We start from the raw sequence: 121,896 nt of genomic DNA, 5'->3' as shown, positions 1-121,896 counted from the left end.
CTGTGTAGTCTGACTGCTAACTTGCAAATTTTTTTCTTTTTTTTTTTTTTTTCTTCGCTAGAAACAAACTACTTGGATCAGCTGCCCTGTGAAATGTTAGCTCGCTGGCCAGTAGGCACTGAGAATGGCATCATATTAGCTGAAAGATGACCAGGTAGCAAACCTTTTTCTGCAGAACAGGACAGCCGCAGCAGTTACCCACCATCTGGCTTATTCAAGTACTCAATTTTACTGTGTAATCGGCCTTTGTTTTGGCACAGGAAGAAGAAAAACAACACCCCAATTGGTGAGTTCAGTGAGTTCGTCACGTGGTTTCTATAGGTCCTTGATAGCATACAGAAAGCAGGGGAAGGGAGCTTCCTCATTTGAGGAACGTGTCAATGTCATTTGAGCACATTTCAGTGAAACCCTGGGAGCCTGTGCTCTCTCTCCTAGACGAAACAGTATCAGGCTGGTGCTTTCCAGTAATTTGAGGATATAAAAGCTCACTTTTCAATAGCTGCAAGAGAAGCGTGGGGAACTTGGAAAATGTGACAAAGTGGGAAAGGATTTAGAGAGATGTGTCCTGATCATCTTTGTCCAACCTTCCTCAGCTCCAGATGTGACAGTTAAGTCCTATGTGCATCTTCATCAGAAGCAGGAAGATTTTTTTGAATCTGTGTGTTGGGGGTGTAACCTAATAGTGTTTGGGATCGGGGGAAGAGGGTGGACTACAGGACTCCTTGTGATCTTGCCGCTTTGCTGCATGAAGTTTTGCAAAATGTTTTACTTACAAGTGTGCCTCAGTTTCCACATGTGATGGTAAAAAATACTGGCTGGTAAATACAGAGATGTGACAAAGACAAGTTGCAGAGAAAGCCAACTTTGGGAACCAGGTTTCATGCTAGGTCCTGCAGCTTACACAAAACCCCCCAACCCCCACGAACTGCTGTGCCCCAGAGGGAGAGCCCCAGCCCCCGTTGCTGGCAGTGCCAGGCTGCAGCACACCACACAGCTGTAGCCACTGTCCCCTGATAGCCTGAACTGCACAGCTGCGCGAGAGGAGCTGCCCTCCTGTCCTGGAGCAGCCTGCCTTGGAGGCAGACATTTTAGATCTGGCCTTTGCTTACTGCAACTCGGGTTCTTCAGGCAAGTAAGTGCTTTTTAGTTAACTATGTTCTTTCTTGATTTTGTCTTCAAGAGAGTGGGGGAACTGGCTGCATTTCCTGTGGCCGCTTCACCCTGCTCTGGGGTTTGTTAGAAGAGTTGCCAGAGGGTCCATACTGATGTGTACTGGTGGGAGGAAGCATGGTATATGCTGGGCTGTTGCCTGCAGCAGGGAGGGGGCTGGCAAAAAACCCAGGCTGTCCAAAAACCCAGTCTGGGTCTACTCCCTTGCTTTCCTCTGCAGTGCCTGCTACAGAAATGGAGGCCGCCTTTGCTTTTCCTTTGGTGGGGCAGTGTGATGCTTGGGGAAAAAAAAGACTAGACAGCAGGTCCAGAGCAGCTTTTTGTTGCAAACCCATTGTGTTAAAGTCAGGGTGTCCATGCTTGACTAAGACCCTCCACACCCTGCAGGTTGTGGAGCACAAGCGTTTCCCAAGGGTTTTGACAACAGGAAGCTTTGGGAGGTCCCTTCTGTGTGGTGGTGTTTTATGTTAAGCACAGATTGTATGTGGTGGTGACCCTGCACACCAAAAACTGATGTTAAGCTTGAGCTGAGAGTCTTCTAGGCTGAACTGAGTGGTATGCAAGTGCAAAGCAAGAGAGGGGCTTGGCCTCCAGGGACTGAAAACATAAGTAAAGGGTTGCTGGAGGTGAAACATAGGAAATGATTTACCTGAGGGCATAGGAGGGAGCTTCCAGATTTCTTCATTTTCCTTTTTATCATCTTATCCCCAGACACTGCTGCTTCCTCAGGAGTCAGCTTCTGTAAGGCACCTTTAGAGCTGTGGCCACATACGCTGATGAAAGGCTGGCTCTTACCACTATGTATGCTCTCAGAAAATGAAATAAAATACGGAAATGTGCCTAAGGTGAATTTCAGGGTATAAGCGAAGAGGGAAGATGGAGGGCAGGGCTGAACTCCTCCACTTGCTGTGCAGTAGAAGCTCTTAACTGCGCACGTGTAGATTGAGGGGCTGGCATGGTCTCTCCCAGCTCAAGGAAAAAAACAGTCCCATCCCCAAAAGGGAGCAAGCACTAACCTAATAAAGGCACCAGCTGGACGAAGGAAAAACCAGCTCTTTGGAGAAAAAAAAAAAAAAAAAAAAACCAACCTCCTTTCATTAGAAAAATAATATATTTCATCCAAATAAGGTAAAAATATTTGAAATGGGGCAGAAGTGAGCACTAGGCAGCATCTGTCAGGCCCTTTCTGAAAAGGGGAAGATTATTAAACTCAATTGCAATTTATTTTTGTAAAGTGTCTTTCAGACTAAAAATCTCCCCAAATGCTTTGCAAGGACTGCTCAGGGGTTACTTACAGTATGGAGCATCTTAGAAGAACAGCCCTGTTTTCCCACCAACCCCTTCTTTTCTGCATCTGCTGAAGGATTTAACCCTTCAGCATTTTTTTTCTTTTATATTTGTGCAAATAATGAGATATTTTTTTATGATGCTGGCTGCAAGAACATGCTTGAAGAGGGACGTGGGGGGATTTGACGTATTTTTTTCTGTTTTAGGTAAAATACTTGCTTTTCTTTAGGACTCTGTCTCCTGAGTGAGAAGGTGATTGGCTGGATAGGGCTGACTCAGAGGATCTAGAAGTACAACTGGCTTATTTGTTGCCTATTTTTCTTTTTGTGTCTGTCACTTCGCCAACCTGCTTGTATGTCTCAGTCACTTTGTCTGCTTGGCATGTCTGTTGTGTACAGCATCCCTGTTGTTGGTTTTTCAGTCTTCCGTCATGCCTGCCTGTCTCCTAATGCCTACTGCTCTTTCCTTTTTCTTTCTAACAATTCAGAAACAGACTTCTTCCAACTTTATCCATCTGCTTCTGTAAGCTAGTACTGAGGTTTTATCTGTGTGAAGCTAGAGTAACACCTCTTTAAAATTAATTTCTTTAACTGATTTAATTAAACCAGAGCAAATTCTTGGGTGGACATTCTTCCATCTCTTTGAACAGATTTGCTTTACTTAAGCAGTTTCAAATGATACGTGCATGCACAAAAGACTGTGCTAAATTGCTGCGGCTTTCCTATGTAGATGAACTATTCTTTGCTTCCTGCCCTCTTACAGTATCAACAGTAGATTTCATCTCTGCATGCCTATTTGCCTGCTTACTTGTATGGTTTTGTGCCTGTGCATTGCTGCACAGTAATACCAACTCTTCCACTGCAGCAGCCAGCAAGTTTTGGGTGTGAGATGGAGGTTGGGGCTCCCTCTTGCTTTGCAGTCTCTTCTGTTCCCCAGAATGAGCTAGCTGCAGCCTGGTCTTTCAACTGAAACTGGAACATCACGCTATTGCATGTTTCTAACCTTTTTTCCCCAACTCTAAAAGCCGCAGGCGGAGTGTGCTCATTTGTGTAAAACAGAGAGGCGTAGTGAATGCTGCGGCAGCGGGTGTCCCCTCCGTGGGTCTGCAGAGGGGATGTGGAGGGGCTGTGTCAGCTGTGGGGAACCACCTCTGCACGGTGGCTGTTGCCAGCGTAGACACAGTGCTGCCTCCAGCTCAGAGCCAGTTCCCTTCCATTTCGTGGGCACAACTGGCTCGAGCCGAGATGTGACTTGCAGGGCTAGTTAGTGCCTGGTCGCTGAACGAATGAGCTCGCTTCTCTGCGAGGGGCTCTCTAACTTGCTTTGTCCACAGACCAAATGGCTTTGTTTTACCCTCTTTCATGTCTCAGACTATAGAGTTCTGATGTTTAGGCAGAGCTCAGCTGCGGCCTGGGATCACGGGAGGGTCCTAGGGGTTGCGGGTGACTGCAAGGGCTGGGGGCAAATGCTGTTGGTAGCTGGCTTCACAGCGAGAGTACAAGGCGGCACCCTGCCCTGTGGGAAGGGAAGGGGGCAGGGAAAGGCTCAGTCTGCCTGTCAGATAAATCTTTGTCTGTTTACTTAAATCCTCAGTGTTTCTTCATTTGTTTGTTTAAGAATTTCCCTGCCAAAAAAGAGCAAAAGGAAGGAGGGAAGCTGCCTCTGTTGGCCACCCCTCCTCAGCCAGGATGGGTCTGGAGCACTTCAGGGGCAAGAGCCGGACTAGTGGCCAGAGCACCCTGCTTCCCCCAGGTGAAATGAAGGGATCTGCCTCTGGAGGGGCTGTGTTCCTATCTTCTGAGCAAACGTTTAGCCCTTGTAAGGGAAGATGTATGTTAGGAACTGCAGTGAGCTCACTGCCCCAGGGCTGGCATGAAGAACTTGTCATCCCTTCTAACACCTACTGTACCTGCAAATGCTGTTCAGTGCCTTTCTTCCCTTTGCCCTCACCCCTTTGGTAGAGGTTGTTGCCTCCGGAGTTAGGTGGTGTGAGCTTTCAGGTACTGGAAGTTTGTTCAGGACAGCAGACAGACACAAAAAGCAGGGGCTTCCTGTCTGAATGTTGGATTTCCACATAACAGTGCCTGCAACTCAAAAGCATCTTGCCTATCCTTACCTTTTTATAGATACCCATAAAATATACCAGGTATAGGAAATATCACACATGCAATTCCCTTACATGCTATTGCATGCTTTCACCAAAACTGGCATACTTTCCTTGTCCCCACACAAGTATTAGGTAAACTTGGATATTTTGCTGTAGCTGTGCATGTGCAAGTCTTGTGTAAGGATATATTCATGCACGCTCTCACTCTTTCCAAGTTTGGTCATATTAAACTATGTTCTGCCTTGATTTATAGAGAAAGACATAAATTATTTATTTATTTGTGTGTGTGTGTGTGTGTGTGTGCATGTGTGCACGTATGTAAAACTCCCAAACATTCCCAACAATCTATATGCTTTTTTGTTTGGAATAGGTACAAGCTGCTCATTGACTTTCAGAGAAGTCTTTAAAGTTCATCTTCCCCTTGAAGATGATGTGAGATTTTATTGTCATGTTTGAAAGCTTTAGTCTTCTATGCAGATTGCATGCAGATTGGGGGAGGGGGGGGGGGGAACACACATATTTGCTTATACCTCCTCTCCTTCCCTTTCCCCAAGAGCTTCTTCTTTAAAAGGGTTTCCCATGGTCTTCAGAAAAAGCACCTGCAGGTTTGTGAACACAATTTTGTGCCTGTGTGCAGTAGCCCAGAAGTGCAAATGCAGAGCTCAGCTGTGACACAGGCAGTTGATGCAGTCTGTATGTACCAGGATTGTTGGTTCACAACCCTACTTCTTGGAACAGGTTTTTGCAGAACTGTGAAGGAGATTTTAGAAGTCAAGTGAAGGACTTAGCTTTAAACGTTTGGTCCACGCTCTCTTGTTCACTTCTGTGTCATAATACTTCTCTCTTGCTTTGTGTTATTATACCCAATGCCCAGTGAAAATATTTCTTTCCAGGAAGTCTCAAGGCATTTATTATCTATTAGCTAGTTGTTATCTGTTAATGGCTGGTTTCTATCTTGGCTCCCATACCCGAGCAACATAGACAGTACCAAAAGCTGGCTTAATTAATTTTTTCTGCATTGTGTGAATGTTTTTTCCCTTTTTCCCTTTTGTGTCTGTGTTCTATCAAAATTTCTACTTCTGGCCTCCTGTCCTGTTACAGGGAAGAGGATGTGTTAGAATAACTTGCTAGTCTTCTAAGGGATCTAGGCGTTTCCAGTCCTGCCTCCCGATCAGAGGCGTGCACTATTTTCTCAACAGTAGGCTTCTCTAAAGCTGCAGCAGCACATGTGTAGTTCCCCTTTCCTGCCTTATGGATTCCTCTGAAACTGGGCTCCTGGGGGCACCTCAGCCGTACTCATACCCAGGGACTTGACTGCTGCTCTTCTGTGCTAAAATCGTGCTCAGTTCCAAATTTGATTCTCTAATCTAGAGGAATAAAGATGGGTTTATTTAACAGACCTATTGCCCTAGCAAGTCTCCAGGTCTTTCTTAAAGGCATTATGCCTTAGGAAGTCAGTGTTGAGCATTGGTCTTTGCAAGCTGTAAGTTATGCCCAGTATATGTTTGGCATCATAACAGCTGCTTTTCCTCTGTACCAGTAGGCATCAGAATTCTGAATTTCCTTCTGTCTGGGTGTAGGAGGCATTGTGTTGCTAGAGTAAATATCCTCCCAGAGACAGATGTACATTACTGCATTCTGTACTCAGCTGAGCAAGCTATGAGGAGTATTTTGCTGGGCACGTGTTCCAGCTCTGCGCACCTGATGGTGCAGCTCAGGGGTGACCGCTGGCCGCCCTACACCGACTGCTCTGAATCCTGGTCTTCCCAGCTCCCTCTGAGAAGGCTGCTTGACTAAAGGGGAGTTAAGTTTGGAGCTGATAAGAGTTTGTAAGAAAGATTCCTGCAAATTAAATGAATGCCTACCACAGTATAAAAACTGTTCCTTGTAGGTCTAGAACATAAGGAGAGGTATAACCCAAAGTATTATTTTCCTAGTAATCTCTAAAAACTACCTTGCTAGAATGTCTGTGAGAAGCACTTGGATGAATAGTGGTGATCATCTTTCTGAGCCACCGTGGTGGCCATTACCTTCATTTTTGGCCAACACTGATAATCTGCTGTCCCTGTTCCTGTCCTTGTTGACCCATATGGCTCCAGCAAGGACAGGTCCCCATGCACTAAGGCTGGACTGGGCATTTTTTGGTTAATGACATCTAAAAACCAAGATGATTTGAAGCAGCAGCAGAACCACCTGGTCTCCCAGTCTGTGCCCTAGAAAACCTGCTTGTTTATGTTTGAGGTGATTGAATTTTTGCTGCCTCTATTGGTTTATAGTCTTGAATTGTCTGGAGGGGGAAAACAGTGCTCGTCTGTTTGAGTTTTATGTTTGGGATGGTGCCAGGGGATACACCTGCTGTGGGTGCCTATGTTGGTGGGTGCTGCAGAATGCTTGGTAGTATGATGAAAAGTGGCAATCCAGTGTCTTAGGTAAAACGGGCAGTGTAGTTTTGTGGCTATGTGTGTAACTGTAGAGTCCTGCCCTGACAAAAAAATGCTGTTACAGGGGTATGCTTGATGTAATCAAAGTATAACAGCAGCAGCAGCAAGTGCCCAGCTTTTGTCCTGACATTAGAACAAGCAGCCTTGCTAGGTCTCTGCTGCTTTCTATGGCTCACCAACTGCAGGGGCTGGATCCAGCACTGCAGTGTCACCAGTTGTGAGGGCTTGGAATGAATGCAATAGTGAGGCTCTGATTAGTTCAACTTGCAGCGTCTCCCGTGACTTAGTCATTCTTTTATGAAGTGCAGTCAGAGTTCCACTGAGAGCAGGCAAGTTCCAGCAAGAGCTTTCAAGCAGTGAGTCGTGTCTTCAGGTCCCGTCCCCCCCGCCCGGAAACACAATCATGTAAATAGCCCGTGTGCTGTGGGCAGAGCTCCAGTGAGAACAAACCTCCCTGCTCCGAGGTCGGATTAGGAGCATGTTCAGATAATGACATCTGAAAACAGGATGGCTGGGAGCTGCAGCAGAGCAACGAGGGGGCTTTGAAAGAGAGAGGAGTCTAATCCTCTCTGCTAATAAGGAGGCAGCTGCTGCCAATGCATCAGGCTTGGCAAGCGCTGCTTTGCTGCTCCTGGGTTCTCTGATGGGTGGCAGGGAGGCGCAAAGACCCCGCTGCTTCGAGATGCAGGGGAAGAGCCACACAGGTTTTCTTTGGGTAAAACAAGAACTTTGACATTGCTTTTCCCCCTGCCCCCATCCCCAACAGCACTGTGGCAGGACAGGCATCAGAGCAGTGTTTTGTGCCAAGCCAGCATCTAGGAGCAGCTCATCTGGCACCGCAGAGGCTGTGACGGAGGCTGAGAGGGGATGGCTGCACAGTCACCCAAATACCTGCCGGGGTGCAGGAACAGTTGCGTTTCCAGGGCACTCAGGCCTGGCCTGCTCAGGAAGGCAGCTGGATGTGCGCTGGTCTGTGTGCCTGACCAGGGAAAGAACAACTCCGGGCAGGGTGGAACGCTCGGGGGGGGGGGCGGTCAACCCAGAGACAGCTCTTGTGCAGAGTTCCGTCTTGCTAGATGGACAAATCTGCACAAGGACTGTTAGGATGTGTCCTTGCAATGGTCTTCCACTGAGGGGTGAGTACTGAGGGGCACGTTGGTCCCTGGCAGATACCACAGGGGCAATTGTTTTAGAGCTTATGATGTGCTGTGAACACATTTCCCCCCCCCCACCCCGCCAAAGTAACTTGCTTACTTCCTCATAAAATGGCATCTACTGCCTGTCCCCAGCTGCCTGATTCAGAGCAGGGCTGCTGGTGACAAAAGCCTGTTCTAGCCCCACCTCTGCTGTGGAAGTGCCCAGGCCTGGGATGGGTCTTGCATACGAGAATGGTGGGGACGAGCTGTATTGAGTGTGCAGCGGTTTTAATCTACTCTATTGTTCCTTTACAGTCAGCACTCGTGGCTGCTGGGTCAGCTGTACCAAGGCAGCGTTGGGTCGCACTGTGGCTCTCAGGACACCCTTTTGCCTGAAAGACTTTCTCATCCCAGATGGCCATCACTGCACTTCGCAAGCGCATGTGGTATACAAGTTTCTGCAGCAGGAAAAAGCTATGGCGTGGCCAGGTAAGGAATGCTTGCTTTCAGCTCTTTGATGCGTGGCATACAGCTTTAGGTGTTCTTGCTGAGTTCTGTCAAAGTATATGGCTTCAACATTGCAGGCCAGGGGGGATTGGTAGCTTTGTTAGACCCCACCCAATCTATGCAGCCAGGACGTTTCATTCATGCTTGTTGTCTCCCTTTTGTTAGGGCGATAGTCAGACATCAATTGATTCGACGGACTGTGTAAGGTTTCACATGGGTTACAGCAAACACAGTTCCACCATGGATCCCAATTCACCACCCTGGGTTTGCAGGTCAATGTAGGAAGGAGAAAGTCAAAATGTGAGCAGTCACATCTCTAATTCTAGGTCCCAGGTTAGGTAATTGTGGAGATGGAAGCATCACTTCTACCGGGAGCCCTGATAAGCACTTAAAATAAAACTACAGGGCTGCTTAAAGAGCTTGAGGGCAGAGTCCATATAAAGAGAATTCTGTTCTTATTGCACTTATCACCTTAGTACTAGTGCTAAAAGAGTGGCTGTTAAAATGGGTGCAGGGCCATTACTAGGACTGCAGGGCTTTAAAAGACCCAAACTGCTCCAAGACTTGTAAGCTCTTAAAAAAATACAACACCTCCTCAATCAAGAAGACAACTTGATCACTTAAAACTTTGGGTTTTTTTTTCCAGTTTTTATTGAGTGAAAATGTCAAACCTTGCATCAGTCATGCAAAAAAAAATCAAATAAATAAAACACATATATTAAATTTCTAATAGCACTAAATTCAAGTGGAAAAATATTCAGTTCTTAATAACGCAGGTGCTGAAGAGACCAGATTCAAGTAAATCAGAGCACACCATCCTGTTTAGGGTGTTTTTTTTTCACTTTCTGCATTTTTGTCTCAAAACCTATATATATATCTATATATCTATATATATGTATATACATATAGATATATACACACACACATATATATGTGCATACATATTATTTTTATATTTATATATATACACATACATATTTATAAAACATTAAAAAGAGCATTGGTGGTTCAAGCATTTATTCCCCCCCCTCCCCCACGGAAAGAAAAAAAAAACAACAACAAAACAAAAAAATTACACATTTAAAATTCAAAATGAGCTAGCAATGGCTTATAGTCCTAGTGTGCAATATGGATATTACAAAAGGCTAGAATCCTCCCTCTTTGTCTTTTTTTTTTTAATTTTGTTTTTTAAAGTTGTTTTTTTTTTTTTTGCTACATTGGAAAATTTTTTTTTAATATTTTTTTTTTTCTTTACAAAATTCCTTCCACACAGACTTTAATCCAGTTGATTTTGTGGCTAGAATGAACAATCTAGTCAATAGTTTTTATTTCATTTTTTTGCTCTTCAGCAGTGAATGGTAGCAGAATCAGGAGGGTCCATCTCAAGGTTTATTTTGTTTGGTTTTTATCTTGTTTTGGACAGAACAGTTCCATTTCCTCTCTCCTCTTTCCCCCTCCTCCTACAGTTAGTTGAATCTCCCTCGCTTTCTCTGGTCATTCTTTTAAGCACGTATTTCAATAGTATTGTATTAACAGTCCTATTGATATGATAGCTTGAAGTGAAAAAACCCACCTCGCTGTAATAGGGATCTTTGTGCTGTTGAGACCTTTGTTCAGAAAAGCACTTAAGCACGGGCCTAAACCTGTGCCCGTTCAGAAAGCATCTGCTTAAGAGTTTTGCTGAATTAAAGCCTTAACATGGCAGAATAAAAAGACGGGGTTAACCTTCTTGACTTTTTGTTGTTGTTGTTGTGAACAGAGACATAGTAAGAGATTTACAGAAACGAGACTTGGAGAAGGTTGAGTAAGACACGCTCTGGGGGTAGGGCCAGCCTGTGGGGTGGCCGCTGTCCTCTGAGGGTATCTGACCTTCTGGGGGGATCAGGCCTTGCTCGCTGTCGCATTTAGCAGTAGCCTGGTGGGGAAGAAATCTCCTTCCCAGTGCTAGCTCCCGGAGAAGAGGTGATAAAAGTTTGGGAGGAAGGCTGAGATGTTAGGGAGAAGTAGGGTGCCTTGGGGGGAGAAAATGGTGTGCATAGATAACCACAGGCCCTTCTGGCACACTTAGCCACACAGAAGGGCGTGTGAAACAGGGCCCCGTTCCAGCGCGGATCCTGGTGCAGCTGCACTGGCCGCCCCTGCCTCAAGCTGCCTCCCGGGAGGACGGGTTACGCTCAGCGCCCACCCCAGCGGGCCGGCGTTAGCAGAGCTACTGGTAGATCTTTTACCCCTTTTCTCCACGCACTTCTGCTTTCTCCTACTGTTGTGCAGTGATTCAGTCAGTGGAGTCTGGTGAGATATGAAAGGGGAGAGGTAAAAACACTGTGTTGCAGTGCAGGTTCCCAGCTCCTAACAGCAGGGAAACAGCCTGTCTATCCTGAACGGAAACAAGCGGCCCGAGTGAGCCCCGTGCCTTGCCACTGAAACCAGAGCCCCCCCTCGCCCTCCGCGGTGACAACACTCACGGGCAGGTGTCACGTAAACCTTGCAGGATGGTGGACTGAAGGCAGTAGGCTTGATCCTGCTCCCACAAAAGTCACTGATACACATCGTGATGATTTCAGTGGTATAAAATAAACACATCTGTTTTGCAAGATGTGGCTTGTGTTACATCCAAGGATTCCTCTTGGAGCCCATCACCATACTATCTAAGTAGTTGAATATGGGAAAAATGTACAAGTACAGAACCTGCAGCAAATGCTGTTAAAGTAAAATTTTTTTGCCCCATCCCATTTCTAGAAATTCAGGGCCTCATTCCCTCACTCTGCCCCAGGAACGTGAGCTTCATTATATTCAAGAATTGGGTTGTGCTAGAAAACACACAGTTGAGGGCAGGGGATATACCAAACAAAACAAAAACAAACAAACAAACAAAAAAACCCTATAAAAATAAAAGCCACACAAATAGCTGATAGAGGAAAGAACTCCAAAGAATTAAATAAACTACAAACTAGTAATAACAATATTTCATTTGTTTTGTTTTCATTTGTTTCATCTCTACAAAATTCAAGTTAGAATTCGGAATCGTGCAGCTCTGGTCAGTGCTAGGAGTGTGAAGTCAGCCTCAAACCGTAGCATTAAGGCCCCCCTCCCCTGCCATCCCCTACAAACAAACACTACATTGAAGGGGAAAAAAAAAAAAAAAAAAAAAAAAAAAGAGAAAAAAATTGCACACAATTAACTGTATCTAAGGGCTATCCAGAAGGCAGGTGACCCCCCCCTCATCCCCCTGGCATTGGTGGTTTCTCTTTTGTTCTATATATAGTAATAACCTTTACAGGAAAAATACTGTACAACTTTTTTTTTTTTGCCTTTCCTTTTGAAACATTATCTGAACATTCTGTCCCCACATTTACACAGCTGAGCTGCTTGTTTATAAATCAGACCTGATCTGCACCAGTTCCTTAGGGAAATAATTAAAAAAAAAAAAAAAAAAAAAGCAACCTAAAGTTCTTGAGGCCTTTATCTGTTCAGGGTAAAAACAAATTATGGGGATCCCTTGGAGCTGAAGTGCTCATGGAGTTGGGGGGGAGGGGGTGCCTGTATGATGTTAGAAAAAAATAATTAAGTCTTCTTTTAAAAAAGGGACAAACTTCAGACACAAGGAACCTTTTGCTAGGCTGGTATACTTACAGACTGGCACTGAAATAACTATTATCAGAATTAATTTGTACGGCTAGTCCTTCTGGAGCCCAGGTGTATGTAGACAACAAGCCCCCTCTCTCAGACTCAGGTGAGGATTTGGGGTCAAACAGCTACTGTCTCACCTGTCAGAGTCCAGGACAGTATCCTGTAGTGTGTGTTCCCAGACCAGGCTAGGGAAAGAGAGCAGGGAAGAGCTTGTAACCAGGGGAAAGCCCAAGCTTCTGGAGGTGGCAGGTCTCAACACAGTATAGTTGCATTTGCTTATACAGTGCCCAAGCTATTAGCCCTACTTGTCAAAATTTATCAGCATGGACCCAGAAATGCATTAATTCTTAGCTGGACTACATCCTGGCCTCGGCTAGCATTGCCCCCCATCTTCGAGTTCTCTGTGCTGCATAGAGTGCAGCAGCCTCATGTTTTGTAGCTGCAAAACCTGTGACTGGGCCAACAGCTACCCGGGTGCTGCAGAACAGTGTTGTCCCCTTCCCCGCCCCAGGGCTGAGCAAGAGAGACCCCCAGTCTGAGCAGGATGTCCCACAGTGGGATCCTGAACGCTCGCCTGCCTTCTCCTCCCGCTACAGTGGTGCCTTCACCCTCTCCCAGAAGTCACCAGAGATCCGTATCAGTCCATGCAGAAAGACAGACTTGCCCGTCCCCAGTGAAAGGCTGGGGCCAAGGGCCTGGGACCTGGGGACATACCTGTCACTGTACAACTGCCTGGGTCAGAGAGCAAGTAGTATTTTCAAGGCTGCTTTAATGGCTAGGACGCTCTTCTGCGAGCACGGTGCTCCTTGTGCTGCACCGTGGGACAGAGTGTCAGCTCACAACCTCCTGAGATGGGGATACTGAAGCACCACAAAAACGCCTCACCCTCAACTGAGAGGAAGCACCTGGGGGTGGGGATGAGATGGAACTGGATGGGAGTTTAACCCCAGTCCTCCAGTGTGACAGACCCTTTAACTGCCTGCTGTGTTCTTCCCAAGTTACTTCAGCTAAATCCCTACAGGCAGAACAGCAGGGATGAGGAGAGGTGTCCTACAGAGAAAGTGTAGACTGAGAAAGTTTTACAATATAAATAGCATTCAAAATTATTATCATTAATAGTAAAAAGGATCTGGAAGAACAGAGGAGTGTCCCATTCCCACCCCTGCTCATTCATTAATGCGTCCTCATTTATGTGACAATAAATACCCACTCCCACCCTTGCTGTCTGATGCCATCCATTTAATGCTGGAGAAAGAAGGGGGGAGGGGTGGAGAGAGAGAGAGAGTGCGCACCCCTCACCCCTCCTTCCCACTGGCAAAAGCTGAGCTAGTTGTCTTTGTGACACCAATTCCTTGAATTTTATATATGTGTGTGTGTGTGTACATTATATATAGAGAGACACACACACAAATATATATTTCTAAAATTCATTACCTGTTGTTCCCACCCACCCCCCTCCAAGAAGTGGAGATTATTAATATCGTACAACTGAAAACATGGAAAAATAAAACCCAGAAAGAAAAATGGGGGGATAGAGCCCCACCCATAACAAAGGGTCCCCAAATGGGCACAGGCCCCACGCACCATGCAGGGAGCAAGGAAAAGCAGCCGGTACCCTCAAGGTTCATGTCCATAAAAAAGGGTATTTTTTTTGCTGCATCCTGCCCCCGTGTGCTGTGATCTGCAGAATGAAGTGATGCAGCACCAGTCCTGCTGCGAACCTGTCTCTCTTATGGGGCCTGTGGAGGAGTGTGGGTTTCCTTCCTTCCTCTCTCTCTTGTGTGTGTGGCACGGAGTTTGTTTTTCACTTGCCATCCCAATCTTTGTTCTTGCCTCACATGGGGTCCTCTTAGTAATTCTGTGTAAGAGCAAAACCAAACCACTGCCGCTGTTGTCTTTAAGATTAAGGAGAAGCTGCTGGAGCAACAGTAGAGGCTGGGGCAGCAGCTGGAGCAGGAGTTGGGGCTGGAGCAAGGGCTGGCTCGCCTTGGGGCCTGGAAGCATCACCATGGTCTGTGGAAGAAGCAGCCTCCTCTGGTTCTCCATCTTCTTTAGTGGCCATGCCCTCAGGGTCAGGCAGCGATTCTTCCGAATCTGTGTTCAGGTCTTCCTCCTCATCATCCTCCTCCTCATCGTCATCATCCTCCTCCTCTTCGTCATCTTCCTCCTCTTCGTTCATCTCCTCCTCATCATCCTCTTCATCCTCTTGGGAAGAGTCATCCTCATCCTCCACATCACCGGAGCCAGATGCCACCGCCCCCCTCTCCTGAGGTGTGGTCCCGGCTCTGCTCGGTGATGGACCTTCAGTGGCTTCTGACTGCTTCTTGCTGAGGTCCAGGGAATCATTGAGGCCCACACCAGCCGCGTTCTGCAGGAAGAAGAGGGAGCTGTTGTTGTCAGTGCTGAGGTTGAGGGAACTGTCCAGGTTGATGGAAGAGTTCTGGATGTCATACTCAAGAGTGGAGTGGGCAAGGCCCTCTGGGCCAGGAGAGATGGCAGGAAGCTCCCCTCGCTCCTGCTTCTCGTGTTTGCGCTTGTGCGAGTCCATCTGTGACATGCCCACCACTGTGTGTTTGCAGCCAGGGTAGGTGCAATGGAAGTGGGAGCACTTGAGTTTGTACTTGCAGTCAGGCACCTCGCAGTCCACGCTCGAGCTGAACTGGCAGAAGCCAGCAGCACTGATGACGTCCTGCTTGCCGTGGTGCTTACGGTGGGCTGTCACCTTAGTGCTGTCAGTGCAGCGGAAGCCACAACGCAGACAGTGGAAGTGTGTGCTATTGCCAGAGAACTGACAGTCTGGGAAGTTGCAACTCAGTGAAGACTTGAAGCGTTTGAAATCATCCAAAACCAGGTTGTCAACACGATCATGATGCTGGGCGTGCTTATACATGTGGGTACGGCCACAGAACTTGTAGCCACAATTCTCCCGCGTGCAGTGGTAGTGGGTAACCTTGAGAGAGAATTGGCAGCTGGAGTCCTTGCAGTCCTCGTAGAGGTCATAGCGCCGAAAGCCCTCCAGCATCATCCCTTCATCCAGCATCTTGCGTGAGGATGCGGTCTTGCGGCGCTTGCCAAAGGGGGACATGTCCTCAATAATCCAGAAACGCTTTTTGGCCCCCGAGGCAGTTGGCATAGTGATGGTATTCCCTGAGGAGAAAAAGCGGAGAGCGGTATTGCTGACAGCCAGGGCTCTCTTCATCTCCTAAGCTCCCTGGCAAGCTCTGTATTTGCCGAGACACACTGCTGCAACTCTTCCCACCCAGCAGCCCGTCCCTCGAGCTCCAAGCAAGCCTGATCTCTGGACTGTGGGTTGGCTGATGCTTGCTGGACATCGCTTCCGTAATTCTCAGTGTATCCCACCTCACCTCTAATTGCTGCTCTGATATACTTGATATTGTGCAAATGCTAACTGTTGCTTTTCGGTTTTGCTACTCTCAGTTTCTCCTGCTGCTTAGTTAATCTCTAGCCCTATTTTCCTCAAATCAGACTTTAATACAGAGAAGCTGGCTTGTTCCAATCCAAGGACTGAGGTGTGTTACTGTAGCTTGCTGAGGCTGAAGTGGCAGAAGTTTAAGCATGCTAAAAACTGGTATGTGTGTACTGTTTTCCCCTATCCAGGCTCCTGTAATACACTACAATTGCCAAGGACAGGCAGGAAGTGAAGGAAGATCCCATGCGTGATTAAAACTGCAAGGGGGGGAATTTATAGAAATAGGATGGACTTTGGCCAGGAGACTACAACATCCCTCACTGTAATGAGCCTACATATTACGATGAGTGCACTTAGAAAGACAGATGGACAGATGTTCAATAGGGCTAATTCTCATCATCACTAGCCAGTGGACTCTTAGAGAAAATACCAGTTCTACAGCTTTCCCTTGGGTCTCAAAAATCACATGATGCCCCTAGTAAATAAAGAGCCCTCATCTATCTTCCACTTTCATTCACAGGGCCAGCATAACTGGCTAGTGCTCATGTCCCCTAGGATCAAGCTGACATCAAGGACTCGACCTCATTATATCTATTAACTTTTTTTTTTTTCTCTGCTTGCTATTTCCAGAATCAAACCACAATCTCCAGTATCAACATGCAGCACAAACGAGGTTGGAGGCAAGAATTTCTCACCAGGTGCAGAATTGTGAGTGTAATTGGAAATTATAGCTTGCAACGAAAACATACTTTTTTTTTTTTTTTTTTTTCCCCTCTCTTCATGCTGGAACTGCCAACCTCTTAAAAAGAGGCATGATTTGTGACATGCAGTGCCTGGGGCCTGAGACTCCAGAGCAGTGTGCATCCTTGTCTAGGAGACTGAAGAAAGAGTCATCTGTTTGAGTGTTGTAGATTTTTTTTTTTTTTTCTGGCTGATAAGCAGGTATTAAAAGTGATGAATGCTATTTTTGCCATATCTGGCCCCTCCAGTGACAACCCTTTAAGAGAAGGTGGTGTTCACTGAAGGAAGCCTCCAAAAGTTAAACTGGCATGGTATTAAAGATACAAGTCAATGGAAATGGCAGCAGCAACCTATTCTCCTGCACTGTTCTTGTGGCAGGGCTATACAGGTTGCAGGATAAGCAAAGAACAAAAGCTTTTTCCACGCCCATTCGTTACAGGGTACTTTTGCTCAGACTGCAGATAAGGACACCAGCTTGAGGCATCCATGGTGAGACCATCACAGTGACATGTAGCTAGTGGAAACTGCACATTAAGGCTAATTTAACCAGCTACCAGTGAAAGAATAACTTTCTGTCACTGTAGATTTTAAATTAGCAAGCTCTTAGCTATAGAATCTGCGACCAATTAACTCTCTGCTCCCCCTCTAAACATCTGGTATTGTAAAATCTAGTTCTCCGCTTCCAGGCGACTAATGTAAGAGCATCGTTGCTGGACAAATTGCTGCTATCCAGATCAACTTCTAAAAAATTACAGTCAAACCATCAAGTCTTTCTTTTATCATTACTATGAATGCTCATCTTGTCTGCCTTCAGACAGGAATATGGGATAAGCCATTCTGGGGGTAGGATTCTGGATGAAAATCTGGGAAATAAGTAGAATTTAATTTTTACCTGTTTTAATCTCAGTGTATCTGCCCATCTTATATAATAGTTCAAATGAATGTGCTTAAAACCTTAGTTAAACCAATTCTGTTTTCTCATACAGGCAAAGTTTCAGAGCAAGGGTTTCAAAAAGAGGGATGATAACCTGGCACACTCTCCTCCTTTAGCCACTAGACAACGTTCAGTCACTAGGACCCAGCTGAAGATCACAAGCCTCCACAGATGTAATCCCAATTAAATCTCAATGGTAAGTGCATGGCATAAATTTGTCTTTTCAATTACTAATAATGTAAACAAACATTCATGAAATGATACAAAGGTAAAACAAAAAGAAACTTAAAAATATATAATTAGAGGAAATCACAGCACAAGGTTAAGATGTTTCAGGTTGCATGCAAAGCAGTTTAAAAAAAAAAAAAAAAAGAAGCAAAAATACAGTTTCTTGTGAATTTTGTTCACTGGAACACACTCCTCCGGACAGGGAAAGGATCCTTCTCCTGCCAAGTCCCATGAGAAAAACCTGTGAACTTCCAAGTGGAGTTGGTCCTCCAGCCACGCTCCTAACCACGTACCTTAGACTTGCACATTACTAAAACTGGCAGGAAGAATGACTGGGACATTTGTAGTCTGCCAGAATCCTCTTAAGTGTGAACTTTAAGCACAAATATGCCCTTAATTAACTAGAAAAGAGCTGGGAGTTGGGAAAAGAAGCCAAAACTGGGACACACCCTAAAAAACATTCCCAGCTGGCATGAGAATCCCCAGTCTGAGACATCTCTGATCTTAGTCACACATGGGAAACATGGCAGCTTAAAACTAAAAATCTAGCTGTATTTTCTGCAGCTGTTAAGAGCAGATATAAATAACAGTGAGTGTGAGAAAGAGCCTGAGCTGCCTGATGATGTCATCATAGTGACACTGACTGCACTTCACTCTGTTACTTGTGCTGGGGAAAGCATCCCTGAATTTTATGGGTTTGTGTATGAATAGGAAGCAGTGAAGCTTACGAGATCAATAAAAGTACAGGAACTGAGGACCTTGTCAGACATCTACCTGCTAAGATGTGTGCAGCAGATTATGGTAGGCACTGTGCTGGGTGGCCTGGAAGATCTAAACAAGAATTCCAAGTCCCATTAATGCTACAGGAGCAAAAGTTTGCTTTGTGGCCACCCTGCTGTTATCAAGAGGCTGAAAGCACATTTTAACTATGGATTTTGTTAGGTTTTTCTCATAGTTTGGAATTGATGGAAATTGTTCTCAGGTATCCAAATGTCTCAGTGACCTGCTGTGGTTTTGGTTACCCTTCTTAGCTGTGGTTACTGTGTCAGCAGACACAAGGAGTGGGCACGGCCGGCCCTTGGATAAAGTTAAGTAAGACACAGAGTGATGTATGCTTTTTACTGACCCAAAGGTGCAGAGGAAAAAACATGGGCAGGGTGAGTGGGGAAGGAGATGGGCATAGGACACAGAGAGAAAGCAAAGGAGTGTTACCTGCTGCATCCTGAACTAAGGGAACGTCACTTTTTACTGGAGTTGGAGTGGCAATGATGGGCGAAAACCCAGTGGTGCTGGCGGCAGGCATGACAATGCCTCTGCTGGATCCAAGAGTGGCACTGAGCAGAGAGTATGAGAGACAAGATGGAGAGAAAAGATAGGGGAGGGTGGGAAGGGGCGACCTAAGCAGGGCTTGTGAGAAAGATGGAGGCAGAGATGGTGGTTGAGGTTGTGGTGCATTGTGGGTAGCGTCATCGGCAGCAGCAGTAGCAGTAGAAGGAACCAGGCAGCCTGGAGAATGTGGAGAGAAAAAAAAGCAGAAAAAAAGGAAAAAACAAAACAAAAGAAAAATAAACAAACAGAAAACAACAAAACCAAAGCAAAACCAAAACAAACAAAAAAAAAGAAACAAACACAAACAAACAAACAAAAGAACTGAAATGAGAACCCAAGAGCAGAAGCAATATGATGAAAATGGAAAATACATTCACAAATGTATGAAACAGAACTGTAACAGAGAAGAAACAGAAGGTGATGAACTGACAGCACGGGGAAGAGGAGGGTTGTCTCTGCAGGAGGTAAGGTGGCTTCAGTGGTGAGGGGGAAGAGCCACAGGCTTTCACGCAGAAAGTCCTGCTTGCCTGGTGCTTGCTCACCTCTCTGGCGCCAGCTCGCACCGGCTACCAGCTGCGAGGGTGGTCTGGCGCTCGGGGCGGGTGGAGCTGCTCCCTGCCTGCACAGCAGCGCCAGCCGCTTCCTCGGAAGCGTGACTGGGGCCGGAGGGCGTAGTGACAAAGGAGGGGGGCCGGGAACCACTGTCCCACCAGAACTCTTTGGAGGAGCTTTAACGGCACTGTTATCACCCAGCAGCGTTTGTACATACGGTTAGGTGTTCTATATGATAACTTTCATCTAACTGGTGTGGGAAAGAAAAGTAGGAAAATGTGTACGAAATTAAAGCCAACTCAGTGAGACAGTCTATCTAGAATGTAACACTTAACCCTGGGAAGGACAGCTACGAGATCCCGGGATCACCACTAGATGATAACAGAACTCACAGAAGATATCTGACTACTGAAAAGATAACCCTGTAACACAGGGCAGCGGGAGATGGCTACACATTGTCCTGGCAAATAGGAAACAATGGCAGAAAGTTACTTCCCAAAAGAGGGGATGATGGAGGTCTCCTCTGTGCAACACTGCACAGAGCAGAACAAGAGTTTCTGCAGGAGGAAGGGCGCTCAGTGAGCTGCTTTTATATGTTGCTTTCTGATGATGCGGTAGGTTGTTTTCCCATGTGTATATAATATTTGCTACTGTACAGTCTTTCTGTACCTCAACAGTACAGGAAAGTGCTTGACTTCAGATGCTCCACAAGGAAATACAAAAAGATAGTGGGGGAAATGCCAAGTACAGAAGAGGCCCACATTTTTTTTTTTTTTTAAAATCAGTTATTAAAATAGATCTAACTCCAAGACACAGGATAACCACCTCCCTTCAGGGGAGAAAAAAGATACGTTGTTAGTTAATGGATGCTTGAGGTGCACATTTTGATGGATCTCTTCTCACAAACGATGGAGGGCACTAGGTTAGTACGAGGCACTACTGCGAAGCTGGTACAGTTTTATGTTTTAAGGTACAATTGTTCTTTGGCCTCTCTTCACGAGTTTATCTCCCAAGACAGCAGGCAATTTCACCCTACCCACCCCCTTCTCTCTTACCTGCTGATGTACTTTCATTGCCCACTGGAGTGCTGGAGCAGCTGCGGTCCATATTGGAAGATTCCGAGGAGATACCCCCAGGGCTACAGCCAGTGTAATCCATGTACTCATCTGTTTCAGTGTCCATAATGCTTGGGGGTCCCTGAAAGGAAGCTGGGGTTCCTGATGAGGCTGGGCTGGGTGCCATGCTGCCAACCTGGGGGAGATTTTCATTTCTTGGAGTGTGGCCAATAACCTGCAGCAAGAAAACAGGACGGGGACTTTCACACCAAAAGCAAGATGCCAAGACCAAAACCATCTGTCTGCACGTTTATTTCTCTCTGCCACAGTTCAGGAGGGATAGCTGGAACATGCTCGTGAGTGGAACCCATGGCACTATGGCTAGGAGCACGAATCTTCCTTCAGTGGGAGCTCAGAGCATTAGACTTGGCACACGTATCCTGGTATGTGAATTGTGATGCGCTCAGAGGCTGGGAGTGTTAATCTTGGCACTAGTATGCTGCTGTGTGGATTCTGATGCATTCAAAAACAGGAGGTGTTAATCTTGGCATTACTACCTTACTGTGTTGGTCCTGCTGCACTGAGAGCCTGGAAATATGACGGCTGACAGGACTGTCCCGGTGCTGCATGCTGAGACACTGCAACAGGGGAATACAGACTGAAACCAGTGACGTGTGTGTGCTGTGTTACATGCAGCTGCTCTGGCCTGCCGTGGCACAATCTTCTCCAGACAGTTACACGGGCAGGTACCCAGTCACGATGTGTATCCAGACACAGCACTAAGTGCCTACTGAGCACTAAAGCCCGGGAAAAAACAGAGGTAATACATTTAAATGGAGAAAGGCAGTGGCAGTACAGCAATTTGGTTAGCTTTGCCGCATGCCCTGATTTGTGGTTTCATCCATATTTTGTTGTTTGCTGGACTGCTGCTTGGGCTAAGCACAGCAAGACTGGCACCGCATGTTCCCAGGATTGCTCAAGCCACGATTATTACTTCTCCATTGCTGAAGTGGCACAGGATTGCCAGTGGAAGGAGATGGAGGTCAAAACTAGCATTTTCTGCCCAGCATGTACTAGAATTCTTAGGGCCAGACTCAGCATGTACTAAAAGAGTAGTGAAGACAAATCTATTTGTTAAATCTCTCTTAAGTTTGATTCTTACACCTAAGCTTTTCGTGTTAAGAACAAAAGCTACTGCAACAGTAACACCAGTTCCTTGGCACCTGTGAACTCATTAAACCAAACAGCAATAGACTTGCACAATTAACTTATGGACAATACTTAATAACTAATAGGCACCTCGCATTCCCATGTTGTGGAATGAAAGGGGGTTCCAACCTTCCTTCTACAGATGGCCCCTTTTGTTTTTCATATACCAGATGTCCTTAGGGTCAGATCAGTCACAGGCATTCAAATAAAGCTAACTTGTTTCATCTCCCAAGTCAATGGGAGTTAAAGCAACTACGGAATAAGAAGAATAAAGGGGAGGCTGGAGGACTGCTGCCATCCTGCACAGCAGCGCGGTGCTGCAGTTGAAACTCTTCAATTTATTCACGGAACAGACAAATCTAATCTGCCAGTGGCTCTCAGTTATGTGTTAAAAAAGAAGCAACTGCATTACTCTGCTACTTCCTGAGAGAGGACAAGGAATGCCCCAAACTAACTCCAAATCAATAAGGGAAGAGAAATTTCAAGACTCGTATTTCTCCCATCCTAACTGGAAGCAGCAAATAATTCTTGATGTGCAACAGGAAATGTTTGCTTTAACCAGCATGTTCAATTCTTCCACATCCTAAGCACTTTAATTTTAATAAACCAACTGGTATATATTGAGAGAGTGGAGGGAGTGCAAGTTGTAAATATGAGTATTTTAGTGTTAACCTCCGTACTCTTTTTCCTCCATAATTCACAAAGAAAAGTTGTTTACACTAAGTAATGCTTTGATGTCTAGGCTTCATCATCTATCCCCGTATTGTAGAAGTCCAGCCGGGTAAAGCTACCTTGGGTGAATTCACATATCCCAGCTGCATCCCCCAATGCAGACATATATCTTTAAGAGTTTGGGTACAAGTGTCTTGGCACTAAAGCAGTTCTGCAGCAAGCAACCAAAGGGACCCACACTACCTGCAGATCCACAACTTAAATAACCAGTGAGTCACCTGAGTAGGAACACGATCAAAGTTCTTCCCCAGCATCCTTCTCATGTGCTTTCTGGCGTGGGATGTCATTTGGTGCTTGAGCAGGAAGGAGAACTGGCAGCCCTCTCGAATGCAGTGGAAGTGGCTGTTCACCTGGTTGTATTTGCAACCTACAGACACAAAACCATCACTTGTAGCACATGAAAGGTACCAAGAGGGAAAGAGACTGTAGAGGAGATGGTCTGGAGATGGGATAAGGCTGCTGCTACATGGATTTCTGGGGGACTGAAGATTATCAATAGTCAGGGGTTCTTCAGGAGCAGTCCTGTATGAAAAAAAACATGATCTTTTGCCTGCTGAGCAACTGCAAGAGAGGATTACAGTGTACATAGATTTAAGAAGGGAGCCTGAGCTGCAGACTAGTCCCATCCCTCTGCGTTTTGTTATAAAGAAAGGAACATTGCCACTACATCTAGTAGTGCCTAATGCTCTCCACTCTTAGCTAATGCCTTTTCCTTTACAAAGCGAACAAAATGAAGACATTTAACTGTATCATAGAAATTACAATCAAAAATACATGCTCATAATTAGATTAGAAATGAAAAGTTCTTTTTCTCTTTTTTCTTTTAACTGTGCTATCAGAAAAGCAGTCTCTTAAAAGCTCTAGCTCTGGACAGTGTATGCTCTCTGGTCAGATAGGAACGAGCCAAGAAGCGTTTATTGCCACTCCAAATTTGTTGTGCAATAGGGGCAGCTACTAACCAACAAGCAATTTATACGGGTTCCAGCATACAGCACTTGACACATTTTGCTTCTCGTGGATAGTGCCATGCATGCCAGGAGTTTGTGTCTCTCATTAACAGATAATCCTAAACAGCTGCATTCTATAGCTGATAGACAATGACTTGTTATAGTTAAAACACAGCTGTATCAATAATCAGGTTCTGTCTGTCCTCCATCATCCCTTGGCCCTACCCTTACACAGAGAGATACAGACCTACAGACAGGCTCAGTTTTACTCATCCATCCATCTCTATCTCTCTCTCTCTCTCTCTCATCCCTCTGCACCCGTCTACCTTTACTTACATATGTACGTATTTTTCATTTCTCTCATCCTCCCCATGCATACATGTGTGCATATATTTCTACACACACAAACATACATATAAAAAAAATATAATCGATCATGTGTATTTGTTCGGAAACATTCACAGCCCTTAAAGCAGGCCAGTGCCTTCTGCACCTGCTGTAGCTACATACGCACTGTAAAAAGCATAGAGATGTACAGAGAAGTAGACAAGCATTTACATGCTGGTATAACCATATACACCTACACAAACACATCCAGTTACACCATCCCATCATGCTGCCTGTATCTACATAGGCAAATGCAAAGTGCTGGCTAAACATATATTTACTGCACAGCAAGCCCAGCCTATGGGCGTATGTACATACTGCTGGATGCATGTACCCCATCACTCCCAAAAATAAATGCTGCTGACACATGCACAGCCTGTAGATGCCTCGCTGCCAAACAGCTCCTGAATCACCCAGCCCATCTTTAGCTCACAGATAGCGTTTTATGTGCACGCCAAGTTTATGTTTGTTTGGGTACTGCACTCCCCCACAGCCCCACCTCGCCTGCCCTCCCCACTGCGCTGGGCTGTTCTTTGGGAGGGAGAACAAACAGTGCTGCGGGACTGAACAGTATCGGCAAAGGGCAGGTGAAGGCTCGCCTGTTGCTAGGGCATCCGTGTAGGCTGGTGTCATATATCATTGTCCTGCTTTGTCTAGCCCCTGCTATCACCTGAAACACCTAAAGTTGAGTAAATAACAGCAACTGCTGAATCTACTGACATGTGTAAATGAGACCTAGGTAAGTACTGGCTGTGGCGTGTTGACGCTCATTACCCTGGTTACCACAAACAAGCTACCATGTGGGTATAAATTCTTGATGTATTCAAAGCTGAAAAGAAAAGTTTGGTTCTGGGTATCATGGCTGTTTCCCAGCAGTGTGAGAGAACAGCACCCAGCAGTGTTACTCTGAACCCCGTTTTGTTTCAGCCTTTGTTCGAGCCAGGAGTGATGGGTAGGACTGCGCCTGGGATACTGTTAAGCCAAAACACAACTCGAAGGGTTAAGTCAATCCCAGGCAGTTCAGGATAGAGCTCTGCTGGAGCTATCTTTAGGGATTCCCCCCAGGTCAGAGCCCTGGCTTTCAGCTCTAGAGACCTCCCTGGGAATGCATTCTACTTTCTGTTGTGCGTTTTGTTTTACCAGCTTTACACTAGAGGCACTTAGCTTTAATAACCGCTGCAGTGCCGCTAATAGTTTTGGCAAGCAGGCAAGCCACAGTCTGAGGCTGTGCCACATCTCGGGTGTTTCCTTAGGCCGTGCTCCGGTGGGAGGCTGGCACAAAGGCACAGCGCTGTATTCCCCGCTGCTCACAAGTGGCTGTGGAAAGTGGTTTTGGAGGAGAAGGGAGCATTTCATTGAATGCCATTCTCCATACCTCTGTCTCCAGTTATTTGCCCTTTGGCTTTCCATGTGCCACACTGGAAATGGCAAAAAAACTCCAGAGTTTCATTTGAAGCTGCCTGGAATCGGGCAAAGCAGCAACTTCCTTGGTACAGGAAGACTTTCACACAAGGCACTCACCAGAACAGGCATTTCCCCTTTGTTTTTTTTTTTTAACTTATAAGAGCACCCTTAAACTTCACCCAGCACAAGCAGGAGGCCCAAAAGACTACAAAGTACAGAAGAAAAAAAAAACAAACAAAAAAAAGGCCCTGACAATTAGATGAAAAGGAAAAACAAAGGGGAAGCTGTATCTTCAGACAAACATATACATGTACACAAAAAATCCTCTGTATTACAGTTTCTATCCATTAAACTTGGGTCTATTTCAGAAAACATGCTTCAACTCAGGCAGATCAGGAATTGCTTTCTGTTTTGTTACATTTCTTGTTTAGTGATTTAATGACCGAATACATCTTAAGCATAACTCACCAGCTCTAACTCATGGCATTCTTAGTCTGGACATGGGACAGACCACATGAGAAAGGTGATGGGGGAAAAAGAAGAAAACTCACCTAGTCTGCCACACTCTTCTCGCTTGGTAAAATACTTGAAGCCATTGGCCGCCCTTCTCTCTGCCTTCTCATGTTTTTTTCACATGCCAGGGCAGCTTGGTGGTGATGTTAGTCACAAAGTAGCAGCCAGGACGAAGACAGTGGTAATGCCCTCGCATCCTGAATTCACAGTGCTGGAGAGGAGCAAACAGGCAGGTTGCTTTAAGCATGCCTAAAACAAATGCACTCTTGTCTGCTGGCTACTAATGCTGTCCCTCTGAGACAAGAGAGAGCGGCCTGAGCTGATACTCCAGACCACATCCATTTTATCTTCCACAAGCTGCAATGCAACCACGTTCCATGTATTTTGTATTGCTCTCATGTATTTTGTATTGCACTGTTCTACACTGAAAATCCCAAACCTAACTCCTGGCTTTCCCTGGTATTCATCTTAGATTTTTATTTTATTTCATCTTGTGTCTCTTAGCTCATTCTAGTTGCCTTGTCCTCTTCACCCAAGTCAAAGAAAGGTAAAAGCACTGCAATTTTCAGTTTGATGGAAACTGAACATTTTGCTAGACCACATAATTAAGACCCTTCCATGGTTCTGTACTTAGACCAGGAATGAACCACTTGGCCTCACTTCCTACTGGGTAGTCTGCTTGCTCTTTCTCATTCTTCTTCTCCCCCACACATACTCTGGCCAGAACAGTGCTGTTGTTCTTACCTGGTTCGGACAGAGACACTGCAGCGAATAGTAAGCAAACTGGTCTCGCACATTCACCAAGTTATTGTTGGGGTTGATGTGGTCCAGGCAGTGGGATTCTGCTTTGCCAGAGGTTTTGCACACATACTTGCAGTTCCCAAAGAGACAGTGGAAGTGGAATTTGTTGGCGTACTTGCAGTCCGTTGCCAGGCAGGGATCACTGGAATACATCCAAAACCCAATCATCACCTTCACTCATTTCACACATTTGTTCCTTTGCCAAAATTTAATTCAAGGGGAGCCCAGCTGAAGCCTCTGTTCCAAATATGGCCTACAGATTTCCCATAGACACCTTCCTCTTTAGTAAAATTGATGCTGGCAACACTACTGCAATTCCGCCAAGCTAGTGCACTTTCTTGATTAGAATTATTAACATACAGCAATGCATGGTGGGTTCTGTAGTCTTTGAGGGCCACGATTCCAATTTAAAGCTCTCTCGACATCTGGATAGATGCTGTTTCTCCCTTTCTGCCTATACTTACCTCAGTGGATTCAGGTAGCTTCTCCCATCTCAATTTTGTGTAACTGAAATGAAACTCTTGGGCATGCACACTGCAAGGTGCCAGGGCTTCCCCTCAATAGACAAAATCAGCAGCGGCCTATTTAACCAGCCAAATGGTTTTGGTACCTTACTCCCTCACCCACTCCATGGGTTTCTGGCTACACAAACAGAGGTCAGATCGGAGGTAATTAACACTGATCTCTTGGATCCCAAGCACTCTACCCAATGATACCTACGCAGATACGTGAAACAGAATTAATATACTTCTTTGAAAGCAGCCAAATGACTGTTCAATATACGACCCAGAGACTGATACTCCACCAGCCTGAATAACTCAGCTGTAATGTGTAACCTGATCCTGGACTCCCATGTCCTCCTGTAAACCACGTAACTTCTGTGCCTCTTTCTATGTAACAGAAATAACACCAACATCACAGTAACACTGTGAAACTTCTTTAATGTTTTAAAAGAAGTTCAGCAAGGCACCTTACCTTCTGCCAGACACCTCCCTTGTGAGTTATTTTGTAAACTAACACTACAAAACCAGAGGCACCAAGTTTAAAGAGACTCATTACACTTGTACAGAAGTTCAGCCAGGACAACAAAACTTTGACTGATCTTAAGAGAGAGAGAATTGCTCCCTATTCCTTGAGCTGCTGAAACATCCATTCCTGGTAAGGTAAGAGCCCAAGCATTTGTGCCCCCTCCACTATCTGACCCCCAGTCTTCTTCACTGAAAAAAACAAAAATAAGAAAAGGAAGCAGCTGTATTATACTGAGTTACAGATGGCATTCCTAGGAAAAGGCCACAGAGCTTACTCCAGCAAGCTCCTTTTCAGCAATCTGCAAACATCTAAGTTCTGTGTACTTTGCTGCAGCAACACCTCACCTTTGTGTGCCTAAGCACTCAGTTGCCCACTGATTTTTGCTCAACTCCAGAAACTCACGGTGAGTTTCAGACTTGCAGCAAGAGCTGGAGGTGGCCTAGTCAGGCATCACGCTAAAAACTTTAAAGCTGCTATGCTTCCTCTGTAGCCTTCAGTGTCAAAAATACTGCAGAGATGCATGTATTTCTGTATACCTCTCATGAGGTATAAAAAAGGCTTCGGTGATATGCCAGCAAGTTTATTTCTCCTCTGAACTCATACCTAAAAGTGCTCCCAGATGTACCTGAAAATCCTTTTTCCTAGGATAACTGAAGGTAGTTTCTAGACTCTATAGAAGTAAATTTTCTATGAGATAAAGCCCAGAGTACTTTCTAGACAGAAAGTCTCTCAGTAGGTGAACACAGATGTAGTGCTACGGCTCTGAGGAGCGATAAAGAGTGGAGTGCAAGGCTGGAGTGGACGTAAGGAGGCAAGCAGCCTCTACAACTTACTTCTCCTGGAACTGGAGAAATCCGGGTTTGACCTGAGGCTTGGCGTTCTCCAGGGAAGTTGTTGCCAAGGGTGAAGTTGCCAGGTTAGGCACTGATGCTGGGATCTGAGGCATCTGGGGTATAGTTGAAGCCAGCTGCTTCCAAGCTAGCAGTGTGGGGGCAGAGGGCACAGTAGCTGGACTTGGAGTGGGCACGTCGAGGGCAGGAGCACTTGCCATGGTGACTGAAGTAGCAGATGGTGATGAAGGGGCCAGTGAAGCCTTATTCTCAGTAGCAGTTGAGAAGGGAGACTCAGAGTTACTTTTCACAGTTCCACCCTCAGTTCGGAAGTGAAAACTGCAAAAAGACAATGTAATTCAGATATCAATGCTCGCCATTCCATATAACTTGATTAAACATCAACAAGAATGTGGCAGGAGTCTGCAAATAAATTAGCTGAGGTTAAATCCTAAAAGGGGTTCTGCAAACTTTATGGAAGGGTTTAGAGGCCTCCTAGACTGTCTGTGAAGAGGAGGGAATTCATTAAGAGGGGTGGAGACAGAGGGGTGAAAACCCATGTTGAAACCAGAGAGACACAAGACTCGTCGCAGTTAGTAAGATCACTATGCCTATGAGGGCAGCCTCCCATGGCTGGTGTGAGAAGCCAGTGGTTTGTTGTAGTGAACCTCAGGGAACTATGCAACACCAGAGACCAACTGTGTTAATGGATCTTTCTGCCTTAAAATTTGAAACATCTCCTTCCCTTTAAACCCCTTTAGAATCAGTCATGTGGCCAGCTGCTGAAGGCCTTACTCATTCTTTACTTGGGCAAATCTTCCATTGCCTTTAAAAAGAACTTGGCATGGTTTTGAAGTGCAGATAATGCTCTGTAGAAATTTGCAACAGGGAAAATTTCCAATATCCCACCCTTCCTTTGCTAGTAACACTGGGAGCGGATCTTAAATTCATTCTTCACCCAAGAGTCATCTACAAGTTCTGAGCATGCTGTACAGCCTCTGTAATATAGACCATATTATCAGTTCTGGCTACCCAACTCTGAGCTGTCTGCCACTTTCCAAATGATGTGAAATTACAAAGGGTTTACAGTATAAGAACATGACAAGGCGAAAAGGAGGTTGCTGTTGGGCTGGACGGTTTGACTGCTTCATCTCAAGATCCTTATCCCCACGATGTGAACTTCTTAAACAAAAACATATGAACTAAGGGCTAGGGAAAACTTGATAAAAGAGATTTGTCATAACAAGACAAAGAACAATAAAATGTTCTCTACACTGCAGTGATGGCGAGCTGTCTACTCCACAAAAAGTCTGTATCCAGTGACAATGGCTGGGTTTACAAGGTCCTCTCCCTCCTATATTTTCTTATTTCTTTGTATGGTGTACTTGTGTGCTATGGGAAATATGCATCTCCTCAAACATACTCCGTCAAGTAGGCTATGGATAAACACAAATGTCCAGCTCTCAACCTTGCCAACATTTTTTCACAAGTGGAACGTATTTATTGTGAAACAAAATTAAAGAGAACAGAGTTCTGCAAAGATTTTAGCTGAGCACATTTACACAGGAAGCATATGGATACCCCAACTGCTGCCCTCAGGACTGCCCACGTTCCTGCTCCTCAATGCAGTTACTCAGTAAGGTCTCTCTTCTCCTGCAGTGTGTGTGCTGGAGTTTTCCCGAGTTTCCCAAGACTCAGGCTCTCCTACTTACTTGGCATGCTTGATGGCTCCATCCAGGGTGCTGAAGAGGGCACCGCATTCCTCCACGACACAATGGAAATGCACCTTATGGAGAAAGTCACACTGCGCATCGCAGAAATCCTTGGTACCAAACCTGGCCAAAGCAGACAAGCAGGCATCTTACAGAAGGCCCCAGAAGAGAAACGGTGTTGGAACAGATGTATTTTCTTTGTTTTTCAGCTCTACTACCATTCTTTTTTCTAACGTCACTATCCCTGCTGCACACAGCACTGCTGGCATTGTTGCTTGATTACTGCCTGTTACACAGATCTGAACATGCAGAACAAGAACCTAATTTCTCTCCAATTGAACTTGACCGAGAAACTCTCGTTCACTTTTAGTGGAAGAAAAATACAGAACTACTCTGCAACAAAAGATGAAAATCATTAGTGTTCTTGAGCATCTATGTACAAAAGCCAAGGCTCTGAGGAATGATTAAAGGTTAGTAAATAAAGGCAATCCAGACCACAAAGACGTTGAAACACTACGGGCTTTTCTTTTTCAATTTACTGGGAGTATCAAAAGGGAAGAAACAACAGTAGTTCTAGATCCAGAATCTGCCCACCCCTCCTTAAAACAACAGGGTGTCACATAGATGGGAGAGAAGTAGTATCGCCTATATAGCAGTTATAGCCTAGTATGCATAAATACTGAAAAGCACAATCCCTGAAGTACAGACAAAACAATGCTGCAATGCAAAAACCAGAGCAAAAGCCATTGTCTAAGATATGCCTCCTGTCATCTTAGAGGAAACAGTCGAGAGGACAAAAACAACTAAGCATGGTTTCACTGCTCATCCACTGCTGAGATTGTCTGGACAAATACATGTGATTTCAGGAAACTCCAGAATCACAGGGAATCCAGAAATCAAGTAAAAAACACTGGCAGGAAGGATTTGAAACTTAGCAGTGGAATCTTGCATAATTAAGATACAACAAACTACAATTGCTCTGATGAGCAGGAAAGCAAGAAACAAACAGCAGCCTGCGTGGTCCCAGGAGGGACCTCTTAACAATTTGAGGGTAAAGGAAAAAGGAAAAAAAAAACTTTTAGTGGAGAAAGAAGGTCAGTGAATATGGAATACACACGGTCAGTTAAGGCTTGCAGGGAGAAGATGAAGGAAAACAAAGGTTTGGTAAGAGGTAAGAAACCAAGTTACTGCAAGCTAAAGGGGTTGTTTTATCAGGGACACGAGGTACTGTGCTTAGAATGAAGGTCCAATAAAAATGGAAGGTGATGAATCAAAAATGGCTGCTTTATATAATTTGCTTTGGATAGGAAAACTCAAGACAAAGCAGACAATTAGGGATAAAGTGAAGACCTTCTAGAAGGGCAGATAAAGGGACTAGTTGGAAAATATAAATATGCACAAATCAGCCAGTCTGGATGATGTATGTCCTGAAGTGCAATGGAAATTAACTCACAAACTGATTGCATTACTATTTGCTATTTTTTAAGCCATAGAGAAGAGGGAGGTAGTAGGAAATCGGCAAAAAAAAAAAAAAATCTAGGTACTGATTCTCTCAGGGAAAAAAACCACAAGTGATCTTTGGCAATTATCATACCTCTAGTCTTAACTTCTCCTTCCAGTAAAGTAATGGAACAAATATTAAGAGGGAGGAGAAAATCATTAAACATCTAGAGGATAAAGGAACCATGAGCAATAAACAGCATCAGGATTATAAAGAATAAATCTTGCCAGACAAATTTAATTGCTTTTTTTGATAGAATTACAAAATTAGTGGATGAAGGGATGCAATATATTTGGATTTTAGTAAAGCATTTTGATACGGTCTCATGTACGCTTAGAATTAATTCAAATTGGCCTGGATGTGAATGCTACCTCATGGATTGAAAACTGGCTGAAGGACCGTAAACAAAGGCTAATGACAAACAGCAACATATTGAGCTGGGAGGAGGTATCTTGTGAATGCTGCAAGGATGACTTTGGTTAGGCCTGAGCTTATTTAACATCTTCATTAGCAATCTAGAAGAAGGAGTAAACAGTGTGTTAATGAAATTCACAGAAGATTCCGAACTGGGAGGAGTTGGCAACACCAGTGCAAGAGGAAAAGAAATAACACAGAGGCCTTGAAAGACAAGGGAGAAGGTTCAGAATACAAGAGTCGTATTTGGAAGCATACATCTAATACATCTGGGACGTGTGTGGGGGGGTGTTTTTATACATAGGGGACTCATGAGAGCAACATTAAAAGCAATCCTGTCTAACAGCAGACGGTAAACATGATACATATACATTATGCAGTATAGATGCAAACAAGGTAGCACAGTTGTGAGCTGCATATATGGGGGCAGAAATCTTGTTACACCTGGTGTGGTGATACAGGAATGGCAGCCCAGTTCTGCACCCGTCCAGGGAGCAGCAGGAACAACAACAGCAACAAGACGATCAGCAGGCTGAAGGGACTCATTTACAAAGTGAGATCAAAGGAAGTAAATAAGCTTGGTTCAATGGTATGCTAGAAGTCTGTGACTATCTGAAGGGGGTGAACTCTGATTGCAGAAAGAAATTATCTGCTGTGGTTCAAGGGGATATGACCAGGAGAACTGCAACAAAATTACAAAAAAGGAAATTCAGGCAGCATACCATGAAAAAAATTATGACAGTGAAACGTATTAGGTGGTAGAGTAGTGCTCCCAGAGACAAGAAAATAGCCACACTGCTTGGCATAATTACAACTAGGCTGGACAAAATGCAAATGGACTGCAGGGAAGGATCTCACACTGGCCAGGGGCAGATGGACCAGAAGACTTTTTAGTCTTCTCCATTAAAGTCTGTGATTTACGAAGTGTCCAGACATTTGTAGGCAGCTATCTGTGTCAGAGCACAAACCCGTATGTGTCTGCCTGGGTGTATCTGTGTGCTCAAAGCATGTCTCTGTCTGGGCATGTATGTGCATGTGTGTGTGGGTGAGTTTTGTATCTGCTCCATTTTCCTTTCGAGCCTTCTTGTCTACAACAAAAACAGCAGAAACCATCCCAGTTCCCATACCTCTTATATTCCATATTCCTTATTTTGTTTCAGTGGCCTCCTACTGTGAGCAGAGGAAGTGCCACGGCAAGCATTTAAGGCCTCTGTGATCTGTGCATAATAACCAAAGACGGTCCAACAGCAGTTCAGTGCTAAGAGCAAGCTGCAGCGTGTCCCCTGGACTTGCAGACCAGGGACATAAAGAGATGCCTAAGATGAAGTCTAGGCTGACAGTCCTGTGTGAAGATCTGTGCTCATAGTTGGTTCTCGATCCCTTTGCAAAACAATTCTACATGCACAGATATTTCTTACAGGACATTAACACCTACTGCTGGCACTGGGGACTAAATGCACCCCAGAAAGTGATCAGAATATCACAGAATTAGGCCTTTAAATTCAAAGGAACTCTGAATTCAAGTGTGAACTAATGAGCCAGACACTTTGCAAAGGAAATAATTTTCCCTTCCCTCTATTCCCAGTTCCATGCTCTCCTTACCGGCGCAGGTACATCTTCCATGGCTCAGAGAGCTTCTCCTGGACAAGTGCCTTCACTGCCTTGCCCAAGTACTGTGTTGGCTCTCCAGCCCCAGCCTGGCTGCCATCTCCTTCCGTCTTAATGTTGAGCAGGTTGCCAAGGCTGGCACTGGTCTTGGACATCTGGAAGAAGAACATAGACACTGCATCAAGCCCAGCACAATGCCATGGGCACTGCCAGTCTGGATTCCCTCAGGACTGTCCCACGGAGAGCTGTGTCTTCAAAGATTAAGAGAGAAGACAAGAAGTCTGTGCAGACTGCCTCAACTGCACCAGCAAACTTAGTAACACCTCACTCTTCTGCAACCTCCACCCAACTATCACAAAGTACTCACTCAGGTGCCCGTCTAATATTCATGGCTCTTGTGTAAACTAATGAAACAGCATGTCTATTTTATACGTGGGGAAACTGAGGTGAAGAGAGTCATACACAATTTGAGTATGGAAAAGGTGTGCAGCCTTAAACCTTAACAGCCCTACAGAGCTCCTACAAAATGCTGGTTTCTTGGTACAGACCTAGTGATAGAACTGGTAAGCTCTAGTTTATTTAGAATCATCTCATCCCCAGCCACAAGGATGGCTCATTCTTTAAAGTGACTGTCAGGAATATTTGGGGGGGGGGTGGTGGTGCGGGGAGAAATCTCATTCAACTGGGTAAAAATCCTGGCTCCACTTAAAAATTCCTGGACAATTCTTACTAACTTCAATAAAGAAATTATGTCACTTGCTGTGCTAAATGGACATGTCCCCCACAAAGCAGAAGTTGGACTCACAATTTGCATTGTGTGAAAGGCTTCAAATAGATTCTACACAGAGAAGGTTTAGAGGTCCAGGTGTATGATGTGCAGGCAAGAAAAAAGAAGTTACTCAAGAGTGTTTAAGAGAAAAAATTTTCTTTCAGAATAAAAGCACAATTTCCCAGACCCCTTCTTGCTTTGTTGTATTCTCCATTGCCTCCAGTAACAACAGTGAATTTCACAGCATGAATAAAAGGCAGGATTGGGCCCAATACTTGAATTACAAACTCCACCCACTTGAGGATCTTGTAGCCCTTTATAAATATCAGTTAATTAAGCCTGACAGCCCCCTAAATAAACTGCAATACGCTACAGGAGCCCTGGCTATTTGAGGCTTTCTTAATGCCCCCTGAAGGTAAAGCCCCTGCTGCTATGTGGAGACTGCAACTCTTTATGGCTGGAGCCAGAAATTCAGGTTGTCTTTTTCCATTGGTGTTTGTTGGGCATTCGGTTTCTGTAAAGGGCTCTTTTTCCTAGACAAATAATGAAGGATTCCTCCAGGAACAGAAATTGTGTGCAACAAGAGGAAGAAGCAGGTGTGATGTGTTCCTGAGCACACTGAGCTTGATTCTGCAATCCTTGGTCTTGGGAATAGGCTCCTTCAAATCAGTGGGCTCTGTGCTGGTTTATGTCATCAGTTAATCCCATTCCTTCTTTAAAAAAGGAACAAACCTGAAGAACTCCTATTTTGTACCTATGCTACACATATTTTGCACAACATACAGAATCTTATGCAGGGCTGCACACAAATGCTTATTTCTAAGCATATGCTTAAATTTCATATTCTCCTGGAGATTTTCAAGTGAAGTAACTATTGAAACAGAATTTCCCTGAGCTGGGGCACTCAGGACCCCAGACTGCAGACTTCCTAAATAGATTTACTCACTAGAGAAAGAGCTGCATATTTGGAATCACTAAAAGGACAATACACAGAAACAAATAAGAAATTAAGTTTAAAAGGGAACATCAAAACCCCAGTGTAACAGAGAGCCAATGAAGAAGAAAAGTGGCATAAGGATAAACGCAGAAATTAAACAACACAGAGAAAAAATGTGATGAAATGAGAAAGGAGGCAAGAGATTACTAGGCAAAGTCACTTCGCCCTCTCTTGAGGGTTATATGGCCTTGATGCATGTAACGCCCAGAGCCAAGGGGATGGCAATAGTTATGCCTGCAAAACCTATCACACAGTAGAATATTAAGGCATGGCTCAAAGGCTGCCCTGATCTCTACCGCAGTTGTATACAACAGCAAAATTAATCTTGGTACAGTAGAATTTATCATGTGAAAGGGAAATATATATTTGAGATGATGCATAATTTAAAGAAAAAGTAAGGAAAAAGAAACTGTGCATTATCTAAAATAAATATTCTAGAACATGGTAAAGGGGGCTCTGTTGGATACCATTACTCACACCAGATAGACAGAAATTGATGATTTTGGCTCAAAACTTCTAATGTTTTTATTTTCTTTCATAAAAACAAATGATTCTCCTCCCCCTCCCCCAGTGAAAGAAAATGTTTTTAAGTAAATAAACAAAATGAGTAACTATAAAAAGAGAGAGAGAGAAGTTGCCAGGTTCTGGAAATAAAAATGAAAAAAAAAAAAAAAATTCTTTCGGAGCCCTCCTCTGTCTAGAAAGGATGGGGAAAAAAAAAAAAAAAAGGTGTCAGAGGCTGCAATATATTTCTTCAGCCAGTTCATTAAATTAATTCGTAAGCAGTGGCTCTGAAATTATACCCGATGAAAAATGGTCTCAAAATTTAAATGGTACAAACTCATCTTATTAGAGGCAAAACATTAAAAAACAAACGCATCTCTTCCCCCCCTCCCCGCCATCGCAGCTTTAATTTCTCTTGGTGGGGGGAATGAAAGGCGTTTGATGGATGGCTCTTACCTTATTCATAAGCGAGGATAAAAGAGATGAATTTGCCGAGACTGTGTGGCCATTTGATTCATTACTGGAACACACAAACCAACAGGGTTTAGTTAAGATGTGCACAGGGACTGTGAGCACTGAGATTAATCCTTCTCCCTTCAAACTGCCGCACTCCTCACCTGCTGCATCCGGAGGAAGAGAATGATGCCCACCCTCCCTTGGGCAGGCCAAACTCTTTTACTTGTGATAGAAAGAGGGTCCCAAGTCTGCAGAATGTAGTTCTTTCAGCTATTCAGCAGCCCAGACCTCTTCCTCCAGTGTCCACACCATCACACTTTTTTTATTAGCTGACTCACAACCCACCCCACATTTCACTCCTTCACCCCATTAGAACTTTGAGAAATAGCCACAAAACCAGGGGGGATGCTGAGGAAGACTCATGCTGCAGGGACAGAGGCCACCTCGGCAGCAGAGGAGAAGGCAAAGCAACAATCCTCATGGCCACGGCTAAGCGTGCTGAAAGGCAACCTCAGTATTCCACATGCATCAGTAACAGCTGCAGTAGGCTACAAGTGCTGGGGTCCCAAACTGATGCTTGTTTAAAGTAGGGAAAGGAATGTATACGAAGGTCAAAGTGGAGCAGGCTCACTTTTCCCCAGTATCAGCTCCTCTGCAGTTTTTCCACCCAGGACAATCCCCAAACACTCCTATTCTCAGTAGAGATGCTGGACAAGTGGGACACACGCTTGGAATAGGTGCATTCACATCTGCACAAGTGCAAAGATTCATCATCGTAATGACAGATTAGCACACGCCAGACTCAGACCAGAGTTAGCCTGACACCCAGTTGTTTTGTGTGGCCAATTTCCCTGGAAGGTGCCTCTCTCACCCCTGATTCAGTGCCCCATTACATCACTGCAAATGCTGCTGCTAAAAGCGTGCTGAAGTGTGGAATTGGAGCAGCCTTCGACCAGCTCTTGATGACAACAGCAGGAATATCTAAGTGAAAGAAGGAGCTTTGACAATGGCTCGTTTTTCAGAGGGGAGTGCAAGAGGTGAGGCTCTTGTCAAAGAGTCAGAAGGTGCTTGTGAGCCCCAAAAAACATCTGGAGAACATGCGCTTGAGAGGGAGTAGAGAGAGCCTCCCTGCCTCCAGTTTGGGGGCGTCCAACTCGGCCGCTGTGGAATTGCCTTTCACCAACACACTGTGTCCTCTCATATTACAGGTACAGACACTTGTCAGAGCTTGATGCTGGAAAGAGCTAAGTGTGCCCGCCTGCGCACTTCTCTCACCCATGATCCTTGACGCTCAGGTCCAAGCTGTGCTCCTGCAAGGAGTCCTGACCGGTGGCAGATGACGATCCCATGGCCTCCGCAGGTTCCTGCTTCACCTGAACTGGATTGAACCGTCCGGGAGCTGCTGGTTGTCCATTCCCTGCTTGAGAAAGACACCGAAATCAAATGCAAAAATTAAATGAAAAATGAAGGTCTAAACTGAGGTTACAATGGCAAATAAGGAAGTTAAATCACTAGCACCAGTGCAGAAGTGGAAAAAGCAAAGAAAGTGTGGGGGGAGGGAAGGGCTGGGATTGCTGGTCAGCGTTTATTGCCAAGCTGACATGATGGGTTCTGACGTCCACTCCAGCGTGGAAATTCTTCAAGTGATAATTATTGCAAAATTATGTCAAAGTTGTCCAGGCTATGGGCCCTTTAAAGGAGAAGGGCGGAAGGAGCGTGGGGGAGACCTGATTCTCTGCACAAACTGTCATAACTAATTTGCGGGGCTGCCTCTTAAGCGTTTATTAAAGACTCTGTTAATGCTCAGGCAATGTGGCAGCTTTCGACTGCTAGTCAAGCCCCCTTCCTCGTCCCCAATCCCAGCGTTGCCGTAGCGACAGCGCTGGCCGCCATTGCGCGTGCCCAGCAGGTGCATCTGCCCTGCCCAGGCTATCGAAGGTGACAGCCAATGGGGCTGGTTCAAACTGCGCGTCCTCTCGCCACCGCCATCACGTCCTCCCTGCAGAAAGGGGGAATTCTTGTTCTGGGAGGAGGTTTAATGCCGAGCCCATGGAAGAAAAACTCAAATGAAGGGAAGAGAAAAAAGAGGGAAGAGGGGGAAACAGGAGAGCAAATTAAAGAAAAAAAATTAGGAAGAACAGCCAAGAAAAAAGGAGGGAAAAAAAGTTGCTGACAGGAACATGTCTGCAGAGCTTTTTTCCACAATCCCCAAGTGACTAAAATATTAATTTACCCTCCGGCAGTACAGCTGACGGCGAGCTGCTTCTCAGACAGCAAGTGGCATTTTATTAAAAAATAAAGGAAAATAGTTCCCTCAATGACCTTTCTCTGCTTTAGGAAACAATTTTTCAAATAATAATTTTAAAAGTATGTGAAAGTTCCCCTCCCTCTTTAATCAGATCACTTCGTCCTACTCCCTTATTTGCTCTTGGGTGGAAGGGAGCATCGGCAGCACTCGCAGCCCCAGGGCCCAGCAGCCTGCTCTGGTCTTTCCACGCCCCGGGGAAGGAGGTTGTGGGGCTGCCCAACGCCATGGGGTGCTGCCAGGCAGAGCCCCCCCTCCACGGCCCCACGCTGCCCACCATGTTCAGCGGGAGGTTGTGGAGGTACCCTGTGCTCCTGAGGGAGCCCCACGTCCCTCCTGGCAGGGCTGGGCACAGACTGGGCACCGAGCCCCAGCTCTAAGTGGCAGCAAGAGGAGCTCCAGGCCGCCCCAGGGGACTTCTCTGTCCCAGCTTTTACCCCCCTCACAGTGTCGCTGCCCCTTGCAGCTCAGGGTGCTGCAGGGACAGAGGCACAGCTTGCAAGAACTGAATGGGAGAAATGTCTGGTTTGTGGACTGCACCAACACGATCTCCACACGCACAGCTGGGACAGCAGAGCTGGAGTGCAGAACCAACCCCCCAGATCAGAAAAACAACTGTCAATGAGCTGCAGGATCGACACCACTAGGCCCAGCCAAAACTCAATCTGCAGAAGAGGGCTTAGGCTGCTGTATGGCCTGCAAGTATTGGCCAAACTTTTTCTTCATTTCCATTAATACAGTGCCTCTCTTCAGCCTACAGCAAACTAGGAAATACACATGGCAACACTCTTCCTTCAGATCTGGAAAGAACCTACTCTATTTGTGGCCAAAGCTGCATTTCCTGCCTCTCTTCTGGCCACGAGGGTAATAGCCAGGCTCCACAGGAAACCACGCCAAGACTGCCCTCTTCAAGGGGTAGCTGGACATCACCAAATTTATTCTCCCCTTTACATTCCTCTACCACCTCCTCCCCACCTCCAGTCCCAGGGACAATTGGGTGGCTTCTCATTCACTCCTCTCCAAGTCATCAGGCACTGCTCTTCCTCCCACCACTAGCACAACTGATGAGGATAACTCACCTGCTTCAAGTGCTACAGAGGGCTTGAGCGCAGCTGCTGCCAGCCTGGCCATCATAGGAGAGATTAATCCCTTGCTAGCAGAGATCCTTTCCATTATAGATGCTGCTGGAGCTGTTGAAGAAGTAGCCGCTGGCTCACCGGATCCCGAAATTGCCTGGGATGAGGAATCTGTAGGAGCAGCTGAAGTTGGATTGGTGCCAGAAGAACCAGCAGTCATCAGATTAGCTGAGCTGGCAGGAAGCGGTGTGGAGACCCGACTGGGGATGATGGGGAAGAAGGATCCAGCTGTTCCAGGCAGTGCCGAGTTGGAGAGTGCCAGGGCCAAGGGTATATTGCTGGGAAGAGCCTGGGAGAGCAGGCCAGAGATCTTGGTGGCTGGTGTCATGCTGTTGGCAGACTTGCTGGCCTGTGAGGAAGCAAGCTCAGCAGCAGAGGAGGGTGCAGCTGGGACTATGAGAGAAACGGAAGACTGTTGACTGGTGGGGGAGGCACTCAGGCTGGAGTTCTTCGAGCTCATAGCAGAGAAGTCAATAAGATCATCATTACTGGACTCCTCTTGCTCATTATCCTTGGACCCCAGGAGAGAGGCGGGCAGGCCCAGCACTCCCGAGCTCCGGATGTGCCGGCGCTCATGTTTGCGTTTATGGGAGGTCATCTGGCTGGTGGAGGTGAAGGTGAAGCCACATCCCGCCCTTATGCAATGGAAGTGGTTGGTGGCCTTGCTGTAGACACAGCCCTCATACTTGCATTCCTCATACTTGTAGAACTTCTTGAAGCCGTCCTTGGCATAGGCATCATCTTTGATGTGGTAGCTCTTGTGCTTCTCAATGTCACACTTGTTCTTGAAGGTGAATGTGCACCCAGGTCGCCTGCAAGGGCATCGAGGAGGAGAGGGTGGTTGGCTGTGTGGGCTAGGAGCACAACACAACTGCTGTCACCTGCCTCCCCCTGGCATAAGGACTGGGACCAGCAAGAGACAATGGCCCTGGCTGCAAAGGGCTCGAGGAGCTTTACGTGGGTTAACCTGTGAAACTAAGGCAAGCAGAAATGCTGCCATGTGAGAGAGCTGGGAAGCTCACTCCCCGCTGAGGAACAGCCACGATAACACAAGGATGCAAGCACCCACCACTAAAAGTTCCAACCAAAACAGCAGCTAAAAGGGACTAAGGTACAAACTGTGCTTTCCTACTCTTCCTGAGAACACGAGAAATCAATAGAAGAGCATTTGTGTACAAAAGGCAGAGGCTGGCCCTGAAAGGGATGAGCTGCCTGACTGTTGGCTGGAGAGAACTCTAGCATGGAAGTGCCATTAGCAGTCTATTAATGGCCTACTTCTGTCAAACTCCGAAGAGCACTGTGATCGCTTTCCCAAATGATTCTAGGATGTATTTTCTAGTGGGTAACCTTTCCTCAGATCACACTCCTGCCTTCAGAGTGGTCTGTATCAAGATCCTGGAAATCACATCTGCCCTGGAGCATAAGTTCTCTCAAGAGCAGTACTAAGAAGGTCACAGCAGGGAAAATCAAGCCCCTGTGTATACTCCTGAATTTATGTCTTGGCAGAAGGAGGCAAACAGACCACACAACTCTGAGGCAGGACTCCTCCCCTTCCCTGCTGTCTCACCTGCAGTGAAAGTGAGTGGTTTTCTGCCCGTAGAACTGGCACTCCACAGTGCCGCAGTCTTCCGTGGCACGGAACCGCTGAAACCCATCGTTGATGAGCTGTGTGTTCTTCTTGTGAAAGTTCTCATGGGTCATCACGTCAGAGGTGCTTGTATAGACCTTGTTACAACCCACCTACCCCAGGCCAAAACAGGGAGTCATCAACACAGTGTTTAACAGCCTACCATTACTACCAGCAATTATAAACATATGAGCAGCACACATACATTTAATAGTTCCATTTGTGCACTTCTCCTAGAAATATTAAGTCATCACTTTAACTCCCAATCTAAAGACTGATGGAGCAGTTGTGAAAAACAAAAAAAAATTCTCTGGGCATGAAATAGTAAGAAAAAAAAGGGGAGGATGCAAAGGGATAAAAGACCAGCTACAGATAATCATGTCTGCTTAGGGAGGCAGTAAGCAAGGTTCCTGCTCTTAAGAAGAAAAGAACACTGACAGATGCCATTACTTTTTGTTATCTTGGAGCGACACGGAACTAAGTAGGAGTTTCATCTATTTGGGGAATACAAAATTGACTGGGAATGAGTTATTTACCTCTTTAGTCCTTCTGGGAGGTAAGACAGGGTGGTGCAACATAAGGCCAATCTTCTGAGCTTGTAATATACGGGTTTCATTCTAGCAAAGCATAAACCCTATGTTCAGCTGATCTTAGCAAACTGGTGACATTTTTTTCCCAGTCACTGTTCAAGACTACCACTTCAATAATTTTAAACTCGTGCAGCAAATGGGAATGGTGTGACGAGGACGGAATGCTGAAAACCTGCCTTCCTCTGGGTAAAGCGGGCAACTTTGCCATATTGAGTAAAAAAACACTGGAATCTGAAAACGTCCTCAGCCCTGCTGAGGGAGGATTTTTTTTTTTTCCTTTTCTTCTCTAGCACAACGTGTGCCAATGCCTGCACCATCTCAGAAGTGAAGAGAACGAAAACACCACCTCTTAGTTCAGCCCAGGTTGATTCAAACAGGCAATAACAAAACCCATGACAAATACCCAGAAAAAAAAAAAAAAAAAGTATCTCCAGCTATTTCCAATATAAAAGAGCCTCTCTCTCTCTGCACTGACACCTTGAAAAAAAACAGACCCTGCACAGCATTAAAAAAAAGAATTAAACAAAAACCTCCTTAGGAATAATTTGCAATGCAGCTCTTGGTGCTAAAGCCTAAAAAAATGTCAGTTTATATAAACAACTAACTGAATTTTATCCACACCAATTATGGACATAAAGAAAAAAAAACACCCGGAGATGGATGGCACAAATTCTGCCATTTAAGCAGTATTTTCTTTAATTGGGAGTTTATATTCAGACACCTTTCCTGTAAGACACTGCTTACATGGGCATTATTTGCCTGGAAGACAGTGGGGACAGGATGGAATTACCCATATATAGTTGTGTAAACGAGGGTCTCTGTTCGAACTCAGAGTGACTTAAAGCTGTGAAACACTCCTCATACTCTTAAAAAAAATTACACAAATCCCATCCTGGTCAATTAAAGAAACTAAACAATCAATATAATGGAAGCATAACAGAAAACGTCCTCAAGAGACAGTCACATGAAGTTCCCAATTTATCAAATGTTGTAAGCACATGCTTAAACCAACCCTTATTCAGGACAGTACTTGAGTGCATGCCTAACATTTAAGTATGTGCTTAAGCCCCATTGACTTCAGAAAGCTTACCTGACTTCAAGTTAAACATATGCTGAAGTCTATCCCTGCAAAGCATTTAAGCATGTGATTAAGGACTTGTGACTTTAACTGGGGTCTATAAATTGTTGGGATAGGGCAGGAAGTGAGACCTGAGTTTTCAAAACAGAAAAGCTTTCACTAAGGGTTGCCTGATTATTCTATTTGTAACTATAGCACATTCTTGTGGCAATAGTTCAGGCCACAATTCCAATGAAACAAGTACATATCAAAACCTCCGATCTGAAGAACGATCAGGGTAAGACCCAAACAATCTGGTGTGTCTGTGTCTAAAAACAGTAAACGCATCACAGTTACATCTGTGCAGCGACTCCAACTCTGGTTACGCTGCTGCTGAAGCCTGGCTGGCTCGTGAAACAAATCTCCCAGCCTACACCATAGACAAGTACCGCTGCTGAAGGGGATGGAGAGCCAGAGGGGTTAAGTTTAGATATGTGACATTAAAGCTTAGTTACTTTAGAAATTGATTATGGAGGAAATTAACCCAGTGTTAAAAGGGCAGATGTGTCACAGAAAAGTCTGATTTCAAGGGAGTGACAGATCAGATTTGAGTAGAGGCAGCGCAGTGTCATCTCAGAGAACAGGACTTGTTTGAACAAGTGAAGTCCAAGACTGTCAGAAAACCTTGAGACCTGCTTTGCCTTACTGCATGCACAAGGCTTCCAAAAAGAGAGTGGTGCTTCCCTTCGCCCTTCCCAACACTTGGCAGGGCAAGTGCAGTGAGGACAGGGCAGACTCTACAAAGAGGTGCCTGAATCAGAAGCGAGCAAGAGAGGTCATGAATGTCACCCCTTTGCTCTCTAACAAGGAAATGTTGAGTTGCCTGAACTCAAGAATCCTGTCAGTCCACCCCAAAAGAGACACAGCTCAAACAACGGCTCTTCATCTGCCTCGTGTGCTACCGCCTATCCCCCCGTCGAGCTGTTACCTGCATGCAGTGGTAGTGTGTGCTTTTCCCATTCAGGTGGCAGCCATGATAGTACACGCTACAGTCATCCAAGGGGCTGAAGCGCATGAAGCCGTGCTGGAGGGAATTATCACGTTTCTTGTGCATGTTGTAATGCCGAATCACATCCTGTTTACTAGTGAATCTCTGGAGAGATACAGAGACAGACAGTGAGACACACGTGATGGGAGTGGGTGAGTAATCCTGGGGGCAGGGTCGTTTTTTTTGTCGTTGTTGTTAATAAACTTATGATACCAGGAGTTTAAAGCTCAGCAGTAATCACCCCAAGAGAGTCAGATTAAAGAGAAATGGTGTGCATGTATCTTCTTGGTAAAGGGAAAGTACATACACATGAAAAATTGTAAACATACCACTGGGGCGATGTCCAGAATGCACTCCCTGCAGCTTTAAGACTGCAATTCTTCTAACATAATTTTAGCTGCTACTATCTCAAGAACTGCTATAGTTAGAAAGCAAACCAGTGAACTAAACAGCCTACAAGAGAGTAATCCAAGCTTCCAAATCACTCAGTGTAGTGGTTAGCAAGACACTGGCTGTCACATTCATGTCAGACTAGAAATTGGGAAAAACACTCTGCTCTTTTATAGTATCTTCCCATTCTAAGTCTTCTGCCTCCCCTCCAAGGTAGGATGACTTTATTAGGGAAAGAGGGACGCAGAACTTTCTTCCAGTCACAGAAAAGGACGGTAGTAGAGCTCAGAGCTGAACCTGTATGACCAAAATATCCTTTTCATCCTCTACCTGCTTGAAGTAATGAAGGGGTACCCCACTGTCAGAGCAGACTAAGTGCCTTTAAAATGAAGCTTTTCATTTCTATTTCCCACAGACATCAATATTTAACAGTGAAGGTGGGAAAGTAAATCTGATTTTTTTTTAAAAGAAATCAATATCCATTTGTTTTGAGGCGTAATTGAAAAGGCCTGTATTCTAATGTTTAACAACTTTTCTAGTCTCCCTCATAGGAAACAAATTATTATCGCTTCCACTCTTTCCTCCTATAATATCAATCCTGATCAATCTCGTTGGTATTGGCACAGGAATATACGGATATAGACTTCAACAGGAATCCCTTAGAGGATGGAGGTATGATTTCCCAGGACGTACATACAGGATTGCTATTGCCAATCATCGTTAATTTGTGCCCACTTATTACAGAGCGTTACTTATTCTAAAATATATCTCAGCCATAAAATAATTTGCATTTTAAAAAGCAGTCTAAATCCTTATTCCCTGTGAGACCAGACAGCTCCTTTGCAAGCAGCTTCCAGACTCCTTAGGAAATAATCATGAGGCCAATCATAATAATAGTTTTTTCTGTCTTTCCATCCTTTGTGTTCCTCTCTTTCTGGTGCAGAGATATCCATGTCACAGTTGGGACAGACACATCTCGGTTACCAAATGCTGGGCTCCGAGGACCCACTACAGGCATCCCAGAGACAAACTCTCCTTTGATCAACAGAAACCCACAGCCAAGCTCAGCAGATCCAGATCAACTTCCTACGCTGTGGTCAGGCTCATTCCTTTGAGACCCAGAGGCCTCCTGGGGTAGGGCTGAAGTTGTGCCTGACGCACAGTGGAGGCAAACTCTGGGATTCCCTTTACACACAGGCAGCCTGACCACAGCGATGGCAGCGTCAAAGCTCCGACCTGGGAAGAGGGTAAACAAACACGGCACGTGACTGGCCTGACGTCCTACCCTGGCAGTTCTCCCAGGAATTACAGCATCGCCCATGCTCCTGCCCCCACGCTTTCCCCACAAATCCCAGCCTGCTGCTGGTCTTATTGGGTGTTTTGTTGCAGATACTGCTGCTACAATCTCAGCCGGGCAGCAGGAGGGAGAGACAGACTAACAGATCAGCATTCCCTAGTTTCAAGCACAATTTGTAACACAGCAGAATTTATTCTCTTGGTTTCTCTGATGTCAATCTGGAGTAGTTCCCACTGACTTGAGCTGATCTATATTCTGTTCTTCATTATAGCGGTCTGGGTTTGGTTAAATGGTGTTAGATTGGGTTAAATGGAAACAAAATAGGCTTCTAGTAAGTTCAAAATATACCTTGCTCTCTTTCAGAGCAGAAAAGTGAAGAGGCATGTGCGTGCACAGGGGAGAAAAGCACAGGAGGACACGCATCTCCTCTAGGTTCCCTTTACATTCAGGTAGCCGTGCTGATAACTTTTTACCATTTTTTACCTGGTAGTTGCACTCTGGGTCAAGGCAGTGGTAATGTTCTCTATACTGGTATGCACAGTGTATATGTCCACAGTGCTGACTGCCAGAGAACCTGCAAACATGAGGACAGAAGAAAGAAAGGGAGAGAGAGTAAACCAGTGTCCTGACAGTAGTGCCTGTAAGCAAGCTGCAAATAAATTAAGTCTCATTCCTGCTTTCATCCCGTATTATGGCATTAAACCCCATCTCCTTTATCCCCTCCAAGGATGGTGACCCTCCCTTTTCTTGTCACTATTTAAAGGTGCTTCTTGAGCAGGATCATTCAGGCCTTGTGCATCCCTAATCTGTCCTTCCCTTTGACATTCATCTCCATTATCTAAGTTGCTTACTTAAGGATGACTAAGAAAGGAGGGTTCCTTGAACTAAATATCATACAATTCTAAAATTCTCATGTGTGAGTTTAGATACCGCAGCAGTGAGTTTCAGAAATCTCCCATGTCAGAAGGAGACCAACAAACGTTAGTCAAATATGGATTCTAAATTTCAGGTATATGCCCATCCAGCTCAGAAAAGCTCAGGCATTCGTTTGTCTGTACGAGTTATGTCTCAAGACTTTTTATCACAGTATGGTGTCACACTTCAGAGAAGATTGCAAACCAGGGGATTAGATGGTAAGCCACACAGATAGAAGATGATCATGGCAAGATTACACAAGAACTTTCAGTAAGATGGACAGATCAGTGGAAAGATAGGCGAGATGGATCAACAGGAACAGAACGAAGCGTTACAGGCTTTTACATCGCAACCCTGTGTGTATATCTTCTCCCATGAGCGACAGCCTGGCTAATCATTATTTTCTATGTGAATACAGTATTTGCTCACAACAAAAAATAGTGCAATGCAAAAGAACAAGGTTTTCAGCCTGCCTCTGAGTGCAAATAAAAGTAGGACACAAGAAGCAACAGCCAACAACACGCACCCAGCCCATTCCTTCAGGCCACCACTGAGCATTCCACACAGCAAATTTGGAAACTCCTGACATACAGGGTGGAAGAAAACCCAGAAAGGCAGAAATGCCATATAATATCTACATACAAACAGACAGTATATAGAATGTATTGACTGACAGACACATCAGTAATTGGCAAAAGAGGATGATCCAGTAACAGGCTAATCAGTGCAATGAACTCTCTGACGTGTATTCTAGAGGACCCTGGAAGAGCTGAAGAGCTTGAAAGGGAATAGCAGTGGAGAGAGGGGGACTCAGAGGGGAAACATTCAAAGATAAAGTACCATCTGCTCAAAGGTTCCTCAAAGGTTCCTCACGTCACTTAGTGCTAAACACAGCAGGAGTGCATATGATAAAGGGCATGGGAAAGAAACAAGGAAGGGCAATAGATAAAAAGGGAAAATGAGAGGAGCGAGGGTGTCCTGGGGCAATCAAGGAATGGGGCAGTAGCAGGAAAGATTATGGATCATCATAAGGTGAGGTAATGCTAAGCTACAGGATAGAAAAAGTCAGGATGAAAAGCAGTACTAAGTAAGGCATTTCTGAAGCACAGTAAGGAACAGGAGGTCAACTGTGGAGACAGAAGGGCCTCTAAGAGATGGAAAGGAGACTTAATTGACAGAAAAGATAGACATTGCTAAAAAATTAAATGACTTCTTTGCCTCAGCATTCACAAAGGGAGACAGGGACAGATGCCAGGAGCAGACATGCCTTTCCCTGGGGAAGGAGAAGAAATACTGCAGGAAATCAGGATCACGTCAGAACAGGTGATTGAGAAACTGGAACAAACCTCAGCAGCGGAGAAGAAACAAACCACAAGGCAAACAGCAAGGCTGGCTGCACAAAACAAAGGTGTGGAACTGAAAGCAGAGGAAGCGATTCCTGCTCAACGCCTGGGCAACTGCGAGGCTAGTACCGGGCACAGGCAGCAGCCTGAGTCACCACGGCATTAACCAGGTACATGCAGCTCAGCAGCAGATGGAACCAACTGGTCCTGCTAGTCCAGGGTTTTATGTCAGCAGCACCACAAGCAGCTTTAAAGGAAAGAGACTGCTCTGGGGAAAGCTTCCTCCCTATTCCACTGATGAGATGGGGAAGAGAGCAAAGGGCTGTGTGGGGCTGGAGAACCGTGGAGCACAGGCCAGGCAGAGAGAAGAGGAAGATAAAAACCTTGCTGACAAATACACACCTTTGAAGCAAAGCTGTCCAAAATATTATCAAAAGTGAGGATGCAAAATTTAAGAGATGCCAACTGCAGTAAAAGAAGGGCCAGACACCGAAGAGATCTGACAGGGATGAGTTACCTGAAGCACCCTGGCAGGAGTAAAGTCACGGGCTCAGCTTTAAAAGCAACAGCTAAACAAGCACTCTAGCACTTCCAACTCCTACTTGCCCTTCCACGTGCCACGGAGCGGTGCGTGTGTGTGCTGTCTGCAGCACAGGAAGGGAGAGGCAAGTGTTCTACTAAACCAGGTGCTTGGGGAAGGAGGGAAGCGGCAAACAGCACAAAGGGGAAATTCTGCTCTTGCAGTCTGCGAGGTTAGGCTCCTAAAGGGTTATATTTATCCTGTGTTTCTTCTGACACTTGAAACAGTTCAAAGCTATTAATTTTTAAAGCACAGCATCTGTTTAGCTTTTTCATAACAGGAAAGCTTATACACCACACACTCACTTACACGCATACACACGCGCAGATTTACATGCACATAGTCTAAGGTACATCAACAACCCTCTTAATTTACATGAACGTACCCACAATTTCCATGCACACAAACAAACACACACCCCTGAAACAAGCAAATTCACAGACCATTTAATCACACTGATATGCAAATCCAAACTCCTAAATTGTCCACACAGGCACATAGATTCATTTTCACAAGAACAACCCCCTCCTCCTTCCCTTACATTAATCGGATCACTTTTTTTTTTTTTTTTTTGGCCAGAAAGAACTAGTCTTGATCTGGCAAGAGTTAGAAAGAAAAACCAAGATAAATAAATAATAATAAAAATAATAAATAAAGAAGTCAGCATGCTTAGAGAGTGTTTACAGACTCATTACCCTGTAACGATGATGTGAAAGAAGGAAGAAAAAAAAAAAACCCACCCCAATTACAAGGGGGGAGGAAACCCACACAGAAATAAATATTTAAGCAAGTGCTGCCAGAAGCACCATCTGCTGAGGCACTAATAATAATAATAATAATTTTTTCTGTGGTCTTTTTTTTTTTTTTTTTTAATTATAAATATATGGAGGGGGGGGAAAACAACCCAACCCAAACTAGCTAAGTAAGAGGTTTTGTTTTGTTGTGTGAGAGAATGGATTATCCCTGGGCAGCTTTTGGCAGTGGCTTTGGCAAACTCATTAAGCTAATTATGCAGTACAGACATAGAGTGTCATGTCTCTTCCCACCCCCCCCCCACACCCCCCCCCTTGATTTTAAGGCTTTAAACTGTTTTTAAAATTGTGTGTAAATTGAAGGGAAGTGGCTGTGCTGCCAACGGGTGGCTTGCGGAGCTTTTTAAGCAGGATGTGGTGTCCCTTAGCTATCGCACAAGCCTCCCTCAGTTACCTGCCTGACCCAGGGGAAGGGGCTTGCAGAGCGCTACGAAGAGTGGGTGTGGGTGACGTGTTTATGCAGTTCTCTACTTGACAGGGGAACTGGGGAGAGAAGGGGTGGCATCTCCTCTCTCACTGCAACATCTGCCATTCCTGCAATCTTGGCAATGAAAGGGAGCTGCTCCTTCTGTCCCATGCAAAGATGGGCTCAAACCCCTGCTTTCATTCCTGTGCGCTCCTGGGAGGCAGCGAGTTGCCACATGCACTAGAGGTGTTGCTGCTTGAGGAGCTGCATGTGGTGGTGCAACTGTCCTCTCTTCCCATGTGGTCTTCTGCCCGCTCCTACATGAGGGATTTGGGCAAAAGGGAGGAAAGGAAATCCCCTCTCATTCCACTCTCCAGCTAGGGAGAGCACTGTTTCCACTCTTCTCCCCTGCTGATGTGCCAAGATCTTCCCTTGCACCTTCCTAGCACCTGACTGCCTCCCACAGGGAGACTCTGTAGACTCTGGCAAGGTGGGAAAACACAGTACATATTTCCCTCCCCTCTTGTTAATAAGTGTCCAAGTGCTGGTGGGACCGAACCCTTCAGTTTTATCTCTGGAGAGAAGTGTTTGCTTGCTTCCCGGGCTGGTGTTTTTCTGCATTCAAGGGGCTTTCATAGTGAGCTTTCTCACAGTACAGATGGAGGATTCAACAGGCCGGGGCAAAGGCTGGTGGACCCTCTATGCCGTGAGCTATAAAGCAGGCAGGTGTTATGCAGTAATCTCCTCTGTCCCTCTGGCTCTCGTGGCATTACTCACTGTCTCACCACAACAGCCTTGGGCTCCCTCTCAGCATCGCTCATCCCTGACCTACGCTTGCCCACAGCTGTGATAAGATGCCCTCGTCTGCACCTTACTCAGTGAGGGTTTCTCATATAAATGAGCTGCAAAATTTTCTAGGATAAACATCCCGCATTGATGCCAAGACCTGCGTAAATCTGAGTCACTTGTGAATTCCTCCAGCCTACGTCCTCAGAGGTGAGATGTTCTCTGCTTGCCTCCTGCAGGCAGTGGACATGGTAGGGGAAAAAGGCTTGGAGACAGCACACCAATGGACAGAACGACAGTCAAGAGACAGTGTTCCCATTCAAATTCTGGGCTTCTGCAGGCAAACATTTTTCCACTATTTGTCACAAAGTCTAACAGCTCTGGGGAGCCCAGCATGCTCTTGGCATGCTCGTACACCTCTCACAGCTACTGCTCTCCCAAGAAGGGGAACAGAGCAAGTACTGATGCCAGAGGGAAATGGAAGTGCCAGTGATTGGTTTAAACACTTGATCCAGATGGACAAGATCTCATCTCTCCCACCACCACTCCACCCTCTTACTTCCAGACCTCTCCCCAAGAAAGTCAAGAGTTTTGCCTACCTGGCAATATACTTCTGGTAAATATTTACGTCTTCGCTGACAGCTGGTTTGTCAGTGGGTAATCCATTCCTAATGAAAAACACACAGGGCAGAGCTGGTTAGCAAGCAGGAACAGGGCAGTCTAAGCTCCTTGTTTCTCTCACACACCACTGGCACATCAGGAGAGAGGGCCTAGGGAAGAGTACCCAGCAAAGACACCCATAGGTTTAACCTCCCTTCCCCTTCAAATCCTGTACCTTCTTTTCCTAGGGAACCATACAGTTCACCTACCACCCCCCTCCTGCATGTTCCCTCTTTTTAGGACGTGGTTCCATTTGTTGAAGACACTGAGAAGACCAACCATGAAAACCTGTTTCCAAAGAAAAAAACTAAATACCCATAAGCAAACAAGTGATGGCTACATGAAAACAAACACCTCCCTGGAGCACCTTCCAACACTGCCCTTACGTGCACGGAAGGGTCATCGAGACCCGTCTGCTCCAGGCTCAACTGTGGGAGAAGAGTCTCTGTGCTTCAGCCACGCCGTGAGCTACTGCACATTTCCCAGCCCAGCAGGCACAGTGTACTGCTACCTGGTACTGGCAACAATGGCTACAGGTCCCTAGATGGGGCTTTAATTGCCTCTTTTTTCACACAGATACCCCAACTCCAATAGATAGACGGGGCAGCAAAGGTATTTATGTATTTTAATCAAGGAGAAAACCAACCCAAATGCACTCAATTGTCACATAAGCCTGGGTTACTCGACGTCCTTAGGAAGCAGATAAAAATTACATCTTTGATGAGTTCAGCAAGAGGAAAGAGATACAGGGCGAGACTCCAACCTACCTAAGAGATAGCAGCATACCAACACAATCCCAGACAGGCTGTACAGAATCTTCCTTCTCAGTTTTGCCCACACCCAACCTCCCCTCCTACTCATGACAGCTCTGTAGCCTGGTTTAAACAAGGACACTTTTGCAGAGAGTTCACTCGAAGTAGGGAGATTAGTTCAGGGCAGGTTAATAGCATTAGATGCTAGAGAGTTTAAACCCATGGCTAAGGTATATGTGCACATTTGCAAGAGTAAGGAGTAATTACTGACAGGCTCTTTGGTCCCAGTGAGGACTGTGAATGGAAAGCCAGGTCCCAGATACCACAGTTCACACTTCTTCCACCAGCACAATTAACGGGCTGCTTTCTTTTATCATGGAAGCCTGTATCTAGTAAGCAGTCTGAAGGAGAAGGGACCAGAGCCCCTTCTGCTCTCCAGTCTGTGATCAGGCACACTGGGAACTGCCAGGCTGAAAGCCCCTGGTCACCTCCATTCGTGTTGCAGCCCCATCATGATGCCGCAGTTGAGGAAGTCCTGTGGCTAGAGGAGAGATCACCATGGTGCTGCGAACCCACATCTGCAAGCAGCAGGAAATGAGCAAGAGAAAGGAAATCAAACTGGGATCCCAGAGCAGCACCAAAGCAGATAGAAGAGGCTCACAGCCCCCCAGACACAGCTCTAGGATGGCCACTGAACTCCAGGCAGCAGAGCGTTCTGCAGAATCTTCAGGCACAGAGTCCCTGGCCAAGTCACCCATCACAACAAGGCACTGTGCCTACAGGAATATTTACAACATGGTGTTTTTCAGTAACAGGAGTCCTGCCTGCCATCTGGAGCACATACAGGGTTCATCCTGAGTGGGGGCCAGATGCAAATGATAATAATCCTCTGCCCTTTCCAGTACACCTTAACCATAAGCTCCCAAATTTGTCTGCAGGCAGTTGCGAAATGACTGTTTCACATGGAAGACAGGTATCATGAGCTCTGCCTTCCAGGTGGGGAAACATGGAAAGTGGGGGATACAGACTTGCCCAAGACTCCAAAGCACATTCAGCCCAAGGCCTCCTAGATCCACACATTAAACATAATACAGCCTTCCTCCTTACCAGAGGGCGAAGTAGTAAGGTGCATGTAATGGCATTTGCCACAGAAGCACAGGCCAGAGGTCCTAGACTTAGTACAAATGACACCATGGGATTCACAGCTCACAACAGGCCCAGATCCACAGCAAGAAACAAGTAAATGTAAACCGTGACAAGAAAGCAGAGGAGTCCCTCCCTTCCTCCCTGTTTGCAGCCTCATGAACATATGTAGCTTTTCTACAGCTACCACCTCTGGAAGCCACATTAAAACATAGTCCAAGGTTTGGCAAGGCCTTCAGATATCTCCATTCAGTCAACAGCATCAGTGCAGAGATTGCCAGCAACGTATATGTAGGAGGTTATTAGTGGTAATTGGGCTAATGAGTTTGCCCAGTCCAAGGGGTAACTGAATCACCTCTATTTGTGTAAGGAACAAGCAAATTGAGAAGACACAAGCCTGGCCCCACGAAAGTATGTATATGCCTAACTCCTAGGCATAGGAGTTGCTAGGAATTAGGCACCAAAACGTCTTCTGAGTTCTGGGACTAACAAAAAGCCCCATCTTGCTAACAGTAAAGGCAGCAGAGTTTTGTCACTGAGTTAAATGGAAGCAAGAATCAGGTTCTCCTACAGACACAGCTGGATGCCTGGGGAACCAGAAAAAGGAGAAAGTAAAGTAGTTACAACCTTGACCTTAGCGTGCTGACAGCACTATGTTCCCTCATCTTTCATTTTAACATACGAACCCAGGAGCTAGTGGGCTCTAGATTCACAGCTGTGACTGCTGATTGCAGGCCACATCCTTAGTGCAAACAAGATAACTAGAGGTGTAAGGTGCAACAGAGGAGCAGACACTCCAACAAAGAGCAAAAAGAAACATCACATGAACAGGGCAGTATTTATCACCACACGAACTGGAATTGCCCACTGATCCACACACAGACTTTAGGTATGATCCCCCACTAATACAAGGATAAGAGAAGTGGGAGGACACTTACTTTACTGTAGAGACCGTTCCAGTTGTGATGGAGTCTGTCTTGGAGAAAGTTGATTTCAGGTACTCAGGAGTGTTGAATGGCAATGAGACGGACTGCTCTGGCCCAGCCACAGGAGTGCTGCTGGGGGTACTGGCGAGGGGAGCAGGGGCCAGACTGGGTGTTGGAGCTTTTACTGGAGTAAGCTTCTGAATGTTCCTCACATCGTACTTGGAAGGCCGGCCTACCTTGCCTGTCTTGAAGGCGATGGCTCCCCCCATATCTGGGCTTCCTTCTCCAGGCTTGAAAAGGTGCAAGTACTTGACGTTTTCTAGGTCATACTTGGAGGCCTTCTTGTAAGTGTTGCCGTTTTGTGGCCTGATGCTCTCACCCGTCTTCAGCTTCTGAATGAAAAAGTCATATTTGGAGGCCCGTGACATCAGGCCCTGCATCTGGGAACTGCTGGGAGAGGGCAGCGGCAGAATGGTGGCTTTGGTCTCCGTCACCATGGAGGCATCTGGACCTGGCACCCGAATGGGCTGTGCCAGCACCGAGGAAGTTTCTTTGCCCAGCTTGGAGCCCAGCTCCTCAGATTTGGCCAAGTGCATGGGCCAAGAGAGCTGCTCTCCAGCTTTCAGTTTGCGGATGTACTCCTCATACTTGGAGAAGCGGGCTCGTTTGCTCATGGCATCTTCGCCAGGGAGAGAAGCAGCAGTCGCAGTGGCCTCTGAGGTAGCAGCGTTCAGCTTGTCAAAGCTGATCTTGCGGGCCAGCTCATCCCGCATGTTCTGATCATCATAGCCGAACATGCCCAGGAACTCATTCATGGTGGTGGCGGCATAATCTCGCAGCGATGAAGCTTCCCCTACAGAGAACCAAAGTGAGAGAGTCATGCAAGGCGTTGGTTTTTCTTCTCCTCCCATACCAGCACTAGTAGCAGGGAGGGGGAGTAAGGGGAGAGGGGAACATGATCTACTGACGTTTGGCTCACTTGTTAGGTTTTACGACTCTTAAATTAATTTGTTTTAAAAAAAAAAGTAATTAATACTGGGGTAAAATAAAAAGAGTTCATCAATGCCAGGAAAATCAATTTCCTAAATGTTCTAGCCGATGGCTTTTCAGTACATTAAACAAAGTTTCATAAATGTCTCTGCACTCTTGCCTTGGCCTAATATGAAGAAAAAGTAATTTTACTGGAAGTGAGACCAACGCCAATATGCCCAGGTTTGCACAGTTCTGTCCTTGTGTGTTTGTATATGGAAGGAGGTGCACAGAGGATAGATGGCAGCGTGTCTGCATGTGGAAGCAGGGGTAGAAATGTGAGATATGGTATGTGTGCTGGTGAACAGCAGGGCTGAGAGCAGGCAGGGACAGCATGGTGCGAAACGGGTAAGGGAGACAGGGCAAGACAACGTATGGGGTGGAGCAGGAGGAGGGCAGAATGGGAAAGTGCAGAGTAGGGAAGGAAAGCAGCAGAGATGGAGATGAATTAAAGTGGGGGAAGAGCGGCGAAGGCTGTGTGCATGAGAAGCTTGGCAGTGAGGAGTGGGGGGGCGAGGAGCGGAGAAGAGGAGGCAAGACAAAGACAGGGTAGCTCCCTGTAGCTGTTGCAGTTCTCCCTTCTGTGTCCATTTTGTAAGAGTTCTTTCACCCAACCTGCTCCCTTCCTTCCCAGTCCTAATGACCAGAGAGCTACTACTCTCCACATGAAAAGGGGTCACAGTTCAGTGAAGGCTGTGGAAACCTACAGGCAGCATCCTGGGCAGCCAGGAGCAGCTTCCAGTAAGACCAGGAAAGGGAAAAGTCCACACAGGTGCAAAATAGGTAAGGAACAATCTTCTCTCCATCAGGGTTCACACTGAGGACAGAAAGAGCTGTTGTCCTGGTGTGGGTTCCAGAGAGATAAAGAAAGCCTGTTCTCTGGAGCGTGGGGTGGGGAAGGGGCAGGAAGGGGTTAGTCTACCTGAGCATGATCACAGGGAGGAAGAATGAGCAAAAGCTGTCCTTCCCTGGGTCTCTCCCTCCCCTCCTCCCTCCCCTACTCCCTCAGGCAGTTTCACAGGCCACCAGGAGGGGAAGAACACACATCTGGAGGTCACCCAATATCAGTGTAAAGGAAGAAATAAAGATTGCTCTGACGTGCCAGCTTGGACTCATTTAGGCTTCAGTCTGACACAGCGCTCCTCCTCCTCTCCCTCTTGCTTTCTCCTGCAGAGTAAAGATTTACTGTGTGCAGGAGTCCTTCAATCCTCCCTCGTCATCTTTTCCAATCACTCATTCTAGCTCTCATCGGCAAGCACACTCGTTCGGAGGGAGCCAGCACAGGCAGGTACACTGGCAGCAGAATGGAGGTGCTGGGCACTGGGTCCCACTCAAACCAAATCAACACTGCCTTGAAACATAATGGAAAAGAAAGGCACCAAGACATAGCCACTGAACAGGTCAGCAGCTCCAAAGCATGAGAACGGACCCCTAGGATTTAGGGGATCTGACAGCCAACGATGCCATACACACAGCCATACACACATGAGAGCATTTCCATGCACATCAGACCCAGTCAATGAGCGAAGTTGAAGTTCAATAGCCATCAGCTTCCACAAATCAGCTCCCACAGAACTCTACAGAGGAAGAGACTGCCTGCAACGGGCACTAAAATGTGCAAGACCATGAAGGTCATATTCCTGTTTCAATATTGCCCGGTATAGCTGTGATCATGTAGCAGAAGTGCTGCTGCACCAGCTGCCTGTGTACGTGGTACGTGAGAAAGGCAGTGCAAAGGACATGTCTGAAGCCTACAAGCAGAAGCACAAAGACACACCTGGTGAGTGCTGGGATCTGGTTTAGCCCCAAATGACCTTCCAGTTCTGGGTACTTAGGCCCAGCATCCTGCATGGGATTTGGGGATGCCTGACTTCAGAATAAACTCCCTGCTTGCTACAGAATCGGTGGCAATGTCCCTGCAGTGTCTGGCTCTGGTTGTAGCTTTTTGTAGCACAACCTCATGGGTCAGTATTAATCTTAAAGGATGTTAAACGCCCCACAGTGTCCAATAACAAGACTTCTCAGAATGAAACTACAAGGAACAGCTGTACTACTCCATCTTCAGAGGTAGGATCATTTAATCTGTGCTTCCCCATTTGACCCTCTCCCGTGGCCCCTCAAACACTCTACCAAAGCCATCAACTTTATCTTTCACACACACACATATTAAAGAATTTCATCTTGCTTTAAAGCAGTTCTCTTTTCTACCTCTTTTTCTCTCTTCTCCACCTCCAGTGTAACCCTATGACCCAACAAAAGTGATTAAATCCGTGAAATCCCTACTGGGTCTAACATTTCCCTGTTTCTGTTAAATCTGCTTCCCCTGTTCTACTTTTCCTCTCTTTCTGGACTTGTAAAACAATCCCCTAGCCTCCTTCACAATGTGCTGACTTCCAAGCACTGCACAGAAAAACTCTAGCCAGTCTGTGCCAAACTGCAAGGGGAGAAAGAATACCACAGAGAGGATCTGATAGGAAATTAAACTATTAAGTGTGAATCTTACTAGCTTTAACAGCTGCCCTGAAATCCAGACAATCCCTTTTCTTCTTTATCCTAACCTGCAGCACATGAAAAAAGCGAGGAGACCCTCTTTTTCATGCCCAATATCTCAAATCAGTTTTACAAATCCCAGCTCGGTTCAGGACCCACAGGCATTACAAATTTCAAGAGGAGATTCAGTGAAACATAGTATTTTCTTGAAATATTGGAGAAAATTAAATGTTGTAGGAGACCAGCTCCTTTTTAAACTTCTGTCGTCTGCAAACTTGGGTCTTGGAAAGCATCTTTGGTACCCATATGGCTAGACCTCAATTGGTGCAAACAATTAGACGCCAAACCCAAGACCACAGGAAAGGGGGAGTTTTCACACCTTTTTTTGAGCTTTTCAAAGTCTAAGCTTGAGTTCAGATTTCATTACCCTGGATTTAATCCTCTCGTCCCCAAAAACACCTTACATTCTGCTTTTCCTTTGCTCAAATTTGGTTCCAGATGATCGCAATACACTCCTTGATCAACCGTTTCGCCAGTGCTACTCAGCCTTTCCTCATCCACATTTGAGATGAAACCCTGGCCAGCTCCCACTACTCTAGCAAGCTCACCTTCACTCATCCCAGCACGAGTCCACCAACACATCCCCTAAAGACAAGACAACCTTCATTTATTTGCACGGGCACCTAACCAAAAGGCTGAAGGCACCTTATGGAAGGGAGCTGTCTCACCACGAAGATGGTATGAGACCCAGCCAACTCATTTCACATACACTTTCAAACAACAGTGAAGAAGTAATTACTAGTACCTAATTGACAGAAAACCCTCCTCATACCCACACGCAGACAAAGTGAGGCAGGACAGCAGTTGGGAAACAAATCCCTGTGTGCACAGCCCTGGAAGCCACAGGAAGTACTGTCCCTGGGTCTTCTTCCCCCTCCCCTGCACCACATTTTTCTCTCTTTTTCTATGTGATAATAAAAGGGCTCCCTCTCCCCTTGCCACTGCTCTCCATTTGTGGGCATTGCTAAAGAGCAGAGATCTGTGTGTCTCAGAGCAGCTATCGTATCACAAAGGATCCGAAGCTAGCAAAAAAGGGGCTAAAAATAGCCTGCAGCAGCACACTATATATGGAAGGAAAAGCAAAACAGCCCAAATGGAGTGCAAGGTCTGGATACTGGGGGATGGGACATCCCAGCCAGGGCTCTGTCCTTTATTCTGCTTGGGAGGGAAAACACGTAGACTTGGGGTCCATAGAATAATGAGCAAGAAACTGGCACTCATCATGCATGTTCTCCCAAACGGAGTCTCCCCAGAAAATTACAAAGAGAAAACCCCTCCTGCTGAAAACAGGTCCAATATACCCTCTCTAAGAGACTTCGCCAACAGGCTAAGAAAAGAAAGAACTTTCGAAGCTTGTACAGGGGAAAGCTCCTGGTGACTACTTTAGCCCACTATACAAGTAACGTGCAGAGTAAAGAACACGGGACTGTATAGGAAAATCTCCCTGGGTACGCGTGCGTCAGTGAGATTGTGGAAAGGGATCTCTGTCAGACCCTGTACTGGGAAATCTAAATGCTATATATAAATGTGTGTAGAGAACTGTGGGGTCAGTCTGTGGGCAGGAGAGGGTGCATGAATGAATGAAGAAACATATCTGCATGTCCAGATCAACTTCTGACACCCATCTCCTGACAGACTCCAGATTTGCGACTCCTGAACATGTTTCCTAGCTGCACCAGAGACAGAGGCACCTAAGGGAAGACTGAGCACTGACTCAGTCCCTTGTTTCCAAGCAATGCCTCAGAGAGACAGGGATGCCATACATGTGTGTTCCCCATCTTGTTTCAAAGCATGAGAACTGAATAGCACGGACCGAGTCTCTGCAAACTTCTGCGTGATGCACAGCAAGCCTCACTGGCCCTGGAAGGACACCAAGGTGGCAGGGATTTGGCATTAGACTACAGGAGGTGCTAGTGAAGGACATGAGCAGTAGCTGAAGTCCCATAAAGCAGGCTGTGTGTGTACACATCGGGACTCCAGGGAACAGGAACCCTTCTCAGCCCCATAGAATTAGGATCACTTTCCGCAGTGAGCAAGAAAGCCCAGCTTTTCTGTGCAGCCCCTGCTTCTCACCCAAGTTTTCAGCTGATCAAAGAAGTATGAGCTCAGTTTTAAATGCTGCTGAGCACTGCCAGGTCTGTATCCTCCACATCCTCAGGAGGAGCAATGGGTGCTCAGAAACTTCAAAACCAGGTTTCTGAGATGACCTGCCCAAAGCCACAGCGCCTGGGAGGGCAGATCTGTGTTCCCCTCCTTTGATCTGACTGCCTCCTGCTACCCCCCCTAGATCACAGGAAAAAAACCCCTCCTTTTTGGTATAGGCAATTCCAGATCTCACTGGAATAAACTTAACTTGCACCCAGGAAATACCAGGTCTGAGAGGACTCAGTGATGAACAGCTTAAAATCCATTTTCTGGAACACTGACAGAAAAAGACAGAAGAGGAAAAGAACTTTGTCCTTTCCAAAGGAAGAGATGTTTCAGTTTGTGCTTTCCAGGGAAACATTGCAAACCACATTTACAACCGGGTTCTTGAAACAGACACTCCAGACCTGGCAGCACGTCTGTTTGCAAGTCAAATCCCATGTGGCTGTATATGTAAACTGGACCCTGCATGTACCATTACCTGCCTTAAACATAAACGAGTCTTCAGCCCCCCATGAGTGCTGATATATTTTTGCATAATCCTTTGACAATACAGACCTACAAAAGCATTTTACTGAGAACTCCTACCCCAGTGAGAAACCTCAGTTCCTTTTCGTTTTGCCCAGTTTGGTAACGTATTTTTTACATTTAAGTTCCCCTCCTAGTTTTCATAGCAAATAAAAGCTGCAAATGGGGGGTGGGGAAAGGAATTAAAACAAACTAAAAACAGAGTCCAGGCACAATCACCTTGTGTCTGGGAACGACAAGGGCTTTCCTATCAAAGGAAACTGAAGGTCACACTTTTCCTCATTGATCTTGCAATGTTTGTTAATTACTCTGTCACTGATGTGGCGAAGGATAATTAAACAGCTCTGTTTATATCTTATATGCATAATTATGTGCGCTGCCACTGAACTCGTGAAGACTAGAGAATGTGCCTCTCCAGAAGGGGAACGGACAGACGGAGATGAGTTTCGGCTGCATTATTAACAGGAGGAGGAAAACATGCGCACACACAAAAGGAGGAAAGTTTGATGGATTCACAAAGTGCTGAGATCAGGGGAGGGGTGCGTGCAGGTGGAGCAGATTAAGGGGAGATCTTTCAATTACAGATCCAACCCAGCTGAGTGACAAATGGGGGGAGGGAGCGAGCTTCTCTGCTCTAATGGAGAGAATTCAATTTAGCTGAAGCTTTTACCGAGGCTTAGCACTCGTACGCCCCCCAAAATCAATCTGTGGGGAACCTGGATATCAGAAAGAAATAAATTCATCTGGGGCTTTCCCCAACATCTCTTGCTGAAGTCAGCTTTTAAATGAACCCCCAAAATAAGGTTAGAAGCTATCTGAAAATAAAGAAACGCCCACACAGCCTGAGGTAAAACATGTTACAACTGCACAGCATCCCAAGAGCGAAGCGGTGGGGGACAGACAGATTTGGAACCGGCAGCTTCAGGAGCCCGAAGTCAGGGTGTGCTACCCCACCGGCAGCGAGGGTAACTCCCCAACCCCTCCGCCGGGATGAGGGAACACACGGCAGCAAAAAGGGAGTGTGATGGGCGGCTCTGATACCGGCTCTTTGACACCCTGCAAGGGTGCCGGTAGGCCAACCAGGGCTGAGTGATGAAGACAGGCAGCGCTGGACCGCAGCCCCGAGGGGGGACGTGCAGACACCCCGGCCTTGCCCCGGCTCGGCCTCCCCCCCGCGGGGTCCCCTCCAGCCCGTTCCCCCGGGAAAAGCCGCCGCCGGCACCTCCTACCTCCCGCCGCGGCGGCCGCTCCTCCCAGAGCCGCGGGGCCGGCTCCCGCCTCCGCAGGTGCGGCCGGGCGGGCTGAGGGCCCCGGGGGCCGCCGCAGCTGCCCCCCCCCCCCCCCCCCCGACGCCTCTTCCCGGAGCCGCCCCGAACCTCGGGCTCCCTCCAAAAGCCCTCCGAGCTCCCGGCCCGGCCCGAGAAACTCAGGGGAAAAGGCGGATCAGCACCTCTGAGGGCTGCAGCAGGAGTTACTGTCTTTCAGCTCCCCTCCCGCTCCCAGGCCGGGGCTGCCGTGGTCGGCTCTGACCTCGGGGTTAATTATCACTAAGATGCAACACGTGGGCGCGAGGGTGTTTGCACAACCCTGCCCGCAATGCAACGCACTGCCGCAGCCAGCCTGCCTCTGAATTTGCTGCAGAATTCACCTGGGATTTGCCACAAGGGCACTCTCTGCTTTTTGCTTCCCCCTCTCCCCGTGTGAAAATACGTGACCAGGAAACCAGCACACCCCACGGCTATCTCCATGTGAATGGTGTGAGGGAGTCTACCGTGGGGGGGGAGATCTACCCTACCAAGGGATCTATGGTCTGAAAAGAGCCATCCAGCCACATCCACCCCAACAAAACACTCCTCTTGGGAGGCTGAAGCAGAGGCAAAGTCAGAAGGGTCACCAGAGCAAAATGTCAGGCCCGTACAAGGGAATTAGGGCTTTCGCCCTCCACCTTGGCTGCCAGGTGCAGACAGTATCTGGCATGGACACACAGCAACATCTTTGTCTGTCCCACAGAAAACACGACCGTGAAGCTGCCCTGTGTGGGGAGGTGGAAGGGGCAGAGAGCTTACCTGAGGTGGTTCCTCCCCCCAACTTGGAGCCTGTCTCGCCACTGGAGGACCGGTAGGCATCGTCCTTTGAGGCCGTCCCGTCTGAATCCCTGTCATCCAAGAAGTTGCCATCCTGCGAGCCCCTCAGAGCGTCCGCCTCGTCCCCGTTATCTTCCTCGTCACTGCAACCCTTGGGCTGCACCATGTAAACCCCTTCGGGGGGCACCTCCGCGCTCTCGGCGCCCTTACATTCCTTCCCTTCCGCTCGCCCCAGCAAGGGCTCCTCGTTGTATTCCCCGTTCACCCACTTCTCAATCACCTCCCTCCTTTTGTCCTCCTCGATCTTCTGCACGCGGCTGAGTCCATCTGAAAACTCTGTCCCCAGCTCCTTGGTCCCAGGCTGAGGCAGGTCCTTGTTGCTGCTCTCCCGCTGCGGCCCCTTGTCTGCTCGTGCCTGTTCGGCTCCCCCGTGGTCAAAGACGACCTGACGGCTCAGCTTGGCACAGATGGCATTTAGCTTCAGGCCGCCTTTGCGCTTGGCAGCCATTGTGGGTTTTCCTGAGGCTGCGTCAGTGCATATAGTTCTTTCAGCTGGAAAGAGAGAGGGGAAAGAAGCAAGGAGGGGCGTTAGTGGGATCAGACAACTTGAAGCCCAACAGCAAACGGCTGGTCCCAACCCAATGGGCCTTCAGGCATGGCCGGCGTCATCCTCTGAAAGGTGGGACTGCCATCTCTTTCCTGAGCTCTGAGTGAAAGCCCAGCCAGGAGAGCCCGCTAAGAGGCACGCTCTGAACCTGCTGGTACCAAGGGATGCCACTGGCCTCAAGAGAGAGGCGTGTATTTATGCTGAGGCTGAACTGGGCTCAGAAGGCCCCAAAAATCTCAGGCAGGTGAACGTGGTACAGACCAGCCTTTGCCCCTGGCTCAGGCAGGATACGGAGTCTGTTAATAAGCCTGACTTGCTCTCTCCTTCAGACTGAAACACCACTTGCTTTTAGGTCCCCAGCTCCATTGCAGATGTGTTGGCTGCCAAAACCACACCAGCCAGTAACCGCACCTGTAGCAGGCAGGACAGCTTCCCAAGACTAACCCTTGGGATGGTGAGGAATTCACTTAATGGGGTTTACGCATAGTCTCAGAGAAGAGAACCAGTATGCAACGGAAAGAACCAGTATGGAGGACAGGAGCCCTGGCACGTGTGTGCACTGGAGCCCCAGACTGGTGTGTGGCAGTCGTATGGGAGAAAATCGCCTTGTTGGTAGCAGCTGATCCAGCCCTTTTGCCTCCTCGCTTGCTTGCTCCCGAACACACAGGAAATTCTGCTCTCACACTTCCCAGCACAATCAGCTAATTAGTGTGGGTTTGTTATTTTAATGTAGTTTATTCATATGTGACAGCTAGTGAAGGAGGGGTAAGAGAAAGTGGGGGGAGAAAGGAAGAAGGTAAGGTCTTAACTTCAAGGTCACGGAGAATCTTGAACTAAATGGTCCCTATCAGAGTCACTTGCATAATTATTGCACCAACAATTAACAAGATTCAATTGCAAATACAAGCAAGAAACTGATTCTAAAGCAGCTGCATTGTCTCATTTCCCTCTTTATTCATAGTGCCTCAGAGAGAAACCCAGACTATGAAGGGTTAAAGGTCCCAAGGCAAGAAATGTGCACAGAGCCTGGCTCTTCCCCCAGCGCAGTGCAGAGGCAGACCCTGCTCTTCGTCCCAGGGCTCAGGAAGAGCACCCAATAAAATACTTGCCGGACACACATGCCATTGGAGTTGCTGTGGGCACATTGCTGGAGGTCCCTCCACAGTGTGCTCCTGAACTTTCTGTTGTGCTTTATGTGAAAGAGGAGCCCATCACACCGAGCAAACAGTCTGCAGACCTCGAATGGAGGGAACGGGTTCCTCCACTGCACAGGAGTCCTTCATGGCAGCTCAGCCCACACCTCCCTGTCACCAGCACAGAGGTGCTGCTCCACAGAAGCACGGTGAGATTAATCAGACCCCCTACAATGCATCCAGAAGCCATCGTGACAGCCCCTAATCCCATAACATGACAGCCCAATACAAACAGACTGAAACTTTAGACCTGCTGTCCAAGAGCCAGAGAGTGGCTGCTTAGCGTAAACTCCTGACAGCTTCAGACACGCTTCCCTGTCAAGGACTGCAAGAAAAATAACCCCCCGACAAATGTATCAGCCCCCCACACAAAGGGAGGCAAAATGTACTCCTCCACTTTCCAAATGCACACCCCCCCTGGCACTAACACCTACGTGCAATCATGCTTTCATGAAGGGAAAGCACACGTTGCCCCCAAACACATACCTCCCCATCTAGAAATTATAGCTGTTCAAGAGCTGTGTGTATGCGCTGGCACGCTCCATAAACGTAGTCATACACGTACGGGTTAAAAAGTCCCATCTCCCCAAAATACATTCCCATACATTTCCCCACGCATTTCCCTTTCACACATTCTCCCAACACACGCACACAGTCCTCACGCATACAGATGGGCACAGGCAGACGCCCATGAAACTGCAAAAGTCTCTGTGTGCTGGCACCATCCCTTCCCATCACATTCCCACTCTATTTAGGGCAGAAAAGTGAAGGCCGATCCTAGGCGCAACTGGTACCACAGAGGGAATCTCAGGAGGCTGCTGTGAGCTCCAACTGGAGCCTGGCCAGGACACCTACAGCTCACGCCTGTATGCTCGGGCGAAGGGCCAGCGGAGCCTCCGCGGCTGCAGGTGGGGAGGACGGTGCCTCCCGCGCGGTGCAGTGCCTGCCCAGGGCTGGGGCACTGGGTCAGCACTGAATCACCAGCGCCGCTCCCCCGAACGCTGCCTGGTGATTCCCCGTCCACGTTCTCACCATCCCCAGCCCTGCTTCACTGGTGAGATCAGCACCGCTCGCAGCTGGAGATAACTGGGAGGCAGACACGCGGCAGCCCAAATCCCCGCTGCCCTCCCCCTTTCTGCAGTGAGGGCAGGTCCCATTATTCTGGTCTGGAGGTGAGCAGCCAAGTGCGTGCACCAGCCGGCAAATGAATATATAAATATTTATTCAAAGGAAGAGAGGAACAGACGTTCCCGAGGCTGCACTTGCCGCGTACGCAGCAACTCCAGGGAGTCTGCAACTTGTCTTCCATTCCTGTTCCTGCCTCCTTCCATCTCACACACCCTGGTTTTGCCCTTCTGCCTCCCCAGCTTCTGCACCCCAGCTCCTGCCCTTCCCCCCCCCGCATCTCTTCTGTCCCTTCTCCTTGTGTTTGGGATTTTTTTTTTTGAGAACAGCATGCTGCTCTTAAACATTTTAAGAGTCTTTTCCTACGTTTAAGTTAAAAATAAAGCAAGTTCTGAAAATGTATCTTTTCCCTGGTCTATAAAACTAACCCTCCCAGAAACCTTCCCGAGATGGGACTTGCCCTGTAGTACCAAGACTTTTCTGTATCTCCATCCTACCTATGTACCGACGGCTGCAGGAAATCAGAACTCCCAGCTTCTGCTGCCAACCTTGCAACCAACTCTCCGTAAGCCTGGACACATCATTTTATCTTTCCATTGCCTTATTTCTTTGTCTATGGAACGGGAGGGACAATACCTATATCAACATTTCTGTTCTCCTCTTTCAAACTCTCAATTTCAAAAGTAGAAGGGAACCACTTCTTACAAAGAAATGTAGGAGATGGCCATGAGCCTGGAGGGGACCAGAACATCCGTATTTCATTCACTTGGGCAGAGGGAGAGGAATTGAGCTGCTGAATGAAGGACCCTCGTATCTGCTCGAGGTTGGGACTGTCAGGCAGGGAGGGACCCCCAAAGCCAGGCAGAGGCTTCCTCCCCCCAGGCTGAGCTCCCCACCCCAAATCACCCTGCGTCTCCATCACACTGTTTAAAGATTCCATGCTAAGTAAACATCCCCCTTCGTTTTCTTCATCTAAATAGAAATGTTTTGATTTCACATCAATCTGAGGAAGCCGTTTATAACCTGAGCCTGTCACACGGACTTTTCATCTTTGCCCAGTACAAACTCTCCCACATGCTCTATTTACACTGAGCACTTCCTCTGAAAACAATGCCACCGGGAGTTTACTCCTCTTGCCCCCTCCCCACACCCTACGAGGAGACACCAGCTCCCTCCACTCCGCACCCAGCCCTGTGGCATCTTGAGAGTAAACCTCCCTTTGAAGAAAAGGTATGGCTTGCCGCAACCAGGCCTGGCAAGGAGGAGGACAAAACTCCCCTCGTCATTTTGCTGCCTTGTCACCCCTTGAATTTGCTGCGACAAGCCCCGGTTGCTGCCCCCACCACTCCTCCTTCCCCCCAGTCCCCGTGTGCTGCCAGCACCCTGTGTACAGCCCCAGGCTCTCTCCCTCCATGCAGACCCCAAAGCAGCACTTTCTCACCCATAAACTCCACAGTGGGGTGCTGCCAAGGTGGGCACAGCTTAGCTCTGCCTCCCCCCAGAGAGGAGAGGGATTGGGTGGGGAGCACACCATGTGCAGGAACCAAGGGCTTTGTAGCGTGGTCAGAAATAGGGCATCCCAGCCAAGGGGCAAATGGCGCTGCAAAGAGAGACTATGGTTTTGCAGGGAAAGGAAAAGAGAGCCAAAATCTGGCTTTGGCTTGAGGTCAATAAAAAAACACGTGCCTGGGAGAAGGGAGAAAGGGACCCTGGTAGAGGGGAGAAAGAGACCTGGATATGAAAATGGGGCCTGTGGGAGTTGGATGGACCAGCTGGCATGGGTGGAAGAGAAGGGGCGCTGGCTGTGTGGCAGGAGCTTACTGGTGTGGGAAAAGCTGGGGGTGCAGGGGGGACCCCCGCTGGCTGGGGCAGCGGCCAAGGAGGGGCAGGAGAAGAGGGGCAGGAGGGCCTGTGCTGCTGGGAGAGGGGTGCTGGCTGGGGAGGGACGGCACGCTGTCACTTCAGAGGGCCGGGTACGTCGAACAGATGGAGCTTTCATATTCCTATTGAAGAGTTTTAAGCCCAGCTGAGCAGCTCCGTTCAAGAGGGAGGTCCCAGTGCCAGCTTTCCAGGAGCTGCAAGCTCTCATTCGATTAATTATTAACAGCATTATTTGGGGCGGGGAGGGGGAGGGAAGGAGGGCCAACATGCTGCACAGTCCTTTTCTTTTTTAACCACTGTGGTGCAAGCTTGACTGGAGAGACTCCACTCTGCCCAGGAGCCCCACACAGGGAGGGTGGCACGGCTCGCTGGGGTAGGGGGTGAGGATGCTGCTTGCTGCAGCCTCTTCACACTTGAGCTGCAGTCCCTAAGACAGAGCCAAACCTTCACAGCAGAAGGCCACTGGGGCATTGGGAACATGCCCTGGTGATGCCCAGCCACACGCCGGGAGGAGGCAGGGAAGGCAGCCAAATGCTCAGCCCCTTGAAGAAAACATTTGCCCTCCAGCACGACTCGTGCATTATCCCAGGCAGGGCCAGGGCAAAGGCAGCAACAGCCCAGGCATGGCCCACAATGTGTGAGCGTGGATTTAGTGTGTATATTTTCCCCTCTTCAGTTTATCAATAAAACATTTTATTGCTTTTAGCCCAGGAAATGACCTTGGATTAGTGGATGTTGTCTCTTCTGGCTGACCTTGGGGAGTTCACAAAGGCTCTTTAACAACCTCCTCTGCCCTGCAAGCATGGATCCCGCCTGTGCGTGTCTGCATGAAGCCGGGAAAAGCCCTCGGTGCGAAAGTCAGACCTGACAGGCTCCAGCTCAGCACTGGGAGGAGAAGGAGAATCAAAGACGTGGGAGGAGAAATCAAGTGAGCAGCCAGGGCGTCCTTACCGAAGCACTGCCAGCTACACTCCCTGCTTTCCCATAGCTGTGAGGGCTCTCCCCACCCACCCCATGCACAAACCACAGAGGAAGAGCCGGGGACTCTCTTCTGGTCCCTGTGGCCAGCACTTGCCAGAGCGCAGTCTGCCTCCATTCAGCACTGCTTGACCTCCTGCCTGCCACACTGGCATCTCCGGATGCACAAGAGGCCACTTTTTTTACTATTTCCAGCTCCCAGAGCTGGTTTAACCCTGGCATGATGGGGCAGAGACCCGTACCAGCTCCCTGAGTGAGTCTGTCCTGCTTCACTTTGCTCAACCTTCTCAGCTGTGGAGTTAAGCTGTAATTTTCTGGTGACAGTGGGGGCAGTGTACAGAAACCAGTACTGGGCAGTGAAGGACAGAAGACATCCTGAGAGGAGGGGGAAGTGACGGGGCTCTGGAGATGCTGGTCCCCCGCACTGTTCTGGTGCTGCTGCCAGGGCTTCTCCAGCAGAACAGCTGGAGCCCCCACTTGCCCCAAAAAGAAAATAAACACATCATCTCTGAATGGTGTGTATTTTCAGTGCAGAAGTGTAATTATGGAGGGAGGGAATGGGACAGGAGAAACTGAGAGAAATTTCCTCCTCAAGGGAACAGAAACTACAGGCAAAGAGCTAGTGCTGAGCTCCAAGCCAGAGCGAGGTCCCTGCACGCTGCAGGGCAAAGCCTGCAAGGAGGCTGCAGCAAACAGCCCATGCCATCACACAATCCTCCTTGCTGCCCTCCCCCGTTAATACAAGCCTCCCTTCCAAGCCATATCCTCTCCCAGTGTCCCCTTGCAGTGTTCCCTAGTACTAAGCACAGAAGGTCCCCATCCCATCCTCTCCTGCAAACACCCCCATCTCTTCTCGTGCTGCATGCAGAGGCAACCCCTCCCAGCATCGCAGCCACGCAGGCTTTGCCCTGGCATGGGACCCCCCTCCCCGGAGCTCCCAGCCCCCAGGTGCCCGCTTTCTCCAGTTGTGTCCTCCTGAAAAGCGAGCCCTAAAGTGTTAACGGCGATTGGTGAAATGGCACAGCAGATTGCTACAATAAATAATTTACTGATATTTATAAATATTCAAATCAGCAGGCTTCAGAAATTGAAAGGGGGGGGCTGAGCTGACGGGGAGGAGGGGTGTTTAGGGAAGGGAGGGGGGATTGACATTAATTCCCAGGCTCTCCAAATTCATTTGAGAACTGTTTCTCATTTCAAACAAATATTAAATCTTTTGGTGTCAAGCCTCCAAAATAAAATATCAAATAGAAAGTCACCACCCTCTTGGTGGCCGATGCCTTGTCTGCCGTGACGCTGGGCGCCTGTGGCCCTGTCCCCTCGGCCAGCCAGCCGCTGGGGGAGCGACGGCAGCCTGCACCACCGAGGGGACAGGGCCAGGGCAGAAGCCCCCCCCAGCCACACCTGTAACGCAGCCCACCACACCCCCAACTATCACCCGGGATGGGAATTCCCATTATTACCACCAACAGGACCTTGCCTTCATCTTCCAGTGGATTTTCTAAATCCCATTGGGAAGAAAGGGCTGAATGTTGGAACAATGAAGGTGGAGCCAGAACTCCCAACCTTGCTCTGGGAACATGGCCTTGCGGCAGAAACGGAGCAGGGGGTCAGGGCTCCTGACTCACTCCTTGCTCTGGAAGGGAATTTGGTTTTAGTGATTTAAACTGAGGATTAAAAGCCAGGAGTGCTGGCTTCCAGCCTGGTTTCCAATCATGGTGTAAACATCAGTCTCCCCAGCTTTCTGTGCCTTAGTTTCCCCATGCAGAGGAGGAGGAACGAGGATGAGTACCCAACCCAGCACACTGATCCCAGCCGTGTTTACTCAGTGACTTGAGGTCTCCGTATCAGCACTCTGTCACTGTGCTGGATTGTTACTGAGTCTTTTCCACCTCTGAGCATCCTACTGACCCCTTAGATGGCCGAGGGAGATGATCCTGTGTCCTCCCCTAGACCACCCCATTGGTAACGCAAGGCTTCAGCATGGGGTGAATTTCCCCTAGATGAGTAATGGCTTTTCTAATGCACGGGCAGGCTGTCAGCTTCCCTACTCCCAGTGTTTTATGGGTTTAACTGAACGGCTCTGAACTCCCTAGTAAGAAATAAAGTTATCCCTCAGCGTCCCTTCTAAACATTTCACTCAGTGCAAACGGTGTTTAAGAAAAATGAGGACATATTTCTTCTTAAGGATGCAGTATCCCCCTTCAGAGGCCTAATTTATGCCATATATCACTGGCCAGGGAGAGAAAGGCAGCACAGACCTCACACTAGGAGTGAGCTGGCCCTAGCACAGCCGCTCCTGCTGCAATGGTGCAATGGGCTGCAACTCCAAGTCCTCCGGAGTCCGCAGAGTCCCCGCCGGAGAGCAGAGCCCGGCTGGCAGGCAGCAGAGCAGGACGGACACCGGGTAACACTCAGCACTGCGCTGCCGCATCAGCCTTCTCCTCACCTGGACCACCGCCCCAGCCCGCGGGGAGCCTGTCCTCCTCACCCCGGCCCCACTTGGGGCCCTTCTCCCCGGCCCGGCCGTTCTGCGGCAGCCTCCGCAGCGGCCCTGCACCGCGCCGGCCTCCTCTGCGGCACTGCCTGCTCACCTGCCGCTGACCTGCGCCGCTGCCGCTCGACCAGCTCTGCGCAGGCATTTGGCACAGCCGGTGGGGAAATTGGTTCAACTGCGAGCAAGGACAGGACTAATCCTTCTTCACAGCCCTTTAGTAACGCACGTCTGAACCTTTTCCTGAGCAGATCTCAAAAATGATCCTAAATGTGCTTTGATCTTGTCTCCCCCCAGCCTCCTTACTCTGAGAGCCACTAAGGCTCTGCTGCTCACTCTCGAGTGCTGAGACAAAGCTCCTTGCCTCGGCCCTTCCCTTTGTTCCACTCTGTGCCCACAAACTCTGAACCTCCAAAGGACAAGAAATGAGCCCCCCCTTCTGCATGCAAGTAACACATGGAACTTCCAGAATTAACAAAGGGAGCAGAAGGGAAAGAAAAGGGAAAAAAGTGAGTAACAGGAGTCAGGAACTCTGGTTCTGCTCCCTGCTCTGTTACTGACCTGCTCCGTCTCTTTTGGGCAGGTAACATCACGCAGGCTCCCCTTCTGCCCTTGACCTGCTGGGTCTCTTCAGATGGTCAGCCATCTGGGCAAAGATTTCTTGCCTAGTTTAGTGGGCCCAGTATCTTGTTTGCAATTTTAGGTGCTACTGCAATTCAAGTAACAGCAGAGGAAAAGCACTGATTCAGGACAGTTTTTGAAGCTCAAAAGTCCCTTGTGTCTTGCAGTCAACTTTCTAGTTCATCTGTCAATGCAGGATCTTTGATGAGACACTTCAACAGTTTCCTCCTCTTGGTCTCATGAAAACCTGCTCTCAGAGCTCCAGCCTAATGCGGTGAGCAGGGTCTTGCTGCCCCCCAGGCTGAGAGAGGCTGTTCCCTGGGAGCCTTCTGTCTTCACAGTCTTTCTTTCAGATAATATAAAGCCAACAGGATCAGCTTTTCTGATCCAGTTTCTCCTCCTTGCCTTATTTATTTATTTTTTTTTTTAGTCCAGTTAAAAGGTTTGCTATCCAGACGAGCCTAAGTGGCCTCACTCAGCCTAAGTAACTCTATAAATCAAGCAGAACTGCTAACATCTACATCACAATCCCACTATCAATCTCCCCACAGGTTGTGAAGAAAACCGAGTGGAAAGACGCAAAAGGGAGAGTGAAGAGTAATAGCTCATCACCGTCAGGTCCCTGCAGGCTGGCTGTGGCCCCTGGAAAAGTCCCTGTGAAGCCAGACATGTTGTCAGGGCAACTAAATGCAAACACGGTGCCTAACTTCACCTTTCCGTAGATACACATGCACGCTCTGGGTGCTGTGCCAGGACATGGAGGATGCAGCGAGAGAGGGGAAGGGGTGGTGGAGACCAGAGGGCTGGGAAAGCCTCCGGAGCAGAGCCAGTCAGCCCCCAAGGAACAAAGAAGAGGCCAATGTGAGACTCTTTGACATGCTGCACAGACCCCTTTGTAAATGCCAAAAGAAATGGGGCAGGGGGTGCAGTGAAACACTGAGGTGGCAGAGAGAGAACCGGACTTAGCTGTAAGAACCTGATGCTGTGGGAATAAAAAGGACCTGGGAGAGACAACAGGTCTCTTAAAGGACACAGATTTGGACAGGAATTGCTCAAAGTTTCATCAGTCCCTCTCGGTGACTGTCTTTAATGAGTTACTTTACAGAGAACTCAAACCCCCCAGGATTCAAGTCAGTGGAGAGCAGCTCCCTGGCTTCAGGCCTGGCTCAGAGCGTCCCTATTCAAGGGCAGGGGTTAAATGAGCTACCTCCTAAAAAAAGGGTCCCTCCAAAGGCTGACGGTAGTTGGTAGGCAGTTTAAGAGCAATTTGCAATCCCTTTCAGCACTATTAAGCTCAGACCCAACAAAGAATGCAGACTCCTAATTAATTGCAGTGGGAAGTCAGGAGCTAAATGGGAGCTGGGAGCCTGAATGCTTGTTGCATCACTAAGAAACACAGGGCCAGAAAAAGTTCATTATTGTGGTCTTTCAAGGTCCCGCAAAGTAAATCAGTGTGTTAGCCCACACAGGGTAAATGAGACCTCAGCAAGAGCTGCATGACAGAGAGTAAACTAGAGCATCTTAGGCTTCCAGCTTGTGTTACATCCTCCCCACAGCCCCCGACTGCTGCCTGAGCTATATGTGAGCAGGTAGCGTGCTCTGGGCTTGGTATGCAAAGAGGGCACTCAGATCCCTTAGAGGTTTCTATAAACCCCAAGTGAGGCTGGGAGTCTTGTGAACCCACAGAGCAGGCGCCCATCACATGCACCACTGGGAGTTCAGGGGCTCTTTAATCCCCCGAGATGCCTGGCACCTGCAAATACTGTGCAGCATAGTTATGAGAAATGCTTGTCAGTCCTGTTTGTGTGGGAAAGGCTCACAGTCTGGCCAGAGGAGAGCTGAGCTCTGGTGTGAAAGCAGTGGGTCATCCCTGAGCTTGTTAACTCAGCATTCCTGTCAGAGCAGCACTGGAGAGAAACCCCACTGGCCAGGCTGCGTGGGCACTCACCCCATGCTTCCCAGCGCTCACACTGACACCAGTTCTCTCTCTTGCCTTTTGCTGCTCTTTCTTCTGGTCATTAGGGCTCATCTTCTTATCTCTCCTGTCCTCAGGAGCCCATCCATGCACTAGTGCTACCACTAATTGCAAACACCCATCAGTAAGAACACACACGTGTATAAAAACGTGACCGTGCAGGTGCACTATCACATGTAGAGGCACACATGACCCAGCACACACACACACGCAATCGCATGCCCATGCATGTGCTCAGGAGACAATCTGCACACAGAACACATGCTAACGCACGCAAACGCCTATGTACCTGTGACTGGCCAAGTATTACATCCGCACACCGCAATACACAGACAGATACACAGAGCCTGCACCTCCCCAGAGGCGCACGCCCGCACGCACCGAGCTCTGCTCAGCCCCGCACTCGCGGCGAGCACCCACGGATATAGAGCCCACCAGCAGGCACACATGCAGAGGCACACAGGCAGCCACCCCTGCCAGCGCAGAGCTCCCTGCATGCACTCACACACTCACATACACGCATGCACGCTTCCAGCACAAGCCCGCGTGCCAGGAGCGGTTTATTCTGCAGTTTGGAGTGAGAAGAGAGTGGGCTCCCAGCCGGACCCTGCAGACAGGCTCAGCAGCAGGGACAGACACGCTCCCCATCCCACCAAAGAGCCCCTCTTTACCCCCAGCCCATCTGCACCTCACACCTTAAGGCAAAAAGAGCATCGGTGAGTGTCTCATTGGAGCTGGCGTCCCAGCGGAGTGTGTGTGCCGGGCAGGGGATCTCTCCCTCTCCCTCTCTCTCTTCCACTCGCATCTTTTCATGAACTCTATTTCTCTTTCCTTTCTGAAAACAACTGAGCTGTAAATACTGTTTAACCTTCTTTCCCCCTTCCCCCCTCCCCTCCGCACTATAAAAACACAAATATGCCATAACTCAGCTGGCTCAGCCGCCGCGCCTCCAACATGCCCTGCTCCAGGCCTCTCAGGAAGGTCATAACAAACGACTTTCCGATTCAGTGCTCCTGAAATAATTTTGTGTATTAAAACCTGAATCTGCACTTTCTGGACCGAAAGCCTCTCTTAATTATGGCAAGCGTCCTTGGGATGGACAGTGATCCTTCACTACAGCACCGCTAACCAACCGGAGAGGCAGCGGCTCCGGCTCCCCACCACCACCTCCTCCCGCTGCCCCCTCCCACCATCACCCAACCCACGGCCCCCCTTGCTCCCTCGCCCCCCCGCCTTCCCTTTGCCCAATCTGTTTTCAAAGTGTGTCTGTCCTTTATTAAATTGTTTTCTTTTCCACATTATCAGTTGCCATGGAGACCTCATCTCTCGGATTATTTGAATTTCATTATATCTATTGATTTGGGAGCATTTCATCTTTTTTATTGTTTTTCTGTCAATTTTCAAAACGAATAACCATCTAATTTGCGTCAGTGCTGATTATGTTTGTCCCTCAATAGAGGTCGGCAGCTGCGTCGGGGAAACAAATCAATGGGAAACCATCATAAACCTCCCCAGTACAATCTCCAGGATATGTGGGTGACATTCCACGCCTGCGAGAAACACTCATCATATCCAAACTTCTTTCTTTCTTTTCTTTTTTCTTCTCCCCTCTTTTTTTTTTTTATTCCCCCCTCATAGCTAGCTCCGCTGGTCAGTGGCGGGTCACATTTAAAATCATATTTCTTTTACACACATACCTGTACAATTTTGGACGTATCGCATTTTCAGACAGGGAGGGGACAAGGGTGAGAAGAGGGGGAAATAATTTTTTTCTTTTTGTAAGAAAGAAGGGAAGAAAAGGATGACAAGGGAAAGAAAAAGAGGAAAAGTGGATCAGGATTGCAAATTGCTTACTATGTTTTTTTTTTAAATAATTTATGCAATTTTAAGCATTTATGTATAAATTTTTTAATAAGCCACCCTGGAGCAAAATAGCCATTAACATCCCGACGTCCTTCTGTCCAATGGGCTCGTGTGCAGGATCAATTTCCGAGAGTACTTTCCTTTTTTTTATGACATGATAAAATGCTTTTAAAGCAACTTACACAAATATGGAAATTTTTTTCCCCTCCTCCTTTTTTTTTTTTTTTTTTTTTTTTTATAACAGCTTCCACTTATTCACCAGGGAGAGCGAGCGAGTGAGCGAGCACGAGTGTGTGTGTGTGTGTGTGTGTGTGTGTGTGTGTGCTGGGGAGGGCAGTTGGCAGAAGGATAGACCCAGCCCTAACTGGAATGGACCTGCCTGTCCTTCTAACAAGGGCATAAACTTTCATTAGCGATGCACACAGTCAAAGGCAATTTAGGGAAACGCGCTGTACAGAAAAGGAAAACCTCAGCGTTTTTTATACAGCGGCTCCTTGGCTCCGTCCAGGGGGCTCTATCCTTGAGCTCAGCTTGCGCTCTCCAACCAAAGTGACCCCACCAGCCATGGGGGAGGCAGGAGCAGAGGCTGGGGCTGCTCTCGGGGACGCCGGTGCCCGGCAGTGCCAGCCCCAGCCCCTCGCCTCGGCCCCGCCGGCAGCCTGCACGCCCTGCAGCCTGTCCAGAGAAGCCAGTCGATATTAATGTCTCGCTGGAATCCACCAGTCCTACAAGAGGCCTGGAGGTATCTGTTCCTCTGCCCACTGCAGAGCTTCGCCCCTCCGACGGGCTGGTCCTCCCCAAAGGTCCCTATTTTGGGTTTCCACACACTGACAAGTAGCTTGCAGCCGCTCGATGCCCCTTTGGGGCATTAGTTACAAGCTGGCTCTGCCCAGACCAGACAGATGTGTCGCTGCTGCTCCTGTTTCCACAGGGTATGTAGGCTAGTTATTTTTGCAGCTGGGACATGTTCAGCCTCACACAAGAACCTGGAAAATGCCATTCCTAAAGGGACGGCTCCTGCCATGGGCCCCGTGAGCAGGCACACGAGCACACGGCTGGAGCATGAGCAGGCCAACACAAGGGGCTCGGCGGGGTCTGGAAGTCACCACCACACCTTGGAAATGAAACAAAACTGTTTTTTCCAGCTAGCAGTTCCTTTGGCCTGCTGTCTTTGGGGTTGAAGGTTACGCGCCCCAAGCCAGATGTACATCATATATACCCAAGTGCAGGAAGCCGCTGTGCATGTTCCTATTATTTGCTTCAACGTGAAACCCTGACACTGGTTTTCCTACAAGAGCAGATTTCTTTACCTTTCTGTATGACACACTTCCAGAGATAACACAGACCTATGAATTTAATCCTACTGACAGCAGGCTTCCATGGTACTGGTGCCTTACAGAGCCCTGCACACTCCCAGCCGTTCGCAGCCCTGGTGCAGGCTCACCCCAGCCGTGCGGTGCTGGCCAGCACAGGGCTGTGCCTGTGCACACACCTGCCCCATGTGCAGTGTTTGTGGGTATCTGAACTAAAGCAAAGGTAAAAAAAAAAATCAAGAGGCAGCCAATGCTCAGCTGGAAGAACACAAAGTGCCGAGAACAGCAAACCCAATCAATAACAATCACAACCCCAGCAGCGGGTGAGGAAAGCGTGAACCGTTTTGGCCTGCTCCCTGCATGCTCACCCACTTGGGAAAACAGGGTCCCCCAGAGGCCTGTGATTTCATCCCCTCCCACTCCACCCTATGCTCACACTCACCAAAAAGCTTGACAGAGTGCAAGTACCCCAGGCTCCTGTTTTGGTCGGAAACTCAGCAAAGAGGAGAGAGGGTCTCTGCTCAGAGGAACAGGACTCCTGGCAATGAGCTGGTGGCTGAGGAAGGTTCTTGATGCTATGCAAGGCTCTGATTCCAGCAAAGTGCTCCTTACCCCCCACACCCACCTGACCTCCCCTCCAAAGTTTTGCCCTTTGTGTCCCCCCTTCCCCTCACAGTTGCCAGCCTCAACCTTAGCATGCTCTTCCTCTCCCCACTTCTTCCCCCAAGTTCCCACCACCATCCCACCTTCCTCTTCCCCAACAGCTCCTGCCAAACCTCTTGTGTCCCAGTCTGCACCTCCATACCCTCTTCACACCCCTCTTCCTCTGTGGCTGGCAGAGAAAGCTGTGCTGCCCAGGGGACCGGCACCGCCAGGCAACAGTGACCGACTTGGGGAGGGGGAAACATGAAACCTGTCAGGGAAAAGGTGGGAACTCTCCCTTCTCCCGGTCCTGTGTCACTCCTCACCCAGAGTGCGCAGATTTTGGGGATTTCACTGTAGCAGCAGAGAGGTCAGCAGGAGTTGAAGGTTTTCAGATCATATATATCACTCTATATGGTCTTGTCTATAGTGAGTGCTAAATATAGCCAAGCCAAACCTGGAGGTGACTTCAGTGCTGTGATTCAGGGACATCAGCCACTGCACAGGCACCCTTCCCTACCTCAAAGCAATACAGATGTCAACAGTCACAATCCAAAATTGAGGATGCCTGTGGAACCCCCGTCCTCCCACTGCTGAGAGTGTTAGCCAGGTTTTCTCTCCCTTTCTCAGGTGTTCATAATGGTTCCTCCTTTTGAGTGGTGACCAGTCAAAATAAAGCAGCATTTTCTAGCTTCAAGGTCCATTTTTCCATGGGATGTTGGACCCTCTTATCTATGGTGTGCCAACATCTGTTTCAGCATAGCTACTTAAAAACTTAAACAGTGGAAGAAGCTCTGAATAGAAGAGGAAAGTCTCTTGTGTGGGTCAGAATAATTAGGCTGAGCTCAAATTGGCTTTAGGCATCTGCTGCTGCCTCTGAGCAAAATCAAGCCATGCTGCTTCCATCAGCATCTCTCCGCCATTAGCCTTACCCCGCAGAACAGAGGGGACCACATACTGCCTTGTATAGGGCATCTCTGGGAACAAGACTTGCTTCAACAGAAGCCATAAAGCCTCCTTATCCAGCTATCATTAAAGCCAAGAGAAAAGAGGCCAGACAGAGAGATTGAGATGAGCCATTTCCCCAACAAACTTGCTTCCCTTTTTCATTCGCTCCTTTCTTTTTTTTCCCCCTTTAACTGTCATTAAAATAACAAGTTTCTGTTACAGTCTAAACATTCCCACATTGTATAAAGGGTTATGTTACACTAGAGTCACTGCCGGGCCCAGTGTTTGCACAGAAACCTCACTGCAGGTCCCCCCTCCTGACGAAGTGACTTATTAAAGTTTAAACAGTAATTAACAGAACAATAAAAATAAAGGGATGTTTGGGGAGTCGTAGTGCACACAGGGTTTTTGGCAGTGCCAGCACTTTTCAGTGCCCTGCGCTGGCAGAAAAAGCGGCTGCAAAACCAGTGGGAGAGATGGTGTGCTCGAAGCCAGGAAGGGGCTGTGGCGAGGCTGAGGTGCGATCCCAGCGCCAGCACGAGGGTGCGAGAGCAGGACGTGAGGGAAGGGGCCGGGGCGATGGGGGAAAGGATGCTGAAGGGCCACTTGGCAGGAGGCTGAGTCGGATTTGGTGCTCGCTACCAGCCCTGCGCTCAATCTGCGCGAGTATGTGCCAGACAGCACCGAGAGCCCCCGCTGCCTGCTTGATTCTGCTGAGATGGCCTTGACAAGCCCCCAGAATCTGAGTTTTGGGAATTGTGTCTCTGAAAACAGACATGGGCTTTGGGGAAGGAGCTCTGTTACTTTAAGAGAGAGTGGCAGAGGGGAAATAGCAACCATAGTGCAAACTCCTGAGAAAATCTTGCAAGAGGGAGAGCTTCTACAAGAGCCCTCAAGAGCAGCCCCCTTGCTTGGGAGCTTTAAAACCAGACAGGAGAAGACATCTCAATCCTGCTCTGGCCCCATGCAGGTGTGGGGAGCTCTGAGCTGCAAAACCAACAGTGTGTTAGTAACTCTGGGGTCATTCCCTCCTGAAATGCAGTCAGAGCCAGGACCACAGGGTCAAACACTACAGCCTAACTCACCATGCAGGACCACAACCCTGTCTCTCCCACCAGAGCAGAACTTTTCCAACCTACATGAAATCGGTCAATCAGGGCTCTCTTTATAGGAGCAAAACTGCTTTTCTTCTGTTTTATTTCCATTGCAGTTGCCTGCCTTGCCCAGGATGAGCTCTAGAGCATGTGGGTAGTTTAAGCTTAGGTTGTCAGCCCTCCCTGTTACCCAACATGCAGCAATGCAGAAAGATCTCATTTGAAGATATTTTTGGTGCCTATTGTAACTATTCTCAAATGTTTGCCTCAGTAGCTTGCAGTGCTAGTTGGCTCTAGCCCTGATGTGTGACTCAGTACACAGAGCATTGTGCAGTCCCATGTTTGCTAAATCTCTTCCAGTACAACTGCTCAGTTTGCAAATAAAAAGACAGCTCTGTAAGGGTGTATCTCCCATGCAGAGTGAACTCAGGGAGTGCTGCCTTGAGCCCTCTCCCACAAAGCCCTCCCCCAAGTCTGATACTTTGCACCTGGGGCCAGCCAGCCCAGCCAGGGAGCAGCGTGGCTCTCACCCGGGCTGGGGAGCTGCCCCACTGCTCCGAGGATGCACGTGGAGACCGTCCAGCACCAGCTGCTTCCAGTCTGCCCACAGCCTCCCTTCCCCCCTCTGCTGGGGTGCAGGAGGAGGAAAATCCACCCAGACTCAGCCGCTGATGGAGCCTGCAGCAGCTCTCTGAACAACCACAGGAGACGCCTCTAGAAGTCCCGGTATTCGCACCAGTACCCATCACCCAAGTGAGGTCACTCGGACCCCGCGTGCCTGCTCACACCTCCCGGAGGCTAACTGCCAGCTCAGAGTCATGCACCGGTCCTGCAAATTCATTCTGCAATGAAAATGTGCTCCAAATGGCACAGGCTTGGCTTTAGAGCAGCCCATGAAGTTGATTCCTCCTCTTCAGTTCCCTCACTCATACAGAGGACTCTGTCTTTTGCTTTCTCAGCGGGGAGCTAACCAGCTTATTTCTGCAGCTGCTATATTGGCACTGCAGGGCAAAGACACATTTCAAGCTCCTCGAAGGCAACAGGTCTCATTCTGCTTCCAGCAGCTCAGTGGTATCCAGCTCAACACTAGCACTTACTGACAAATATCCACCAACATGAAAAAAGCCACAAATACTGACAAGGGATCCTGGCTACTCTGCTACTCCTGCCCTCTCATCAACAAATGCCATGGAGTCCCTGTGGGGACACCCAGGCATGCTTGCTGAGTGACCCACTTCTCAGCCTTTGCTCTCTCCATCTGCTCTTCCACCAGGACCAGGAGGGGAAGCCACCTCCCGACACTACCAAGGAGGGGGATATGTGTACACTGAAAGCACAGCGGTGGGTGGAGGGTCCCTGCAGACATGGCAGCTGCTGGCTCCCCGCGGGCAGCTCCTGCCCAGGATGGGGAATCACTTGATTTTGAATCAATAATTCTCAGTCAATTGCAACTGTGTCTGGGATCCACTAGCTTTCCTGAGGGCAGACTAGCCCTACAGGAACATTTTCAAGTTCTCTGTAGTCTGGAGTAAACAGCAGAGATGGTCGTGATTTACTCTGTGGTCTGGGAAACAAGAGAGCTCGACTCCCAAGAACTGAAGGGAAGTGTTAAAAATGTGACTTCCCAGGCAATTACCAATGGTAATTTTTAATAAGCTGGGTTTTAGGCACTGCAGGAGTCAGGGACATGGGGGAATGAGATGGTATGAATCTAAAGTGTGAGCCAGCAGAGTGCTCAGGTGGCCGAGAAGGCCAACAGCATCCTGGCTTGTATCAGAAATAGTGTGGCCAGCAGGACTAGGGAAGTGATTGACCCCCTGTACTCAGTACTGATGAGGCCGCATGTCGAATACTCTGTTCAGCTTTGGGCCCCTCACTACAGGAAAGACACTGAGGTGCTGGAACGTGTCTAGAGAAGAGCAATGAGGCTGATGAAGGGTCTGGAGCACAGGTCTTACCAGGAGCGGCTGAGGGAACTGGAGTTATTTAGCCTGAAGAAAAGGAGGCTCAGGAGAGATCTTACTGCTCTCTACAACTACCTGAAAGGAGGTTGTAGCAAGGTGGGGGTCTTCTCCCAAGTAACAAGCAGTAGGGAAGAGAAAATAACCTCAAGTTGCAGCAGGAGAGGTCTAGATTGGATATTAGGAAAAATTTCTTCACCTAAAGGATTGTCAAGCACTGGAACAGGCTGCCCAGGGAAGTGGTTGTAGTCATCATCCCTGGAGGTATTTGACAGACATGGTGCTTAGGGACAGTGCTGCGTTAATGGTCGGACTTGATGATCTTAAAGGTCTTTTCCAACCTAAAAAATTCTATGAATCTATGAATTCAGCCTACGTTTCAAAGGTGCTGGTTTAATAAGCCGTGAGGTGAGCCTGCACTAGCAGTGACAGCCCTGCAAACGAGTGCCAGAGCAGGGGGCTGGCATATCAGGATTCAGAATTAATGAAACCAAGATCTTGGCAACCTCAGTGATTTTACTGCATTCTGGTATAAATTGATAAATTTGCATGGTGCTCCAGGGAAGACATGAGATGGAAGGAAGAGGATGAGTTGGAGGCATACTGACACCCTTTTCCCTTACTCCTGTTTTAACTGGGCCCCAGCAGATGAGCTGCAAGCATGACACACGGCTTTCCATGCCCCCCTCACTGCCCTGCACCCCATTCAGCACCCTGCTGCACTCCTCAGGATGTCTTCACAAAAGTCTATCCTGAATCCTCATGATGTCCTCAGGTCCCACTGCCAGGGAGGTAAATGGCATGACAGATATAGCATCAAACACAGTCTTGTTTGACCAGCAACACTATGCCCTCTTACCCCTAAACCTTCTATTGCAACATTTCTATTTTCTCAGTGGCTTTTCTGCCTCTGTGGGAAATTAAGAATAACTGGCTTGTTGAGACTTGCCCTTGGAGACAGTTTCTACAGAAAGCCCCCAAATCCATTGCAAGTCAGGCAGAGCAACCTCTGCCTGAAACCCCCTGATCAGCTAAGCCGCTGGCTCTGGCTTTTTCCTCCCTTTGCTGCCCCAAGCCAGCTGGATGCACAGGAACAGCAGCCAGAATGCAGTGCTCCAGCACGATGCTGTGTGAGAGTCAGCAGCTCCACAGCCTGAACTGCCTCCCCAGGAAAGGCAGATACAGGTGTCTCTGCCACATCCCACTCCTGGAGATCTCTTTGCACATTCCCACGGTTTCTTTGAACTGCTGTGAGCAGAGCTGCCAGTCTGCTTTCTGAAGGACTCTCCTGCCCCGCAGACTGAGGATGAGCGGCTCATCTCCAGTTCTGAGCACAAGCAAGCAAAATCAACATGGCAAATATCCCAGACACTCTCAGCCCAGTGCCTCAGCTCTCCTCTTCCAGACATGCTAGGCTCGATCCCTCTCTGATTGCTCTTATGCTAATGTCACTCTGCTAAGCTCAGAATGATTTTCCCAGCTGACACCATGTCAGTGACAGGAGAACTGAGCTTATGCTTCTCCACTGCCACTCACGTCAAACTGAGAGGAAAATACGTGCCACCCAAATCTGAACTTTTCATCCCATTCACCAGACTACAGAATGCTTTCCTGCTCCCGGCTGTGCTGGAGTCAGGGTCTCCAGACTCATTTGCAGCGAGACTGGCAGTGCTTGAGAGGGAGATGTGTTGAACAGGTACAAGTACGTGCAAACAGAACACCCAGGTCAGCACTCACATGCATTTTCCTCGGCCATGTCTGATGAGACTTGGAGTCAGAACAGAGCACAGCTTTGCATGGGGGTCTCAAACATTTTCACAATGCAGAAAGACTGTCCTGTGCACTTCCTTTTCCAACCCGTCGTTCAGGATGCCTCTACAGCAATGCCAGTAACTGCCTGTAGGGAATGTTATGTTAGAAAATTATCTAATGCACTCTTAATCATCTGGTCTTTCAATTTACAGAAGGAAATAGGAGCAGCCAGCACAGTATGACCCTTCTTCCAGACACCACTGACTTTAGATACCATTATCAATGGTAGCCTGGTCCATGTCCCAGAACTCAAGCTCTCTTTTGGTTAACAGGCCATGAAATTATTTAGACTATTCTTGCTATTACATTCTGTTATATTTGTAATTAACACGGAAGATCAGTGGTGCCACCTCCTGCAATCCTCGTATTTTGCTGAATACAGAGGAAACTGAGTGCTTAGAAGCACTTAGTCTTCACCTAACTCTGCTTCTGCTAGGTTAATGGGAAGCCAACACTTCACAGCAGACCTATCCCACAAGGAGAGGGTTTGATATTGTCAGAGATTTTAATCCACATATATTTGAAATACGATACGGGAACCAGCACTCTAAAATCGGGTCTTACCTCCTTTTTTTGGAAAGGACTTTTAAACAAAAGAAAAAAAATCTGCCAGCACACTAAGCGTTTGGCGCTATCTTCAATCAGGGAAGCCTAATTATACCCATTATACTGATGAGGAAGCACTGGCACAAAGCTATGCATTCACACGGCTACAGATACAAAGCAAATCAGTGGCAAAGCTGGAAATAAACCCAGGAATCATGGTGATGAGCTCATCATCCACCTCAGCATAGCCACACGCGGCTGGTCATGGACTAGACCATGTCCAGCAGGTTACAGAGCTGGTGAGGCACCCTCCACACACCTACGTAACAGGGTAAAAGTTACAATCCCAGTGCTGGGATGGCTTGGGGTGCTCTGGGACACTCAGGGGACTGGACACATAAGCTTGCCCATGAAGACCAGACACTCAGCTCACTGTACTGGGGAGACTGGCAGGCTGTGGACACCCATGAGCCAGAGCATCAGGTCTGAGCCGCCAAGATACCCCACGACCACACAGACCATGGCAGAGATGAATCATCTGCTCCTTCTCCTGAAGCAGCTTGATTGACTCCCCTGCACGTGGATCCTCGCAGCAAGGTCCAGCCTGATCCATCTACATATTAATGATCCCCTAGCACGTAAAGCCCAGAGATATTCCTTGGCACCAGGGGCCAGCACTTGCCCTACACTCTCCCTGCCAGGTGCTGGGTGCTCGGGTTTAAGAAAGGCTGCAGAATCCCTTGGGATTGAGAGTCATTACATAAACAATACAATAGGATCACGGGCTGTAATTGTAAAAGCGCCTGAGGCCTTGGCACTGAAGTCTGCCTCAGTGAAGGCCTTTAAACGGAGACCCAAACAAAACAAACAAAAGCCCCAACTCTGTCAGCACTTAATGAACAATAATAAATAATAAATAATAAGCCTAAGAGCCAATCTAGCAAGACAGATACGAGGCACCGGGGCAGCTCTGAGGAAATGCTGACCCTACAGCAGTTGCTCTCCTTCCCCAGTTTCCAGTACGCTGAGCTCTGGTCACTGGATATTTGCAGGGTTAGGTCCAGAGGGGTGAACCTGGATCTCTGTCAAGAGTGTGAACCCCCCAGGTAGAGGTAGGAGAGCTGCAGCCTTCATATGTCCCTGGATCAGGACCTTCCCCTGCTAAGTGAGCACACACGTATACCAAGTCATGCCTAGCTCCTTCTTACTGCAGGATCTCTCTTTAAGTGCTAAAGGCAAAATGAAGCAGATGGAGCTGATCAAGGGAATCCAGAGAGGTCCGAGTCTGGAGAAGCCTCTCCCCAGCATCGTTATAGTCTTGACTCAGAGTTCCCCACCAGCAAGACACTGGGAGAGCTGCTTGGCAGGGACATGGGCTGAAACAAAAGGCCTAATTTAAGTATTTTTATAACTCGGTGCTTGTGACAGTGGGTTTAGCAGTTGCCAGCCATCTGGAATAAAGAATTACAGCCACCTCCCCTAATCCTATATTGCCTAAACCCTAAAGCTGGTTATGGTGCAAGGATGAGGCAGCAGGTTGGGAGGAGGCACTGATGGGAAGGTGGGGGTGGAGAAGGGACCACAGGAAAATTCTCAAACTCATTTCTTTTTCCTGAGAGGTGCTGGGTGGTCCCAGATGTGTCCAAAATATTTTTGCTAGGAATCAAGGGAAGACAGAATGAAGAAAAAGGAGGGAGAAGGGAGACAAGGAGTCCTCCATGATCACACAGTCACATACACCACACACACACACGCTCTCACACACGCACACAGAGGCTTACTGGTCCGCGCAGGGCTGTCAGGTAAATTAGATCTGAAAGCTGACAATTTCTGACCATATTTCCTTGATTATTTCAAACAAATGCACACCAGCCGCTGTAAGGAGATTAAAGTGACATAAACGTCCCGAGTGGGAGGAGGGAGGGCAGAGAATTCAGGTCACCCCCATCCGTCCCCCATTTGACAGCCGCTATATCGCTATCCAATCCAATAAAAAAATCCCCCCCTTTTGCTTTAATTAATTTTACAGCTAGCTTGCTTAATTACTTTCAATCAAAATCCTCCTGCCATCGCAAAATTAGAGATGGTTGAGCTCCATTAGCCTAAATTCTTCATTTCCATATAGAAAGAGGCTCCCTCGGCAAAGCCAACAGGGCTCCCTCCTATTCAAGCTGCCATCGGACAGATGCCTGTCCCTCTGTCTGTCTCCAGTTCCTTGGGAGAAGGAGGGGGGAGAAGGATACAGTCTCATTCCCACCATCCCCTTTCATACAGCATCTCCTTGAGAGCCCTGGAACGTGGGAGGCCTCTCTGCTCACAGCAAAGACCGCAAGAGGCGAGAAAGACAGCCTGCCCTCATGGCCTTCCTACGGCCATGCTAGAACGAGCATTTCCCTGCCTGCACGAGGGAGCTGGGATGGCAGACAGCCTCCTTTCTACTGTGGCTGCCAGCACCGGGGACGAGATCTGGAAGGGCCACCTCTCCTGCTAGGGATGGACTGAGCACTGCCGCTGCCATCCCACACAGGCGTCGCTAACTCCAGCTGGTTTCTGCTGGACACATGGAAAGGACATCGAGGGGACACAGGGGCAGATCATTTTACATCTGCCTGCTGTGGGGTTTGGTACCTTCCTTTGGAGCATCTGGCACTAGCCGCTGTCAGAAACATGACACTGTGGACCATGGAGCTGCGACATTCCTGTAGCTCCTGTAGGCATCATTAGCACCTCTCTCCTGCGAACACAAATCACAAACTGTCCCACTTTGGGCTGATCCGAGAGCAGCCCCAACTGGTGTCATGTCCATGAAACCTCCTCAGAAGTGCAGGGAGTGGCAGCCATTAAGCCATACAGAGCTGGAAAGGAGACAAGGACCCCACGCAAGTGGAGAGCATGGGCACAGAAGGAAACCCTGGAAGGAGCTGGAGATGCCAGGAGTGGAGGAGGAGAACTAGCTCCTCTCAAAGGACTGCGGGAACTGGAAAGAATTACCCAGACTGCTTCAGTGGATCACACTGCAGCATGCTTTCCTCTCATTCTCTCCTATTTCCTATGGTCTCCTCCTTTCCCATCTCCCCACACTACCTGCAGAGCAATGGTCTTGATGGGATTTTACATATGCTCAGCACTCTGTGTGGGTACCGAGCCCTGGGAACTGACTCGGTCATGTAACCCGGCCAGCGGAGCTTGGCCCCGGCTCCCTCCTCCCACCACCTGCCCAGCCCACACTCACGCCCAGCCTGGAGCTGCAGGAAGGTCACACCAGCACCCTGGTCTCCGCACCTTCCCACACTTCAGAAAGCTCAAGGGGATTCATAAGCACAAGAAGCCCAACTACCCCCCGACTCCAGGGAGGACAGGTCAAACCCCTGCTTCTTTAGCACAAAATGAAGAGGAGACAAACACAGACCTATTTTGTTTATAAGCTTAAAACTGAATCCAATGGCGCATCTACCTGGGGATTTTAGATTAAATGGTTTAAGAAACTCAAATAGGCTTTTTAATCCGGTCAAATAAAAAGAGCCCCAAAGAAGCAAATAATTCACCCTGCTGAGCCTCATGCCTGTGAAGACAGCCAGGCAAGAACAGCTTTCTTACTCTCTGCCACTCCTCCCCACCCTGGCATGGGACATAATGTATCTGCCAAAATCTGGAAGCTTAGGATACACCCTGTTCAGGACTCATGCAGACTTCACTTTCCCATGGACGACCCACTTCTATCATGCTGTATAACACTTTCTTCCTCCTTTCTGTGTTCTCTTATGCTGTTTGTCTGGGCCCTTCCCCCTAATACCTGGCAGGCTGTGCGAGCACGGTGCCAGCCCTGGTTACATCACAAGCGCCAGCCAAATGCAATCCAAGAGAAGGCACCGAAACCCCTAATCCCCATTCAACGCACACATTCATGCACTCTCTTTCATACAAACTACCTCCCTGAATGCTTCAAAAGAGATGGGCAAGAAGATGAGGGGCTGAGCAGCCGTGTGCTTGCGCGATGCAGAAGGGAGACCAGCAGGGTCTGCCAAGGTCCTGCAGAGAGCGGCAGCCGGACAGCCAGCCACGGATGTCCATGGATGGAGACCAACGTTACATGGACTTGGGGCATTTGATGAATCCTGACAAAGAGCAGGAAGCAAAGGGGCTCTCTTCTCTGCTGAATGACCACTCCTCCAGGAGTTCCAGCCTCCATCCTCCTCCCAGTGTCACATCTCACCAACTTTCCAACAGAAACTGTCCCCTATTCCCCACCGCTGCTGTTCAACTCCGGAAAACGCTCAGAACCGGCCTTCCCCTGCACATGCTCTGCAATAAAATTCCCGACTTGTGTCTCGCCTGCTCCAATGCTCAGAGCAGCTGGGACAATAGAACAGAGAGGCCCTAAATCCACCAGACTCACCCTAAATAGCAATGGCCCATAATTTCGCCTGACATTCAGGAGCTTGTTATTCTTTCCCCTCGTCGCCTGGCTGGAGCTGTTCAGACCCATCAGTGTTATTCTATGCATTAAACAGGAAAAAAAACAACTCAACAACAACCCAGAGAGTTTTCAAGCCTGCCCAGTGAGGGCTGAAGGGGTGGCATTCCTAGTTGTGCTGGCAGTGGGAGAACAGGAGGAATCAATGTCTCAAACCCAGACCCATCCCCTCTGCAAGGGAACAGCAATGAGCGGGTCCTGCTGAGACCCCCAGCAGAAACACGCACTTACCCTTGTCTTCACTTCCATCCTTAGCAAGGGAGCTGCAATCTCTCCCTGCCCTTCCAGCCTCCCACCTGGTGCTCAGGAAGGCTGCTGCACATTCCTCCCCACCGCCCCAGAGTGGGGAGCTTTAACCACAACAGTTTGGGGTTTGGTTTTTTGTTTTTTTTCCAGGCTGGCTCCAGCTGATTAAGGACCTGCAACAGGATGTAGGGATTACAGCAAAACCTGGCTCCAGATCAGCTGGGGCACAGAGCCAAACGAGAGAGCGAGGATTGCCCCCAGCCTGGCTGCCAAACCGGCACTCGTCCTGTCGGGAGGCTGAGAGGGCTGAAGCTTTCCACTGGAACAAGGCCCCTGCCCTCCCTGGCTCTGCTGGGGAATGGCCCGAAGCCCACACTGACAAACGTGCCCACATGAAGGGCAGGACTGTGAGGACGAGGGACCTGTGGCTTACAGGGCTGGCTGGTGAGAGGAAAATCCCTTACGGCCTCACTCTTCATGCCTTCACCCCAGGCGAAACAGAGGTGTGAGGGGGCAGGCGCATTGCCACCTCCTGCCTTGCGTAGCAGGAGCAGCCTAAGTTGGAGATGCCCCGTGATTTCCTCACTCCTCTGCCAGGGTCTGCACCACACGGAGCTTCTATTCAGTATCCTGGAATAACACACGGCAAAATACTCAGTGCTGAGTTTTTAATCCAGGAAGAAGTGATCAGGGAAGGCAATAATCTCAGTTGGCACACAGAGCACAGCAGGATCTTGCTTCTGGGGAGGCATCAAGAGCAGAATTAGCTTCAAGGAGACTCTGGGGCTTTTTTTTATTTTGCTAACACTGAACTCTGCCTGGACCAGCAGCAGCAGCAACCCCCAGCATGTTTCTAAAGTGCCTGTCACTGCAATATCAAACTGCTGTTGTCCCTTAGGGGACGTTCCCGCATGCTTGGGTTTTCCAGGTCCCTCCTGGACCAGAGCAAGAGGGACAGTAGCAGTGAGAGCAGGTCTCCTGCTCTGACCTCAAGCTGTTTGCCTGAAACCCTGTTTTAATCAGGTCTGGCAGAACTGCTGCCTCGTTTCCCAGCCTGCCACCTTGGAGGGGTAATTTGCCAGTGTCTTCTCAGATAGCTCTGTGGAAGCACTTTGCAGAGTCTGGGTATGCCTCTCCTTCATGGCCAAATCCTGCGAGCTTCATACTGGCACATCTCCCTCTCCTAGTGACCCCCAGGCTCTGTCTGAGTAAAGGAGATTATGAAGATACCATGATTTGGTCCTCTTTTCCAAGCACTCCCTGGCAAGACCTGGCAGCAAGTGGGGGAAGCTGCTCGGAGTAGCAGGAGGGGGTGGAAATCTGTCTGGCAGCAGCAGCGAAGAGACTTCTTAGTGCTGCCCACCAGACTCATCGTAGCAGAGAAACTCTGGAGTCAGCTCCTGCCGGCCTGGGGCTGCGGGGGGAAGGCAGGAGTTGATATTGCAGGCGGAGGCCACTGGGATACCATTGAAAGCTGCTAAATATGACCAGGTTAGCACTTTAGTCTTTAATGGCAGGTCACCATTAATAAACCCAGGGCCCCAGGGTGCAGTACAGAGTCTCCCTCCCCCCTCTCCCCGAAATACTCATTTCATTAACTTCACTGTGTGCGGCGCTCGGCACCTGTCAGAGATTCGGCAGCCGGGAAGGTTGGCAAGGGTTAAAGACATCTTACGGGAGAGCTAACTACTCTCTCCTGACAGGATGGAGCAGGGGAAGCCACCTGCACAGCACCCCTCTCCTCCCCTCTGCCCCTGGTTGCCCTAGTTCATGCTGGAGACGAGCCCACAGTTTTTGGACCCACGCAGACGGGGCACCCTGGGGAGCCTCATGAGTGGGGAAGAAGCAGTGTCCCAGGCCCATGGCCAAGGGGCTGAGCGCTGGCAAAGGACAGCCAGAAAACTGGCCCCTAGCCCCAACTCCAGCACTGACTCCCTCTCTGGCCTTCAGGAAGGCACTTCTCATCACCATGGCTTGCAACCCCATCTGCGGAAAGATGACAGCAGCGCTGATGGCCACAGCAGGGAAGAAGGGCAGAAGAGAGTAGCTTTGGATCCAGGCAGGGAAGAAGCCCTTGTTAAATAACAAGACTGTGCATACAATAAAGGCCAAATCCTGCTTTTGGGGACCCCGGAATCACCCACGGGATTGCCCCAGTATACACAAGGGTGAACTTGGCCATTGCAAAGGGTAAGCAGCAGAGAGGGGCTGGTGGTGCCAGCGCAGGGGAGGGGATGGCTCCGGCTCCATACGTGGTGTGAGCTCTCTGTGGCCTTGTGCACGCTCCCACGGAGGCCTCCAGTCCCGGCAGCTGCAGCACGGAGGACAGGGAAGGACAAGGTGAGAGGAGAGCATAAGGACAGGGCTTTGCTCCACCTGCTTTCACTGTGACACTGGCAGTTTCCTGGAGGAATGGTGGGAGGAGGGACAAATGGATGTCCCAGCTGCCAAAAATCCCATAGCAAGACTCTATCGATCTGCCCTACTTGGCAACTCAAGCCACAGCCACCGTCTGTAGTGCTGGATCAATAAGACCTGGGCGGACAGTGGGGGAGAGGCACTTTTATGGGAAGGCGGGGTCTTTAGGGGGAAGTATTTTGATTCTTAGAGCGACTGCAGAGTCAAGAAAGAAAATACTGGGACTGAAGCTGCAGTTTAGTTTGGACTCATTTCAAATACCTGCTGAGCCCTCTGCACTGGGGCCCCAGTGACCTGCGCATGGGAGCTGCCCCAGCCTCTGTCCTCGCTGTCCACCCACGAGAGCCTCTTGCCTGCCCTGGATGCTCTCAGCACTGATGTGCCAGCTACAACGATGGGCTGGTAAGCCACCAACACACAGCACAGACAGCATGTGCATGGGAATTGTCCAGGAGCTCCCTACAGATCCTCCCCAGGGACCTGGGGAGAGGCAGAGACTCCCACAGCCAGATGAGAAGGAATCACCGTGCAGCTCAAAGAGCCTCTGGAGAGGCCTCAAGTCCCCAAGCAGCACTCCGCGATGGCTTTTGCAGTGTGACTGTCACTGGGGCCAGCCAGATGGGAAAGGTTCAGACCCTGGTACTGACAGCCAGGCTGATCCAGCAGAGAAGACAGGCTCTGATGGGCCAGCCCACACAATTTCCATCCTGCCAAGTGGAAAGCATCGTGCATTGCTCCATGGCCCCCCCATGAAGGAGACCACAGTGTGGTAAGACGCAGTGAGCCAGGGCGGTCGTGCACTGAGGATCAGATGACCACCCCCAAACCCTTCTATCTTTCTGTGCCTGGAGAACATTTTTTTTTTTATGTTAGATCATATAGCTGGGCCATTACTACCAAGCCCTGGAGACCAGTTGATATGGAGTGGAGCTCTGCATTTGAATGCTCTGGTCACTCTGGCATTTTGCTAATTTTGTGCCCATAACCCCATCAGGAGAAGGTGGCAGAGAAAGATGAAGAAAGTCATTTTCTAATACAGAAGGTTGCCCAGTAGGGCCAACTCCAGTGGCAGAAGTGCACCATTCCTAAAGCCAAGAGCCAGCAGCAGCCCACTGGCTCCAATTAGAGCTGGCTGCAAGGGGGACGGTGCCTTGGGTGTCACCTCCAAATGCCCTTTGGATAGATATGGAGGGGGGGGGGGGGGAATCTGCAGTTGTTCCAATGTTTCTTGCTCAGCAGAACAACTGTTGCAGTCCTTTTAGTACAAACCCAGCAACTGTTCCCAAAAGCACAGCCTCCTCAGCTCCTGTCCTTAAAAAAAACCCAACAACCAATCTCCAAAACGCTGGCTTCTGAGTCAGGGCAAAAATGTTATTAACAAAAACATCACTCAGGGGTGGGACACCTGCTCCCTGACAAGCAACTGGCCTGGCTGCCCATGGTTAGCGTATTACATCAGGCCCCAAAAAGAGAAAGGAAAGGGAGGGAGAAGGGGAGAGAGTGGAAAAGAACAGACAGCGGGAGGATGACAGCAGAAGGGAGTAACAAAGACAAAGAGCAAGAGAGGGGAAGCACAGAAAGAAAAGAGCAAGTGCGAGCGCATGTGAGAGACGGTGCAGGAGAGAGTGAGAGCGTGTGGGGGAGAGCAGAAAAGTGTGCGGAAAGTGGCGGTGTGTGTGCAATAAAGTGTGGGAGTGCATATGTGTGGAGAGACTGCAAGCGTGTGTGCATATGGCAGAGATCGGAGTTAAGAGGAGGAAGAGGAGAGTAAGGAAGGGGGAATGATGCCACGAAAAGCAAAAAAGCTTGGAAAAGTGTAACAAGAAAATAGGGAGGAAGAGAGGAACAAAAGAAAAAGTGAAGGCCATCGAACAAATGAGTCTGGTAAAGCAAGGGAGCAAAGATAAGGGCAGGGAGGGAGGTATGGGAAGAGGAGGTGGGGGGGCACTTGGGTTGGGGCAGAGCCAGGGTGAGGGTCAGGAAGAGAGAGGAGAGGAAGAGGGAGAAGGGGACAGAAAAGAAAAAACGAATAAAAGAAATAAACAGGGGGGAGGGAGAGAAAGATGTCTATTAAAAACCTCAGTGCATAACACAAAATGTCAGGGTTTATAGCTTCATTCTTGGCATTGCTGGTACTGAGAACCCCACACAGAAATGTCACTGCTTGTCATGTTTAATCACCTGCTATTTGTTAACACCTTCGCTGCAAGGAGTCTGCCCCTCACCCCTTGCAGGCTTTCCTTTTGGAGAATAAACTGCGAAAACATGTCTCTGCCTTTCTCTTCGGACAGTTTCAGTTGAACCCAGAGCCAGAGAGGGTTGGCCAGGCAGAGCAGGCACACGGGGAATGGCTGTTTGCCTCCAGATGGGGCTTTCAGCACCGGCAGGGCTCCTGCAGGCTGCAGAGGTCCCCGGCCAAGCAGGGCAGTGATGGGCACCATCGGGGAGGCAGAGGGTGTGCATACACAGGAGCGGGACAGAGGATGCTCCCGGGAGTGCAGGACAATGCTGGGAGCAGTGGGGAGCAGGTGACGGAGGCGAGTTTGGGGAGAGAGTGATTGCAGGGCAGAGAAAGGAGATGGGGTGAGAGGGGGAGGCTTGGCTCAGCGAATGAAGCTGTGTGGATAAATCAAGGTGCCTGGGGTAGTGAGCATGAGGGCAGGGAGGAGCAGGGGACGAGGCCCTTCCTCCTGCTGCATACACCCCCTGCGCTCATGTTCTGTGCTGATCATGTATAAATAAAATCCCTGAAATCCATGCAAGTCTGGAATTCTCCAATCTGTTTGCTTGAACAGCAACTGTCACATAAAAGCAAACATCCAAAGCTATTAAACTTACAGTTACAGTTCCTTGCCCTGGCATCTGCACTGGTGACTTTGCTCTAGTTCCTCCCAAAGCCTTAGACTAATGTTTTTTTTATTTATGCCGGTTTTCCCCTGTGTCAGGCACCCGTGCCCCCACTGTCTGCACTTCCCACCCAGCTGCATACTGTCTGTCTGACATCACACTGCACTGCTATAGAAATTATTTTGAGGTCATCACTAGACAAGACTTTTCCTTACTATTTCACGCACTCCAACTGGAAAGAAATCAAAAAAAGCTCTCCTCCATACAGTAGGGCTTTCCCATGCAAGCAGTGAAAATCTAATTCTACAATTTTCAGGCTTACAGAAAGAAATAAATCATCCTCCTACCTAAATTAAGAAAAATTTAAAGATGTGTATGCAAAGATCATTAGCGCAGCTATTTTGTTTTAACCAAAGAATGGTAATCAGCACTGTTTAAATACAAATGAGGGCTCAGCTTCGGCACAGTCCTTGCCCCACACACTCTGAAATGCTTATGTCAGTGTGCAGTGCTTTTGAAGTGCTGATGCCAGTGAAGTTAGACTTCCCCTCTTGAAAATTAAGAGAATTCGGGGAGCTGAAGAAATGACAGTATTATGAGCTGTAAGGGGATCCTAAATGCATCCAAACTTTTCTTCATGCATTCAAACAACAAAAAACTAGCAGAAGTCATTGGCTGCCTGGAGACCAGCACAAGGGTTTCTGCTTCGGCCCCCTGTGACTGTGCTGGGGCCCAGCTCCCTGCGTGCCCAGATCCCTCCTGTGATTCACAGAAATAGGCAGCAGAGAGCTGACGGCTGCAGCTGCAGGACTGAGGGGCTTCCCAGCATTGGTGTCATCAAAATACAAAGGACACACTAGAGGAACATCCTATACAGAAAAAACCACAAACCTGCAGAAATTCAGTGCCCATCTCTCTCCAGTCCCTACAATAAAATTTTAAAATACAGTTTAGATCATCCAGGACTGCATGTGGGGCTGAAGTAAAAATCTTCAAGCCCAAACCAGGCAGTTCTGGAAACCCAAACTCCAGAGTGTGTTTGGACTTGCCATCTTGGTCTGTGGTAGCTACAGCAGCGTGTTTCTACCCAAATTTTCTTATGCATTTTCCTCACAACAGTGTTTTCATGGTCTTTTCTGACTGAGACCCTCACTAGTTTCCAAAAGCAAATATCAACACCTCAATCTCACCTGTACATCTCAATCTCACACGTCAGAGGGACCCTGTGGGTGGCAGGGAAACCTGCACTGCTTCTCCTTACTGCCCCTGCACTTGGGACAGGGGCTTTTCCTTCGTCGGACACCTTTCCCAAACACCCACAGCCCCCCCAAAACTCCACAAGTAAATTCAGACCCAGTTTCCGAACCTGAGAACAACCAGGCTGTGAGCCGGTGATGGCTGCCCCAGGCGTGGGGAGGACAGGCAGCGGCTCAGCCCAGAACTTGGGGCTGGTGGTTTGTGCCCCTGCCCCGAAGGACCGGCATGAGGTCCAGGAGCCACCCCAAGTCCTATTCTGGGAACGGGAACAGTACACAGAAAGGCCTCCCGCTGGCCTTTTGCCAAGGATAAAATTCACCCTTCTGAACACAGGCCAAGATGATCTAAAGTGACTAGTGACTTTTGTTGCCCAACTTGAGTCACCTTAAATGGGCCTATTTTTCAAAGTGTCAGTGCTCAGCACAGCTGAGAATCAGGCCTCTTTAAGATGTCTAATACTACATGTCCAATCACTGCTTTAACAAGAAAGACCAATATTTCTCTCCTGTGTGACTTCTTCCAGTCTGGCCAGGCCTTTTATCTTTTTTCCCTCTCCCCTCCCTTCTCCTTGTTCTTTTCTTTTTCAGCTTTTTATGAATTTCTCTCAGCTTTCCTCCCTCTCCCCCCCTCAAGGTCATGCAGCTCATTTCTGCGTTGAATATTTACTCAGCAAGCCAGGTCCTTTCACAGGCGCTCACCACAAATATGCTTTCTGATAAAGTCTGGAGAAAAGAAACTATAAAACCCAAAACAATGTCAGAAATAAATAAAAAAAAAAAATCCCAACAGGGCAAAGCGGGGCTGTACTAGGGTAGAATATTTCAACAGAGAAGGCTGGCAGGTAAAACATCCTTGGAGTTAGTTTACTCTATTTCCCTGCATTTCCATTATTATTTTCTTGCTTTCTTTTCTTGTTTGCTTTTCTGAATATTTCTGTTCTGCTGTTAGGGCTGTGCCACCTACATGAGGGAGACTTACATTTAAGGTCTTCATCCACAGCAAAACTCACCCCCACTCAAAGGCCAGAACCCTTCCAGCACATGGGCACCTGCTCCTTTACGACAGCTACCCAGCAGCTCAAACCCACCCAAAGCAGGGGAGTTTTCAGCTACGCAGTTTGCTTATTTTTCCTAAGCCCATTATTTGTAAGCAGCTTGCATAAAGCATCAGGGTTTGTACCTACCCTGGGTAATACACAGCACAATACAGCGTAGCCAGAGATCACACAAAGGAAGGTCAAACCCCTCTCCCCACCCTTAAGAATGGATGGAGCCCTTCACAGCAGTATGGTAAGAGGGAGTGGGTCCTGGAGAACTGTTTTCATACTTAATTACCAAGTCAGCTCACAGACCAGTCCTACAGACTGTCTGAAACGAAAAGCAGCTTCACAAAGTCTATATTCTCCAGCCCAGGGCAAGTCTCCAGAGAGCCCAGCCTTCCTCACTGCCCTGAGATGTGGCAATTTTGATAAACCTCCAACTCCAAAGACACAAAATTTGGCCAACACAGCGTGACTTTGAAAATCCAAGCCTCAGGCTTGCAGTGTCCAAGGAAGTTTTAAAATTATTTCTTAGTGATATAATTTCAATCTCCATTCAACCATCAGAGACAGCTACTGGCCCTCACATGAAAGGCAGGTATTAAAAATGTCAGTTCACTCGCTAACATCTCTTCATCTGAGATGCTGCTTGGCCTCCTTGGCCACTGGGAAACGATAAGAAAAAGTAACTCTGCTGGCTTTTGTAGTCAGGTCATGGTTTCATGCCCAAGAGTACATCTAGCCTGCAATTTCCCAAGGGAGACAGGCCACGATCTCCTTGTTGACAAAGTCAGGTTTGGGCTAACAAGCATATAGTAACAAAAGGCTCCCACCTACCAAGACCCCTGAGGAACACTGCCTGGAGGAAAGTGAGCTGCTCTGAAAGAAACCCCCTTCTTTTTCTTGAGACAGCAGGGCGCTCTGCCTTCTCACTCTAGAGGAGTTGCTTTAGGTTGCTACTTTCCTTTTATGAGCCCACAGTGAAAAAACAGAAATTGGGGGATTCTCCCTAGCAGGAGCGTGGTAATTCCCAGCCACGTTGCCTGCCTTCCTCAGCTCACCCTGGATTTCTAGCGATGTCCATACGGCATCCCCATCGCTCCCAGGTGAACAGCTCCCACCTGCTCCTCACCCCACCGTCGTCTGCCGACAGCCCACGTGCTGCTGCGGAGCAGAGACCTAGCGATCCTGTTTCCATGGAGCCTGACCTTCTCCTGGAGGTTGCAGAAATATGCCCTTCCATAAACAGATACTTACTCTACCTAGGAAAGCCTCAAACCATTGTCGTGCTGTTTTAGGTTGTGTTGGTTTAGGTAGCTAGCTGTAAATGCATTAGTGTAGTATTTTGAACAGTACTACTTTAGGAACTGTGCAGAAGCACGGCTCTGCAGAGCCATACTCCTCAGGGTATCCGTGCCCCTGACATCAGTAATAGGCACCTTGACAAGTACGATGGTAGAGCTATTACAATGGTAAATGTTTGCATCCACCAGCAGCACACTAACTGAGCACAAACAGCAAGTTACAAGTTTTGCCAGACAGTCAGCCCTGAAATAAAATATAGTTGCAAAAATACTCTGATTTCAAGTGCTTTGGGCCACTCGCGACTCTGCACTAGCAGCACAGTGATGGTGAGAGCAGCGCAGGGGCGGCAGTGACGCTGTCCTGCGTGGCCGCACGCTCCGAGGGCGCAGGGCAGGATGCTGTAGGATGCTGTGTTGGCCATCAGGCCCCTGCAGAGGTTGGGAACTGAGCCAGGTGTTACCACACTGTGCACAGGCTCCCTGCGACCCTTCTGTCTCCCTGGCACGGCCCGTCTCGTCTCACTGAGTGCTGCTCACCCTCCCTCCCTCCCAATGCGCACATGGCTTTAATGTTTTTATTACCTGTTTGACTCGCTGCCTTATTGCTTCTCCTCTTAATGGGGCTGTAACCGTGGAAACAAGGAATAAACGGCCACCAGAAAATGAGATGATTAAACAGGTCACCCTGGCAAAACAAACTCTGTGTTCACACAGCCCGGGCTGTGTATGCAGTTTCTGTCCAGGGAAATGCAGGGCTGGGTGGGAGAGGGCAGGTGGGCTGTTCCGGGCTCCCGCACAGAGAGCTCCACCGAGAGGTCCCTGGTCTGAGAAGAGTGGTCTCTGCCCAAGAGGGATGATGCTGTGCACCTCCCAGGATAGACATGCGGAAAACAGCAAGGTTTGCTCAGGGAAGATGGAAGATAGCAAGGACAAGACACATCCATGTAACTGGGGAAAAAATAGTAACTATGATGAATATAAATAGGCTGGACTGAAAACAAAACACAAGTCTGAGACAAGTTGGTGTCCTCTATTGTCCCCGTCTGTGGCATTGCTCATGCCTGCCTCACAGCAGCTCCCAAGGGGAGTGTTGAGACCCTCCTGTTCACGCCTCTCCAGGCCCATGGCGCATAGCTCCACCGCTCTCCTCATCCCCAGTAACGGGCTAACAGCCAAGTGCACTGGTGCTGGTGAAGGCAGGGCACTGTCCAGCCAAGCACAGCCAGGACCACTGGCAAGGTAGGATGTCATGGAGCACATACCTGCCTTTCTGAGGTCTCAGCAGAAAGGTCATTTGCAGCCGCTGTGCTCACAGTTCCTTCTCCAGAGTCCCCTCAGCCCCCTAGGGGGACCTGCCTGGCTCAGGGACTCACCTCCAGTAGACATCTATTCTAAATTCTTTCTTGGGGTGCTGCACACCCACCCTTCACCTCACTGGGAACAGCCAGACAAATTCAACTCCCATTCTCAGTGATGAGCCAGGGTGTACTAAAATCAGCCCTGACAGATCAGTTTGGAACGAGAGCTCAGCTCAGCCTCAGCACACACAGGGGGTTACTGTGAAAGCTGGGAGGGGATGAGCACAGCCCCGGGCTGGTGCCCAGACCTGAGCAGGACACATCCACCACAGCCCTCCTCATGACTGGGGTAGAGGGTTGTTTCACACCAGCAAGACAAGGAGAAGGCAGGGGTGTCTGTGCATCTCCACACCCTGCTGAGTGCTTAACATCTGAATATGAGATCCCTCTCCCAGTTGGGCTGAGAGATAATGAGTTTCAGACCAAAATGTTGTTGAAAACAACAATAAAACCCCAAAATAAGCACACCGCAATCAAACAAGCACAATCACAAACCATCATTCAAAGTAGAGAGGATTCTGCCAGAATCATCGTCCTGTCCCAACCTGTCCAAACCCAGACTCATTGGGTGCTGGCAGTCTGGGAAGCGCAGACTTACTCCACCAAGAGCAACAAATTCAGAAGAAAATGGAACGGCAAAGCTTGGCGAGGTGGGAGATGGGAGACAACTGCTTGAAGCACACAGGCGAGTGGCTGTGCTTTCTTTCAAAAAAAAAACAGCAGGTGGTTTATGAAAAGGGCCCTATTCTTTACAGTAATTTGAGCCATATTTCATTGTTTGATAGAAAAATCCTAATATTCATGACCTCCTTTAACTAGAAGTTCGCTCATCCAAATACCAGCCCACAGAGAAATGGGGAAATTAAAAATAAAGAGACTAAGATAATGGAAGGGAGGTGGGGGGGGGGAGGGGGGGAGGGTAGGAAAGGAAAACCAAGACAATCAAAGGCAAAATGGGAAGTCCAGGAGGGTGACAGTGATGGGTCCGTGGGAATAAGGAAAGGAAGGAGAACATAAAGAAAAGCTATTTAGCAAGAAAAGTTAAATAGTGCAGCATAGAAAAAGGCTGAGAAAAGCATGAGTGAATGACTGAAAACACAGTAGAAGCGAGCAAAGGAGCTTTCTCTGAAAGTTTCCAAGCGCATGGAACAACTTTGCAAAACTGAGATTCTTGTCCTACTGAGCTTCTGATAAAAATATTCATATGCAATCAAGAAGAAAAATCAGACCCTCTCTCCCCAGCCTCTGTTCCCTCACTCTCTTCCAATCCGGTCCTCCTCTGCTAACATCTGCTGCCTGCCTTCGGGACATGCAGATGGTAATTACTCCAGAAGCAGCTTCCTCTCCTTTCCCTGCTTGCAGAGGGCTACTTGGAAGAGAGCTTCAAGCCATGGAAAGATACCACACACACCTCCACACCGCGTGGCAGGGGATGTGGGAGCCAGGGCTGTGCCCAGAGAACTTGATAGCACAGGGGGTGGAAGGTGGGTGAAAAGATGAAGACATTTGTCTACAAAATATGCCAACAAAACATCCCCCTGGCCTGAAGAAGGGAGGCCTGGGGAGAAGTTGGCTTGACACGTGGAATTGCTCATGCTCCTCCAGATAGGGGAAGGGGTGCTGGAGGAGAGGCGTGCTGGGGAAGCGCAGGCAGGGAGGAGGAGGGCTGCCCTGGGCGAGCCGGCTCAGGGAGTGGATGCATATAGGCATGGTGCTGGCAAACACCGTGCGGAGAGGTGGAGCTGCTTTAATGAGAAGATGCTTCTATGACTCAGGCCTCAAAGGGATTGGGACTTTATTATTTTATTTTTCCATAATAAATTATGCCCTGGGATGCCAGGTCCCGCCGGGTTTTTCTGGAAATACCAGACAAAAGCTGGTGTTGCTACCTGGCTTTTGACAGTTTCCCATGTATGGAAGCTAGAAGTTCCTGGTTCTTTCTCTGCTCTGCCCTGGCCCAGCCAGTCTTGGGAGAGGGGCTGATACCACGGCACCTTTACAACAGAAAAACCCAGCTGGAGCTCTGCACCTCCCTGCCCAGGTCCCCGAGAGCCCCCCTGGTAGGTCCATGAGTGCTCCCAGCCTGCGGCGCTGCAGCTGCCGGGCCATGGAGGGTGCCCTGGGTCAGGCAGGTGCAGGAGCTCCCGGGAAGTGGGCTCAGCTCTCCCACACCCCAGTCACCACACCCCGACTGGAGGGAGGAGCGCTCCTGCCCGACCCCCGCACCCATCCATGGACATCAGCCAGGCCTCATTCACTTATCTCCATCACTGAAGCGCCCAGCCCTGGCTCTGGGCTGCACAGGGGAGTATGATTATGCCCACTTTATAGATTAAGGAGTTATGCATCCCACACCAAATCCTCAGACTCTGCCATGTCTCACAGACCTGTTCTGGAGCTCTCTTTGTTAGATTTAGGCTGAACTTGGCCCTAGTTCAGCTCTGAAACTCACATTACAAAAATCCCCTGTACAACTGCCTGCCGGCGAATGCAGCCCAAGCCAGCCACCAAGGCCACCGCTCCCCCCCGGCAGCAGGAACAGTGGGGGACACACTGCAGCAGCGGTGGGAGCACAGGGACACCTAACACACAGGGCACAGACCATGCCGATCTCCTCTCACTGCTAAGAAAGACCCACTCGTTGCCACGATGGTGCAAGCGCACAGAACCGGAGTGCAGAGGAAGGTGGTTATCTTGAGAGAGCAACTCGGGGAACACAAAGTTCAGCACAACACCAGCCCAGGGCACGTGAGTGTCCGGGAGCACGGAGGTGGGCGAGTGTCTGGGGCAAATGTGCATGTGCAGGACAGGGTGACGGGGACGTAGGTGTTGGGTGTGGGGAACACCTCCAGAAATGCTCCAGTGGAGCTTGGTGTTTTTACTGATTTCACAAGAGGCTCTGCTAAAATGTCACCTCTCCAAAGCAAAACATGTGCATTGTAGGTGAATCATCATTTCACACCCCAAAACCAGGAATGGGTGGCAAAATGCTCTAGTGAGGCACCAAATCCCCAGGGGATTGCCATAAAGTGCACCCAATGACTCTCATATTCCCATCCTTTTTCCTTGTATCTCCTTCTCTCCACCCCTTGTTCTCTCTCGCCAACCTACATGGGTTGTTCAGCTTTTATTCTGAGCATGAAACTGCCTTAGGACTGGAAGCTTTAAGCAGTTTCCCAGCCTCCAGAAATTTTCTGGTTGTGTTTCTCCATGGCAGAGCAAACAATTGCTTCGGTACCTGGCCACCACACCTAACTCCCAAACACAATGAGAACAGAATTCTTTGGGAAATTTAAACAAGAACATATTTTACGCAAGTGAAGTGCATGTTTTTGGTTCACTGTAACTATTTGTTCTCGAAAAGGGTTGACAAAATGTTTTATTTTTGGGAATCACCACATGAAGAAAGATGGGAAGTCTCTTGAGAAAGAGGGGAGGAGGCTGGTGCAAGGTTAATGCACTAGAAAGAGAAATTAACAGCTGGACTCAGCCACCGAGAGCTCTATGGATGGGAAACATGGGGGTCTACAGTTTGGGGCAGGAAAGAGCATAATCATCCCTCTCCAAAATGCATTCTGCTTCACGTAGGAAGCCTGTGCTTATGTGGAACAGCAGCCCAGCCCTGTACCCGCAGTCAGTATCACTGTCTGCCTAACCAGCAAGCTCCTGCCAGGGACCAGGAGCCCACCAGCAAAAGCTGCACAAAAGAGAGGGGGAAGCCCCAGGACACCGCTCCCAGCCACTGTCCCCGCTCTGTGTCCCACCTGCCGGTCCAGAGACAGTCCCCATCCGGAGCAGCTCTGTGTAGCCCCTTCTGTACTCGCTCGTGGCCAGAGTCTGGGCTTCACCCATCCAGGGACTGTTCTCTCGCCCTGCCAGTTCCACCCTCCTGCCAAACCACCATGACCCAGCCTGGCCCTTGACCCACCCATTCACCCCAGCAGCTAAGCACTGTGCACCCCCTCTACATCCTCAACCAGGCTGCAGTCACCCGGGGCAGCCCCAGCTGGTGTTTTAGCCTGTAAGATCACTGGTCAAGCAGGAATGCGGATTAGAAGCTAGCAAGTTCTTTTGCTACTGATGTCCGCCTCCATCTCCCTTGTGAACCCTGGGATAGGAAACTGGGAGCAACAAGGTCCTGGTCTAAGGGGCTCCCTACCTTCAAAATGGATTTTACCTGTCTCTGAAAGCTGCCTCCATCTCTCACCCCCCATTGCTTCTTCCCTAGGGAAATCAGTCTAAAAGAGGCTAATGGAACAATGTCCCTCTCTCCCCCCCCTCTCATTTTCTCTTTTTTTTTATTAGCATTTGTGGAATTTATTCCCAAACTCTCCTAATCTTTCGTACACAACCATTTGATTTGCATAACCCAGCCCCCTCTCATAAAAACTGGCTGCTAGTTTAATTAAAAAATGTAAATTTGCTGTCATCTCGGGGCCTGGTGAATTAGGACGACATCGGCATTTTTTATTGCTGAAGACGTCCAAATTGATCCAGTCCGCATTGAACCGGAGGGGAGGAGATGGTGCCGCGTGGGACTTTTGGCTGTAGGTTCTGCCCCTCCCCTGCTTCCAGCCAAGCCTCCTCTGCCCCCTCTTTGCTTTGCAAAGTGCAGCTGAGGACGAGGACATTGGTTCTCCCAAACCCCAGCTGGATCGGCCAGCATGGCCTCTGCGATGTCAGCATTTCTGGGAGCTGAGCCCTGGGTGGCACCTGAGCTCTCCAAACCCTGGGAACAGCCGCATCTTCAAACTCTGGGTGGGAGGGAAGGAGCCCAGGTGGAGGTGGGAGATGCAGCAGAGGCAATGGTTGTCTTCACCTCCCACAGACTTTTCATTACTTTTCAGATACTTTCAACCAACTTTTCAGAGGGAAACCTAAACTCCAGGCTACATGGCAGCCTAGGGTTATGATCTAATATCAGAGGAAGAGTCAAAGTGGACAGAAAGGCTTGTGCTGTGAGGGCAGCCAAGTGCTCTGGTAGCATGAGAAGTGGGACAGACAAGGCTGCACATGCAAAAGCCCTGAAATAAATTCCAAGCTCAAATAGTCCTTTCCGACAGTGGCAAGGAGGACTCAGAGTGGAAGCATAAATAGTCCAGGAAAACAGAAAGATAAACTGATGATGTGGAAGCTACGTATTAAATACTTGATCCCTTCCAGTCGAGGTATCTGTATCATTCAACGCCGGTTTTGGTACATGTTGCCTTTCCCTGCTCTCGGACGCTATGTTTCACAGCGGAAGGATGCAGTACCCGCACACATTAGCAGACCCCGCTCTGTCGGTAACAGACCTGGTTTAGAAGGAGGACCCAGCGGACAGGGTGCAGGCAGGGAAACAGAAGTTTATTATCTCAGAGATCAATTTTCTGGTCTTTCTGGGAGTTATCGCTCTATAGCGCCAAACCAGGAGAAACACTCCTACAGACTTAGCAGGCTTTGAAGCATGCTCTTCAAGTAATACCTGGGCCCTGCTTACACCATTGTGAGAAGGTTAATCCCTGCCCAGGTAAACCCTTCTCCCAGGGAAGTCTTCACTAGGTAGGCTTAAGCACTTGAATGCTTTCCACCCAACAAGCATCTCACAGGACTACTGGAAAGTGGTCTGAAAACCCAAACAAACTGCCTGTGAGCCTTCTGCAGACCACAAACTCAGCACAGGAATGGTACCAACCTTGACTGAGCCAATGACTCTCCAAAAATCTGTACTGTCAAAAAAAAAAAAAAAAAAAAAAAGGAAAAAAGAAAAAAAGTGCTGGCACCAGCCCAGAGAAGGCGTTCCTATCCACTGGGTGTTTCAAACAACAACAGTGATTTGACAGAACAGTCACAAAATGACCCCTTGAGTGGGAAATTTGGCACTTTTCTACTCGTTTACCATTGGTTTCTTGGTCTCCATTCTGAGATCAGTTCCTGTAATCTCATACCAAGAATAATTAGGCTGGGGAACAGTTTCCCAAAGGAAGTGACAGGTGCCCAGTCACTCAAGATATTTACAACCAGACTTGCAGAAAGTCACATGTACGGAACATCTTGCCACGATACTGGGCGGATGGACTCAGTCCATGAATTCTTTCCAGCCCTTAACCACTATGAATGCTTCTGAGTCTAGAAGGCCCATGCAAGGATTGACTGAGCTAAGAAAGCCCTCAGCAAGACCAGACTGTCAGACCCCACATACCAAGTCCCTCTGGGAAAGAAACCCCTCTGGACTTGCCTCTGCCAACTGGCAGCTCCTGTGAGCAGCCCTCAGGCACTGCCTCCGGGGAGCCACAGCCTGAGGGCTTGGAGAGAATTCAAGAGGCAGCGACTGAGGGAGATAAGCTGGCCCAAGTAGATAAGGGTGAGAGGTAGTGATTATGGGGCAGGTCTTTGCCCCAAGATCATGACAAGACGGGTTCACCCACACAGACCGTAATGCTGACTTAAACAGATCTCCCAGCTCCTCATTTCCATGCCTTACTGCAGCCCTGGGTTCCCACACCGCAGCACCCAACCCCACGTGCTACCCTGGCGCAGCGTCGGGAAGGCGGATGCCACTTCCGAGCAGAAGGAAGGTCCCTTTTGGGAGGGGTGTGGGGGTAAGGAAAGGCATTGGCTTGGCCATCCCTTTGCGGGGTGGGGGGGCCGGGCGGGGCCAGGGGCCCATTGGCCAGCGGGCAGCGCTCCGGCCAGCAGGGGGCGCCGCCTCCCTGGGGCCTGAGGCCTGGCGCTGCCGCAGCTCCTCCCCAAAATGGCGGGCAGGGGCAAATCACTGGCTCTGGCTCTGCAAAGCATTTGCCCTCCCGTAGTTTCACCACATCCTTCAACTCCCGGGCTGCCCACGCAACCTCCCAGCTCCTTGATCTAGAAGGGAGGCAGCCGCACGCCCACGGCTGGACCCGAGTGGAGCCGGTGTGGCGCGCTCGCGGTTCCTGAGCCGCTCGATTCCTGATATCGCTGATAGAAATAAAAAAATAAATGAAACAACCGACGACAAAATTATCCTCTCAATCAAAATATCAGAGTACATAGTTCAGGCCCAGTCAATCATCAACCAGTTTATTGCCATCTTACTCCTTATTAAAAAAAAAAAAACAACACACACACGTACACATAGGCTCTGGCAGTAATTACCTGGACTGTGGCAAGTCGCCAGCAGAGGCCTGTTTGGCCCATTGCTGCCATTTAGCTTTTAAACAGGAGAGAATGGTTTACACCATTTTGGAGGAGCAGGTATGGTTGCGTTAGCAGGTAGAGGGCCAAAGCGGTGGAAGCAGGTTGCAAAGAGGGAGGTAACATGGCCCAAGGGATTCCTACTGAACTCCAAATTTGCCCATTTTGTGAAATCTAAACGAGACCCTGCCCAGGACCGGCCAAGGGCTGGAAATCCCACCAGCACACGGGCTCCGAGCCCCTAGCTACAATGAGGCCCCAGCCTGCCCAAGCCCTGTCCACCACCACACCCAGCCCAGCCCAGGCCCTGCTCCCGATACCTGATCAAAAACCAGTGGACGCGCCACAAAAAGCTACAACCAAAAGCACGCCCAGCCCCAATACTGGGGCCTGTAATCTAAAACCAAAACATTGCCCCAGTCTGGCCACCGTTCCTCCTCCTCCTCCTCCCCGCGAGATGTGAAGGGGTGGGGGAGGTCTCATATACCTCACATGGAAGGACAAAAACAAACCCATCCCAGATATGCCCAGGTTGAAGAAAAAAAAAAAATACTCATTAAATGTAATAAGCAGCCTCTTCATCTGACACTGCCTTGTCCCAAATAAATTAAATTCCTTTTCATTTAGACAGCACAGGAACCTGACAAGCAACCTTTACCAACAAGACGCCAGAGCTCAGAAGGGGAAAGAAATGAAAGAGAAAACAACCCACACAACTTACAATAAACACAAACGCAGAATCATTTCAAAACCCCTCTAAACTTCCCCGCCGCATCCTCGCCCTGCCGCCCGCCCGCCCGCCGCCTCGGCCCGGCCGCGCTGCCGGGAAGGACCCGGCGGAGCGGAGCCCCCGGCTCACCTCGCCGCCCGCCTCCGCGGGGCCGGGGAGAGCGGGGCCGGAGCGGCGGCAGGAGAGGAAGCCAACTTCCGTAAAACAAGTGAAAGAAAAGTGAAAGAGGCTGCGAGCCCCCGGCAGCACCTGGTGCCACCCCCGCGCCCCGCTCGGCCCGGGAGCCCCCTTCGCGCCGCCCCGCACCCGCCTCGGCGCCGGGAAAAGTTTCGGCGCGGCGGCCCCGGGCACCGGGTCCCGGAGGAACCGCCCGCAGAGCCCGGCCCCGCGGCGGCGGTGGAGGGACGAGACGAGCGGTGGGGCTGGGGGGGCAGGCAGCGCTCCGCACCGCGGGCACCGGCAGCCGCACCGAGCGGGGGCTCGGCCGAGCGGCGGGCAGGGGGCTGGGGGCAGGAAAAGGACAATTGTGCTGTACTTACCATAGTCGGAGAGACGAAAGCCGAATTCACTTAAATAATCAACTTTCATAATACTTAATTAATACCTAATTGCAGCTGATTGCTCCCGAATAACAAGTTGTTTAAAGCACTGATGTCATTGCCGTGCCGGTCCTCCCCGAGTCACTTTGGCAGCGGGGCCGGGGGCGGGCGCCGGCCGCCGCGGGGGGCGGTGACTGGCAGCCGGCGGACCCGCCTCCGCGCCGGGCCCGCCGCCGCCGCCGCTGCCGCCGGGGGCAGGTGCGGGGCCGGGGCCGGGGGGGTCACCCCGGGCGGAGCCGGGCCCCGCACTCGGGGCGCGCTGCCACGCAGGGCCCGGCCCCCCCCCCGCTCCCATCGCCGTTCCCTGCCCCGCGGGGAGCGAGGGACCCACGCGTGGATGCGGGAGCCCCGGAGCAGGCGGGGAAGGAGCCGCCGGCGCGGGGCAAACCGCGGGAGTGTGTGTGTGTGTGTGTGTGTGTGTGTGTAGGGGGGGAGTGGGCTGAGCCGCGCCGGGGCCCGGGCCTGGCAGGACCCGCAGCCCGCGGGAAGGTGAAGGGACAGAGCGGGCTGCCCCGGGCACAGCCTTCCCACGCGTGTCCGGACTCGGCCGTGCAGTACGGGGCACGGCCCCGAGGAGGGCCGGAGCCCGTGGGGTACCCGTCGCCGGTGGTGGCCCGGGGGGCCGCTGTCACAAGCCTGGACGTTAAAGCATCTTGCCCAACGCCCCACAGGAAGCCAGCCCTGCTCCACCGCCGGAGTGCTTGGCCCACGGGAGGGGTGGTTTTTCTTTTGCAGCAAATTTCCTCATTTTTTGTTGCTTTATTTTTCTAAGTAGCAAAGAATGCGAGGGAGGTTCTAAGAGGCGTGTTGGGTAAACACAGATATAAGCCTCTTTCTTTAAAACAAACGAGCAGATTATTTACCTGATTAAATAGGTATTTTGAGCAGGTTGTAGGCTGTTTTTGTGAAGACACCACGTTTGGCTCCGTGGATTTTGGCAGAGCAGGGCTGGGGAGCAGTCCATGAACTCACCAGCTCTTAAATCCTTTTTATAAGCAGAACTTAATGTGCTTTTCAAAGGAGGCCAGCATCATTACCCCACTGCGTGGATGGGGAAACTGAGGCACTAGCAAGGGAACTGACTCGCCAAAAGTGGCTGGCCAGGTTAGTCACAGGGCTGGAAGGAGCCCAGGTCTGTTTGGCTCTGGCACACCAGGACACGCTGCACCCGGAGAGTGTCCAGAGCCCAGAGACCCAACACTGCAACTGCAACTCGTCATCTAACCCAGCTCTCAGCAAGAGCTGCACCTGCATGCATAAAAACACACAGGCAGCGTGCCGGGCCAGAGGGCGGGGAGAAGGAAGGGGAGAGGGGGAGTCATTTCTGAAAACTGCAAGTATTCTGGCTTTTTCTGGAAAAAATCTAAACAAAGTCTAGTGAAATGCAGCCAGCATGCGCTGCCCAGGCAGCGGAGCCCGGCCAAGCAGCACTCCCGACCGGAGCCCCTGCACAGGGCTCACCTCCCCACCCGCTGCAGGCGAGCTACTGCATTAGGAGAGATGGGCAAAACACCACCAGCATCACCCCGACTTCCCCTCCTGGTTTCTAACCGTGCCATCGGCGCCAATCAGCACCATCACCTGGTGCTGCCTTTAAAATCCTGCCTGTGTTTCACTCGGCCCCAGCACAGGCACCAGCCCAGCCAACATCCCCCACCACCCTCGACAGAGCCTGCCCCGGTCCCTATGCCCGAGTCAGACACTACAGCACCTGCCAGGGAATATCCTACCCCTGGAAACGATAGACAGCACCAGAGATGTGCTGGTTCATTGCTGGCTTTGTAATAGCTCAGTTTGGACCCAACACTTTCTTCCAGATGTGAGGTTGATGGTGGGTCCCATAAGCTCACAGCACCTTGTGTCACTCAGGTTTCTTCATTTCCACTTCTCCTATGAACTTGATGTTTAAGCAGTGGGAGTTCTGCTCACCACCGCTGTTCCCTAAGAGAGCAGCTCAGCTGTACCTCTGACTTCTTCCGAGGGGGAACACACTATAACACAGATGTGTCATTGAACATACAGAGCCACAAAGACCCTCTGAACATACCTGTTCTTCTACACACGCCAAGCTGAGCACGTTCACACATCAGTATACAAATGATCCTTACCCCTCCCATCCCAGCACGCACATGCAACATGCATATGCACTCTGACAAAGAAAATGATACTCTGTGCTCACTCACATTCAAATGCACACATATCCATACGCCATGACACACATGAACCCACACACACAACCAAAACACACCCCGAGGATCCCCTCCGCAGACTTCCCACTGTCCCTCCCACTCCTCCTTGCAGGAACAACTTGCCAAGGTGTTTTTTCAGGTGAAGTCCACGCCCTGCAGCTGACGCAACAGCAAGGCCTGATTTCCTATCTCAGCGATCTCCAGTCACAGGATCAGGTTTTATTTCCCCATACTCCCTCCTTTGCCTCTTACCCAAGAAAAGTTTGTTCTTTCCTCTCTCGGAGGCTGTGGAGCTTTCTGCTGCTTTGGGGACCACTGTGCCCCCCGTTAGAGCAGCATCTCCCCTTCTTCCCCGATCCCTCCAGGATATGGATCCTCTCCGAGGAAAAGCTGCCTCGGACAGTATCCTGGCACAAAGTGGCTCCCGGACCCACCAGTCCCCAGGAGCGCTTGAGGGAATGCAGCACCCCTCATCCTGCTCTGAACTGTGCCACTGTGCCATGGCAAGAGCCACCCCGGCCGCTCCAGCCACGGCTGCCCTTTTGCGGCAGGTGAAGAGATCTCTCCTTGTCCCTTCCCACCCTCCCAGGGGCATCGGGAGCTCTCAGTAATTAATGTTTGCCAGGTGCTCAGAGATCCTCAGATGAAAAGTGCAATGGGAGGGGGAAGGATGATTAATTTATTATTATTATTACAGTTTAATGCTTTCCCCGCAGACAGTGTGCCAGGGCTGAGCAGGGTGTGAGTCACACTGATATGTGGGACATCCCCCTTTTGGTGTCTCTTCTACCTTTGTTTTTTATGCTTAGCCCATTTTCTTGGCAGTTTCTCCCTCCTTAGCTGGAGCTGACCCCAGGGCCTGGGGCCGTGCTCTGGATTCATGTGGGCTCAGGGCGCTGGCTCTCAGATTGCAGGTTGGAGATCTGGCAGCGCTGTGCTCCTCCTCCTGCTCCTGCTTGGGGAGTCTATTAGGCAAATGCTCTTGCCCTATTTCTGTAATTTTGTTTGATTTCTGTTTCGTCAAGGGAGGCGCCTGGAGGCCTCGGGGCCTGGGCGGCAGGAGCAGACAATCCGTGCTTTCTTTCCCTTTCCTTCTCCTTCGCTCCTTCCTTCTCAATTCAGTTTCAATCACATTATTGGCACATGGCACCCAGAAAGCATTGCCAAAGCGGCTGTGCCGACTCTCAGTGTGCCGGGTGGGGCTCTGTTGGGATCGCTCCTGCCATCTACTATTCCTTAGCGTTACTCAAATAGTTTGAAACCAGCTCCCCACCATGTGGCTGCTGCCCTTCCAGACACTCCACAGCTTCCAGCACCTGCTGGAAGTCAAACGCTGCTCATCTCTTGACCACTGCCCAGAGGGAATGACTGTACCAGGAGTGGGCTCTACAGCAGTGAATATACTCTGCACGTCCTCCTGCTCCACAGGGGCCCAGAAGACTTAGGGGGAAGGAGTGGCAGGGGTTTGAATGCACTAACAATTAGTTACAATTTACTACAGCGATTAAAAGTGCAGCCTGGGGATTTCAGGGCGAGGAGGCCAGGGAATAGTCCTACCCAGGCATTGCATCCAACAGGGAAGGTACCTGGCACTGAAGAGCAGGCACTCTGCCGGCAAAACCACCGAATGCCACCCTGAGCCAGCCCAGAGCTGCTCTCATGAAGCCCCGAGCCCCAGTTCAGCACACTGGGCACTGGGATGGCCTCCGGAGGCACCAGGAAACCGCTGCCCAAGGGCAGGTCCCAGGCTGGGCAAGACCCTTTCCTGCAGAACATGGGGAAGCACAAAACAAAAAGGTGATTTCTGTCTAGAGGAGCTGCAAGCCAGCTTGTGTTCCTGCACAGACACGCTTGGATGCAACCAAAAACATGTGCACATGCCATGTGCACACACACACACGTGTCCAAACACAGGAGGTCCTGCATTCGGCTGCTGCAGCACACCAGGGTGATGCCCGCCTGGGCCCCCAGGACAGGGCTGGATTGTCATGGATGTTTTAGAAGAGACTGTCCTGCTCTGGACATATGTGGAAGGCCTGATACCAAGGAGATGGCAAGTGGCTCTGGGTAGACAGGACCTCTGCTACCATACTTACTCTTCACAGTAATGATTTGCTCCCCCAGCACCTGTATCCTGAAATGGGCTGGGTCACACCAGCAGTCAGGGAAAAGCTTTCAACATGCAGCCCAGTAAGCCACAGAGATGGAACGGGCAGAGAGACGCGCTGGATTTTACAGCACTCTGATGCTGTGGAGTAAGGATGGTCTCCATAAATTCACTCTGGATTTGACCTGCCTTGGGCAGGAGCAGGAGGCAGAAAGGAGGGAAGGCAGAGGGAGCCTAGCACGTTATCAGTTCTGCAGAGGCTGTGAGCACTGCTTCCATGCAAGGCACTGAGGCGGGTACAGAGGGATGTTGAGGACTGTCCCGAATGGAGCAGGTGGGACAGACGCACATTTGTTAGAACTGACAGCAGCGAAGTGAGGGGCAATGATGGAGGAGGCAAGAAAAAGGCAGCAAGAGCAGAGAGGGGAGACCCTGGACTGCAAATAGTGGGGACTGATCGCAACCCTTCCTCTGGGATGGGACAGCAGCATCCCCACCACAGCAATGGGGGAAGGCAAAGCATCCCCTCGTGCGTGAGGCACAGTGACGGGTGTGTGCAGAGAGATGCCCAGGATGCAGCACGCGTGCATCCGCGTGGGCTGGCCCTGCTCGTGCAACGCGGCTGCCCGAGCATCGCCGGTGCTGACACAGGGGATACGCGAGCACGCACGCAAGAGAGTCCAGGTACACGCCAATGCCACGTGTGCACACGCACCGGCAGCGACATGTGTGTCTGTGCACGGGGACCCGTGTGCAGTGAAGCAGCACACCGACACCACCGGGAAGAGGCAGCAAGGACCCCGGAGGAAGCGCGGCTGCGGCCCCTCGGGAGCACTGGCAGTGGGCCGGAGGGGGTGCGGGGAGCAGCGGCAGGCGGTAAGTGTGAGGCAGACGCAGCGATTGCATTACTGAAGGAGCCCGGGCTGGCAGTGCCGAGCTATCGTCCCTGTAATCCTGTTAGCCAGCAATCTCCATTCCGAAAGAGCTTCATTTCTTTGTGAATATTTGTAAACTAGATATCTAATGGAAAATTATAGGAAAATTATAGTGAAATTCATGACGAAGAAATCCGATTAGCCCTAATTCAATTATGCCATCTTAGCCCACACAGCACATTTCCCATTTTTTTCCCATAAATACCAATGCCAGGGGTCCGGGTAATCAAATAAAATTGAAAATCATCTTCCCATTAAATTCAATTAGCTGCAATTTCTAAAGCCTATCAGAGATTTTAATTACTAAATTATAAAATTCTCCAATGCTAAATTGAAACTAAAAAAATTGCACATCCTTGTATTTCAGAAGAAAAAAACCTAGCAGAAACCTTGAAAAATACCCTTCTCCTCCCATCAGCACCCACGTGAGCACAGGTCTGGGCAGTCTTCACCAGAGAAATCGTTGTGGAGGGACATGAACCAGGCCTAGGGAAGAAGGTGGCTACCTCTGCGGGAAAGAGCTTGGACATCAGGTGAGATTAAAACCTAAAATCCAGCCTTAATTACAACTTGGTTGGGTTGCAAGAGGAAAGGGGAGAGGCTAGCGTCCTCAGCATCTTGGCTCAGCCCAGATGAGCCCCTCAGTTCTAGCTGGTTCTCTGCACCTCCGCGCTGCTCTGCCCGTGACTAGTGACAAGCCACCACGCTCCTCTAGCCTCTAATGTAACAGCCGAGACTCTCCAGGAGCTGAAACAAGTTTTGCCTGCAAATGGGCTTCGTGAGGCAGTCCCTCGAGTCTCAGTGTGCCAAACCCAGGGCAGGAGAGCTGGTGATGCCCAGAGGGAAGCAGGAGGGCAGATGCTAGCTTTGTGCTTCTGATAAAGCTTCCTGAATAATAGCCATGCAAGCCCGGTCCTGACACTGAATTAAGGGAAGCTGGAGCCCTCAGCAAACTGATTTAGCTTGAAGCACTACTTCAGCGAACACGTGGGATGTTCCAGAGGAGGGGGACATGATCACCCTTCCCTGATAGTACAGGGAACTCTCTGAGTTCACAGCGGCACCAGGCAGGCAAGCCCATCCCTGAACTGTTCTTTATTCAACAACCAAACCAAGCAGGCAAATGGGGAACCAACAAAGCCTGTGCCTACAGATGCTCTCTTCCAGCCCTGCTTCTCCAGGGACCAACATGGCACAGCAACGTGTCGAGGGGCAATTAACTGTGTGAACAAGCCGTGGGAGGAGAAGTGAGGCTCAGCTCTCCAGTCACAATACCTGACCCTCCACAAGGCAGCGAGTGAGGGTTTTCTGAGACCGCTTTTATGCCAGAGAGCACTTTTGCGTGGTACCCTGAAGGGTTTATTCATGCGCTAACATAAACGAAGCCAGTTTCTAACGCATTTCACAGCTTTAACTAGGTGCTCAGGCTGCCCCGAACCAGGCCGATACTCAGTTTAATTTACTGGGCGCCCGAAAGTTGCCAGCAGGGAGTTGCCCGCAAACAGAACAACAACAAAAAAGTTAATGATCTGGGCTTTTTCTTTAATAAATAGGCAAACTGGCTGAGCCGGATTGTTGGCTGGGATTCGTCTCCCCTTTATCACCCTGGAGCTTCTGTGACACATTCTCCAAATCATCAGCATTTTGCAATTTGAGGTCGTTACCAAATACTATTTTTTTGCCAAGGAAGGGAGAAAAATAAATTAATAATTAAGAAGCCCAAGCAGGGAGAGGCTGTGGGTTGGATGGTGCTGCCACCTCCGCGGGGATTGCTCAGGCACCTGGCAGCCCGCCCAGCGCGCACCTCGGTCGCCGGCTCACCCTGGAATGTGGTACTGGCACCCAAGTGCTACTTGATTTTACTACGAATTAATCAAAGTCTCTTCTGCAAACGTCTAACACTAAATCACCACTGGCTGAGCTTCAAATGCAACTCCCCTGTTCCAGGGATTCGGCACAAGGAGATTACCAGCTCCAGGTGAAAAGCTGAAGGGGGTTTCCTCTCTGCACATCTCCTGGTACTCCAAGGCATCAGCCTCTCCCAGCTGGAAGGAGAATAGATTTCCTGCAACTCTTCTGCTCACAGCAGGTAACCGCACAGACATTCAAGATATGCTGGGATAAATCTGTCTCTGCTGCCTGACTAGAGTGTACTTACACCAGAGAGGAATTTGACTTGACTGTGAGCTGATGCAGATGGCTGAGGACCGTATTTGTAGCGTGTGTGTGCCTGCACCCCTATGCTCGCATAGCTCTGGATGCATCTACACACACGAGGACACGCAGAGACGTGAACCTGCGAGATCCTGTGTGGGTACAGCTGTCTGCACGTATGTGCACACATATGTGCGGCAGCCTCGTGCCACCCATGTGCACAGGGCTCTGCAGTCGGACGTTGCGTGGCTGTCCACAGCCAGAGGTACACAGACTTCCTCTGCGGGCGTTCTTGCCGTGTCAATGTGTGCATGCCTCATTTATCGCCAAACCTGCAGTACCCAGCACCTTCCTCATCCCGGCCGGCCCCCCAGAAGGCGGTGTGCTGCGGCTGATGCTCGGGATGGCAACGGCACACGTCCCCACACTGCTCTAGAGACACAGCACTGCCCTGAGCCATGGGCCAGTTGTATTCCCCTCTCCACGCTTTGCCTGTCTCAGAGCCCTCTCGTATTTTCAGTGCTCACTAGACCGTGAATTCACCTTCATACCAGTTACAGGGTTATTTAGCTTCTCCTGACACCAATAACCGCCAAACTTTCACTGGCAGCTCAGCTTTCTCCCTGGGAGACATGAAGCACTCATCTCTCACCTGCCCACGGTGCCCCCCACCCACACACACCCACCGCGAGCACAGGGGCCAGATCCCTGAGCAGGACACAGTGCCTAGGGACATTGCTCACCCGCCAGCGACAGGCTCTTAACCCCACCCACATCTACACTGTGAGAAAGAGCAACAGAGCAGAAGAGTTAAAAACTGGATGGAGACAGTGGAGGAGAGGGAGGCAGAGAGAGAGAAAAAGGGTGATAAAGCAAAAATGGTACAAACAGAGGAGGAAAACCCCCCCAAGGCAGCAGAGAAAGGAGCAGGGAGGGAGGCAGGAAGAGTGCAGGGACGTACTATTTTTTGCCCCTGCCAACCCCACAAAGCAACACTCTCCAGCACTTGACACTAACATACTCTACAGCTCTCCCTGAAACCTTAGGGATCAACTAGAAAGCCCCTGTGCAGCGGCTAGACTAGCTGTGCGTGGGCTGGGACATTGCCGAGGAGTAATGAGGACGATCTGCCTGGATGGGAAACATGGGGCTCCCCACTGGGGTGCCCGAAGGCTGCAGGAGTGCAGAAAACCCCGAACGAGAGAGTGACACCTCCATGCTGGGCCATGCACAAGGAAGGCTGCAGCCTGTCCCTCTTACTGATCCTCTGTCACGAGGAAATCCTTCCTCCCTGCTCTCCTTCACTGGCCCAGAGCCACCTCTGCCACTCACCTTCCCGCTGGCTCAGAGCTATCCTTGCCTGTTCCCCCTGCTCCAGACCTGTAAGGAACCTTTTTGCCAGCTTTATCCTCCACTGTCACAGCACCCATCTCTCAGCACGATGTCTCTGGCTCAAGGCCTTGCTGCTCACCCCAGCCACGTGGGCTTGCTCCCTAGTCTCCTGGGCTTTCCCATTCTGACTGAACATTTCCCAGCTGAAGCAAGTGCTTCAGCAACATTTCACTCTGAAACCAAGTGTGTGCTGGCAGCGACTGGCATCCTCAGGAGCTTATTCCTGGCCCCCAGGGCTGTGCATGGCCAGATGCAGCTGATGGGGTGCACAAACCACTGCACAACTTGGGGTGTCTCTTCCCATCTGCTCCCCCCCAAGGTCAGGCCCACGCTGTGCCTGCAGCAACTCACCCTTCCCAGCCATCCCACTGTGGCCATCCCCACCTCCCGTCCCACACAGCCCCTTGGAGCAGCTTGGCCTGTATCCCAGGGGACAAAAATTCCCCATCCTTTGGCCCAGGGATTTCATCTCTTTGCTGCTGTAATAGAGCACTCAAAGTGGGCAAGTTAATATCTTATCACAGCTGTGGTCCTGGGATAAAACTCAAACATGACTCCTCTTCTCTACTGAGTGTGCAAGGATACATTCCCACAAGCACAGGGTGTGCACAGGCACAGGTCTGCACACATTAAACAGAATAGCATGGATCTGGGAAGGAAGTTAGTGGGGATGAAGCTGCTCTTGTCAGTTGTAGCTGTCCTTACCTAACGCCAGAAACTGCAACACAGAAAGAACTGCAAGAGCCCAAAGGGATGAGAACAGCAAGGACTGAAGCGGGAGCTCTTGAACAAACTCATCACAGCCAAACGCTTTCCCCTGTCCTCACGCTTCCTTGGGACAGCTCCTACCGCCGGAGTTTCTGCTGGATTCGCGTGGTCACCCTGCAAAGGCAGATCTAGGGAAACACGGCAGAGACACCCCCGTTGCCTCACCTGCCTCGGGAGCACACCCCAGCCTCCTGCTTTCCTCATATCGCCGTTAAAAAAAAGCTCTGTGCAAACAATAGATCAATAGAGCCCCCGCCTCTTCGGAAGGAAAACAAACACCCGGATCACCGCAAATTAGAGAATGTTTCGCTTCACTTCATCCAAACAGGCTGACAATTTTTTTGGGTTGTTGCCACGGTGACAGAATAACACAGCGTTCAGCCTGTTGCAGAACAATCAATTAAGTTAATGCCTCCGAGTGCCTGTTTACTCTTCCATTTAGGAGGTGCTGCTCTCGCTCACTCTTTCTCTCTTGCTTGTTTTAAATTTCTCATCCTTTGCTTCCTTCTCTTTCTTCTCCATTTAACCTAAAATAAAGTCCCTCCCCTCAACTACCTCCGGGTTTGTAAGGAGCCTCCCACTTTTTTGGAATGATCACCTAGAAATCATCCTCTCTCTGACTTGTCATTTCTCCCTTCTTCCTGGAAAAACAAAGACAGACTGGGGATTTACCTTTACCTTTCACAATACAGCCCTGTCCCCTCCTCCTGGTGTCCCCAGGAACTTTCAAAGTTTCTAACCATCCCCAAGGCAGAGTGGGCTACATTCTAAAGCAGCAGGAGTACTTTTAACAGGATGATGTAACTCTTGAGCTAAAGACCTATGAAGTGATCAGAAACCCTTCCACTGTAGCTATTTTTTACACTGTGAGCCATAACCATAAATAAAGACCCATCTTGTGTTAAATTCTGTTTAAAAAAGAGAACTATAAAAGAGCATCACAAGGGTCTAGGTCTTATCCTACAGTCCATGTCGAATGAAACTTCTAAGTATGTGTTTAAATGACTGTGGCTTAAGCAAAACTCAACCTGGTGCTCAAAGCATCTTGATGAACTGAAGCCTACACTAGGATACTTTAAAGGGGGCACCATCACCAGAAGACTGTGACAGCTCCATCACTGCAGTCCTTTAAAATAAATGAATGCCAAAGCATCTCTCAGCTCTGGCCCTGACCACCAGCAGGATGCCAGGCCTTTAACAGACTCGCAGGCTCTTGCCACTGATCTTGTGGGTTTATTTCCCGCCTTGCAGTCAGCCTGAGCAGTGACACTTGGCTGTGTAGCTTCACTGTCTGTCTGCAGCCACTTTCCCAACCTTGCCCAGTGAGCTGAGATAACAGCACTGGGTCTCCTCGCAGCCCTCCTGCAGACTCTGCAGCACATCACAGGGTGCCAAAATCACAGCTCTGCCACCACGGGGGGAAATAAGGTACCAGGGAGTGAAAGGATTTACCCAAGGCCAAGCCTGGGATATAATTCAGGGCATCTGCCTCCTGATCTCTCTGCCTCCTGATCTCTCTGCCTCCTGATCTCTCTGCACCCTGGCACTGTCTTCCTCATGAGCAAAATATTCCTATGCTTTTATCTTTGAAGCCCCAGGAAAAGTGTCCACCTCCCTCACATCCTCATACACTGAAACTAAAGGAAAAGGAAAAGGCAAGCATGATGTGAAAATACGCAGATTCCACCATATCGTCTTCTCATCCTACCACCAGCAACAAGTGCCTAAATGTAAAGCGTACATTAATTCAGTATTGAACAGATGGAACAAAACCATGGCCAGAGCAGACAGGGGAGAGGGGGGCTCAGACACAAGGAAAAATTACAGGAATAGGGTCAATTACGACATCTCCCCCCTGTTTCCCAAGCTGGATCCTTTTCAAAGGTCTCTGTTCTCAGAAGCCAACACTGTCACCCTGCTCACTGGGGAGCAGCAAGGCCAGGTCTGCGCAGGCTGCTGGACAGCCGTTCCGGGCAGACCCCACTGGCACGCTCCCTCTCGCCCTCCCCGAGAAGAAGTTGTCAGCAGAACCTGTTGGAGCAGGGGCTCGTTGACTGCTCCCTGTCCATTACAGCCCAGATTATAAGCATATTGCACGGTGCTCTCTGCACGGTGCTGGGGAAATCCAATACGCTGAAAGGTTAATGCAATCAATTAGGGTGACAAGGAAGTAGAGTAAAGCCTTCTGAGTAGATGAAAGGGAAAGAGAGATGGAGACAGAGAAAAGCAAAGAGAAGCAGGGGGGGAAGGAGCAAAGAAAGATGAGTGGGAGAAGGAAGACGGTATACAGGGCTTGTGCTGTAGACAGCAGGGTACTGATGTGGCCAAGGGCACTGTCCTGCCCCAGCACAGATGGGGTGGTGTGATCCCCAGGCGCAAGGCAGGCCATGGGTCCCCAGGGCACCAGGTGGGCCAGGACTCCCCCCTCTTGGCTTCTCCTGCCCTCTCCTGCCGAACGCGGAGCCCAGCTCAAACCGCACGTGCCCAGGACACCCTGCCAGCCTGCTCCCTAATACCGTTCACCCAGGGGACTAGCAAACCTCTCCCTGGGCCTTTGCTGCCCACCTCCTCTGAAGGGGTGGAAGCAACTGCTTGGGTTTAGAGTTGTCATGCAAGGCAAAGGATCTCAGCAAGCCATGGGGAAACATATGAGGAGGAGAAGGAGGGAAGGGGAAGAACAGAGAGAACTTCCTCTGGCTGTTCATATGCTCTGTGCACAGAAAGAGGTGGGGATGAGCATGCAGCATCTCTCTGTAAACCTCCTAGCTAGACACTGGTCATCACCACCGGCCACTCTCCTGCACCTATCCCCTGATGTTGCAAGAGATTTTTTGATTTGGTCTGGCTGTGTGGAGACTCAGCTGTGCCAGTCTTGGGAGCACCTGTAAAAGAGGTGAGATCTCCTCTCAGTCTTCCAGCCTCCTTCCACATGTGCCAACCTGGGCTGTCCTGCAAGGCCAGAGGAGAAACGCCTGCCAAACACCAGCCGCAGCAGGTTCACCTCTGCCTGAAGAGACAGTTTGATGAGGATGCAGGGGCACTCAGCCCACCAGCACAGCACAGAGATCCCACTGTCGTAATGGACATACTGCTGCTCCATCCAGCAGGGCACAGGCCTTTTCCCGGGGCACTTAGCTCAGGGGAGAGCCCTGTCCTTCCCCTCCGGCCCCGCTGAGCCGCTGCAGGCTGGCTGAGCTCCTGCTCTCTGACCCCCCAAGCAGCACAGTACTTCATTAACCTGGGCTGACAGGTCAGCAAGTGCAGCCCCTTCCTATCACAGCTCCCGCTCGCGCACAGCTCGGCCTAGGAGAACGTGACACCAGCTCATTAGGACAAATTATTACTCTATAACCCCTGCCGCAATGTCCCTTAATATGCCTATTTAGCAAGAGACAAGTCCTGGTGGGCTCCTCGGCATTAAAACAACCTCACAAATCACCAGAGGCACAAGCACCATGATCTCTGCTTCCAGGGGTAGAGGACAGGGCGGCTGTACCCGGCTGGGTGCCGGAGGGGTGCAGAGTCCTGGACTGTTCTGCTGAAGATAAAATGAAACTCTTGGTGTTGCTGGGGGGGACGTTTGGCAGGCAAGGAGTTGCCATCCAACTGTGGCTCACCATGCAGCCAAACACGCGCCCAAGTTTCAGTACAATGAGGTGATGTTCCCTTGTTGAAATCCACCGCAGAAGTATTCTGGGATGCCCATTCAAATTGCTGGGCCTGCTTCACTCTGCCTTATCCCTGCCTAACTCTGCCCCCAGCACTACCACCAGTGTCATGTTCCACATGAGACCTACAAGCTTCAAATGTTTCCTCTGTTTCCCTGTGATATATGTGAAGCCAGCGCTTGGCTCCACAAATTTGTCTGCAACACTAATCCTACTTGCTAGCTCCTTGCAGGTTAACCAGCAAAGCCAGAGAGCAAGTTTGGAAGCTGATGCTGTTGGCAGGCACCGTGTGCTGCCTCCCAACGTAAGGCTGTGCTAAACTCCGGGGGAGTAAGCCCATTGCACATGAAAGCAGTCAGCTTGCACCTTGTGGGGTGAGCAGGACTGCAGGCTGTCTGGGGCTAATCCAGAGATTACAGAACCTCTGCAATTTAGAGCACTGTGAGTGAGATATCACAGGAGAAGACAGAAATGCGGGCAAATGTCAGAGGAAGGCTGCTACTGAAGAGGAACGGGGAAGGAGGAGGAAATCAACCTCCAGCCTGACCTGTAGGAGAGGGAAAAGGGAGAAAGAAAACAGTGATTCATGTAACAGCACGCCAAAGAGGGGAGAGAGAGAGAGAGAGAGAGAGAGAGAGAAAAGGGGCAGCAGTGACACACCAGATAGGAGATAGTGAGGAAGAAAAGTAACGGAAAGAAGAAAGAGAAGAAAGTGTGAAAAGGGCGTGATGTTGGGCACAGAGGAGAGTGGGATGAGAGCAAATGGACAGAGAAATGAGGGACCTGAGAGAAAGAGAGAGAGGGAGGGCGGGAGGAAAAGGAGGAGAAAAGAGCAAGAATAGCCACGCAGCGAGGAGCACGCGGGCGAGGCAGAACGCTGTAACCAGGGTTGTGAAGCATGAAAAGGGAAGAATCTGCCTGTTCCTTTCAGCGCTCGGAGCATGGCGCTCGGTGGTGACCTACACTGTGCCCGGCTGTGATCACGTTTTCAGGGCCACTGCCTGCCGATCCCAAACAATGATGGGGAGCCTTTGAAGTCAGAGAAAGAAGCCGCAATGTGAACTGGGGACTTTCTTTTTTTTTTTTTTTTTTTTCTTTTTTTCCCCCCCCCCCATTTTTTTAAGGGTGGGGGAAAGAGGGAGGAAAAGGAAGGGCTGAAGTGGTGGGGGGAAGGCTGGGGGAGAGATTGCAAGGACAAAACAGAGAGTTGCTCTCGGCAGGGTGCCCCGAAACGAGAGAGACAAAAAGAAAACAAACAGTTTATGAGTAGGGCACATGCTGCCTGTGTCTGCATGCCCCGCGCTGCCGGCCCCCCGTGCTCCCAGGGAGGCTTCTGTTCCCCAGCAATGATGGATGGACGCATAGGGCCATTCAGGCCTGCCATGTTACAGCAGCGGTATTTACATAACACTGGCCTTCCACCGGTCACCTCTGACACTGCCCAGCCCAGCTTGGGGCCCCCTCCTGCCCCAGCCAGCCCGGGCCCCCCTCATGCCACTCGGACTCGGCCTCTGAGCTCCCTGATGCTGAGGCTCGGGGGTCCCCACTGCTGCAGGGATGCTCTGAGCATGGACACACTGCAGCGAGTGCTCCCAGCACCTCTGAGGTGATGTCCCACAGGGCAGAGCGCTGCCCACCCTCCCCATCACCACTGCCCCTCCTGCCCTGGCCTGGGCTCAGACTTGCCTTGGCTCCTGGGGAGGGAGAGGAGCAATGGGAGAGGCTAGACATGGT

The 121,896-nt window shown here is 49.2% G+C and overlaps 1 protein-coding gene and 1 long non-coding RNA gene across 4 annotated transcripts; one reads left to right on the top strand and one right to left on the bottom strand.

Moving 5' to 3' along the window:
- Positions 1 to 1,024: 1,024 nt before the first annotated feature.
- Positions 1,025 to 46,282, top strand: LOC116965273. Of its 3 annotated transcripts, none has more exons than XR_004409236.2 (5): positions 1,025 to 1,132; positions 8,457 to 8,630; positions 16,339 to 16,416; positions 17,436 to 17,579; positions 45,457 to 46,282. It is a non-coding gene; the product is annotated as an uncharacterized LOC116965273 (long non-coding RNA). The 3 variants fall into 3 exon arrangements; XR_004409237.2 differs by lacking the exon at positions 45,457 to 46,282 and adding an exon at positions 37,569 to 37,635; XR_006165529.1 differs by lacking the exon at positions 45,457 to 46,282 and adding an exon at positions 33,612 to 33,688.
- CASZ1 (castor zinc finger 1) lies at positions 9,276 to 107,028 on the bottom strand. The gene is given in 19 exon segments (XM_042795137.1): positions 9,276 to 15,425; positions 20,548 to 20,782; positions 22,707 to 22,855; positions 25,778 to 25,856; positions 25,858 to 25,950; positions 26,484 to 26,682; positions 28,403 to 28,738; positions 30,112 to 30,234; positions 33,629 to 33,789; positions 36,361 to 36,424; positions 37,636 to 37,777; positions 39,745 to 40,613; positions 41,369 to 41,541; positions 44,064 to 44,228; positions 46,294 to 46,384; positions 51,252 to 51,320; positions 54,146 to 54,986; positions 62,452 to 63,021; positions 106,890 to 107,028. Coding segments are annotated over 19 exon segments (5,652 nt in total). The 5' UTR covers positions 106,939 to 107,028; the 3' UTR covers positions 9,276 to 14,181.
- Between the last annotated feature and the right edge of the window lie 14,868 nt (positions 107,029 to 121,896).

Source organism: Tyto alba, unplaced genomic scaffold (genome assembly GCF_018691265.1).
Source record: "Tyto alba isolate M040663 unplaced genomic scaffold, T.alba_DEE_v4.0 Super-Scaffold_20000042, whole genome shotgun sequence".
NCBI classification, from domain to species: Eukaryota; Metazoa; Chordata; class Aves; order Strigiformes; family Tytonidae; genus Tyto; species Tyto alba.
This window is presented reverse-complemented; position numbering and strand designations above follow the sequence as displayed.